The sequence below is a fragment of the Cygnus atratus genome, chromosome 2 (assembly GCF_013377495.2).
Source record: "Cygnus atratus isolate AKBS03 ecotype Queensland, Australia chromosome 2, CAtr_DNAZoo_HiC_assembly, whole genome shotgun sequence".
Lineage (NCBI taxonomy): Eukaryota > Metazoa > Chordata > Aves > Anseriformes > Anatidae > Cygnus > Cygnus atratus.
Genome location: NC_066363.1, coordinates 22,939,749 through 23,083,927, shown reverse-complemented (window position 1 = coordinate 23,083,927; position 144,179 = coordinate 22,939,749). Strand labels below are relative to the sequence as shown.

The 144,179-nt window shown below is 39.6% G+C and overlaps 3 protein-coding genes across 3 annotated transcripts; 2 read left to right on the top strand and 1 right to left on the bottom strand.

Moving 5' to 3' along the window:
* The first annotated feature begins 35,197 nt into the window (after window positions 1–35,197).
* STEAP4 (STEAP4 metalloreductase) lies at window positions 35,198–40,130 on the top strand. The gene is made up of 4 exons (XM_035545424.1): window positions 35,198–35,653; window positions 37,525–38,052; window positions 38,632–38,796; window positions 39,816–40,130. Exons 1-4 carry the CDS (start codon window positions 35,198–35,200, stop codon window positions 40,083–40,085), a joined length of 1,419 nt encoding a protein of 472 aa, XP_035401317.1. The 3' UTR covers window positions 40,086–40,130.
* A 16,842-nt stretch (window positions 40,131–56,972) lies between these two features.
* Window positions 56,973–65,156, top strand: SRI (sorcin). The gene is made up of 8 exons (XM_035545236.2): window positions 56,973–57,091; window positions 57,957–58,040; window positions 61,182–61,251; window positions 61,939–61,982; window positions 63,023–63,170; window positions 63,323–63,436; window positions 64,093–64,151; window positions 64,801–65,156. The coding sequence occupies exons 1-8, from the start codon at window positions 57,041–57,043 to the stop codon at window positions 64,825–64,827; spliced, it is 597 nt and encodes a 198-aa protein (XP_035401129.1). The 5' UTR covers window positions 56,973–57,040; the 3' UTR covers window positions 64,828–65,156.
* Window positions 65,157–68,051: 2,895 nt separating this feature from the next.
* On the bottom strand, window positions 68,052–132,616 carry ADAM22 (ADAM metallopeptidase domain 22). The gene is made up of 27 exons (XM_050708601.1): window positions 132,482–132,616; window positions 128,778–128,841; window positions 128,180–128,249; window positions 123,394–123,464; window positions 121,711–121,785; window positions 119,171–119,242; window positions 117,987–118,153; window positions 115,902–115,986; window positions 115,353–115,443; window positions 113,247–113,298; window positions 111,266–111,365; window positions 107,702–107,773; window positions 107,101–107,193; window positions 104,880–104,960; window positions 104,551–104,601; window positions 104,208–104,271; window positions 102,407–102,512; window positions 101,192–101,308; window positions 100,318–100,486; window positions 99,190–99,298; window positions 98,191–98,281; window positions 96,959–96,976; window positions 93,896–94,090; window positions 90,865–90,965; window positions 90,254–90,320; window positions 75,908–76,031; window positions 68,052–74,726 (listed from the first exon to the last, which is right to left on the bottom strand). Exons 2-27 carry the CDS (start codon window positions 128,835–128,837, stop codon window positions 74,706–74,708), a joined length of 2,322 nt encoding a protein of 773 aa, XP_050564558.1. The 5' UTR covers window positions 128,838–128,841; window positions 132,482–132,616; the 3' UTR covers window positions 68,052–74,705.
* Window positions 132,617–144,179: the final 11,563 nt, after the last annotated feature.

Below are 144,179 nucleotides of genomic sequence, written 5' to 3'. Positions count from 1 at the left end.
ACTGAACCTCAGAAAGAAAGAGCAACTTTGTGTGCTATGTGTGCTCAATGTGAGGTTTGAGTGCTTGCATATAAAGCCAAAAGACTTCAGGAAAAAGATCACCCTCATCTATAAATTTGGTTACATTTTTCAAAGAACCCTTTCATGCTGTGTACTCTGTCTTGCAAATCTGCCCATAGCTGTCCCCCTGGGAAGTGCTGAGTGCTGTCTCCTATAAAACAAGCTCTTCCATAGGCAGCAGACAAAGGACACCTAGCTTCAGATGGCTGCTCTGTCCCTTACGGTCAGCAACAAGCCACATAACCCTACCCATTTGCTTTCTTCTGGCTCTTCATTTCAGCTACTGGTGTGACCTCTTCCTCCTCTTTTTGGTCTCTGGGCATTGGTCTGATCTCTGATGTCCAATTCAGTAATATCTGAGGTTTTTATTTTCTCCACACTGTTTTGGGGCTTTTCCTTTAACTGTCATTTGTCTATACAGTGGCCTTTTTTTTTTTTTTTTTTTTTTTTGTACATAGATGGAAGTGCAAAGGTCAACTTCTTAAGTCCAGAATTTGAATCTTTTAAGAATTTGAAATACTTAAATTATAATTTTGCACACTGGGCTGCACATATGTTCCTCCTACCTTTACAGTCAACTGCAGAAGAGGGTAAGGATTTCAAAATGAATGTATTCACTTGTTTTCTCCCCAGGAACCTTGAGGACTAGAGGTGGACTACCAGCAGTTAGAACAAGGGATGACCATCCATGGTGATCGTGCATTATTTCAAGCTAGAAAAGCTATGCCCAACTTTAAACTGCCAAAGACTGCAGAACGGAAGTGGAATAGAAGGGCTGCATGTGATCTTGTCAGAAATGGGTCTCAGCCATCCAAAGGAGCCTTCGGGGTATACGACTCAGTGTTGTTTCTGGTGCTTATGCAATTAATGGAGGGTGAACAGGTAGCCAGGCTGGACTTTACAGGGCCTGGGGGCTGTATCATGATGTACAGGACTCCATAAACACGGGGTCAGATACAGATACCTATAGCAGGGCACCCAGACAGGACAGCCACTGTGCTGACCACATCCACAGCACCACAGCCACGCAGCTCCCGGGCTGGGCTGGGCTGGGCTTGGCAGGCATCAGCTCAGCAACATGTGGTACCACAGGAACCTCTCTGTCTTCATGCATGTCTTCCTGGGGGCTCCTGGTTTTTTAAGGGCTGATTGCCCAACATTTATCCAGTACAAATCTTACACAAAGAGCTGCGGTACATTCTGCAAAGAGGCAGGGAAATGAGGATGAAATTCCTACTTTCTTGCATGCTAGATTGCTGAATGAGAAGCATCACAGGAGAAGGTGAATTGGCTCTGTTTTTATTCTTTGATATCACATAAATAAAATTAACAAGTAGATTCTTTGTTCATTCCAAAGACGTATTTTACTTCAGATTTACTATTGTGTCACTACAGAGACAAATTTTGTTATGATGTTCTCCAGCACCAAGTTGAATAATTGAATTGTCAGCCAACCACCTAGATGAGATTTTTGAAATATATTTATGACTGTTGAGCACAGAAGCATTGTAGTGTTTTCAGTACACATTTGTTCCCTCTTTAAGGCTTTCAGATCATTCAAATGGAGTAAGTCATTATTATTTTAAAGGATGTTTCTAATATGTTATTATATTATCTCTACAGAAATTGAACATTCATCAGTCCAGGCAAGGTTGTCATGGCTAGCAGCAGCTTTTGGAACCACAGATATTTATGTTTTATGTATTGCTATCAATCACAGCAGAGGTATCAGCATTTTTCTTCTCAAAAGAAAACAGGTACACACAGGTCCTTATTATTCTCTTCTCCTTTGATACTTCTTCTAACATAGAGCAACTGCTAGTTTTAAATCTTACATCTTAACAACTATTGGTATCTAGTATTCTAGACCAGAAAATTAGAGCAAAATTTCCAAATCGTGAGACAATGAGGTCATGAAAAAACTTCCTAAATGGAGAAGAGCAGACAGAAATCCAAAGCCAGGCAAAGATGAAGACTGAAAAGTTTACAAAGGCATTTGGTATGGCACTGCTGACTGCAATAGCATGCAGCAGGACACAGTGATGCAGAAAACCTTCTTCAGTGTTACAGTTATACTATGCATTGCTAAACCAGGTTGCAATATCACAGTGGTGCTACCTTCGTCCTCGAGGCTGTGTCTCCCTGCTCGGTGTTCCCATGTGTAGAAATGCTGATGGTGTGGACGTGCCACTCTGCACACCGACCTTGGGTGAAACCAGCAGCACCCCATGCCTCTGGGAGCAGCCCCTGTGCTGCCGTGCCTGTGGGCACACCCTGCCACCACCCCATGTCCCTGCACCTGGCCACGGTGCCAGCAGAGGTGGCAGCGGGGTGACCTGCTGGCCCCAGGCTCCCCAGGCAGCCCCAGTGGCTGTGGGCTGCTCTTTGGAGCAGCTGGGAGTTCTCTGCAAATAGCCTTAATTAGTGACATCAGCACTGATAACCAGCATGGCCAGCTGGAGTTATATCCAGCTATCATGGTGCCATAAACAGAAATCAAACGCTTTCATATTAGCTCAATTAAGCTGTAGGTAATAAGAGTCTCTTAAGCCACCAGAGTGGCATTTTAAACAGATTACTGAAACTTGACGTAGTCTTATTTGATGTGGGCTTTATCTTCCAACACAGGGTGTTGTCAAATCTTTGCACTCCTTGTAGAAGCACTGCCAAACCTAGTTACTATCAACACGAGCAGTGCTGCCAAAGCCAGGGGTAAGCAGAGGATTGTATCACAGCACGAAATGCAGGAGGCTGTGGGCAGCAGGAGAACGGGCAGCAGCCTTCAAGCAAGGAGCTGAGGAGGGAGAACGGAATAGCATGAGCAAATAGAAAACAATCTACATTTTAAAACTGAGTGAACAAAAATGGCCAACCTCCCAAAAGAAATATGTAGACTTTTTTTTCTAATGAATTAGTTATGAGCCTTCTTATTGAGTTTTTTTTGTTGTTGTTGTTAGTTTTGTTTTTGTTTTTGTTTTTTTTCACGCCAAATCTTTGGGTTACACCTAAATGTATTATACAATGAAATCTTTTCTATATTGATCACACTTTTTTTTTCCCCCCAAATACGCATTTTTTATTGCTGTTGAATAGATAAGAGATGCGGTTTCACCCCTAGACAGTGAAACTAGAATATCAGCATAATCCTTAATACTTTCTTTGCTACTTTAGCTGTGTAATCATTTCCAAAAATATCTGTGTGACTAGGGATCCAAGAGAGCTCAACAACAGCTCCAATCGATTTCAATTGTTCACACAGCTGTATGACTTAAGAAAATATCCTTTATCCTTATTTGGATTGCTAACAGAGACCCAGCAAAATCCCGTAGGATTTTATCTGTTTGTGTGAAACTGCCTCCTGAGTAATATTAACCTGCCAGTTTAAAGCTCGAATAATGCAATTACCTATGGCTAGATCTTGCAGCCCTGCTTACATCGTGAGCACATAGAAATCTCAGGAAGTATTGAGTAACTCACAGGAAAAGAATTCCAGCCAGTGTGGTGAGGGGATACATATATTTGTGTTCCCTAATTTAAATGGCTGAAGCCAATGGGAACTTTCATGGATGCCTCTAGGCAATCTGCATCCTTGGCCAAAATTAAAAGATAAGTATTTCACCAATACATTAATGTTAATATCTCATATCCATATAATTAAAATTAAAGACAATTCTTACCCAGTAATTTTTAGAATATTACAAGACACAAATGAAGGGGAAAAGCAATTTGCACTGACAGGTTACTGATTCATGTCATTTTAACTATACCAACTTATACCAAAGCTTTTAAATATTAATGATACCATCACTAAGTCATCAGAGAAATGGGTACAATTAAAACACTTGGAGCCAAAAAGTTTAGTCCTATATTTGGCATGAAAAATGCATTTATTTTTATTTTTTTTTTTTTTATCATTTTGAGCTTTGCTTTATCCTGAAATGCATATTGTGTTTGATTCTGTATTCAACCTCTCAGAAGACATCTTTCTAAGAAGGAAATGAAGTCTTCCTAGTTGCCATGCTAGTGAGTACCGTTAGGATCCCAGAGCAACATAAGGCCTGACTGAAAGCATTTTGCTAAGCCACGCCAAAATTTCAGTGCTTATACACTTCCTATAAGAAATTGCATTGATGATGCCAAGAAAATGTGGCTAATAGCAGCGCATTGCTTCAACTATGAAACAGGTATTGAAAATATTTATTAATAGCAGGTTTAACGGTTTGGTCAGGCATTTGTCACATCTTGAAAACACTGGCACAAGGCTTCAAAAACAATGTAGACGTTGTATTTTATATATTCCTATTGCTCTGAGGTAGTCTGTCTTGGTTGACATCATTTGAAACACAACTTTGAGATTTTCGTCCTACACTTCTGCTCACATGGTCAGTCAGCAGCAAAAAAAAAAAAAAAAAAAAAAAAAATCCTGCAGGAAAGAGTTGCAAAGATTCCCATGGTTTCAGAAGTGTTTCTGAATAGTCCTTGGAATTAACTCATTTTTTCTGAAGTTTCTAAACAAGTTCAGAAAGGAACTGAGTTCCAAAAACTCTTCCCCAGCCGTTGTGAAGTTCCCAGGAAAAGAATATGCTCTTACAACAGTGTGTTGCAACCTCAGACCACAGCAGGCTTCCACATTGCTCTTCTGTGAAAGGCCAAGACCAAGGTGATCTTTCAACTGCTTTCTCTGTTTGTTTGCATGATTTCCAAAGTGCTTTCTCCTGTTTTCCTATGTGACCCAGCACTGAGGATTCCCTTTCAAAGAGTTTTCCAGGAAGTGTTTGATAGCAGTTATCAAAAACATGAAATGATATATTAGCAGCATAAAACCTTTGTAAGCAAGAAAATTCCACTGTATGGTGCATTCTTCCTATCTTTACAGAAAATGTCTCATCTGAGAGGTTTTGTCTTTCCTACAATAAATTTAACACAATGTTACACCTATGCAAACCTTCTCATATTATAACATTTTTTGCAGGACCACATAGCAGTTCCGTGGACTGTCCACATTGCCTCCTTTATGTATAAATTTGCATTTATGTTTGCCATTTTCTTTCCTTTGAAGACACTATTGTTTTTCTTCAGTGGCACTGCTGTCTCACACACCCACAGTTCCACTCCTGCACTATAGTTCTACATATGCTTTCTGCCTGTTTACAATAGCTTAAAGATTGTGGTGAGAGACCCACTCAATCTGACTCGCTTTCTCACAGTTTGAAAATATATTATGTATGATGTAAAGTCCATCAGACTCCAGCAGAATATAATTTAATAATCCATTTGCAAGATTTTTAGGTAGATAGGGGTGGGAACTAGATGATCTTTAAGGTCTCTTCATACCAAAATCAGGCTCATTCTATGATGTTACGATTTTATTATTCAGATTTTTGTTCTATAATAGTCGGGACTGCTATGATAAAACCCTCTTTTTAGCAACAACAGTCTAAATATGTATCATAAAATAGGCTTCAGGTGCCACAGTTACAATAAAATGACCAACATAGACCAACATACCATTCATCGCATAGTGTATGCATTTGTAATTATTTACATATATGTCTATGAGTTTATTATAACTGATCATTGCAAAATTAATTAGTCAATAATATAGAATGCAATGCTTTTTTTATCTCCAATTCACTCAGTGTTACTCAAAAGTTACATTTCTTCTCTGTCCTATTTCTGAGCACACTTCAAATGAATGATATTTTTTGTGACAATAAATATTAACAACTTTTTGTGAATATTACATGTTCTAAAACCAACATCTTTTTGAACTTTCGCTACTGCACCTATATAAAATCTGCTTAGGTTATTTAACTTTTTACTCTTAATATTCCCAATTATTACTAAAACAAGTAGGAAACATTATTTTAGGAAAAAAGATCTTTCAACATTATTTCCTAATGGCGTTTGTGGAACAACTCTGCTTAATACAGTTCCATATCAAAAGAGATAATTGGGTATCAATTAAGTGTATGTGTGAGTTGATGGCTAAACTGAAATAACAAATCAGATTTTCCAAACAACCATAATGGATTTAATTTCAAACAACCACAGATTTGTCAATAAATGTTAGCAATTACATTCTACAAGACCAAAACAGTAACTTTTTTTTGTGGTTATCAGAAAGTTATATGAGGTAAGTGACTACATGGCATGCAAAGGATGAGAGTATCAAGCCCTTCATCTTTTTTAAAGAAGCCTATGTATCATCCTAATTACTTCAGTGCATTTTCCTTGATAATTTTATAATCCCAGATCCTATAAACAAAACAATATATATATTTATATAATTTTTTATATTCTGGTTCTCATATAAAGCTACATGGGAATTGCATATTTAGTACACGTCTTCTTTAGTGGATATCTTCTGTTTAGTAAAAATCATATTCAGTTCAGTAAGCATATTCAGTATATGCAGTTCTAATGATTTGAAATGGAATTTAAGAAACTGATTAAATCCAATTTCTCTTCTTGATGTGAGAAGCTTACATTAACCATCACTGTAGAAGTAATTTAATATTTAATGGTTTTCTTCTGTTTTAGAGATGTTTTGAGAATTTCATTTTTCCTAGTGTCAGAGGAAACAGAAATAAATCCTATAAACTGGCTATAATAAACCAGCAGGAGTTTCCACTATGCCTGCAACATTTATCTGGGACAGTTACTTTCCTTACTGGCAGATGTTTTATTGTTCATGTCATTTATTACACCAGAATTTTATTGTGTAGTGCTATTGTCACCCATTCAGAGGACACGGGTGCTGCGGAAAAGGCCAGGATATACAACCAGAGAGAAGAAATCTGTCTGAGGATTCTCTGCCAGTGCTCTTAGCTCTCACTTCACTGTATCAAAAAGTGGGGGGTTCATTGCCATTGGGAAAGTTTGGCAGCCTGCTCCCCAACTTAGAATATGCTCAGACAACCAGGGGATGCACAAATATAGCTGGTGTCTAGGCCTCCGTCTTGTCTGCTCCCTCTCTCCCTCAAACCTCTGATAAAGAATTTAAGACAGCACTGAGGGAGACCTCCTGGCCACAAACCCTGGGAAGGAGCATGAACTTTTTGAAATGATTTAAAGAAATGGCACTGAATTTGTCCTTGCTTTCTTTTGCAGTTGTTTCAAACGACTCATCTGGACAGGAGCCAATGAAAAGCCAATGGTGACAGAAGAGGATGGTCAGTGGTCTACCCCAGCATGTTCCCTCTTCATTTGAAACCTGACCTTCTCCCTTGCAGGGCAGGCCTGGCCCAGCCTGAGACCAAACTGGAACACAAAGCTCAAGTCTGGAAGGAATGCTTTCCCATAAAGCAGATTGTTAGAAAACCTAAGCGTGCCCTCATTTTTATGAGATCTGTTTTCACTTTTTTATGTGTCAGTGAGGTTCCTCAGAATAGATAAGCTACAGGACTCAGTAGGAAAGTGAACTGTTCTGCAAGTTCTTTTAAACATTCACTTTTCACCTAGGAGATTTTACTTTGCCCTCTTGTCAGAACATGGCTTGGTCGATTGCATGTAGCATACAACAAAAGAACAAGTTCTTAGGCCATACACGCCAATCTAGAACACAGGAACCCCTCTCCTCACCTAAGTCTTTCCTAAGGTTGATGAAACCCTTGGCTAAGACTTCTTTGCTGCTTAGAAGTTGCAGCTGAGGCATGAAATTCCACTGGTCAGGGCCCTACAGCACCATAAGTGTGTCATTGCCTTTGCTAGTAAGAGGTCACAACCTTTGCATTATGTCTGCAAAGCCGTAGAGCTAGGGCACATCAGGCTGGCTGTGTTTGGATTGTCTTGGCCTGCCTGGAGCTTTGTTTTAGCTAGATGAGTTATAACAGCAATTATTTACCTGCCAGGTGAATATTATCTAATTTCTTTAAGTTTTAGCTTAGCTTTGTAGGGTTGTGTATTAAAATGCCTATTGTTATAATACTTTTGAGATTTCAGTACATAATAGTAGAGGAGTAGTAGTTATTTTGTGTAGAGGCAGCTATGAGCCTAGAATAAAACTAATGTAGAGGAGTACAAGAAACGGATGATAGCAGAGGTTTTGAAAGTGAGGAGACAGAATGGAAACAGAGGCTCATGGGCTATAAACAAATCACTAATGACCAATTATTGGTCATTAAGCCCTTTACGGGAAGGCCAGTAAAACTGGCTTTGAAGATAAAGGGAACAAAGAACAAATGTGCAAAATGTACTACATACAGTATATTTAGATATAAGGTGGAATTGCGGACCAATGAAAAAAGAGCAACGTGTAGTGCGTGCTAGGAAATGTATAAAAATAGCCCCAAGCAGATCCTGCAGTAGGGAGGAAGAAATCCTCAGCAACATCATACTTCTTCCAGTGGAGGACTCAGGACTCTAACAACTCACCATAACCCTTTCTCCTGCTTCTTGAAGAACAACGGAAGGGTGAGCATAATACTGGAGAAAGGGGTAGAGATGAGAAATTTGGTGTGTACCAGTTTCAATGGTATCATGACTGGAAGTAAGCTATAATAATTGGGAGTGTTGGTTTAATCGAAATGGAAACTAAAAAATCATAACACTTTGACTAGATTGTTAATACTTTAATTAATTTTTGGATTGATATATATGTGTTTTTTTAGCCCATGTAAATTGCATGTTGTGTTTTGTTTGGTACCCTGACCAAGAAGCTTAGCTGTAATTGTGGATGCAACACAAAAACACATTAAGAAAGTTGTTATTCCCAGGAGAATGTGGTCCACATGATGACAAAAAAATACCAAGTGCATGAGACAGAGGTTGAAGTATGAATTAGTACTAAACCAAGCATATTATCTACAGGAGACAGAGATTTCAGAGAAACAGTTCAGTTGTGCCTATTGCTTGGAAGAATAAATAAAGGCTCCTTCGTTTAGAGAAGATGAACACTTTTTATTCTGACAGCTCTGTTTTCCTATTAGTAGCTTCTCATGGCATCGGCATCAGACTGTTGACAGAAATGTGGTTTTGTAAGTATTAATTTCTAGAGGGGGTGGCTCTGTCCCTTAGGCCATAATTTTTGTCACAATAGAAGCAGCTTTTCACATTGCTAAAATTAGTCTTTTAGTTGGCTTTGCTAGCAGAAGTATGACAAATGTTTCTGAAAATTCTTATTAAGCAAATTTCATGGAGATATTTATTGTAACTTCCCGACATTCTTAAAAAATAGAAAGCAAAACACAGAGTACTCCTCTGGGGTATATGCACACATATTTAAATAACTTCTCACAAAAATAACAGGATGAGAGAGAATGGTCAAGATGACAATAGCTGTACCGTAATACATGCCAGTGTATCCAATTCCATTACTATCATCTCATACATTCTGCCTGAACTTTCTACCTTTTTACCTTTTGACTTTTCTAAATATCAAAGAAGTGGGCTGGGGCGCTGGAGGACAGAAGGCTCAATAGAACTGGGAAGAAATTGTCCTTTTTTTCTTACACATTCTCTTAAGGTCACTGTCAGCGTATTTCCCGAGCACAAGTGCCTGTGAAATACTACTTGTGAAACCTGAAATTCTGCATCTTTACTTTTTCTGGGAGACCTCCAATTCCCCCTTCATTGGGTTATCTGTAAACATTACCTCCAGGAAAATAATCTTAATGTGTCTGGGATACCATCTGAGAGAGAAAAGCCCATAGTTAGTAGCAAGAGTACTTTTAAAAAGTTGAAAGGACAAACAAAAGAAGCTAGAAGAAAAAGGAGCAGAGCATGGTCAGAGCTGTGAGGTCAGTAAAAGGAAAGTGTTAAGGGAAAAGACTCTGAGGACAGAATATTTGTTCTTCTGCAAAGAAAAGCAAGACCCTTTGTAAGTATGGTATATAATAACAGCTCACAATCATTTCTGAAGAACTCAGACTCATCCTTTCCTGTGTTATTACTCTCTTAAAAAATAAATAAATAAATAAAAATGAAGACAGATCAGAGGGCTTCATGTTCTCAATACACATGAAGACAGCTGAGCACCAGCCTTGCTGGCAGCCAAGGTACTCTGAGAGGAAAAAGATGGTGGGATGGGGGGATACTCACCCTTGGATCAATCTCATCTTTGAACCTAATCTCCAACTGATACCATTTGCACGGGCTAAATTTGCTCTGTATACAACTCACTTCACCACATAACCTTGCCATTGCAACCTGGTTTCTATAAAGAACTGATTAATGACCTTACTTTCATTTAACTTGAGCCACACTGCTCAGGTCCTGCTCACGGAATGAGATAAGTTGTCCAAACAATGGTCTTACCTAGTGAAACTAGAGCCTTGCATTGTTCAATTGACTTTTTCTTCTATCTTCTGCCTGGTGGCCAAGCATAGCAATGATGGCCAGATACAATAAGCACTTGAATAAAACTACTGAGGAGTCTCGGAAATCTGAAAACACTACAGACATTCAAGTCCTGTCTGCCAGTGCCAGGCTGGCACCAGAAGTTATTTACTTGCTTAAGTAACCAATTCATCTTCATGTCCACTTCTTATTGCTCTCTGTCACAACGCAGTACAAATACTTACTCCCTGATTAATTGTAATGTCATAAATGTATCATTGGACATGAAGTTCTACCCTTCTTAAGCTAGCATGTCTTCAGATATATCAAAGGAATTCCTCCTAGGTGAAATGTTTTTATTTTTGCCTGTGTCTGCTGGTTATTCCTCACATGATAATAAAGTTCCTATTTGCAAAAGGAAAACAGAAAAGGAAGGAAACAAAAATATATTCTGTATGTCTAACTAGCCTAGAAGAAAAGCTATGCTTTTCAAGCTCTTCCTGTGCTGGATGATACTGAGAAATATGTATTAGGTTTATGTCTGGAAAATCTATCTTTACAAGTTGTCAGGAAGGATTAAAGCAGGGCACAAATACTGTGCACATGCAGTCAGAGCAAGCTTGATTGGGGATTTAGGCACTGCAGAGTTCATAGGAAAGGATTTAAACTAATGCGGTAGTATTCATCAGAATAAGTGAAGAGCATGGACATGAAGAGATAGTACAGCTCAGCTGATATGTGATAATTTGTTCAGCTTCTGTGACCTGGTTGTATGTTTGAGTATTTGGGCAGCGGGGGTGATTTTGTCAGCAACTAAACTCTGCAAAAACTCTGGCTATGCGAGTGGTGTGATTACCTAGCTGCTGAAGGGAGGTGCTCAAAATGCATTTGGGGCTTTTGAATTCTTTCTGAGTCCAGCACATTGACTGGTTATCTCTTTACATTTTTCATGCTCTTATTTTTAGGGTTAATTTTCCTCACAGCTCATTTTTTCATTAGCTAGAGTATAGCTGCAAAGACACTAAATAAATAGGAAAAAATAGTCTGGCATGGTTATGGGCAGATGTTAAAAAGCTTGTTTCCTCTCTTGCTAGCAATTTCAAATTTCAGAATATGGTTTCATCCCAAATATGGGAAATGAGATGAAATGCTATTTTTCTTTTCAAAACTAGAGTTAAAAAATAAATCATCATCCCTGACTCATGGATGTTCATACTAAACTTTTAAGAGAAACACTAGATGTAATGCAATGTTTTAGTGGACACATATGGCTTGTAGACCATGAGGATCTATTCAAAGTAGCCTAGGCAGATTTCAACTCAGAGGCATTACGGTCTGCAAATACATCTTTCTTATATTGGTTTTTCTTTTCCTAGTCCCAATTTGAAATTCTATCAAACATGAATACACGTCCCAAAATATGGCACCCACTGCTGTGAAGTTCAAAGTTTGTCTCCAGTTGTTGGGGACAGTCTACATAAATGAATTATTTCCAGTATGACACCATCACATTTGTGCAACTTTCATATCTCTCCACAACCCATTTCAAAATACACCTTTACAGCTCCAGAAATTGTCAGGTTCTCAGGCTCCAAGCTTTGCTTTGGACCACTGACTGAAACATCACGATAGTCTTTCCAAGACACTCTTGCTTAGACCATACCTGAATGTTATTCTCAGAATAATTCAATTGCAGGTATTTCGCTTTCTATCCTACACAAAATCACAGTATAGTTTATCTGTGAAATGCTAGGAAGTTAAAATCCTGCATATTGCTCCACATCAGACAATTACCATATCAAAGACATCAGAGAATGTTTTGGCCTCCTGGTAGGCACTGCCATCATCAGACTATATTCCCAGAAATCAAGTGAACAATAGTGTCACATGTTTGTTGTATTTTAAGGAAAGACTAATTAGAAACAAAGCAACAAGCTTGAAGGCAACGGGAACCCATAGTAGCATTCACAAAGGCGTGCACAAAAGCTATTTCTGGATACAAGGTAGCTTTATCTGCTGAAACAGCAAGGAAGGTTGATACCAAATGGTAGTATAATTTCAGAAATGGAATTCACTCTGTGAATAAATGACAAATGCCACCTGACCAAAACTTCTTTTATTTAGAATACAAAGACATGATATTTTTGCTGCATGTCTCTTGGGAAATCGCATACATATGCGTGAGACGTCTCACGCATATGTATGTGAATGTAGCTTCTTTGCAGATATTAACTTTATAGGCAGGAATCCAAGAAAACTTTGGCCAAGCAGGAAACAGCAAATGGAAAAAGCTTCAATCATTACCAGCTTCCAGCCCTCCCATGTGTCAATCTCACTTCTGACAACATGAAAAATGATTCCACTTCTCATTCTCCTCACTTCTTAAACACCTTCTCCAGAAGATGATCAAAATGAAGCATGTGTTGGTTATGTAGACAGGCTGGATGATGTTAGTGATTTTTATGGAAAGAAAGAAGCTCGAAATGGCTGTCTTCTCCAAAAACTCACCTATTCCCTAGCTTTGAACATCTGATTACACCACAGCTCATCTCTCTGTTTGTATATTTTTAGCTTGTGTTTTCACTTGTTGAGCACCTTACGAAATGCTGTTAATCTTGGTCTGCAACTTCAAGAGACCTGTGCTGCTCACCTGCTTGCATGCCCAGTGCTTCTCTCACAGTCTTGCAGATTAATCTCTCAGCAAGAAAGAAAACTGAAGCTGTCAAATGTGCTCCAGCTTATGTTTAGAAACACCCTGGATATCCCCACTCTGTAGAAATTGACAGCAAATATTTGCAGTTGACAGCTTCAGCCTGAGCACATGAAGAAAGCTAACCATCCCAGTAAAGATTGTTAAGCAAAGTAAGAGAGTTTGTTGACTTTTTTTTTTTTTGAAAGGGAAACATAATCTAATTTGACTCCTAAATGTATATTTTCCAATCAAATTTCATAGAACAGATTCAGGGTAAAGGAGCATGAAGCTACCCCAAATTATTTCTAGCCAGTGAGGATACCGTTTTATGGAAACCCCATGAATTTAACAGTGAGACCTGCATCTGTGATTTTTGAAGGGTACAAGAATCATATTTTTACTGATTATGGGAAAGCTGATCTTAAACCAGCTACTCCTAAACACTAATGTCCCAATTTTTCATTCCCAAGAAACTATGTGCAGAAATGCCATGATATGGGGCAGAGAATACAGGACAAAGTTCATTTTTAAATCATGCTAATGCATGCCCTATTTTCAGGTAGAAATCCATCCTATTCCAGCATCACTGAGATTTGGGCTAACTAGTGCTTGATGGTGTTTTGTGATTTCTAATACATAAATCCTGAAAGGTATGTAGACTTCCAGGGGAGGCAGATGTCTGAATACTTTTGCAATTTTGGACCTCAGAATAAGCACCTAGCAACAGATCTGGTTTATTATGTCCTTCGATCTGTGAAGGCTGCATATAACAAAGAAAGGCTTTACAATGCTATAGACAGAACTTTTGTTTCAGATGCTAAAACTTTAAGGCACAATCCCAAGACTATACCTACCCTGCCAAGGAAAACATTAAAAAAAAGTATATTTCAAACAGTGATATAACAGAGACTTACAAATGTTTATCACCAACCTGGAGATTGCATTTATCAGTAAATTTCCATCAGCCTTTGAGGTGCCCTGGAGTGTCCTGCAGGCACGCTGCCTCCCCTAGGGTGCTGGAACTGCTTGTCCCAGGGGCAGCATTCCTGGCTGTATGTCCTGGGACTCCCCACTCAGTGTGTGTTTACTGTCTGATGGAGATTTTGCAGCACATAATAACAGGCTCTGTGCCTCTTTTCTCTTTCTCTTCTGTTTTTTTGGTTTATGGGTGTTTTTTTTTAGAAGGTTGTCATCTCTTCTTCCACAATGTCTCTGAGCCTGGGGAAACAACCTCCTACAAACAACATGCAGCTTTGTAACACCACTGCTCTTTTTTTTTTTTTTCCTAGAAAAAGGAGCACAGGCAACTGATGATAGGAGACAACAAATATGTATATATAAGAGGGAAGGGAAGAGAAAGGAATGGAAGAAAAGGAAGAGAAGGTTGAGCACTCAAAAATACATCACGAGGACCCCAGAGTGACACACAGAGCAAAGCACACCACTCACACTAGGCTGCTGGGGGCTGTTGTCCTAAGTAGGGTGCCCTACCTGGCCACAGAAGAGTGAAGACAAATCCCACAGTCACAGATTTCCTTCTCTTGTGCTCCTTCTTGCTGGTGGCATGGATGGACAGTGTGGCCAGAGCCAGGAGCATATCAGCAAGGAGGTCCTGTGATTTACTGGGGCTTTGGGTGGAAGAGGCAAAAACGGAGAGGTGAAGGGAAAAGTGGAGCCAGAAAGGCAATGGGAGAGCCAGGGGAGGGAAAGCATCCCAGCACATTCATGTTCCTGTGCACCCAGGTCCCCTGCTTGCCACACGCAGGCCACCCACAAAGCAGCCCAGACTGCAACATGGATGTGTGCCTGTCCTCTGCTCCATCACAGGAACAAGGTGGGTTTTCTCACAGGACAGAGATGTCCCACCAGTTGGTGTCCAGGCAGGGCACAAGAGTAAGGAAAAGAAGTCCAAGTGGAGCACAGGCATGCTGAGCACAGCATAGTTTGGAGGTGGACCAGGTGTCACTCGTGCTGAGAGGGACCTGCCACCTGCACACGGAGGTGGAAGTTCTACAGGAGGGGTAGCAAGGAGGTCCCACCTCGAGGTGGTGGCAGGGGTCCTAGTTATTCCCAAGAGCTCTCAGGTGCAGAGGAGGTCCTGGAAGAAGACCCTCAGCCCAGACAAACCTCCCAAAGGCAGATTTCTGTAGGGAACGGTATAGGGCTGCAATTATAGCAAAACCCTTGGTGGTGACAGAGGAAAGCACACATCGGCACTCTGTATGCCAGACTGCCTGCTCTAAGCAAGGTCCCGGCAGGGCCTGGAGGAGAGAGGTTTGGACTAAGCTCTGTGTGTGGACTAAACCCTGCCCTCCTTCCTCCAGGGCCAGGAGGACCTGGCCCCAGCAGAAACCCATGCAGTCCGGCCGGAATCAGCCCAGCACTCCCCTCCTGAGCCTGGCCAGGGTGGTGGCAGGGTGCTGAGGCAGGAACTCAGCAGGGACAGGACTAACAAGTTGATTAACAGAACCCTTCCCTGAAGGGACAGGCCAGAGTGGCCCTGCCTGGCCCCATAACTGCTCTGACACCCCGGCCTGGGGCTCATTCCAATTCGAGGCCATTTCTCCTGCCTCAGCATTGCGCAGCCCAGGAAGCACCAGCAGCTCCCAGGGCTTCACCTGATGTCTACGTGGGTGCAATTTGCCTGTCTCTGTATTTCTGTGTCTTTGCACCTGAGTCTGATGTCAACATGCAAATCCTTGTTTCCAGGTCTCTGCAAAATAGGTGCCAGCCCAGCCTGTCAAGTGCCTTCCTGCCACTGAGATGTGGTACATCCACTTCTGAGTTGGACTTGGACTCTGCAGTAAATTGTCTTGGTATTTTGATGTCTTTTTCCATTGCTTTATTGGACTGAGGAACTGGACAAGACCTCTCTAAAAGCTTAATTCCCTTCTTAAGCTTGTGTTTGCTGAACTTTTGCTTATCGTCGGGTATGCTATGTCAACAAAAATAAATTTGACACACACACTGTTTTTCTGTATTATGCTTGTCAGGGACAAATAGTAAGAGATAGTAAGGCTATCTCAGGAAAAGAAGAATAATGGTTTGGAATACAAACGCATAGTAAGTGCAAATAAACACATCCTCTCAGGATTCAGTTATTTTCCTGTTTTTCTGAGCTCTGTAAACTCTTTCACTAGATATGGTCTTCATCACAGCCACACTATATAAGATACACCTTATGCTATTTCTAAACACAATTGCTGAACTCAATGTACAAGATCCATGTACAGGATGTCCCTGGCCTTTTCCTTATACATTTGAATCCTGAAATTATCCACACATATGCTCTGGAAGATCTTTCTCAGTAGTACATTCAAGTTCACTGCCCTCATGCTTTCAGGCTAAATTTAATCTTGCATTAATGATACACATTGTTTTCTGAAGCATCTTATCCCCAGTAACTATTGTTACAGTAAGAGTGACAAGTACAAATCTCTCTGGATTTGGTTCCATTGTCAAAAGCTCTGGAAATCCTGCTTGCAGTTTCAAGGTTATATTGAAGCTGTGAGTCACACTTCATATCTGAAAAAATAATGAAAAACAACCATTGGCCAGGCTCTATTTGGTAATTGCTTATGATATATAATCAGTTTCAAATATCGCTGACCTTCAGCAAATTAAAATGTATGTATAATTTTGTTTGTTTCCATGCCTAAGATTAAATATTCTTATTTTTTTTCCTCTGAGTATATTCATACCTAAGTTTTGTTAACTCATAAACTACTGTGACTGTTTTATCCACAGAGTTTAAATGACCACATCAACATATGCCCCAAAATCCTCCATGGATGATTTCCTCTAAGGTCTGAAATGTCTAATTAATTCCTTCTATTTCTCTCTTTTTTTTTTTTTTCAATAATTCCATCCCGTATCATTGGGAATCTTTGCCTGATGGCAGTTGGAAAATCTGCATTAGGTGTATGTTTCTCTACAAAATTCAGCATCCAAATATTACTGGAGCAGTCAAATTGCTGCATATTTTTGGATGATTGACTTGTTAGTTTTTTTTGTTCTAACTTTTCTTCTTGTATATTATTATTTGTGTTACATGGCATTTACAGTGCTGTTTGTCCAGCTTCAGCCCAGAAGCACAGTATTGTTCCATGGCTGCTCTGAGCGAGTGTTTTTCATCAGATCTAAATGTCATCTGTATAAATCTCACTAACCTGAATGGCATGAAAAATTTATCACTTTTTTTTCTCAGGTGCCCATTGCAGCCTAAATAGACATCTGAGAAAACAGTGCAGCTCACAAAGGTTTTATGGAAGTTCAGAAACACCTGCTCTTTTCTTTTTCCAAATATGAACACCTGCCAGGAGCCCAGTGATGTACTAAAGACAGAGAGGTATTTGTCACTGACCATATCTCTGCTTGGCACTGTAACAGTCTTGTTTTTTTCCTTCAGGTCTATCTATGGACAAACAAGAGGTTTCATATGTCTTTTCTATAACTACAAGAACTACTCTATCAGTTCCTCCAGCCATCTCAGAGCAATGCGCATATCTTGCTCCTTCTTTAAGCATGGTCTTGCAGTGTGAAGAACTTGCGCACATGTGCGAACTGTTGGACAATTCAACTCTTTCATACATTATTTAATATTCATGAGATCTTGATCCATAAGGAAATGGCTTCAAATTCTTTCTCAGCTTTTTATACTCGTATCGTTAATAGACTTTAAAAGCTTAGATCACCTTAACTGTCTCTTCTCTTTTTCCATCTATTATATATTTATTTCATATATATCTTCCAAGGGGTTGGCCTTGTGATTTTAAGCTCTCTGAGTCAACTGTCTTCCTTTGTGTTCCCTTAAAATTTCTTTTCAAGTGCATTAACACTTTGTTGGCAGCATGTTAGTTGATGGATGTGCTGAAAATGAACACTACTCTGATTAACCCCAGATATGTCCACCGTCTCAGTGCCTTTTGCTCCTAGAAGAAATTCTGAGCCACTGAGCCACTTTGCCATGTGCACCTTGCTGACTTTTGCAAGCTCTTCCAAAGTGATATCATCTTTTTCAGTTCCTGAATCTTTTCCAGTGGTCCAGGCATCACACGGGCTTGTGCTCTTGGTCACAGTGCACAACCGATGCTCAAACATGATCTGATCATCTGATCATAAGAGCTGAAACACAATCTAATCTCTTCTCTAGAACTCAAACTCTCAAATACAGTTTCTACATCTTTAGTGTAGTCATGGATTCTTCTGATTTTAACTTATTCTTGTCCTTTTTTTTTTAGGTTACTTCTATGTTTTATGTTTTCTATGACTTCTCCTTCTTTTTATGTTTTTCTAGTTAGTTTCCTGTAAGTCTTCCAAAATCAAGCTGCTGTAAAAAAATATTTATTTAGTTATTTTTACTTTCTTTCTCTTTACTGGCAAGCATTGCTTGCAGATCTTGAGTGCAATATTATTTAAACTCCCTTCAATTTGTTTTCCAAATTTCTCATTTATATAAGAAATCTCAGTGCTAGTGTGACTCTCTGGGCCCCTTTCTACTATTTGCACTATGGTCCTGTCCTGCCGATCTCTTGATGCTTAAGGCATCTATTTTGAATTATATCCCATTCTAAACAGATGTGTAACATCTAGACCTTTGCATCCTACCAGAGGCTTATGCCTTAAAGACACATTTCTCATTAGGTGTCCATCACAGGCTCTGACTCTACAGGATCATTGTAGCTGCCAAAAATATCTAGAGAATCTCAGTGATCAGGTACTTTCAGCCTTCCTCATGCCAAATTCCTTTCATCCCGATGTGACATTCTTACTCTCCCTACCCTAAGCTGTAATGGCCCAGGAGAGCTCTCACACAAAACAGCAGCTCTCCTTCCAGGCAAATAATTGCTGTTGTGCTTCTACAACATTCCTGCCTTCTGCAGTTCTCAGGGTAGTCCTCCAAGAGCAGGGGAACGCAGCCAAACCTTTGTGCTGGCCGATAGCCAAGGGGCAAGTCAGTGCCTGCATGAAAAAAAAAGCAACCACGGCTTCACCTCAGCTGTAAATAAGCGGGCTGGGACTTTCCCGGCGACTTTGACGGGAAGTTCTTTCACGCCGCACAGACAGGGCTTGCAACATCTCCTGATCTCTCCCACCCTCATATGCTCACCCTGGCTTCCACTAGATAAATGCCAGTGAGGCTGTCAGGGTTTCTGCACTCTGCTCTGGGCAACAGGACCTCTCTGCAGCTCCTCAGGCCAGCTCTTGCTCCAGCACCAACAGCATCTCACCAGCTGGAAGGCACTGGTCTGCCTAGGGGGAGAGCAAAAGGTTGAGTGCACAGGTGAGTTTTAAAGAGATGATCTGCAAGTTTCTCTCACTTCTGCAGGTGGGATCAGGGAGCAGAATGTCTAGACTGGCACCCTAAGAAGTTTAGGTGGGCTTGAACTCAACTATCAGTGTACTGGTAAAATTTTACCTCAGCTTCTCCCTGCTAGCCAAAAAAAAAAAAAAAATAACAGCCAGGGCTTTGTGTTGACATTACACAACCTCACTAAGAGATGATGTAAGGAAGCACTGAGACATAGGGAAGGATTTGTGTCAGTAAAGTTAGGGCAACCAGAATTTTGCATTAGCCAATTGGTAGTCAGAGAGATTACATATCTGACAAGTTTATTGAATCTTTCAGAGGTGTTTGCTAAAGTTAAGGAAGTAGAGAAAGCTTCTGTAAATAAGCTTTGGTCAGTGGGTTTTAAATGATGAATCTGAAGAGAGGATTTTCTTTCCTATACCAGAGCTAAAATTCTGGTTTGAATTTTAGTAACAAGTGGAGGTACTCCAAGCACATTTGATTTACCCCAGATCATAAAATACCCGTAATAATAGTTGGAGCTAAGAGTTCTTTTCACTTTTGGGTTCACATCTGGATTTCATGTTTTCTCTTCCTGTTCAAGCAGCATACTAATTTTAGTCCTGTTTAATATTTTATAAGCAAGGGGCTTCAGTGCTGCAGAAAGAAATGGATTTTTCTTAAACATTGTCTTATGCCAGCACCACGTTATTAATTCAAAGAACATTTGCAGCTGTCAGAACTGTTAGTCAGCTTTGATATAAGAAAATTTCATATCCCCTCTAAATCTGCAAGTATAAACTGTCACTCACAGGATAGGCCATTTTTTTTTTTTCTCAGATCGTTGAGGAGACTTTATAAAATGATGAAATTAGTGGAAGATGTAAATTCTTTTTTAGATGCAGCTTCCTGCAGCTCCTAGATTTGTTAATAGCAATGATTTTGACTAGCAAGAGGTTGTAATAGCAGAGGTAGTGCTGCAACTAAATACCAAAATATTCCAATAGTCATTGAAAAGTCAAACATCCCTATACTTTACTCATCCATATTGGAATTTGTTTACACAAATTAAGCATTTTTCATATTTGTACACTTTTAGGCAGGTGGCATTTTAAAATTATTTCCCTTAGTTAAAGGCAGAAAGCATAACTGGATAAGCAGTCTATTTTGTGTTACAAAACTATTAACAAAGTGTGTTGCCTATATTAGCGTTTATTTCAGAGCAGAAGCTCACTTCAGAAGTGACTCTCCTGCCCTCCATACCACACCTTGTGTCACATTGTGGGACAGCCTGGGGATGCTCTCAGATGCTCATGGGTGAAACAAAATAATCCCCCCACTAAGCAATTCAACTCGCAGGGCCACACCACAGCTAGTTCAATGAAAACACAGGCAATATGCCTGACATGGATGTGAGGGGCTCATCCATTCCTGTTGGGCCTCAAATCCATGCCTTTTGGGCCTCAAAAATACAGATAGCAGCTGAGGCCTTCAGGAAGGGTACTTCAAATCTGCATATTTTAAAGCCTCTCTCACTACTTCCCAGACTGCTTTTATTAAAACCTGTTTATTTGGTAACTTCAAGCTTTGAGCCAATTTCTCCCATTCTGTTCTCACTTACAGGGCTAGCAGAGAAGGCTAGCAACATTTTATATTTTGTATGTTCTGCAGTATACTTGATAGATGTTGGTGTTTTGACATCTGTTTTCTATTTGGGGTTTTTATGTATATTAACTCATTTATATTAACTTTTTATGTATATTAACTTTTTATGTATATTATCAGTTTTTGAAAGCTGTTTTGGGGGGAAGGTGGGGAGAGATATTTGAATGTCACCTTTACACATACTTATTGCAGATCAAATATTTACTTTTTTGTTCATGCATGCTCAAAAATAAAAAAGGGATGGTTTTTCTCGTTTTAGTTCACTTTTTAGACCCACCTACTCTCTTCTTTTTCAAAATTTCCCCAACATCTATTCCTCTTAGTGAGAGCACAGCCAACAAAACAGTAAGTTCAATTACTTGATGTTGTAGACTGGGTGGTGAGAAATGGTTCAGAATAGAAATACACAAATTCATATTCCCAGCACTTTGTCTCTTCTCCCCCTCTGGGACCCCTTTCCTGTTGAGGCCTGTCAGCTTCCAGCAACAGGTCTTGGCCTGGTCAGAAACAAGCTCAATAGACCGGTTCATGTAACATCATTTAGGTCTCCGGTTTTCCTCTTCCTTTTCATTTTGGTTTTTACTCCTTTCCCTGTGGAACATTTTTCTGGGCAGCCAACTACAGCTCCCCTAACTGCTGTGGCCTGGGCACTGTGCTGCGGCCGGGCTGTGGCAGGCCGTGGGCGGTAGCCGGGGTGAGCGCTGGTTGTGTCAGTGCTGCAGGGAAATGGGGCAGTGGGAACAGCTGCCAGCCAAAGTGTTAATTAAAGGGCTGATGAAGCTGCCTCCTAAACTCATAGTGACTACTAAACATAGCCCTGCAGACAGAATTGCAAAGGTGTCATTAAGCTGTTTTTTTTTTACCATTGATATGACACTCTTTTGGCCCTGAGGAAAGCACTGGTGGTGGGCTAGAGGCAGCCCCAGCACTGCTGGCAGGGATCCTCCTGGCTCAGCAAGGCATAAAACTCCTCTGGGAGATGCAGAGCCCATTACTTGCATTCGTATAGGTGAGACTAAGATTAAATCAGGAGTGAGCACTGTTCTCAGGTCTGGGTGATTTACCTCAATGTGTCTTCCCCAGGTGGAGCAGCCTTACTAGGACAAATCTGAATGTGGAAAGAAGCCATTTCCATAAGTGGCACGATATCCTATAAAAATGAGAATATTAATAAATCTAATACTAATAAATCTCATTTGAATTCTACAACCTGAGCCGTGCCAGAGCTTCATGTAACTTGGCACTTCAAAGGTGCTTAATTATAATAATCTGCTACAAACTGCTTGATCAATGGTGAAAACGGCTCAGCCATCCACCTCTGACAAGCTACAGTACCTGAGGACTGGGATGAAAGTCTTCCACTGCTGCCTGTCACCAATCCAGTAGCGATACCAACTATGTGAGCAGGCTTCTGTAGGCCTGTAGATAAACAAGCCTAAAGTGCTAAGAAATGTAGTGGAGAGGTTGATTTCCAAAGAGCAAAACACTTTCTGGCATCGTTAGAGCGCCAGGAGTGTTTGACGAAGGATGTCTCTGGGGTGGTCCCATGCTACAAGGGGTGTGAGAGCAAGAAATATGTAAAAGAGGACATGAGTACTCCCAACAAGTGAGTAATTATGCAATAACCGTAACAGCATAAAATGGTAATACAATAAAGACAATGGGTTAATTTAGAAAACCCAGTTCCTCATTTTGTATTGCAATTCCTTGCAGGAGCTGCAAGAGAGGGTCACCCTGCGGGAGGGAATTATTTTGTCCAATTAGGCAATTACAAAAGCAGCGTGACACTTTGTTTTGTACCTCCTGGCACACATTCAGCTCGCTTTTACCCCAAATTATACTGAGTAGATCTCAGTGACTTCTGGCAGTGTTAGGATCGGTGTATTTTTGTTGATCTCAGAAGTGACTGCATAGATATTTAAGGGGAAAAAAAAAATCATTAAAAGCACCTAGTGGATCTAAATTCTTTTGAACGCAGAATTTGTGGAAGATCTATACAAGGAGAGCAGAAGCTCAATACTTCCCCGATGTACATATAAAAGAATTTTTTTTTCATAGATAGCTGGATTAGAAATTGAATTCAAACCTCTGGGTCACCAACCTGCAGCACTATCAAGTGCAGTCGTAGAGGCTTTTTAACAGAAAAGAACCCTTAACAGTTGCTATGTTGTAATATTCTTGCTGTAATACACAGTTAGAAAAGTGTTTACTTAAGGAATTATTTGTTTAAATAAGCCATTGTAAAATTAAAACTGAAGGGTTTTGAGACAAATTCCCTATCAGCCTAAAAATAAGTTATTTCCTCTGGCCTGGCCTTTGCTTTTCTTTATTTTTTGTTTGCAAAGTGAAGGACTTGTGGTATCTAAGTGACCTCTTTGTTACCTCTTCTTTCCTCTTCAACTAAGTTTAATAAGAATGCATAAACTTTTCATTTGCCTGCACTCCATATTGTGTCCCAAATAGCAACCTTTGCCTTCACTGCAATTGCACAGATAGGGCCTGGTGCTACTTAACTGCATATTAAATGGTCTTGGTGGGCAGAACCAAAAGCATAACTTCTGCCTTGACCCCACATATTTCATAGGGATAGGAACAAGAGATACCAAGAGACCATGAGTGAGACCCAGGATCACATAGATGACAGAAATCAAGGTGACCTCTCTGAAGACAGAAGCCTGCTTAACGGGCTGAGATCCCAGGTAAGGTTTGCTGTGCCCCTGTGCAGCAGACTGTGGCACAGGGTAACTCTGTCCCGTGCTGTACTGCAAGCAATTATGTGGCAGTGCTGCACTCCCAGATCAGTAGCTGACATGCAGTACTCTGGCAGAGAGGTTGCAATGCGTGGGTGAGGAGCAGAGGCAATGACCCACATCTTTGCAAATTCTTACCCACTTGCCAGGACAGGGAATTAGGAGCTCAGCCATGTGCAAAACCTGAGATGAACTCAAACAGAACTTTGGTAGAAAAAGAAAAAAAAGGAAAAAAAAATTAGATCTTTTAATTTCTCAGTAGAGGACACTGCCATCAACAGCTGTGGAAATTTTTGACAAATATCACTCCTGTTGGTTTTTTTATTTACTTATTTTCAAAGCATATTTTTAAGTTCAGGCTCCTCAGCAATTAATTTTCAAAGGCTTGTTTAAACCTTGTTTAAGGTTGTTGTTTAAAGACTCCTAAAATCATAGCCTGAGTAAGAAGAGGAATTTCTGTGTTGGGAAAGAACTAGTTTTTTTTTTTTTTAAATCTTGATAATTTTTCCTTACTGAAAAATGCAACAGCATATAAAACTGTCATTTTTGTGTGTGTGAGGAACATCATTTCTTTCTTTCTGAAAATATCAGTGTTCATTTTTTCTTAAGGCAGGCATGTCTCTGCAGATGCCACTTGACTGCAGTCAAGTAAGACAAAAAAAAAAATGAAGTCCATGTAAAAGAAAGAAAGGAAACTAAAATCAAGTAAATACATTTAATTACTTCATATCAAGTGAGTAAGGGTGCTGATGAAGCTATCCACTGTTAAATGGAGTATCTTTAAACACTTTTTTATAACAGCATTTTAGTCTATGGGCTTATGTAAGCAAGAATGCAGATTAATGAACTTTCTGTAAGAAAATCTGCTTGGCCCCATTCCAGACATGCTGCAAATCCACATATATTTGTTTTGGCAAGAAAACTTAACATTCATGCCACTTTTTCTTAAATCTTTCATCGTACACTCCCTCCTACTCCTCAGACTTCTAAGAGTACAATACAGCCAAGACCGTCACCACAGAGGCCTTTGTGCTGCAGCAGCCACCTCTCTTGATTTTATCACAGGTATTGTGGAGCAATTGGGCTGCAGTTGGGCTTTGTTTTCTTTCTGCTTATGCCAATCCAATCCAAAAGCAAGTTAAATGAAAATCAACAATTCCGTTAGTGTAACTGGGAAGACTATAGGGTTTATCACGTACTCCTAGAGCTCGTAATAAGTATACGGTTTGAACTCTTACATTTTTAGCGTGGTCAGTTGCTTGGTGTATCCTACTGATGGACTGCTAGTAAAAGCTTTCCAAAGAACCTACCCCTGCGTAGTCCTCTGTGCCTTTTGACAGACCACAGTGACATAGGATCACAGCTGAAAATGGAGTGTGTGTGTCTGTTAGGAAGTTGGTTGTTTTAGCCTGATTTCTGTAGGAAGTCAGATTACTCTGATTTCTCTGATCATGCTGAGGGATATGAGTGTATGTATGTTTATATGTGTCCCTCAATCACTTTTTTACTGACGATTTCAAACAAATATACCAGAAGAAGAGAGGACTCTGTTTTCCTTATGTGTCATGAAAAAGACAGCTGAAGACCCCACAGAAGAGTCCTGAAAAATGAAAGACTGTGCTGTGACTATATACACTGAAAGACCTGAAAATCCACATGAGAAGAAATGTTACAGGAGTGATCTCCTGCGATTGAAAACAGCTTCAATCAGTGCTTGTAATCAGCCAAGAAACACAAATCCCTAGGAAGCCGGGCTTCATTATTTCTAGTGTTACTTCTCTGTGAGACAGAGCTATTTGTTAATGTCTCTAAATAGCAGACAAAAGATGCTCAGAAGAATAGCTTCACTGTGAGGGAAGACAGCTTCCGAGGACACAGCAGGGATCCAGAAGGTGCTTATCATGTGCGGTGGGTCTGCCAATATGTCTTTCGAGGTCTCAGGACATCTCCTGGGCATTACAGCTGGGATAAATCCAGTGCCTCTGCCCTGCACTGCAGGCAGGTCTGCCTCTCCTTGCCCTCTCTCACCTTCAGGTGTTTTATGAAATCTTTTCTTTCTCCTTGCAGTTGGATTAAAGCTTAATTCCTATACCCCTCAAAACAGTACAATGGCCCTAAAAAGGCTGAGGAAATTACTCAGCTTATAGCCGGGTCTTATGTGTTTATGGGAGCAGTTGGAGGTGGTGAAATTTCCAGCTCTCTCAGTACTTTGCTATGATTTAGACAACATTAAGCACATCTATTTAGGCCTATACTTCATCTGTTTGAAGAGCCTCGAGGCAGCTTTAGTGTTCTCCTGATAAAAAGTGAAGATGTGGGAAATGCAATGTCCTCTGTAGGAGGATTTATTGTCTCAAACAATTATTTTTTATCAGCTTTGTCAAAACTTGGAGCTCAGGACTTTCTGCTGCGAAGAACAGCAGATATTCATTTGCTTGAAAGAAAATTCATGAATAATTTTCTGTGATATGTTTGTTAGGAGCGATTCTGCTATTTTCTTTATGTCTTTAAGTACTGGATTAATCACAGGAGAGTAGTTTAGCCACATGTCTTTGAGTTTCAGGTGTTATCAAACAGCAGAACATGCAGTTTATAATTTAGGGCAGATTTGGTTCTACAACTGTCAGCTTATAAGAAGCAATATTTGTTATAGAGTGCATTCCCTCTCTGTGGGAGTAGTAAGATGAAATTTTAAGTAAATGAAATTGCCTCAGAGTAGTGTACATGTCTTTCCAAGGAGAGTTTTTAAATCACATTTCATTTGTTTTCCAAGTTACACCAGAATTACTGGATATTATGCATGTGTGAAATACTTCAGAAAGATACGTCCAAAGCTGTGATACTACTTATGCAAGAAAGAAGTATTAATCATTCTCTTTTTTTCTGCCATATTTAATAGGTCAGTCTATTTAATTTTAGTGTATTAGGGCACTTTTGATCATAGATGACTCAGGTCTCAGGCTTTTGAGACAAGGCAGGATTCTCATTTACCAGAAAAAGACAGATGGGAATTACTTCTACTTGTTAGTACATGCAATAAACAGCTGAGACAATAATGAGAATTAACTCCATTCCTGGGAGAAATTGTTTAACTGTGGAGAACTTGGCAACACTGGAAATAAAGGACCTAAAAATTACCGACCAAAAATTGTAATTCCAAAGAGAAAAAAGTGCTCATTTACTTATTTGGTTGAAGTTCACTGTGCCCATCTACAGGTACACAAGGATTTGAAGGAAACAGTGAAAAAGACTTGATACAAAAAATGGCCAATTCTGCTACCTTTGATACTCTTTGTTGTAGGCATTTTTCTTCATCACCACCAGCATGAATACATGCTCTTAACATGGTGTGAACATGCTGTGGTTAGTGCTAATGCAGCCTGCCGTTGTTTGAGAAGAAGGTACATTTATCAGTGCTAGGGAAGGATCAGGTGTACCTGGAGGCATCAGGGAAGCAAACCTGATTGAACCTGCTTAGTCTGCTCAAGGAGGTGTGCAGAGCAGGTCTGCAGGGCACAGGACAACTACAAAGGGTTTATTTTAACCGGTTCTGTCATAAATGCAATTAGCCGACTCAAGATCAGCTCATAGTTGCACATCAAGATTAAGATGTGTAATCACATCAAGTCTGATGGTGTGCTGGGTCTTCTCTCCATACTGCTGGTGCAAATGTGGTTTCAAAGTGTTTTGGGGGAGACAATCTCTGAATCTCTTGGTGAAATGAGTTTCAACACACTCAGCCTCACCTGTGTGGTTCAAAATATCTAAGTAAGTTCTTGAAACCATGTAGTGAACTCAATGTTTTCAAGTTCCTCATCATTAGGTAAATAGAGAGATTTGGCTGAAAAAGACCTTTAGCAAAGGCCTGAGGACTTAAATACATGGATGCTGTGTGAGAAATTCAACTGATCTTTGCGCTAATGAGACACATGGAAAAAAAAAAAAAAAGAAAAGAAAACAGAAACAGACAAATCCTCACTGTTAAAAGAACAGTGAAGTCAAGACAAGATGTAAGAAGTCAGGCCAGCAGCTTAAAACAAGTTCTACAGGAGGGCAATGTGTGAATCCAAGCTCTTTATCCCAGACGTCCTGGTTTCACAACTGGATAAGAAGAGTTAAACACCAAAGGTTAGGAAACCCAAAGGAAGAATTAACTTGTTTTTGCAGCAGAATACTGTTGGAGTTCAGCTGTTCAATAAAGAAGCTGTGAAAGCTTCTAATAAGCTCCAGAGTGTCTCCCAATAGTTATAGGGGAAAAAAAAGAAGAAAAAAAAAAAAAGGAGGAAAAAAAAGACTTTGAAGTCTGGAGAAACAAGCTTTTTCTAGAAAAGTGAACCTTGAAAACAGAATCATCACACTGATACTCTAGTACACGAGTCACTGGACTCGTTGATACTGTTATCATGACTCATGTATAACTGTATATGAATGCATACAGATGAATCTACCCCCAGCATATTATATAATTAGATAGATGTGTTACATCAAGACCTTTATTTGTCTCCAAAATTTTGTACTAGAACAACAGGCAAGCTGCTCCAGAGAGGCCATTCTCAAGACTGCTACTATAAATTATTTGTGTAGTGTAACAGAGTCCCCGCTGTTATTTACAAGGAAACAGCAGTCAAAATATTTAATTTACATATAAAGAAAAACTTTGATTCTTTGCTTTTTAAAGTTACACTCCCATAATATTTGTTTCATATATAATCTTCACGACCACCTTCAGGGCTGTTTTTTACAATGAGCTTAGAAAGAAAAGCAAACATAAAAAAATAAATAAATAAAAAAGATAAATGGATCAGTGTTGTACATCTTGAGACTAGATCTTCTGGTGGACAACACCATAACCTTCCTCCATCACAGCTGTGCTGGTCATTAACTTTCTTCTTACTCTACTTATTAACCTTTCTTTTGTACAGCTATGGATCAAACTCCTGGCAATACTTTGGCCATTTATCCCATAGTCTTTATATCCCACTTGATTATCTAAACTTTTGCCCTGAATCAAAAGATAAAAGAATATAGGCCTAGTAAAAGACTTTGGAAAATTATAGAGGGGAAAATAAAGAGGTTCTGTCACAGCTGAGAGCTACAATGGGCCACTAGACAAGATCAATTGCTCAAAAACAGACTCGTTCACCTAACAGAATAATAAGTAGATAATACTAATTCAGAAGGTGGGCAGGTGATGTTCCATGAGAAGCAGAATCTGAGAGGGAAAATGAGGTCTGAATGTTTGACACCTGCCTAAAGATACTGCATTAAAAGCAGACAAATGTTTGCAATGCAGAGGAAGGATTACAGGAAGACAGCCACATAGCTGAAGCTGTGAGCTCTTCAGAAACGTAAAACACACACACACAAAAAAAAAAAAAAATACAGAAATCAATATCTGTGTACAAACATAGAACTACTGATATGTTGATAAGATTTGAAAAAACACAGCACAAAATGAGAAGTAATTAGAAAGGTACTAGGTATTAGAACACTAAAATCAAAAGCTGTCAAAGGAAAATCAAGGAAAGGATTTATCCAACTGAGAACAAGCTATTAACTAATGACTCCAGGAAAGCCAACTCTGCAATGCCTCTTTTGCTCTACATCAGCAGTAAAGAGATGGGAATTCAAGAGATGAGGGGGAAAAAAAAAAAAAAAAAAAAAAAAAAAAGATTAGACCATGTTTAGGTGAGGTAAATGGTTTGCGATCAGTGAGGCTGATGGAATTCACCTTAAAATTGTTCCAGGAATAACTGAAGCATTTCCACAGCCATTAATAACTATCCTTAAGACCTGCAAGGAAGAGGTAAAGTTTTGAAAGACGGGAAAGGCACGAATAACTGCTGTCCTGAGAAGTAAGAAGAAAGAGGAGGTGCAGAATTATGGCCCGATCCATTTAAGTACAATTCTCAAACAAATAGAGAAAGCAAATAGAAGATAAGAAAGAAGTGGTTTTTAGGCACATGGATTAATCGAGAAGAAATCATTCCAAACCCACCCACCCACCTTTTATAACAGGATAACAGGTATTGTGAGTCACAAAGGCTATACAGCTTGATGTGATTGAAGCTTTTAGTATGGTAAATGTAAGAGAACATTTTCATAAGCATACTAGGGAAATGCAGCCTTGACTAAACTAATATAAGGTAAGGTTCTGCAGAACTAGCAAAAGCAACATTTTCAGTCTTTCAGTTAATCATCTTCAAAATGGAAGCCTACATTTGCTGCAGTTATACGGGGGGTCTCTCCTGGATAAAGTCCTGTTCTGGAATTTCATTAAATAGCACAGATGTGTGAATAGACAGTATGCTTATTAAAGCTGACAATCTGACAAAGTTGAAAAGGCCTGCAAGTACATGAGAGGATAGGCTTAAAAATCAAAATGATCCTGACAAATAGAAGCTACAGTCTGAAAAAAAATATGGTGCTGTCTAACAGGGCCAAGTGCACAATACAGCACTGAGTCAGGAAAAAAAATAATATATATATATATATATATATATACAAATTGAGGATAAGCAATTGGCTTGGGAGCAGCCCTGCATTACAGGGTTGGATGTTACAGGATGCATTACATTAGTATTTCAGTTGTGATCAGAAGTGCGCCGTTGAAGAAAATCATTAATTATCAAGCTTTGTTTTACACCACAGAGAGTTCCTGGAGTGTAGGAAATACGATTCCTTTCCACAAAAACTGAACCAGAAGATATGCTTTAGGTGCATCCCAATGTGCTGCAGCTGCTGATGGGTATTCAGGATGCAGTGATGGACCAAAGCTAGTCCAAGGTGGAAGTCTGTGACATATGGACAGAGCAAACATCAGGTGCTCAGCACCAGCTGTTTCACCACATCTTGCTTCCTCTTGCCACACCCTACACACTGAAGCACACATAGCCATCACCAGCTGACTGTGAATCAGCTATGTCTTGTGAATAAGACAAATGTGACAGTGGGACAATGTGTTGTCTGGGAGGCAAGCGAAGCAATCCTTTCCAACTGGTGAGATCCCAGCAAGAGCACTGCATTCAGTTTCAGCACCGTACTTTTAATTACCAGTCGGAGCAGTTTAGCCCAGGGAGATCAGAAGAAAGCCAGGAGAAAGATCACCACTCTCAGAAGCATGAGGTGCAGGGAAGGATCTGGGGTTGTTTTATCTCAAGAAGAACAGGGTGAAATGGTAACAGCTTTTGTGTCCAACAAAGGCTGCTGCAAAGAGGAGAGGGATAAATTGACACCTCTGTCGACTGTGGAGGAGGCAATATAGATTGCACATAGGAAAATCTGCCGAGTAGTACGGCCAGTGAGACAGCAAAAAGCAACAGAGACTGCCAGAGCCACAACATGGGAAGGTTTTACAAACAGGTTAGACAAGCATCTGTCAGACTTGGTTTAAACATAGTTTATGCTGCCTTAGGAAGGGAGATGGGCTAGATAATCTCTTGAAATCACTCCCAGAGATATTTGTTTTGCTTCTTTTCTAAATGTAAATAGTAAAATTTCTCTTTCCTGCTCCTTTCACCTTGTCACTCTACCTTTTGAATCATTCCACTGATCTCCTGTCTGCCATTTCATGCTACATCTGTCTGATCTTTCCATTCTCCATCCCAGTCTGCCTCAGTCCCATCTCTGCCTTTCCACTTTGGGCATTGTTTTTCATCTGTGGCAGTGAGTGCTTCTGATAGGAAATCCCTCTATTTTCTCACACACAAAGCAACATGCCTGTCTTCATTCAAATTCCTACATAAACAAAGTATTCATACACAATTGCTGAACTAAACATTGTAACTCCATTCAGTTCCTCTAGTGTTTTTGCAGCAAGTATTTAATGACAGCATTGCATGGTCAGCTTCTTTTGTTCTTTCAGTACCTCCTTCTGCCATTACTGACCAAGTGGCAATCAGCTCAGACATCACCACCATTTTCCTTAAAAATAGGATAATTCCCTGTATAGAAATACAGCAATGGAGAAGAGAAAGGGCACAGTTATCATTAAGTTTACTTGAATTATCTTTGAAATTACAAAAAGCACCACTAGCTGCCTAATGTTAGGAGAATGTACAAAAGCAAAAATATTATGTATGGATACAAAGCTCCGTGGCTTTTTCTGAGGTAATATATGGGTACATATATGAAACAACAGAGAATGATTGTTATTTGTTTCTTTGCTGGTATTTCTGTTTTCCCCTGGCACTTTGAGAGTGCCCAGCACATGGGCACAGAGCAGACCCTGCTGCCATCAGCTCCTTAATGAGACCCCAGGATCAGCCTTCAGGCTGAGCTCTCAGGCACCAGACTAACGTTGTGTCCATTATGATGTACTTTTTCACCACATCTTTCACACTGATGTAGGACAATAGCACACTTTTTTCTATAGCAAATGAATAACTTCTCTCATTGCAGCTATCACTGTCATGGACTCTGTGAGGCCATTTTCCTTGTTTTCAGCTTTACCTACCAAGTTGCCGTCAGAGGCTGCATTTTGTTCAAATACACACAGCAAAGCCAAAATTTATCTGCGCACTATGTACTCATAACCTACTGCCTAAATTAACCTTCAGAAGTCCACTGCAAAGCCCACAGCCCTTTCAGTTCAACAGCAGCCAGCTGGCACAAAGGCATGTTCAAGACAGTTAAAAAAAAAAAAAAATTCAATGGAGAAAATTGATTCAATTCTGATCCAGACAGCCTGGGATTTAAAAGCAATATTCCCTTGTCTTACATGTCATTTTCAGATGTAGCAGATGCACTATTCAATTAATATCTACTTTACAATATACTTTATTTGTTAAGCAAATCATTCTTGACCACTTATTTCTGGTATATAATGTGTACTATCATAACAGCTATAGGCATCCCTATAATAAGTAATTCTTAATAAGAAAAGAAGGAAACTCTGCTTACTTTATTCAAGTAAACTGTCTCTCTTGTTAAAAATAGTATTAAGCTAAATTAGGCCACCAGCATTAAAGGCAGCTTTAACTCTCTTCAGCTTTTTATAGATTAATATTCACTGCCTTGTACAAGTCCCTTCATATTGTAGATAGTGCTCCAAGAAAATGTATTTCTACCAAAAAAAGAAAAAAAAATTCTTTTCATCTCTCTATTTTTCCTGGTAAGATGAGTTCAGTGTTCACTAGCAAATGAGATGTTCATACTACCGTACAACAGAAACACTTATAACAATATATTTATTATTATAACAATATATTTATTATTATAACAATATATTTTTTTTCTGCTGATGAATATTCCAAATATATTACCCAATTATATCCATTTGAGTTTTGTTTATTTTTTTCAGTCTTTGGAGAGGGAAATGGTCTGCATATTTCATTTAGCAATAACTTAATGATTTCTTGAGAGCAAAGAAGCTTTTGGCTGGACGACCATGTTTTACAAAGTTTTATTTTTCATTTTAGGTAGGGGCCTACTTTATTAAAAGGAAATTTTGAGGTAGGAAAGTTGAGTCTCATTAGGTCCTCAGCTGGAATATTTATTAATATTACATATGCAACTCTTTTCTTCTTTTTTGAAACATAGATTACCCATAAAAAGCAATTGCACAGCTTTACTCCCATTAGAGCCTCATGGGACAATAATAAAGCCCTCAGAGAACTATTTTTAATTGTGTCAAAGGACCTTTCATTTGTATGCATGTGTCAGAGCATACATATGTGGAAGATGCATTCAGGTGGGTCCCTCTGAGGACCTATTTTCACACTGGGTGTGTTGCTTGATGAAGTATACAGAGTGCAGCCAGGTAGGTGGGATTGCAGCTTCAGGAGAGCTGGGGTTAGCGCCTTGCTGCACTGCAGGAGCCACAGAGGCCAGGAGCACACAGATTCTCCTGCCCGAACTGATGCCTGCCCCTACTGACCAGAGCAAAACTCCCTGGGCAGCTTTCTCAATCCCAGGGCTGGGCTGCTGCAGCTCAGTGCCAGAATGGTGCTGAGCAAGCACAGATGCCAGCTGGGGGCTAGCAAGCTACGTACAGAGCTAATTAAAGCCCAGATCTTCAGATATGATTCTCAGAATAAGCATTTCTCTCTCTTGCTACTGGAGCACATATCCTACTGCATGGGTCAAAAAGATGTGTGCTTCTCCCACCTACAGCCCTCAGTTGTAGGTCACGGCAGGGCAGGGGGAAGTTCACGTGTTTTTTGTTTTTTTCTTCACCAAACAAGTGCAAGTTTGGGATGAAACTATTTAAAATCATGCCGTGTTTTTGAAAAGCAAAAAATTCTCTGACTAGAAAACATATATATATATATATATATATATATAATATATATATATATATATAAAAGAAACCAGAGAGTATCTTCTCCATATTTTTAAATGGCAGTTTCGTTCTGACCAGTGGTTTGCAGCAGAATGTGAGCAAAGGGTTAATAAACAGCAGTAGTAAAGCAATCCTTTTGGGTCAAGCTAACCACTTCATGCAATTCCATTCTGCAAATTGGAAAATTATTCCCACTGCTTTAATTAAGACACTTACAGGAGATGCTGTGAAAGACTTGAATCAGGGCTCTGGCAAATGACATGGCTACTCTAAGGACTGAATTAGCAGCTGTATGGAGAGCAGGGTCTCTCAAGATCTCCTGTTGGAGACCTTCCTTAGGGCCTCAGATTTTCTGTCCTCGGGTCACCTTTTGAAAATCGAGGACAACGGCATGTGGATCTGCTGCAAGATCTTTGGATCAGCCCCTTTTGATTCTGCATTTGTATCATGGGTCTCCCTCTGTAAAGTACAAAGCGTATATACTGCTATGGCATGGATAATACATTAAAGACTTCGAAGCTTCCAGGTACTATGATAAAGGAGGATAGATAAAAACCTCAAAGAGAATTTTAGTATGAGTAATATATAAATATCAAAAATAAATGTTCAACATGAAATACTCCAATTCCACTGTCCAAATGCTTCACAGGACATTCTTCGGGAAATTGAAGAACAATAATAAAACAAACTGGCACTGACTAGTCATATTAAGGAAATATTGCAGACAACAGATTTTGTAGCTAGCTTGTAGATCATTTCTTCAAGTATTTTACAAAAAGACCTTCTAGGTTCCAATCTGGTTAGTACCACACTTCTCTGTAATGTTTTTCTATAGCATAAGTAAGCAGAAATTGTCTTGAGTGTGCAACCCTTGCTTGTAGTGCTCCTGTACCTTTTCCTCCTGCTTTCTTTTTGAGAGAGGAAAGCTGCAAAGGCTCAGCCGAATGTTAAAATCTGTAAGATGGATGGAAAGGAGGGTGCTGTATGAGATGGAGAGCTGAATATCCAGAACTTGTTTTTAAAAAACTGTACAGAAGTGTGTGCATCCAAATGAGTGTGCAGGAAGCATATTAATAAGCAAGAAACTCTCAGATATTTATTATGTGTAACCAGAACAAATGTTAACCTTTCATTTTCAAGAGATCGATGTTTTGCTTAGCTTGTTCCTTTTTTTTTAATAGATGAATAAAAATTCTTCCAACATAATGGCTTTGGCTCCTAACACATCTAACAAAAGAGAGACAGTGTGCATATTTGGAACTGGAGATTTTGGAAGAGCTCTGGGGCAGAAAATGATTCAGTCTGGCTACCCCGTTGTGTTTGGAAGCCGAAGCCTGCAGACATCCAGCCTGATTCCCAAAGAAGCAGAGGTGCTGAGCCACGCCGAGGCAGCACAGAAAGCTGCCATCATCATTATAGCGATCCAGAGGCAATACTACGACTTCCTTACACCATTAGCAGAAATACTCCGTGGAAAAGTGCTGGTGGACGTAAGCAACAACTTGAAAATAAACCAGTATCCTGAATCCAATGCAGAGTACCTCGCTCAGCTGGTACCTGGCGCTAAGGTTGTAAAAGCCTTTAACACCGTGTCTGCCTGGGCTTTGCAGTCAGGCACACTGGATGCAAGCCGGCAGGTAAGACTGAACCACAGGAGCTTCCTGTTTCGTAGAGGTATGATATATCATATAGGCTTTTAACAGTTAGACAAAACACACACATGGGACATATGAATCAGACAAGGCTGGGATGGAATTTTCACTGTAATTGCCCATCTCAAATTAAATGTGTGCTGAAATTTACTTTGGGACGCTAATATGACATGACAAGGAATATTGATAGCTCGCCTCAGAAAGCAGGAAGGTGTTAGGAGACATTACAGGAGCAAGGAAAGAAAGAAAGCAGAGCCACAAAGACAGAGAGACAGCAAATCAGGAGGAAATGAGGGCTGCATCGGTTGTTCACCTAGAATGTGAAGTTAAACAGAAAGGAGATAGAAGGAACATACCAATGCAAGAATAAAATGAAGGGAGAAAAAAAAAAAAAAAAAGGATGTGAGGGATATGACAGGGCAATAGAATGATTATGAGCAATGGGAGAAATAAGCTGGAAGGTGAAGAAATTAATAAAGTTTTCTAAGTCAGAATCCATCACCATGGAAGTCTCACACAACAATAGCACATACGAACCATGTGAACTCTTTCCTTAATCACAGGCAAGCTGATCATAGGAAGCAACATAGCATCCTCCCTCAAACAAATCATTTATTATTGCCCTGTTTTCTGCCACTCCGAGGGACATTACCTTTGCATGATGCATGGCCAACTACTCAAAGCATTGCTAGCTTTCTTTTCTGCTGACAGAAATGGTTTTGTCTAAACTAAATACTAAGGACAGTCAAATCTATACTGTAAAAGCCTTCATCACAGTAAGAAAAATGAGAGCAGAAATTACCCCCTTTTTCTCAGTTTCAAAAAAAGTTTTCTTGTGAGATCCCACCCATAGTGCTGCATTCAGCTCTGGGGTCCCCAGCACAAGAAGGACAAGGACCTCTTAAGACGAGTCCAGAGGAGGGCCACAAAGATGATCAGAGGCCTGGAAAAGAGAAGGCTCCAGGGAGACCTTATAGCGGCCCTCCAGTACCTAAAGAGGGCCTACAGGAAAGCTGGGGAGGGACTCTGTCAAGGGGTGTAGTGATAGGATGAGAAGTAATGGCTTTAAAGTAAAAAAAAAAAAAAAAAAAAAAAAAAAAGTAAATTTAGATTAGATAGAAGGAGGAAATTATTCGCTCAGGGCAGTGAGGCGCTGGCACAAGGCTGCCCAGAGAAGCTGTGGATGCCCCATCCCTGGAGGTGTCCAAGGCCAGGCTGGATGGGGCTTTGAGCAACCTGGTCTGGTGGGAGGTGTCCCTGCCCATGGCAGGGCGTTGGAACTGGGTGATCTCTAAGGTCCCTTCCAACCCAAATCATTCTGTGATTCTATGATTCTGAGTATTATTTTGCACACTTATAGAACAGTTTCTTCCCTCTTTTAATAGACACGAGAAGAAATACTATTTACTTTCATGGCAGAGCAACTATATTTGAAAGATCCCTGTCCCCAGTTCCCTGGAGTCCTTATGGACCATTGTAGTGGCAGTGTTGCTCCTACTTATTATTACAAAATCTTGTGCTTACAAACTGCATGCAGGGTCTTCAGAAGAGTGGTGAAATTCAAGTGCTCTAGGCAAAGATTTGTACTGTATGATACTCTGTTCTTTCCACATGCAGAATTTTGCCGCTTGAAATGATGTCCTTCCCCAAAGAAAAGATTCATGTTCTTAGTTCTTGGGCCTCTTGGTCAAGAAATTACCTATAGGATGTTTTTTACTTACATGAAGTAAGACTAGCATTGAAGCCAGCGAGTAGCCTAGGAAGCTTGTGCTCACTGTCCATATCCAAGCAGGACAGCAGTAGAAAATATTACAAAATTCTGTCAAAATAAAACTTCTGTTTGTTTTTGGCTGCAGGTGTTTGTCTGTGGAGATGACATGGAAGCTAAACAAATGGTGATGGATATTGTTCGTGCACTGGGTCTCACACCATTAGATCAGGGATCCCTCTTGGCTGCTCAGGAAATTGAAAATTATCCTCTGCAACTGTTTCCAATGTGGAAGTTTCCCATCTTTTTGTCCCTTGGCCTAACTGCATTTTTCTTCTTCTACTGTTTGATTCGTGATGTAATTTACTCTTATGTTTATGAAAACAAAGATTTTTCATTTTTTATTGCAATTTCCATTCCAAATCGGATCTGCCCTGTGGTGGCACTCATCCTTCTTGGCTTAGTTTATCTTCCTGGTGTACTTGCTGCAATCATCCAGTTATACAGAGGTACCAAATACAAGCGTTTCCCAGACTGGCTGGACAAATGGATGCTGTGTAGGAAACAACTTGGACTAGTAGCCTTGGCATTTGCTTTTCTGCACGTTTTTTACACTCTCATCATCCCAATTCGCTACTATGTAAGATGGAGAACTGAGGATAGAATTATCTCCAAGGTAAGTTTTGTTCCTTGTTATGTCTTCCCTTCCTCCAGCTCTTTTACAAGTACTACCCGGTATGTTGAGCTTCACAAGTTCATGTGGACAGTCTAATATTCTTTACATTAGGGTTATTTTCCTCATTTCTATGTTCCTTTTAACCACTAATAAATCCAAAGGTTGTTGATATTATGTTGAGTTAATGGAATTTCTGGCCTCAGTCTGGCCTAAGTAGTTTAAATACTCATAAAATAAACAGGAAAAAATGAACATTAAGAGTAATTTAAAGAAACGTATTTCCTTATTTCTCCATATAACTTTAAGAATGGCACATATTTTGACTTTCTGACTTTATTTAACAACAAATGATCACAAACCTGTTCTCAACAGTAGATCTATAGCAGATAAGACAAGTACCACGATTATAGACATAATGCCTCTTTTGCTTTTTGAGTAGCCATTCAAAGTAAATCTCCAATCATTTTCAGATAGTTAATGTATCACATTTGTCACCTAGTTAACTTAAAGCACATATTTTTCTGTATATTGATCCTAAAAACACTACCACTAATGTATATATGGTCTTCTTTCCTTCAGGCACTGAACAATAAAACAGATCCATTTAACAACACTAATGGCTGGCTTAGCGACTCCTATTTGGCTTTGGGGATTTTAGGATTCTTTTTCTTTGTTCTTCTGGGAATAACCTCCTTGCCTTCCGTCAGCAACAGTGTCAACTGGCGAGAATTTCGATTTGTACAGGTAAGAGAAAGACTTTCTCTAAAAATACTACTTTCCTCTCAGATGGAAAATTCCCTGTTTCCTTATAAACTATGACTAGAGAGAGGTTTACTAGAGACTTAGGAGTTTCCTCCACTCGTATCTCCAAATGTGATGTGTGTATTATTCACCATCGCATGATAAAAAAAATAAAAAAAAATCTACATTGCTATACAGCTCACCAATGAAAGAAAACACAGCTTCTCTGGTGGCTGCTTATGGAACAGACAGGATTATTACACTAACAATAGAAAAGCGGGAAGACCTGAGCTCCTAAATTACAAATGGAAAGCTGGCATTGTGGAATTATCAACTGCTAAATTATACCGAATCATAAAATATCTTAGCCATTTATTGGTCTAATTTTGTTAGTTCACAAGATAACTCAGTTAACATGAATCTGAAAAATGACTTTATCACTCCAACTCTCTCAATGGCAAGCATCTGAAGAGAATCTGCAGTTTCTGCAGGCTTTAAAATTTGCTGCCCTTGGTAACACCACCATCTTGGCTCCTCATCAGGAGGAAAGTTGGTGCAGGCTGCAGTGCCTCTGCAGGAGCCGGGCTGGCAGGGGAAGGTAGAAAATGGAAATTACAATCAGTGAATGTTTTATTCAGGCCAAAAACTTGCACAGTATAGTTCTGGGTGGATTAGCACTAGAGCATATAAAAGGCTTGGATCTCTCAACTGAATTTCAGCCTTTTCTCTGCATTTTAACAAATATGACAACCACTAGGCAGTGTGTGTGAACTAGCAAAAATTATCAGGGTTGTTAATGGGAAAAAAAAATGTTCCACTTAGATCCATTTGAACGATTCTTTATTAAAACACAATTAAGAGCCTTTATAATATACAAAGCAGTTTAATTTCAGTAGTCGTCGATGAATACCAAACTTGGCATATTCCATGTAGCTTGCTGTGTACAGTAAATTGTATTTGTTCTGGTTTAATTTACTATTTTAACCTTTACTTCTTTCTTTCTTTTCTTTGTTCTCTCCTAGTCCAAACTGGGATATCTGACGTTGATTTTATGCACTGCACACACACTGGTATATAGTGGAAAACGGTTCCTGAGTCCATCATCATACAGATGGTATCTTCCGAACGTCTATATGCTCTCCCTCATTGTTCCGTGCATTGTACTGGTTCTCAAATTTGTGCTTATATTTCCTTGTCTAGACAAACAGCTCACACAAATTCGGCAGGGCTGGGAGAGGAATCCCCGATACTCAGAACAGTCAAACTACATTATCAACAAGTCTGCGGTATAATTAGCCTAAGCTGTATTGTTTAGAAGAAACAAACAAACAAAAGATTATGAAGGCATATCAAAATGAAGTCCTGATTCTCCTTTATCTGGAGAGTGAGAGAAAAAATGAAAGGCTTAGGCAGGCCCTAAGTAAAATAAACTCACCCTAGTGGCAAGTTTAAAATCCAAATCAAACGAGGTCATTGAGGTCCTGCACTCCAGGCGTTCTTTCACGCAGGCCTAGGCCCTCTCGTTTGCTCAATGTATTCCCCTTTTCCTATTCACCTTCCATTCTTAATGAGTATGAGAGAAGTAATGGTGCTTAGTGTCCCTCTGTCACTCCAAATCTCCTCCGGGACTGGCCAGAACCAGAGCAACCTCTTGTGTCAGCTGGTGTCTGCTCCTCTTCACTGTTCTGCCCCTGGGGCTCAGGTCTCCGTGCTCCTACACACACACAGGCACGCATACCTATACACACGAGCACCCACCCTGCTTCCACCTCCAGAAGCCACCAGCCCGTAGAATGGACACAGGACGGATGCTGGATGAGGAAGGGCTGTCATCTTCCCAATGTTAGTTTATCCTCCATTAATATCTGATCTGAAAGAGACCTATATTCATGCCTTAGAGATAGTTGAGTAAGATTTGCTTGGTTTGTGTACAGGAACTCTAGTGTTCATAGTGTATCTGCCAAGGATTACTGAATCCTTGCTGTACTGCAGAAACTCACATGGGAAGGGGATGGAGGAGAGACCAAAATGTCAGGAAGATGTGAGATGTTCTCACAAGCCTAAGCTTCTCTACAAGTACGGTGATTTTTTGTGTAAGCAGTGAGTTGTAAGGAAAGGAACTGAAGGAAAATCCTATTTTATCAGGGGTTTTATATTACATGTCATGATTGTATCTCATGATGATAAGGTTGTTGATTTTTCTAAAAACAAATTTTGGATGCAATATTATAGATATTTGATGAAAATACATACATTTTAACCATAATAAAGGAAATTATTTACAGTTCTGTATTCTGTTTTTATTTCTGGAACCTCTTTTGCTATGATTCATCTGCTGGTATGTTTAGTTGCACAGTGGTGTTGGAAGGCAGGAAATTTCAGACAGCTGCCAGGGCTCACCTTCCACCATCTTTGCTTGCTCCTTGGATGTTCACATAAATAGATATTTGCTTAGGCATCAAAGTGGACTGAGGATATTGTGGAAAAACGGGATACAGCTGGGATGGTGACCTCACTGTTAAACTGGAAACTGAAAATCCGACAGCCTTCTTCACATTGGAGAGTAAAGAAAAGCTTGTTTCTATAGGGCAATACTTGCTTGCTATCTTTTCTCTCTGTGTTGTTCTCATCCCAGTCCATTGAGAGGATAAATACAAATATGAAGGTATGAGCATGCTAAGTAGTATACTAGCTAGCATGACAGCATAGCTAACTATACTTTCAAACAAGCCTTATCAATAAAATTATATATATATATATATTTACATATATATATTATACATGAATGATACTTCTCAAACAAATTCTCAACAATGGAACTTTTTTTAGTTCTGGACCTACACCCTTATTCAGCTCATCCTCTGGCCCAAAAAGAACATGTCCTTAGTCCCTGAAACAATGGTGAAGGAGTCTCTTGTATCAGCAGCTGATGGAGCCAGGTTTCTTGTAAATAATTCTGGCACCAAGTGCTCTTACTAAGCATCACTTGTGCATGCTTTATACTCTACATGACATAAGATGATATATGCATATTGACGTGTGTCTGTATCATTACAGAAGTTTTCCTAGACCTGTCAAATGATGGAGAAGTACTCCATTTCAAGCTTCCTTCAAAGATTTTCTATGTTAATCTTAGGGAACTGTTTACTGCAGAAGGGATCATGTATGCATTCTAAGGGCCTGAAGAGGTTGTGGGAATACCTGTAACACCTCTTTACAGCTCCCTGAAAATGAGGAGACAGAAGCAGAGAGAGCAATTTTAAAAGACAGAAAAAGAAAAAGAGAGTGCATGTGTGTGTGTAGGTAGAAGAGAAAGGGAAGAAGAAAATTCGTAGCCTGAATGAATATGTAGACTTGTCATTGTGGAGCCATATTCTGCTCTGTGTTACAGAATTACTCCAGATTTGTGTTATGAAGAACAGAAACAGTTCCAAGATACACAGTTTGCTTTTGTGATTACTTGTTAGAGGATTTACAATCAGGGTTTCTGCCTATGCAGATGCAGATCTAAAAAATGCCCTTTTCTCTCTCTCACAGCTGAACCTGTGGGCTGGAGTTTAAATTGCAACAGCCATGGTGAATAACACCCATCTGAAAGCCATGGTCTATGACATACAAACACTGCGAAGGCTCTGCCTCCTTTCCTATCAGAGAGTACGGTCCTTTGTATTTCTGAGTGCCCTGTGTTAAGAGAAGAGCCCAAGTCAGGCCTGCTTTACCCTCACTGGCATTCAGGGCAAAGTAACCGTGGCCTGACTGAACACCACCTGCATGTTCACTCACTGCTAAGTCAGTCTCAGATGGGCACAGAGCTGCAGCTCACGCAGGAAATACAAAAGGACTTCTTCAAGGACTGATAGCAGGCTGATTTGTGAAGCTAAAACCTAGACCCAGGTTTACAGAAAACGCCAAGCCGTGAGGTACAATTTGCAATTTGCTGTTTACTCCAAGAATAAAATGCCAATATCTGCTGTGTACAAACCAAGCAGACAATGCTATTTGTTTGCCTGGATGCATGAGGCAGCTCTCAGGAGCCCATCCAAAGCCCTCTCATTTGAAGGCAGCAGTGGGCTTTTTGTTGACTTCGGTAGATAATAATAGGTCAGATCTCCAGCAGCACTTGTTTTTCCAGTCTAAGTGAGGGATTTCGTGTCCTCTTATTCTTAGGCATCTGGAGAGTATTTACTTCATAAATTTACATACTTATTCCTTGAACGTTGTAGAGAAACATCTCTTTAGCACTTTTTACATAATAGTTAAACTAAAATAATTCAATGGCAGTATTTTGAAAACAATAGCAAATGTTAAGAAAAGTGTTAGCATCCTGCGTACATTTTTTTGGCTGAGCTCTCCGTATATTATTTGTTTATTTTTACTGACAAAGCCTGGTTAGAAAGGACATTAGAAGGCTGTGGAATAAAATTTAGAAAGGGTGTTTTCTATATGGTTCCCAGAAGAAAAGAAGAGCCTTTAAGTGCATATGGACATAAGAATTCCTGCACGAATAAATCATTGACTCTCAACTCTACTTCTAAATGACAGTCAACATTTAGAAAATATAAACTGCAGCTTTTTAAACAAATAGCCACATGGATATTGTTGTGCTAGCTGAACTTGGATTTCATCATGCAAGATTTGTTTTGATGCATAGTGTTTAGGTATAATGTGACTTTTAGACATCCACATACAGCATAATGTCACCAATGTAACTTCAACTTTTTGTTTCAATATCCATTTCAACCCCCAAAATGCACTTATTAGCGAAAAGAAAGTATTTTAATTAATTACATTTACTTAAGTCTAAAGACAGTAATGGGATGTCAGACACACACTGGCCCCAGGGGGATGCAGCTGACACCACTGATATTGCTGATCTTGAACCACAGGGACCCGAGCAATTCTCTTTAGTTCCACCACACTGCATCATGAGACCTGAGGTCTGCAATTTTTATTTGCTCTGCATTCTTCTGCCAGCCTTAGCTGCCTTATCTAAGTTACTCTCACTCCAAGATTTGACTGTGATCCAGTCCAGAAAGCCCCTTTTTTTCATGCATGTCAGGTTTGGGGGGGTTTTGTTACCTGCTAACAGACAGAAGATTTTAGAAGAGCCTCTCTTGTCTCAAACACTGGTGAGCCTTTTTGATCCACTACTCCAAATAATGAACTGGTGAATGGTATGAATGCTGACAGGAACTACGTAACCTATGCTCTGCTGCTCTTCCATACTATGATTAACATATTTAATAAATCTTTGGTGTTTTCTATTTAGTAATAGCCTAAATATGGCATCTCTTCCACAGACTGTGAAAGATTTTCTTTCCTACAGAGTAAGCTTTTCTTTCTATAGAGACTCTTCCTTTCCTCTGCATTATGCATGCTTCTGTTGCAGATCTCCAATTGCATCTCCCTGATGTTAACCTGAATGCTTGGCTCCCTGGAGGAAGCTGGCATTTCTCAAGATTTTTTAGATAGCATTGTGATAAGAAAAATAGCGTGTCTCTTATTGTTGCATATTGCCTTAATTTGATGTTCCTGAATCTGGGAATCCAGAATTGACATAAATATTAGCTCTGACACGACTAGATCCTAGACATATTGATTTCTTATAAGGAACATCAGTGTTAGAAAAACATACACTATAGAGCCTTGAGAGAACTTTCACAGAGCTTAGAGAATTGAATGAAACCTAGCTAATTTCTCCAAACACTGCAAAACAGAAGTGGTATTTTTTGTCCATATATCTTCACACACATCCTCTGTTTTGGTTTCCACATTCACTTTGGCGCATAATTTGGGATTCATTCAAATGCAGCCCCTTCGCTGTGCTTGCTTCTCTTCACAGTTGCTCAGATTTCATCTAAGAAAAGCTTCACACAAGTGGCTGAATAATGTTAGACCAAAACAGGATGTCCCAAAACAAGTATGTTTGGGACAAATGATCTATGACCAAGTGCAGCCATAGAGGAAAGGAAGTATTTTCAAAGAATCATTCTGGAGAAAAGTATATGGAAAGAAAGTAAAGAAATGATTAGAATAGGGAGGGAGGGAGGAGAAGACAGAGCAGTGTCCCGCTCCCCATTTGGCTGGCAATGAACCAGAGCTGCAGGAGCCCCAGGACAGGACAGACCCAGCACCCCTATCCGTCAGAGCTGGCTGAGGCTATCAGGGAGGATGGGTGCAGAAGTAATTAGAGGGAATTATGTTAAATGCATATAGGATTACAGTTTGTTTGTTTTGCCTGTAGCTTTTGTTTTCCAATCCCATAAGCAGAGACTGGAAACCAAATCCCATCCTTAATTGGATTGGTCTAAAGGTCAAACGTTAAGTCCCACTGCAGAAACTTTGGTCTTGTTTTACTATCAAGCCTTCTTAGCTTTGTCGAGATGAATAAATACAATAATTGAAGGTACCCAATTGTGCCAGGGCCTTGCAGATACCTTCCGTCCAGCCACAAAAATCTGAGAGAGATCAAGGGACTTATGCAGGTCTACCCTGACTATTGGGACAGTACCAGACACCTAAGGATCACTGAATACCCCACTGAATGCCTTCTAGCATCTCTTCTTCAAACAACCAGACAAACACCATGTTTCCTGGCAAACTCAAGACTTCCCTGTCTTTTACAAAGTAGCAGATTGTTAAATTCACACCCTACTGTCATCACAGACGTATCCCAAGTTTCTTTAATGATCCCTGTGTCAGTGACAAACACAAAATCACATGGGAAATCAGAGGCTAGGAGAGGAATTGGACACAGGTTTCCTAAAGCAGAGGGTAGTTCTCTAATTACGAGGAGCTTTGCAGATTAGAGAGCCAGAAGGTAAACTTGTGATCAGCTATTCTCTCTTCCTGCAGAACATGGGCTATAAACACTGCCTGAATTAATTCCTCTCTGAATTATCAGGAGTTCTCATATTTTTCAGTTCACAGACCCCTACAAATTTTCCAACAGTAAAGCAGATTACTGTAAAGTTTAAGCTTCCCGACAACAGGCAGTTTTATCCTAGTTTCCATTTGTTATTGCTGGCAGGTAATCCATTAAAACCGGCTGAAAACTCCCAAACTAAAGGTATTCTGAGCAATTGCTGAACTTGATTTAAACATCAGAAAACTCACCACAACTTTTGGCAAATAATTTTGACAGCCGCTTACCCTCACATCTATATATATTACGTGTTTACAGACATAGACTGGTTTTGGTTTTAGTGGTAGAATTCAGGCATCACAATTTATAATTTTCATGCCTTACCTGAAGTGTCCAGAATAGTGGTTATGTATAGAACATATATTTTACCCCTCAGGAAGAAGAAACTCAGGTTTTGTGATTTTATATCACTCAGGTTTTGTGAAAAGTGTGATTTTATATATAATTATGGAGAAATATAAATCGTATCTGGTCCTACTGCACACGTAGAAATACAACCATATACTAAAGTATCTTGATAAGGACAATGAAAGTTTCAAGGTATTCCCAACCACTAATTTTTAATGTTAAAAATAAAAAATTAAAATTAAAAAACTAAAAACATTAACAGTCACTGTAGATACTCTAAGCTTTAACACAGTTTCACAAAAAAAAAAAAAAAAGTAATAAAAAATGATTGATAACATTGTGAAAACAGTTAGCAGATTACCTGCAGGACTGCAGTTTTTGTCACCTGTGCTGGTAAATTCAGATGGAGAACTCCATCAGATACGGTGGTTTCTAGGGAGCTTCTCAGGAATTAGTTGCAGGTCCACCTTTTTTTTTTTTACAGCACGTCACATAAAACACAAAATCATTGCTGAGGAAATCCTTATGAGCGATGAGGACGGATACACACAGAAGAGAGTTGATGAACCATGGGTTTTAGGCCCGGTGCCATCAAACCCAGTCCTACGGAAGGTCATTGCGCAGGAACAATGAAGGCATGCCAGTGCTTCAGACACAAGGAGATGTACCCTGGAAAGCACTGCCTGAAAACAATTCCCAGACGGGCTGTTAGGAAGGGCTATGAACCATGCTCAAATGGTTCACGGGGGACTCGCAGTACAGGAGAACAGGGGTAACATCTAACAAGGTCTTGTGATTTTCAGAGGTGCAGAGAAGGGAAGTTACCCAATACCTGCGGACGGCACCAGCCATGGATTGCTTCACATGGTGAAAAGGACACTGAGGACTCTGGAGAAGACTCCATTACACCAAAACGAGAGTAAGAATACAGAAACATTCTTTACATGTATGGACTACAGAAATTGAATTCATTCAGCTAAAAAAATGTTAAGGGTGAATGCAATCCAACACACCCAGGTCATTATTGTAACACTGAAATTTCATAATCCAATATCTGGAGAAGTGGGAAAAAGCAGCTTGTCTCTTACGAAACTCCCACAAAAGCTACTAACCATACAAACATACACGACTCTGGGATTGTTTAAAAGAGCAGCAAGGGTGAGAGACGCATACAGGGAGTATCACATAAGCTTCAGATAAAACCACAAGCATACTTAGGCAGCCTTGACTTGGTTTAAAGCTGCAACTCAATTTAAAGCACTCTACCCAGAGGCTGAGAGTAAAGAAACTTGTTTAATTCCTCTCAGGTGTAGGTGTTTGACATTTGATGCTGTTGCACTTATTTTCAAGGAACACACATAAGGAAATATGGCTCCATTACAACTTTCCAAACAAAGGACCATGAAGACTAAGAAGTTTTAAATGCTCAGATTAGGAAAAGTAATAGGACCATTAGAGAGACAAAGCATCAGTATCAAATATCATTATCCCAGCATGAGAAAGATACAACAAAAATGCTTGGAGTTAAAGCTCTAGGAATTTAGATTAAAAACTTTCTGGTTGTGCCTTGAAGATAAAAATAGTGAGGATCATTATTTTAATGTTATCAGGTGAGTGTTCTTTAGCATGGGTGAATTCACTGTCTCTTGCAACCATTTGATCAAAAGTGGATCCTTTAGTCAAGCCCAAGTTGCTGAATTTGGAACAGGGGCTCCACCATCAGATGAAATGTGATTGCCTGTGCAATGCAAAAGGTTACAATGCATCACTTAATGTTTGTTTCTTTTTTACAACGTCAGAATGAGCATGTAAGCACTGCCACTTGCACACCTTTTGCTTATTCTTCTGAGAGGTCCTGAAAACAGATAAATGAAAAACTGATCATGTTGTTTCATCATCTCCTTCTTTCCCCACACAGTTACGAGAAAAATAAAATGAAATAAAAATGGAACAGTCTCTTAAGTAGGTCACTCTGGCAAAAGTGCAGAGTATGTGTAAATAGAGTCAGGGATTTTCCCATTAGATATTTGGGAAAAAGTTTCAGTGATCAGTCCAAACACCGTTTCTGTCAGAAATGTGCCAGGAAAAACAGTAAAAGTAAATTCAGTATAAAAAACAGTAGAAACAACTCCTGAAGCAGAGAAGTTTATCTTCTAATAAATACATCATGAGAAAATAAACTAATTGAATTCAATCTCTGACCTATGGCAGAAGAAGAAAGCTAAAGGGATCACAGTGCAAGAGCTGGGTGTCACGCTAATGCACTGTGAATGTGCCTTAAATCCCAAACCTGGAAGTAATAAATGCTTAAATGAGATTACTTCTGCTGAATATTCATGCTGTAATTAGTTAAGCTATGGAAGTTCTACACAAAGATTTGACAAATTAAATAAGTAGACAGAGCCGGGGTGGGGGGTGGGGGAATCTTGATATCTCTGTTTACAAGGACCTAAAGAGGTAAGAAATTTTCAAAGCAAGACAAAATCAGAGGCATCAAACAACTGTTGACAACCTGAGCTCTCATTTCTGCATCAGGAGAAAATTAACTCCCTCTCTTTCAGTACAAAGTGCTCATGCTTAATTTGATTCTACATCGAGGACAATTTTTAAAATTTAAAGTTAAACAGCTGTAACCCACTCTCCCAAGCAGGTTTTCAGTAGAGAGCTTCACAAGACTGGTCACTGCTTCAGTCTTCACATCATCGCAAGTTCCTGTGCAAAACAGGACTGTTTGGGGTATCTCACAGTGCCCACTGCCAGGGAAAAATTGGAACCTCTTAAATCCAAGATAGAGTCACCAGCTCTCAGGTAACCATCCCATATGTCAGAACTGCTGTGGAGTTGGCTTTGCCCTGAACATTTGTGTGGTTTTATTTGATCGTGGCTCTTAGGTTTTTACTCACTCTTTTATTTTTCCATCAGCCTCCACTCTAGATCATGATGAAAACACTCATTTTGATGGAGCCAAGTATGCATGTGAAGGGCTGACAAGGCAATTTAGAGGTGTTGTGCTTAAGCTAAATCCTCAGAAAGCCACACTGGATCTTAGCTAACATGAAAGTTGATTAAAATAAATAAATAAAATCAGTGGATAAAAGCAGAAAGGGAAGAGGAGGGGAACATCCTTAAAGAGTTAGACAAATACCCCAGTCCAGAGGAGTTTGGAGACGACTGTGATTATCCACAGCTTTGTTGGCTTCACCAGGGCTTTAGCCAGCCATGGGAGCCTATCTGTGGACATTGCCCAGCCTCGGTTCCTACATCTGAGAGCAGCTCCAAACTTCAAAGACACTTTTCTTTTTTAGTGTCTGCTGCCACCAACTGATTGATCTTTTACTTAAGGAAATTTCAAAGGAAATCAGAAAGCTTTGTGGCATACTTGGAAAAGAGTGCTCTTGGATGGGTCAAGGCCACTTCATTCCTGGCTGTAACACATTAAGCATGCAAAAGACAAATGCAAAAAAGCAAGTGATTAGCATCTGTAAAGTTTCCTGGAGCAGGTAGATTATATAAAAATATGTATCGTTGTTAGTGGCAATATACACAGTTGTCAGAACAGAAAAGAAAAAAAAATAATAATAATTCTTGCAGCTTTTTTAATTAAAGGGTCTCAATTTTCTGAAGCACAGAGTACAGCAACTGACAACGCAGATGGTCTCTTCACCCCTTTGCTTTCTCACAAGCCCTATTCATACTTTCAAACAACATATGTGGATTTTTTTATTAAGAGGTAGGACTGATTTTATTTCCCTGAAAATTCTAATCATTTTACTCATGTGCTTCTAGCAGATAAAAGGAAAAGAAACAGTAATCTATAAAATACATATTAACAAAGTATTAGAGGATTCAGCTGCAGAAGAACTGGACAAGAGAGAAACATCAATATGACAACAAAGAAAACTGTGCAAGATATGTGGCAAACGCAGAATAAGAATAATCTGTATGCTATCAGCTGTCCTGATAGCCATGGTACCATGCCCTCAGGCTCAATGACTCAAATACTAGTATGTTTTGATATAATACATGCTATAGCATATACAGCTGGCTAATGATTACTGACTATTTGATTAATCTTGACCTCATTTGTAGATAGCACTCACTCTCTGTAGGTGGATAGAAAGAATTTTCCCAAATAACATTTTCTTACTCCCAACAGAGGGAAAAGTTCCCTGCAATCTAGTTTATATAAAATATGGCAAAATGAAATACTTTGTGCCAGACTTCCCCCTCTTCTGTGGACATCATAACGTTTTTCATAAAGACAAAATTTATCTCCAAAACTACAGCTAATTTTAGAAATTACAGTGATTAACTATTCTAGTTATTTAAAACTATCATACCCAAATGTGTATATATTAGCCAAAAAATTCAGATCAGCTTTTCAAATATATATGCATGAATGAACCTATGCTAAGGTTGTTTTTTGTTTGTTTGTTTGTTTTCCTGGTATACAAGCCTACATATAAACTCCTAAACCACTGTTTACAAAGGGAGTTTGGCACGAAGAATGGCTCAGGGCTCATTTTACGGATCAGAACTGAGACCCAAGCAGAAGTATCTGACATCGGTCAAGGTGGATTCTGTTCCTGCTGAAGCTTCTTTTTGTATATGTATATGGCTGAGCTTCTTTTTGTATATGTTAAAAACCGGTCTAAGTTAAAAAGCCACCAAGCATGGGCTGATGTGCCCGTATTGGCAGTACCAGTGTGACACCTCGTGGGCGATCTCCGCGACAGCAACAGGCTGAGTCCTTAAATGGAAAGGCAGTTTGAAAAAAAAAAAAAAAAAAAAAAAGGAGAGAGAGAACAGAAAAAAAGCTAATATGAGGAACAGAGAAAATAGGGAATTATATGTTTGAGGAAAAATATTTACAGAAGCCACAGAAGGAGGAAGAACAGTTGTGTTTTACAAGTGTACTCAAGGTATGATAAAACTTTGTGACAGGAACTGCAAATACATCATATGCTGGCCGCCTGGGTGTGTGTGTTGCAATACTTAAGGAATTTTCGACACACACCCCACATAGTAACAGAAGTAGTCACCAGCACATGCACCAAGAGGAGACACCATGAGCAGGAATGGGGCTTTTTTCCGCAGGGTGTGGCACAACTCTTTCGCTCCGGTCACGCTGAAAATTGTAATTTCCCCCAGTCTGTCACATCACTCGTGGTAGTGGGGCACTGCATTTGTGCCGTTACCTTAAATAAAGAAAGAAATTCATTTAACATAATAAGCTTTACTTTCCCAAAGTCAGCTATTTGCATGCCACTACTAGCGTGTGAGTGCCACATTAGTGCTGCAGCAAACCAGCCCAAGACATTTCCCCAATAATTCAGCCAGTCTCATCAATTATGGAAATTACAGATCAGCAAACGAAGGTGAATTCTGGTAACGCTGCAGTGGTGTCAACTCTTTTGAAGCAGTAGACACAGAGCGATTAAACACATCTGCCCAAATTGCCAAGAAACTTGAGAGGTAAAAATGAGAGCCCAAACGGACATCAGGGACCTAACAGGTGACAACCATGCAATTTAGACACCTGAAACTCCATTTCTATGTTCTATATGCTGGGTTTGAGTCCAGAAGTACTGCTCCATGGCTGACTAACCGATATGAGCTTGTTTCCCACCTAACACCATATTGGAACTCAAGATGACCGTAATTCCTAAAGCCTCGGATGGGAACACTTGGCAGAACTGAGCTCAGTGCAAAACATGGCAGGGAGAACAGCACTGCGCCAATTATTTGCATAACTAATGCACAGCTATGCCTTAATGCTTAGGGTTTATACCCATAAAGTGGCAGAAATGAGTTTTAGGCTTCCTCGGAGCAAGCCTGTGCTCTAAATTCCTAGCTACAGGGAATTTCGCAAAACAATATGCTTCAGCTCATGTATTAAAATCAAGCCACTGTGCAGCCAGAACAGAAACTTTAATGAAGAGAAGAAACACATGGGACTCTTCTCTTTAGCCCACAGATTATACATTTCAGGCTTTGCCCCCTGGACTATTTGTCCATTTTTCACCAGATAGCCACAGTGGGTTTTGTTTTGTTTTGTTTTGCTTTATTTAAAGAAATCTTTCAGAAAATAGGGAGTGGTACCAGAAATACCCTCTTGTAGCTGAATACCTGTGACATTGCTTCACAGGAAAAGGGGTTCTTAGGGCTTGCTTTCCATCTGGACCTAGGAGCTTCACAAGCTAATGCCAATCTTCTAGTCATTACACCTGAGTTCCACCCAAATGGAAGTAAAATACCAGAATATATATTCTGGTATATATCAGAACTTATATGACGATACTTATGACTGTAGCAAGTGTTGTATGAGAGGGAATCAGTTGTCTTATTGATGAACTTTGTTGTGCTGCAATCCTTTATACACAGTTCAATTGCTAAGTGATATGCAAAGAAAGCAGAAGTTTAAATGTCTTTTCCAAGTCACAGGCATGTATCACTGCTGTTCTCAGATATCTTAATGCCTTAATTACAACTTTAGCTAAAGACCATCTTGGGAATCATCCAACTGCAAGCCGTAAAATAGAAATAATGTTGCCACTGCAAAACTACATTTTAGCTTTAATTCAGTAAAGATTTCCTGCCTTGGGAATGCACAAACTGCAATATTTATAATGAAATGAATGTGCTAGGTTGTGTTATTAGGTTGCGTTATTGTACTGCGCCATCCACAATTAAGATTACCTTGCTTTAGGCCTTCAGTGATACACTTGCTGATGCCCAGTGAGTGATGAAGAAGACCCACCATGCTGAATGCAAAGGAACCAAAGAAGGGAAGGAGTAGGGAGTAAGGAAGTTTATCACTGAGACGTCTGTTAAAGGGGTTGGAGTTGGGAGGGAAAACTAAGGTTTGAAATCATATGGGCTTGGAGAAAATTCAAGTAGGTCAAAATGGACAATCAACATTTATAGAAACTTTTCATCTCCATAACTCTCTTCTAATATACCTTCCCCACCCCCGCCCTTGCAAGCACATTATTTGATGATACCAGCAAAATACTTGGCTATCATAGTGATGAGTGCAGCAGAAAATCCTTGTACAAAATAACTAGCTGCAGAACTGAGTATAAATACTGTACAGTAAACAGGAAAAAAAAAAAAAAAAAAAAGGGCTGGTGTCAAAAAAGACAAAACAGACAAACAATGAAGCACTATCCATTGGAGGCACTGAGCAAGGCATTATATTGAGGCCTCTGGTCTGTCCTATATTTACCTTTCCACTGTCTGAATTTATGTCTCTTGTCAAGTTATGGCAATTAAAAGGGTAATTGGATCATTTTTTGCCCCTCCTTAAGTAATATAAACTTATTCTCAAGCTTTTAATGCTTCTGAAGTGCTAAGTAAACATTTCAGGAAATTTGAGCTTTACCCTTTAATTCCCTTTTTCCTCCATAGCTTCTTTTATTGCAGTTCTGGAAAGGACAAATTCCATACCCAGTTTGCCAGGAAAGCCTGTAGCCTCAGCACGCAGCCCCTGATCTTGCAGCCACTGGACCAGATGGCAAGGATGGGGCAACACTGAGGATCTTAAGGCTTCCAGTTCAGGGTGGCTGAATTCCCACATCATGCGTGAGCTCACGTCAGACTTGAATACACACAAACTTAGTTCAATGGTGGGGCAAGCAGGAAGGAAGACAGGCAAGCAGGTATGTGACCAGTGGTAGATTTATGCTTGCCTCTCATCCACTGTGAGGAAGCATAGTAAATACAGCAATCAGATTTCAAGGTACTAACGCTATTACTGTAGCTCAGTTTTGAACCACTTAAAATCTCATCATGAAGAATCCAGAAAAAGCTATGGAATGGAAGCTGTACACCAAGTTTTCATTTTCTAGACAAAATTATTTTACTTAGGCCTTTTCTTGGGAAAATGTAATTAGTTATCTCAGAAGGGCAACAGTACTAGCATTCTGTGTTTCTTGTCTTTGGTATTCCCACTAGAGGGCTTACATATTCTCTGAGATCTGCGAAATCAGTAGTCATACACAAATTTCTTACTGGTGTATTCCTAGTGCTCTAATTTCTAATTTCTTGTAACTTAAACAGCTACCACAGATCAGGAGCCCTGCAGAAGGCAGATATGTACTGGTTAATCTCGCTCTGCCTTCCTTTTGCCTTGATAAAAACTAAATAAAAGCTAAATGCACCAGTGCAAACAAAACACCTACCCAACAAACCACATAGAATACACTGCTTTGTTCTAGCTGTCTCCCAGCTCTTTTTCTTAGGTGTGGCTGAATTTAGACAATCACACAAATATTAATCAGAGAAAGCAGTGCTCATTACCAATAGTCTCGGAAGAAGTACTGTAAATGGAAGATGTCTAAATAGTCATGCTGAATACACAAAACAAACAATAAACCCCTTATGAAACAGGTTTATCTATACAGCTATTGCAGTTTGAGCACCTTCATCTACCACCAGGCCTGCATCTTATCTGTTTTTTCTTACTAATGCAGTTAAAAAATCCTTCCGATTATCTTTAATCTATTGGCCACACATACAAATGATTTGACATTTTGCTTATCAGTGTATACCTCTTCAAATCTTATCACTTATATTATTTGCCACTTATTTTCAATCTTTCCAAACTTTCATTTTTTATCATTATAACTCTTGATTATGATTATAAATCTTGATTAAGAACGATTAAGAACGATTAAGAATCTTGATTAAAAACGATTATAATCTTGATTATAAATCTTGATTACGAAGGCCTCTTGCCCAAATATTATTATATATACCGTAACAAGGTTCAGCACAGTGTCTCTCATAACCTATACCACACATAAATTAATTCTGGTAAATAAAACTGACTGTTGCACAGTTTAATATCAACAGATGTGTTCACAAATACTCTTGTGTGACAGGTATTTCTTAAGCCAAAAAGCTAGCCAGATTCACTGCGTTTCTTCTCAGCTGCCCTGGAAAGGTGGAATTCATATATGATACCCTGTGTGATGAAGGTACTAAATAACGATTTCCCTCTTTGAGTTGGCAACCCTATTGAATGCTGAATTTCACAGAACACCCCAGCACTTGGTTTCACATTAGTGGCATCTGTTAACAGTATCAGTGTAACTGGTGCTGAAATAATAAAAAATATGCTATATAGATATTGTCTGAAGGACGTGTTTACTGAATGACTTGGAATCTGAGAAGGGTGATTCACTCTTAATGAAAAGTTTACTATAACTTAAAGGGATTAAATTAATAAGGTCCTACTCAGATTTAATCAAGTTCTTCAGAAATTATGCTAACAGACAATAAAATGCTATGCTTTTAGATTTCTGACAGTAAATCATTTACCCTGAGAAGCCTTAATGAGTAGATTTGTTTCAGTCATACAGACTGTAGCAAATAACTTCTCATCTTAATTAAATACCTCTCAATATGAGGACGTTCTAATACTTTGGAAACAAACATCCCAGCTCAGACCAAGCCATGGTCACTTCAGCTGTTGCTGCCTGGGCTACAGCAGCAAAAAGGGGTCAGCAGGGATAAGACAGAGGCGGTAGCAGTGGGTTCCTCTAGGCAGGAGAAGGCTGTTGCATCAAAACTTTCCTTGGTGTTGGCCAAATCTCCCCTAGCTGATCGCCAAAACCTGAGCGGATGCAGACCAAGGGCTACTGATGGGACCCAGCCCTTTGTAAGTCCTGCAGAACAGTTCCTCCCTCTCCCTTGCTCCAAAAGGATTTAAATCTACTGGCCCAAGGGAAAGTTGTACAGTTTGTGTATTCCCTTGTTCAGTTTTGGGCCCCTCACTACAAGAAAGACATCGAGGTGCCTGAGCGAGTCCAGAGAAGGGCAACGAAGCTGGTAAGGGGTCTGGAGAACAAGTCTTACGAGGAGCAGCTGAGGGAGCTGGGGTTGTTCAGCCTAGAGAAGAGGAGGCTCAGGGGCGACCTTATCGCTCTCTACAGGTACCTTAAAGGAGGCTGTAGCGAGGTGGGGGTTGGTCTATTCTCCCACGTGCCTGGTGACAGGACAAGGGGGAACGGGCTAAAGTTGCGCCAGGGGAGGTTTAGGTTGGATATTAGGAAGAACTTTACTGAAAGGGTTGTTAGGCATTGGAATGGGCTGCCCAGGGAAGTGGTTGAGTCACCATCCCTGGAGGTCTTTAAAAGATGTTTAGATTTAGAGCTTAGTGATATGGTTTAGTGGAGGACTTGTTAGTGTTAGGTCAGAGGTTGGACTGGGTGATCTTGGAGGTCTCTTCCAACCTAGATGATTCCGTGATTCTGTTATTTGGGACCAGGATTAGGTGTTGACTTTTAAGAGAAAGCTACAGCATCATAAAAGAGAAGAACGTGTTTGACATAACGATGCATTCTGTGACATGCATGATGTATATGCACAAAAGATAAAAACCATGGAGCTTACAGCCTTTATGGGCATTTCAAAAATCACAGACAGGTGACTTAAAAACAACCTGCCATCAGCACAGGTGATTCTCCGGTGAATACTTCCAGTGCTCTCCAAATGACTTTGCAGATAACGGCACGATAGGGACGACTACTTTAGCCCAAAACGAAACGAGTCACCCACCAGGGTGCCCACCAGGCGGCACAAAGCCGATGGAAAGGGCTGAGGGCAGGGGAGGAAAAGGGAAGGGGCTGGTGCCCTCCCGGCCGCGGGCAGCCCGGAGGCTGCGCCATGCCCGTCCCCCGGCTGTGGGGCGGAAAAGCCCACTGCGGCCAGGCGGCCTGTACCACCCGGAACAGAGGGGAGTTTTTGGGGTCTCCCTCAGCTCCCAACAACACCACCTTGAGCTGCCCGGCTGCCCCGCTGGCAGGAGGCAGCCGGCTGCCCCGCACGGCTGGCAGAGCTTCGAGCCGCCCGTAGGCGGCTCTTCCCGGAGCCCGAGGCTCTACGTGATTTCCTTCCTCCCCCCTCGGGGCGGGCCCTGTGGTTGCTGCGGGGCGCGGCCGGGCCGGGCGGGGCAGGGGCGAGCAGAAGATGGCGTATCCCGGGCAGCCTGCGCCCGGCGGCGGCTTCTACCAGGGAGGGGTGAGCGGGGTGGGGGCCGGGTGGCTGGGTCGGGGGCTGCCTGCGGGGCCGGGACCGGGCTGGGGGCTGCCTGCGGGGCTGCCTGCGGGGCTGCCTGGTCTGCGGTGGGGGGACGGGGCTGCGGTGGGGCACTCCCGTCCCGTCCCGTCCCGTCCCGTCCCGTCCCGTCCCGTCCCGTCCCGTCCCGTCCCTTTCCTGCTTCCCCATCGGGGGTCCCGGGGCCGCCTTTGGGGGCCCTCAGGCCGCCTCTGGAGAGGCTCCGGCGGCGCTTTCCTGTCAGCGCAGCGGCTGACGGAAAAGCTGCTGCTGCGGGTAGCAGCCCGCGGGCGAGGGGCTTACAGTGTCGTTTGTGGTTATCAGCCCTTCAACACGAACAAAATTGAAGTCACATCATGGTGTTTCAGTTAAGAATCAGTTATGTTAAAGAGCAGTCTCCAAGCTGAATGTTAATGCATGTTTTCTTCCCAGCGTTTTCCCTCGAGGTCTGTCTTGCACAATGTTTTTTTTTGAAGCGGAAAGAAAAGTTAGAGGTGCATTGCTAGTCTTAATCTTCAGGATCGCGTTTTTACTAGTACTAGACTTTAAAATTTAAGCTCGATGGGATATGTGATACTGCATCCAGATGAGTGACTAGTCCCTGTGCAAGGTTTTACCCTGATGTGCTTAAATTGTACTAAATGAGCGTACCAGGCCCAGGACTGTGTGCTTTCTTTTCTAAAGGAACTGTGGGTTTTTTTTTCATTGTTCAGACTTTTTAATATGCTATGTATATAAAAACACATGTTGATTCTTAAGTACAGACAGTACAATTACTTACACTGAAGCATTAATTTAAAACTAATCATTTTTCTTCTTGATTTATAAGTATGGCGGAGCCCCAGGAGGACCAGCATTCCCTGGACAAGCTCAGGATCCTTTGTATGGTTATTTTTCTGCTGTAGCAGGGCAGGTAAGCTTAAATGTTACTCATTTGTTGGAAATACTTTTCTGGAGAGTCATTTCTACATGAGGTTTTAGAAAGAGGGATGCCACATGTTTGCAGTAGGGAGAGCTCTGTAGTTTCAAGTTTTTGAAAAAAAAAATAGCTGATTGGTCTTACTTAGCCTGGCTGCTAGAATGCTTTAGCACGGTTGAAGAGCTAGTTAGCATTATTCAAACTGTGTAGTTACTGCCTAGGTATATACAGCTGTACTACATGCTGTATAGCTGCGCTATGTACAGTATAGCTGCATTCATATACAGACTATAGTTCCTGTATAAATCTATTCAGTGACTATATATTACAGGAAACGTTGGAACGGAATTGTGGTATAGCCATTCGTTGGGGAATGCTGTTTCTGGAGAAGGAAGCCAGAAATGGTGGGGAACGTCAGCTGTGGAGATGTTTGTGTTAAGAGTGGGAAATGCTAACAAGAAATATATTATGTGATAAAGTGGCTTAATGGATTCACAAATGGAATAGCAGTCTTTATCTGTGCCAACATCAGGGTGTGCTTGTAGGATAGAGTGATTACTCTTTCAGGGGAAAGGGCATTCACAACTTTTATTTTAGGTCTCTTTTTTTTCCCCTTTGTCATTCTGCACTGCATTTTTTTATTTTTTTTTGTAATTTCATGGCATACATAATTTTTGTGTAATTATGGATGTTACTAGAAATACATAGTTCCTGAAATGGGTTGCAAAGGTTAGGAGCATGTGAGTTAGATTTATTGAGCTAGAAGTTCTGTCTTTGCTGGCAATACAAATAACAAAGCTATTTATTGTACACATAGGGTGTGTGGAAATCTGAAACTCTGCTTCTGGATCTGATATCCACAGGTGCACGTAACCACAACGTGGAAGTTTAAATCCAGCAGACTAGTTGATGTTTAAATTCCCAGGTTAAGACTGTAATTTGGCTCACTGCTTTTTGTTCTCTGTTACTCATTTGGATTAATAATGCATCTTACATTCTGTGTGTTACTTCTGTAACATTGCTTATGCATACATAAACTGCATGTTTTTGTAATAAAGGTGAATGCCTGTCCAGTAAGGCGTAGCCCAATCTAAATTCTGCTGAATGTGTGCTTACAATTTCCTGCCAGCTCAGATGCTTCTGCATCTGGTGCCACCAGGTAATGTGCTAGGTAGAGCCTGTAACTAGTGCTGGAAAAATGAGTACGCTCCTATTGTAGAGAGGAAAAAGGGTGATAACAGCAAGCAGGATGCAGCGCTGTGGAGAACAGGTGACAAGAGCTGGACCTCAGCAAAGCACAGACTGCGCTGCCAGACTACTCAAGTGCAGCATGGTCACCAAAAGCTGGTGACCCAGTGAGCTAATGGGTGTGGTCAAGTTAGTACTTAAAGTATTTAAGTTAGTACTCTAAATACCTTTTATATGGCAGAGTCATTCCTTATTTGAGTAAACAGGGTAGCTTTTGAAATGTTACCCTTGGAATCAGCAGAGTCTGTTTCAGGGAGCAGTGGTTGTCTGGTAAGAATCCTGCAAGGAGACAGTGAAATCAAACAGATGACTTACCAGTGGTTTTTATAGCCATCCATGTAAGTCTGCAAAAAGCCACATCTCGCAGTTTTCTGTAAGAACTTACTATAGAATTAGTAAAGTTTTTCATCTTGGTTTGCTGCTGTGTTGTTTTTATGCCTAAACAATATATAATGTTATCTGTGAGCTTTCTTTGAAGTAGTTTACAACAGAAATCTTGTTTTACGTTTGAGGAATTAATTGCCTTTGTTTATTGAAAGAAGTCAGACATTTATTAAATGAATTGACTCTATCTTTGTAGGAACTAATAATCTTTCTTTTTAATCTGTTTGCAAAGCCTCCGTGCCTTTTATAGTTTCCTTAAGTTCTACCTGAGAAAAATAAATAGAAGGCCAAGTACCTTTACAGTAATGTTAATCATGATAAAAATAAAAACCATGCTTTTCTGTCTTGCTTTCTGTTATGAAGTTATACAGATGCTGCCTTTCTTTCAGAATACTCAAGGCCTTTGAAAATATTTGTTTCTTACAATGCACGGCTAATTTATTGTTTTTATTTATTTATTTATTTTCTCTTGAGTGTAATGTTTCTGTTACATCTGTGTAGTTGGAGTGATGGAGTAGATCAGAAGAAATTCTGTTTTTTACACCTGTCGATGTTACATAGAATCAAAATGTTGTTGCTCTTTTTCCAGACCTTGTAAAACGTCACTTAGTATATTAACTACTACTTTTTCCTACAAATGTTACTTCATTTCTGAAAGTTAGCTGCCTGCATCATTTTAACCAGGCCATTTAGTAGCATATCTCTGTGCAGTGGTTTTAAAAATCTTAGGAAAATGCCGAGGCAAATAAGTTTCTCTTAAATGCAAAGCAACTCTTTATTCCCCGTTTTAATGCTTTACACTAAAGTTGCGTTGGTTTTGGTATCTGCAGATGTAACATTCCATCCTTGAATCAGATTAAATTATACTCAAAACTCTCTGTGAACAAAACTTTATGGTGGGTGTGTGAGGAATGTGGCCTAGCGTTGCACTTCCACTTTTGACAGCTCATTGCTTTCCGTGACTTAGCTGTTGTTTTATTTGGCTTGAGAAGGATGCTTGGGAGGGGAGTCACTTTTCAGATCTTTTCAATGTCTTTTTCTCTTTTTCTTTCCAAATTGTTTGCTTTCTGCTTTTGTTTGTTTTGCTTATTATTCCCAAGCAAGCAAACTTTTTTTTTTTTTAAAGATTTCTAAGTCTTAAGGCTGTCTCGAGAGGAGGGTATGTATGAGCTGGGTTCCAGGTTTCCTGTGTAGCCATGAGATCATAAGTCTCTAAGTTAAAGTGAAAAAGATACCAGTTAAATACCAGAAAAAAATATCAGTTTCATTTTTTGAGATCACTAGATGTGAAAGCTTGTTTGTGTTGCAAAAATATCAACTAAAGAAACATCGTTAGAGATATGGGTTATCAAAGGCAGTTTGTCATGTAGCAGAAAGAGAGAGGTAATCAGTTGTTTCTTGAAAGGGTAAATTAATGCCACTGAAAAGGGAGCGGGTACTGGGAGAAACTAAACTGGGAGAGGGAACTAAAGCAATAGCTGATACATCTTCTGTTATCGAAAGGATGGACAAATAGATGCTGATGAGCTACAGAGATGTCTCACCCAGTCAGGGATTGCAGGAGCGTATAAACGTAAGTTAACAATTTGAACAAACAAACAAACGCGCTTGAGTGCACTAATTCTTATGCCATCTACCAGAAAATGCTTGTAGTCGTGCTTCCTGCAGTTTCTTTTATTTGCGTGGTTTTCTTTCCATACAGACTACTTTGAAATGTAAATTCGCTGTATTTCTGTGTGGATAGGATTTCCCTTCTCAACTGCCTTCCTTCCTGCTGCTGAGCTGGGAGTTGCAGAAGTGTTGCGTTTTGTAATGGAAAGACAATTCTTAAAAGGTGTTTGGTTTTGAAGGTGAACTTGGATATCGACTAAAACATTCTGTGGCAGAACACCTCTGTCAGGGTGCATAGTGCTTGGTTCATAAAGTTGAGCAAAGTACCTTGCTAAAGTGGTTTCTATGCTAAAATATAAATGACCGCTTTGATTGAAACCCAAAACCTTTATGGATTGAGATAAGAGCAAATTAATTTTATATAGGATTTGAAGTGTCTCCACATTGTCTGCTGTCACTGTTTCTAACAAGTAATGATTAAAAGCCCTTACTTGGATCAAAACATAGCATGGCTGCGTACAGTGGAAGAAATCGTAACATTTTAGACATTGTATATTACAATAAGCTATTGAAAATGTTACATTTAGATGAACAAAACTGAAAATCATTCTTGTAATATAACTTATTTTCATTTTTCTAATTTACACAGCTTTCAACGTAGAGACTTGCAGGCTCATGATCTCAATGCTGGATGTATCCTTTATTATGAAATATAAACGTTTTTGCATTATGTAAGCAAAGATAAGAGGGTGCACAAAATTTGGGAAATGCTTTGTAATTTCCCTCCAGCCTACACTTGATATATGTTATGATCATTATGATTGGGGACACAAAAAAATCCATTCTTACTCATTTTGGAAGATGAAATAATTCTAACAAATCAGTCTGTCAGTGACTGGTCTTTTTTATCACAAGGGGGGGTCTCTAAGTATAGGGGACCGTTTCCCCACTGCATGTATGAAGAGTCAGATCTGACAGCCCAGAACGGAGGTTTGTTCAAATAGCTCATTGTGCTTTTGAAACTAGACAGCATCATAGATGTCCTAATGAATTAAGCATCTGTACTACACAGCCTGACGGTATTTGAGGGCCCCCTAAATCCTGTTCCTTGAATTATCAAATTCAAGTATCTAATGGGAGGGTATGTGGCATTCAGCCATACAACCTGTGGAAAATTATTGTATGCTGTGCAAGGATGGATTGGAATCTTTAGAGTTTAATAGTTAAAAGTTAGGCTCTCATGTTCAAATGTTTTGCTGTTTAAAAAGAAAAAAAAAAAAAGCAGAAATTAAACTGGAAGGACTGATAGGTCACCTGGAACAAACTGCTATGGATACCAGAGATCTGATATTATTCTAACTTACTTTTTTTTATTTGGCATGTAATTTTATTTCAGATATGTATTTCATCAGTAACAATTGCACTGCAGCAGATAAAAGAGGAATTTGTTAATTCAGTTACATTCACAAAGAGCAAATATCTTATCAGGCTTCACTGAGAAGTGTGGATGGCAAGTTCGCTGGCGTTTGGTTTTGGCCGGTGCTATTATCTCTGTCAGTGCTGTGGGATGCTCTAGTTAGTTTGCTGTCAGAAGTAGTAGTCAAAATACCGTTAATATTGACCGTCAAAGAAAGAGTTTTTAACTACAGATGATAAAAATACCAATTTCCATTTAACAGAGGACTTTTTTAATTTTGGAAGTCAAGGAAACTTTTTCTTAGCTTTGGAATCAGAGGGATATGTCTGGCACACTGGGATTTAATGAATTTAAAGAACTGTGGGCTGTGGTCAATGGCTGGAAGCAACACTTCGTAAGTTTTGACAGCGATAGAAGTGGCACAGTGGATCGTGAAGAACTGGAGAAAGCTTTGACAAATATGGGTAAGTGCTGAAATTTCCTTGCATCTGATGCTGAGTTCCAACATTCCCCAGTACCAATTATCCTGTAATAACTGACACGTGGTATTTCCAATAAAAACGTTGGATTGTGTTAACCTACCTGTCTTCAGTCCAGTCTTTCTGTTTTCAAATAGGATTTAGATTGAGCCCGCAGGCAGTGACCGCAATCACAAGGCGATACAGCACTCGTGGAAAGATTACATTTGACGATTACATTGCCTGCTGTGTGAAGCTCAGAGCTCTTACCGGTGTGTTGGATTATAGCCTTGTTACTTTCATCTCTGTAATATGTTTTTATTTCATAAAATCTGATTACTCAGGTATCTCAAGTTCAACTTTAACTTTTACGTAACGCAAAATAGGTTTCTTTCAATAGAATTTACGGGCAGAACTATAACAATTATAAATTGATTATTTCGATCCCCGTTGAAAAATGGACTTGTATGAGCTTTATGCAAGAGACCAGGAAAGTTGTGTTATCAAAATTGGGAAACTGTATTTAATAGTGGAACACAAAGCATTGTATATGGTAAATATGAAGATCCATTAAGTCTTGGAATGAATTGCTGTGTTCTTCGTGAGTTGTCATTTATGTGGCTTGGGGATTTTTATTTTTTCCTTGCCTTTGTTTTGCTCTGCTGTCATTTCCCAGTTTGTTCCATCTTGCAAACTTGAACCTTGTGTTTTGCTTTAGAATAAAATTCAGGAAGGTGAGAAATTTACATAAAATGTTTGCTTGTAGTATGAGGAGTAGTATAAGCTATGGGCTAGTCTTCTGTTATTACAAACAAGCATTTTCAATGAGGCATTTGGCCAAAATAAAATCTTAGGTAGAATGCATTTTAAAAAATAACTATTTCTTACTTAACTTTTGTTTTTGTCTTTTTAATATATTTTTTTGCAGAATGTTTTAGAAGAAGGGATGTGTCTCAGCAGGGTTTTGTGAATTTCCAGTATGATGACGTAAGTGAACTTCAATGAATCAGTTAAATTTACGGGGTAAAACTAAGGAAAAACTTAAAACTGAAGGTGAACAGCAATAATTTCAGTTTGTGCCTGTCTTCGTTACATTAATGGGAAGTGACCGCAAAGGTGTGCGTGGGGGGTGTTTTATTCAGTTCTTCTTTTGGAGTTCAGCTAGCTTAAAGAGTTGGAATTGGGTACTCTGATAACAAGTTTGTATGCCTTTGAAATTGTAGAAATCTACACATTACGCATTTTATATGGATTCCTTACTAGTATGGTTCAAGCAGACCTTAGAGTCTGTCACTTGCTACCATCACTTCCTTTGACTTTTTGTTTTGTTTTAAGGTTTGGTAGGTATTTAGGGAGGGTGGTGGAATGTACACAGAAATCATACTTAGTCAGGCTTGTGGGTTTTGCCTTCCTGACTGTATCTATGCAAGATGAGAAGAACAGTAGATTCAAGTAGTCCTGTTGTTGTTAAGGAGATTTTTTTTGTTTTAATTTACATATGAAAACTAGCAAATAGTTATTTCAAAGCTTTGTTGGTCATGGACTGAATATGTTTACAGAAAAAAAACAGGAGAAAAAGGAAGAAGAAACTTGTACTCTACTGTACTTCTAATAAATGGTTGTTCTTTTTTTTTAGTTCATACAGTGTGTTATGAGCATCTAAATCAAAAAGGAAGTTGTGGCTGATCACGATTATCATTCCAGTTTGTGTTTTGCTTTGCCAAACGTTTCCATGATTGTGTATCTCAATATCGGAAATGGAATATTTTATGAAGGTATTGCTTTACGCACTTTTTTAGTTTTGATAATGAATATCAAGTAATCATGTACTGTCATCTTTAACTTTCACCCTGTAATTATTAAAGATTTTTTTTATTTTCATAAAATTGTAAGGCACTGTGTATAATAACCACCATTATGGAGATAATGAGTTTTTCTGTAATGAGTTTACTTCTTTCCTATAATTCAATAAAAAAAGTTCCTGGAGTGTAACCTACCATTTTTTGTCTTAACAATACCATGCAGATGGCAGAAGATAAAACACATTCTTTTGTCTTTGGCAGCGTAGGACAGATGTACAAACTGAAAGCGTTAGCTTTTGGAATGATCATTTTACTCTTGTCTGTTGGAACATCAGTAAAATTTAAGTTGCTTGTTTTGAGAGCTAGGTATTTTCAAGATGAAGTCTGTGACACCATGCATCGAGTGGATGACTGCCTGTTAGAATGTCTTATAAGCAGGGGTGAGATGAAACATACCAGAGAACTCTTTCAGCATTGTGCTCTTATATATGGGGCTTTTGTTCTAGTAACTTCTTGCTCTGTTTATGTCCCTATATACAACGTTTTTAAACATGTAAGAACTATGCTGTGTCAGTTTATACATTAACTGTCCTTTAAACTTTAAGCTATCAGACTTCAGTGACGTCAGTTAACATTTTTTATCTCCTCTTTATACCCTAGCACCTATCCTTCCTGCCTTTATACGCCAACTAACGTACAAGGGTCAAAACCCTTCCCACCTGCCTGTGATGGAGTTTGTTCTCCTTATAACAGCCCACAGGGTGGCATGTTTTAGATTTGGGACTAAAACAATGGTGATAGCACACCAGTGGTTCAGCTGTTGCACGGCTTCAGGCCCTTCTCTTTCTCACTCCGTGACCCCAGTAGGTAGGCTGGGGGTCAGCAAGAGGCTGGGGAGGGGCTCAGCCAGGAGCACTGCCCCAGACTGACCCGAGGGATATTCCATGCCATGTAACATCATGTTTGGCAATAGACTGTGGTAAGTCTCTCCGAAGTAGCTGTTGCTTGGAGAGTGGCTGGGTCTTTGTCTGCTGGAGGGAACTGGTGAATTGGTGAGTGATTGCTCCCTCCTTTTTTCCCTTTCATTTATTAAACTGACCTGCAAGGATTTATTGTTTTTCCTCTTACAATTCTCTCCCCCATTCTGTTGGGGCAGGGCAGGCAGTGAGCTAGAAGCTGGCACGTGCTTAGCTGCTGGCTGGGGTCACCCTACCACAGGCCTGAAACTACTCATGAAAGAAAACACTAGCCAAAAATGAATACAACATTCTTCTTCTAGATAAACGTTATTTATTAATTCGTCTGAGACCCTGTCCTGGTTTCAGGTAGGACAGAGTTAATTTTCCTCCTAGTAGCTGGTAGGGTGCTATGTTTGGGATTCGAATGAGAAGAGCGCTGATAACATGCTGATGTTTTAATTGTTGTAGAGCAGTGCTTACACCAAGCCAAGGACTTTTCAGCTTCTTGCTCTGTCCTGCTAGCGAGCAGGCTAGGGATGCAGCAGGAGCTGGGAGGGGACAGACCCAGGACAGCTGACCCAAACTGGCCAAAGGGGTATTCCATACCATCTGACGTCATGCTGAACAATATATAGGGGTGGCTAGCCGGGGTAGGGGGCCGGCTGCTCGGGGATAGGCTGGGCATCGGTCAACGGGTGGTGAGCAATTGCATTGTGCATCACTTATTTCATACACATTATTACTATTAATACTATTATTATTGTTGTTGTTGTTGTTGTTGTTATTTTCCCTGTCTTAATAAACTGTCTTTATCTCAACTCACAGACTTCACTTTCCCGTTTCTCTCCCCCATCCCAGAGAGGGAGTGGGGAGGGTGAGCGAACGGCTGTGTGGTGTTTGGCTGCCAGCCGGGCTAAACCACAACAGACCCCCCAGAAAATTCATTATAGGTATGAAGTTATGCCATAAAACATGAGAATGAATGATGAAATAATATGTGGGATTAAAATGCACCTACACATAAAAGCTTGGCTTGAAAAATGCATTTAGCTGAACTGCACCATACAAAAACAGTACAGTTTGGTAAAACAGTTATTGCGTAAACAGACAAGTTACTTGCTTTTGAAAAGTACCAAGGTGGGATGTGGTTTTGTGGTTTTATTTGTTGTTTTTCAGGGAACAGGGGGGTGGTATTTTGTGTGTGGTTTTGGTGGAGGGTGGTGGTGCTAATACCACACCTCTCTAGCGCAATGAGGGAAGAGGACCAATAACAAGACTCCAAGTTTTCTTCCTCACTTTATTTATTTCCCCAGATTGAACTAATCAGTTCATCAGCTACTGGGCTGCAAAATGGTGCAAGAACAATGTGAACAAATAGGATTATCTTCATGGATCTTGTTGAAAACACAAAACAGAGAAACCTGTAAAATGAAGAATTCCAGAACCAGGAAGAAATTCTAGTTAACCTGAGAAAACATTGCTTTTTGTTCTCCATAAGCATTTCAGAAACCCAATGTGTTCACAGGGACTGATGGAATAAGCATCTTTCACTTTTAGATTCAAACTAAGATAATCAATAAGGTTACTAAGAAGTGACCTCGGTATTCGCTGTCATCTAACTCAAAAAGAAAAAGCAATGACGTAAAAGTTACTTCCCCATTAACGTAGTTTCAGTAAGCAGTTTGAAGATGTAAGTTACCTGCTTTACAGAGACACATCTGTAACTCAAAATTAAGGTTCTTCTCTTTCCCAGATGGCATCCTGGGAAGGATGCTTTTATGATATTAAATGGGGTGATTGTTCTTGATCTTAATGCAAACAGTTGGGAATGGTTTAAAACGTAAATATTTTTTCTAGGTTGCTTTCAGACATGCATAACTAAGGAACGGTAATTTTAGATTTGTGTTGAGAACAGTGGGACATTAAGGCAAAGATCAGGAGGCTCACAGGATCAGTATCAAACCTGTAGTTTGAAAAGCAGCACCTGCATTTTATTACTAGCCAATAGCCTTTTTTTTTCCACATGCATTCAGCATCTTTTTTTTTTTTTTGAGAGACCTTTGACACAGGATATAGATGTGCTAAATGTAAGAACTTAAGTATAAGAAGAATAAACACCACAGTCCTTGTCATTGAAAGTCACTTTACTGATGTTACAATAGGTTAGTAACATTGAAAACCACAGGCATTTGTATTAAATACTCTCATAGAAGTGGATACTGTGATGCTGTTATTAAAAGTGAGCAGGAATTTAGAACCAAATTACAATGATCTTATTTTATAAAAAGCAACATTTTTTTTTAGCTACATGAAAGCCAGATTCATTCACTTCAACAGCCCAATGCCTGTAATGTTGATGACAAAAATAGCACACTCAAAGCTAGAAAGTTGTAAATTGCAATGCTTCTTTTGGTGTTTGTCAAAATCTTATGTTTCTATTACATCATGTACAATTTTTAAAGGATTTTAATTAGCGAAGACAACAATATGACATAGATTGGTTGGTTTTGCAAATATTAGCCCAGTCCCAGTGGCGAAACACAAGTCTCCTTGCCTCTCTGAATGTTTTACCAGTCAGGGCTAGCGTGAGTGAAAAAATAGCTTTTTCTTACAGCAATGCCCAAGATAAACGTTAGCACAAAATGAAGCTGGCCAAGCCAATTGGTATATACCACCCCCAAAGCTTTGCTGAAAGAACATCATACTGTAAATAGTGTTTTCTCCAGCAGATTAAAAATTCTGTAATGCTTTGCTATTCTGAAAAAAATATTTTGCTTTTATGCAACAATAAAAATAAGTACTGTATTCTATATAAAACACTACCTATTGTAATACATCTTTACCCTTAAGAAAAGAAAAATCAGGTTATATATTCACAGTTTGAATATGTTCTGGACTGTATTTCCAAGCATAAAATATTTAGATTCTCTACACAGGCAGTGAGCAGGAGTCCTTGTACCAATAGTCAAAATAAATCAGCATTTACTGTTATACAGAGCCTTACGATATTGCATGATTAGCTGCTAGCACCACTATACTTACATGGTCAGTCAGGCCTATATACAGAATTCCTAATGTGGTTGTAAAAATAGACTCTCCATGCTAAAGTTAGAATATATAAGGTCTTAAGGCCTCAAGTTAAGATTTTTTTTAACCAAAACTTTTCATTTTTTTTTAATCAGAGGATACATAAACATTAAAAAAAAAAAAAAAGCTTGTTGCTTTGACATTTTATGCCCCTGTAATTAAAAATAGTGTGACACCTCTGCTTCTCCCTTTAGAGAATGTTTCTTTTTAATTGCTCTGTACTTCTTTTCACCAATCTTCCTCATCTCATGCTGAGTTATATTGCAGTTACAGCCTGTCTATGTAACCAAAGTTTTCAACCAGTTTAGAGTTGGCTTAGCTAAAGTATTTTTAAATGAGTGTAGGCTGTATTTTAGAGAACTGAAAATGCCAGCCCCAGACAGGTGAGCCGATTTGAAAGTCAGGGACAGAGTTTCTTGAGTCTGAGCAACCAAACACATTTCTGTGTTCTGAAGTTACTTTTACTGCTCGTTTTGGTTACTCATCGGAGATAACAACCTATTTGTGTTGATTGTTGTAGCACATTTCTAATCAATTGCAGGAAACTGCTCTGGAATGACAACACACCACCTGCTGGCTGTAGGAGCTACTGTTTCCAAAGCTTTAGTCTACATCAGCATCCATACCTGAGGTACCGAAATATTTTTCATAAGCCAACTTGGAAAATATTTGGGTCAAAGGAGTTTTTAGTGTCAATGGTAGACACTTCATTTCTTGTTTCAGGTGGTCACACCTAAGAGTCCTATCTATACTGCAACTGTATCTACACAATCAGCTTCACTGTCCTCCTTTTCTTCTTGCTCTATTATAGCTCCATGATAGCTATTTATTTGCACATAGGAACTTCACCCCACCATGCAGTCACAGGATGACAAGCTGTACAAACGTGCAATTTATTTACATTTGTCTTCAGGAAATTTGATTGAAGTCAAATCCCATATTGCTGTTCAATGCTGTATGGTTTGGAAGCCAGGCAAATAGTGGGGTCAGACTGGCAGCAGAGGAGACCAGAATGCTCAAGCTCTTAAAAATGAGGTAAATCAACTTTACATTGTGGTTGATATAAGTAACACATTGTGCTAATGATACAGATATTCAGACGACTTAGAGGAAGAAGTGGATACTTTTGAGAGTTGGAGGAAGAAAATTAGGATGTAGTATGACTTTTAGGTTCACAGTGATAAAAGAGATTTATCCTTCCAAAATGCTAGAGGATGAGAAAGACACCGGATGACAGCCACCAAATGGTTTTACCAGTGCAAATTGCGAATGAGACATGAGGCTCTTTCACCTATACTGCAGCAAGTGCAAAAGATGTAATAACAGCACTGGAAAGACCTTATCTCGTGTGGAAAGGCAACTCACTTGGCAACATTTTGATCTTAGTCAATCAACACAAGAGGTTGCTAGTGAATGAAATTATCATTCATGGGAATGCTTTTCAGTAGGAGCAAAAAGGGGATAGAAGGGAAGGGAACAGCAGCTTGCTCAGTTTTACACCGGAATTTGGTAAGTTTGGCTACAACAGCTCTGTATGGGATTTGATGACAGAGCAAATGCTAAGAGCTAACCTATTATCCCACAGAATTACGGACTCATCGTGTCACGTTACATCCTGATGTATTCGCCTCTTCTCACATGCCAAGAGTCTTTATCATGTTGAGTGTGTCCATGATACTAATGTCCATGATACTAATGAAACGAATGTAAATTTGGTCTGAATTTGTAGTACGTGCATGCCTGTAATAGTGTATGTACCTACTCATAGCCCTGGTTTTGAAAACAGTTGTCACATTGATGTTGACAAGACCCCTCAGTTCATTTAAAACCAGCAACAGTGATTCAGGTAAGAGGACTTCAGCACACTAGCTATTGACATTTTTTTTTTCTCTTTTTAATTCAGGCTAAAGCCCAAAGTTCCATTTGTTCATTTGCATAATCAAAATTATCTAATGAGTACATCAGCTTAGCAGGGTCAGCATCATAAATCAGGAACAAAACTTATAAACCATTTGGAAGTGGCTGTCTTCAAAGATACATGTCATACTTAAATCAGGTAACAAAATTATATGTGAATTATCAGTCCAAGCCATTTCTGATATACTGCCTGAGTATGTTCACCAAAAGGCAATAGCATGGATTAATCAAATTCTTAACAAATCCAGAACTAGCAGGTATATTTTTAGTTATTAAATTGCAGCATCACTGTGCAGCATTATTATCTGGATACGGTCTGTAACTTTCAGTTGCCATCAGTTAGTGATATTAATTTTGTTTTAAATTATACAAGGTTTTTCTCCCACATGTTAAAATACATAACGCTAAGTATAGCTCATCCTGCTGGTTGTATGCTCTTATGGACAAATACTTGTAATGTATTAGACATTACACACCACCACCACCCACTTCAACAGGTTTCTACAGCATAGCTGGCAAAAACTAGTTAATTTACTAAAAGAAAAATAAAAGTTTGAGTCTCAATGAGTCAAAATGACTGAGTTATCTTATTGACAATATGAGTGCTCTATTGTAGACTGGATGAGGTATTATGCGGCAATTTATATTGCTATTGCCAGTGTAACCAACTACTATGGATAAAAATATATGCAGTCTTCAAGGTTACAAATCTGGCAGCTTTCAACACACTGCATTTTAAACCACAGAAATGCAAGCAAGCAACTTCTTCTTTGACCTCCGTTGGCTTAAGAGGCTCTCACAGCCCAGTTTCCTGGGCTGAACCTGAAAACAGTTCAGGTTTTGTGCCATGACAAGATCTCCAAGCTACAAAGTTAATGCAAAATTCTCTGCTGAAGAATTTTGCAAAAATGAAAGGTTTGTGATATTCTCACTGTAGACCATCAAAGTGAAAGTCAGTGTTTATTTAACTTAAACTTAGAGCTCATAACTAGACTTCCAGTCACGACATAGCCCCAAATGTAAAGGTGACTGTTAAAGTTACGCTACAGACACAACTGTATCATCATATGCTATGAATGAGTTATACCAAAACACGTGAGAAGCTGTAAGTACATAGTACGTTGAAAATACAGTCAGGAGAGCCATTTGTTTTCAAAACAATAAGCTATGAATATTACACAAACAGCCAATATGGTACATCCAGTTCTGTTTGCCAAATCTTGCTGCTTCTTGATAAGGCAAAATGGAAAGGGAAGAGTAAAGGGTGGTAAACAGGAAATACGCACAGAAATCTAACAGGATTATTCAAATTACATGCTAGATTGTAACCAAACAAAATATCATAAAAGGCACATGATGAAGAGTCCAGTTACTAGAGACAAGATACTAACGTGGAAGGGGAAAACAGCTTCCAGGCAACAGAGTAACACAAGAGCTGTGAGGCTAGCATAATTTCCTAATTAGGGTGAACTTGAGGGTCCCACTCAAAGTCCAGCGAGATCAATAGAAGACTTCTATTGATTTCAAGTGATTATGGCTCAGGCCCTTATTTCATGAGCTATACACTACCAACTACCTTCAATCCAGTTACGTACACTCAAAGTAAATCTTTGCAAAAAAATATTCTTCTGTGCTACCAACTATTTACTGTTCAAAAAAGTGCAGAATCATTTCCTAAAGCAATTACAAGTGACTGGCTCCGTCCAGCTGTTCTGTCTTGTACTTGTACTCGCTCTTATTTGCCTTTCTCTAAAATACTTACCAGAACCTGTCGACTGTGAAGGAAATCATTTGAACTCCAAGGTCAATATTTTGTTATAATCCAACACACAGCCTAATCATAAAATATAGCGCTTCTAAAAATCTTGCTTACTTTATAGCTGCTGACATTTCTTAATTTAATCTTACATATATGTGACTTTATTGACTTACTTAAAAGTTAAAAAAATATATTAAAAGGCTGAAAGTGTTGGGTTCGCTTTTTAAAGGAAATACATGAAAGAGGTAGAAGATTCAGAAACACCGCAGATGTTCCCATCACAATGATATCTAATTGATCGCTCGGTCATTGGGCAAGGTATTCAACTGCTCCGTACAGAATCGTGTGTTATTCTGTAATGGCACTACCTGAAGCTAAGAATCTGTCATTTTTGGAGAGCTGGAGAATTATAAATTGAATTGATGTGGTCCGGTTTTCTTATTGAATGAAAATTTCCAGTCAGATTACCACATTTGTTTTTACAACACCCTTTAAAAAAATCTCAGGTACTAGAAATCTCACCATCCGTTTATTCAGGAAACCAACATCTCCATGGTAAAGGTGTTGGGCTTTTTGTTGGTTTTTTTGTTTGTTGGTTTGTTTTATAGGCTAAACTCACTTGTACTCAGTTCATGGCCCCAAAAAATTGTCAAGGGGACTTCAGGGGCAGCAAGCAGAGCATCCTAGCACATGGTAAAGGAGATTCCAGAAACAAATAAAAAGACAGCAATGAAACTGGCCACTTGCCCAGCATTGTTATTATCTAGTGCAGTGAAATTGTTAGGTTTCTCATAAGATACACTTTGCCATCCAAAACAGCATCTGAAATGCTCTGTCAGAAATATACAGCGAGTCTCACCAGAAGGCCTTCACACCACCACATCCTGAATTGACACTGTCGAAGTGTTCCCAAATTTTCAGGACGTTTGTACTGCAGGTTAGTTCAAGACTCTGTCTCTGTTGTCTAGAGGATCATTCTTGATCGCACCGGTGTGAGAATACTCTGGTCATCTCACTGGACAGCATATGTTGGCTGGTTCCCCTTACGATGATTTAAGACAAAGTATACAGTACTGATTTCTGTGTTCCACTGTGTAATTGAGATTGTCGATTACTTAGAAGATGGTACAGATTTTGGTCAAACACCAGTTTCTGAGAGACATGGTTTTACAGTACTGTACTTTCTGTATTTCCACAGTTGTCTGCTCATAATATTAGAAAAATTGAAGTGTGATGATGTTAGTCATGACTGTTTCTTTAGGCATTTGGCAAAATACACATATGTATAACAGCTATTTTTGACATTATCAAATGTTTACATATATACAATCTGTATACTGAGATTATAAACATGTAAGGTTAAAAAAAAAAAAAGAAAAAAAAAGATATAATCCTTGTTTGTTTGTTTGACGTTTAGGTTCAAAGAGTTGCCTTTCAAAGCTTGAAATCCTGTCACAAAAAAAAAACAATAAAATCCTATATTTCTTACTCCTGCATGCTAATTGCTACTACGGTATGTTGTTTATCCCTTACATGTGGAAAGTAAAGAACACAAGGTTCATGCACACAGCGTACAAGTTTACATTGGCCGGGTTCTCCTGAACACGCTTTCCCAAGCCCCGTCTGGTCTGACTTGGAACTGCATTAAACCCAAGAAAAACCTCTCTTGGGTGGGACTTGCAACCTGACTGCAGCTGGGATGCTAGGTAAGTGTATCTCTCATCATGTGGAACAGCCTCGATATGTCCAGTCTAATACTCCCCTGTTAATTGGTGTAATTTTGGTTGTTCTTTACATCAAATATCAAATCCATAAAATTCTGGTTGACAAAAAAAAAAAAAAAAAGACTGCTTTTTCCCTTCCAAATAAGAGGAGGTTCCCATTGTGATCACGGGCATCTGTGTTGATCTTTCCCATTGTCTGAAGAACAGATGAATGTGCAAGGACTCAGCAATGCTGAGTTTCTATAAAATCTGAAGTAAACAGTTCTTGACGTCACCCCAGGAAAACGGAGCAGCTAAATGGAAGTCTCCCATAGCTGGAGAGGGAAAAAAGGAACACAAACACACATTATACACTGAGATAAAGCAGTGCGAATTTGTTTGGGGAAATGCATCTCCATTGCCTGGGTCGCCGAGGTTGTGCTTGTTGGTCTCTCCTACCTCTGGTGAGCTGTTCAGGCCACAAGCAGGCAGCCCTGGCCATTTCGGCACAACTCGCAGTCAGCAGAGTAACGCTCCACAGGAGCAGACGGTTTGAAGGAAATATATCGGTGTTACATCAGATTTCTACTAGCAAGCTTTTACCTTACAGTTACGGTAATTAATATTGGTGTAGAGATTATTTCCCACCGTCTTCTGCCTAACCCTGCCCAGGGCATCTTTGATCTCTGCTGTGGGGCTGAGACACACCAGCACAGCCCTGCCTCCCAGCTCCACACGCGTCTGCAAGACTCTGTGCTGCCCCTCAAACGCCTCCTGCCCACAGCAGGATGTGGGGCAGCAGCTTTCAGGCCCCAGCAGCAGTGCTCCGGTCCTTTATTCTTGCATAAAAGGGTGGCGAACAGTGCTGGGAAACGCACCTGCTTCAGCAACATGAACTAAAGCTATCATAAGTATAACACCTAAAGTAAATTTTAGGGGGAAGGGGAGTTGCTTGTTTAAATGCCTGCTGTGCCTGAGTAGACACAAAGGAAGCAATGGCTAGCATTGCCTTCTGGCAGCAGCTGGAAATCTCATTCCAGAGGTTTCTGCCCACCCTGGGCAACCAGAGGGCTTGGTGTTAGCCCTTCATGTCCTCAACTGCCGCTCATTTGCCTTTCCATAATGCTGGAAAGCAGCTATCCCCCAGCCCAGATGCGCATCTCTGACTGCTTCAGATCCCTGGAAGGGGTAAGGGAGGAAAGCTAGGCCGCTCTGGGGCTGCCTGTCCTCCTCCACAGCCCAAAGGCTGCCCAGGCATGCTCCCAGTTTGAACTAGGAAAAGTAGTGAGATCTGGGCTTCAGGTGGGAGAGCAACCCGAATGGGTTATCTGTAAACACAGCCACTGAGGCTGCTCTGACCTGTGCCAGAGGCTCAGCCTGTAGCAGCTTCCAGAGCTATGGATACGAAGTTAATGCTCCCACTGTTGCTCAAAAATCTGCCACCCTTCCCTTTTGCAAAACTACCAGTAAATTACATCATCGACAAACATGCACAGAACATAATAGGTACACATACCCTGGCACTTTGCCTGTTAGCTTTTTTCTCCTCATCGGGAAGTGGTGGCATCGGGTAAGGGTATTTTCTGCTGGAAGCAATAGACCCAGTGGATGAAGATGGAGACTTTGCAGGAGACAGTGTCCTGAGGTGTTGAAACACATAAAATAAATGTCATGTCTTCGGGTCCCAGCACTGCAACAGCAACTGCCATTACTCTGAAGCGTGGTTCAGAACCAAGTATTATTAGCTCAATATTGGGGGGATAAAGTTGTTTGGTCAGTAGTCTAATAATTTTATGCACATAAATAAAGGTATTTATAGCTTTCAGGAACACTGGAGGAAAAAAATAAAATTTCCTACTTACTAGAATTGTATTCCATAATAAAAATGATTTCTTAAACTGATTTATATGGTATTGTAATTAACATTTTTAAAATTAACAAAACAAATCTTTAATTGAGTAAATACAGGACTAATAGACAGACGTGGCATTATGAAGCCTAAATAGAAACAATAATAGTATAAATACAAGCTGAACAGTGTTTTCTGCCAGTGGTTGGAAAAATGGCAATTATCAGTGTCTTTATATATATATATATATATATATCTTACACATCTCCTGTGTTGATAAAAACATAGCAAATAAATCTATTATTTTATAACAACACATTAATTTACACATATGCATGCACTCGGAGGCCAAACTGTTAGTTGTGAAGGAACAAAGGCATATACAAAGTGCTAATAACAAATTATTCGACATGCAAGCATCATACAGTGCATATTGTTCCAGCCAAAGAAAGAGTCTGATGAGAATATACAAAAATGGACTGATTAGTCAATGGCAATCAGCATTTCTGTACAAGGTGAGTAGAGTAAGCAGGAGCAAGTAAATGTTTGAATCACATGAAAGGCGTTCTTTTCAAGTCAATAAGGCAGCAGCACATTATTGACTGAAATTTTATACCCAAGAAAAACTCTTGTATGCTTCTGTTTTGAGATTCTGCACTTTTCCCACTTGAGAGGTTCCTATCAGGCTCTAGTTCTGGGCAGAATAAAAGGGGAAAAAAAATCTCCAAGTAGAAAGTGTAGGCTACCATGGCCTTTTTGTCTTTTTGTTCTCTTTTTCAGACTGAGGGCATTTTCCTAAGGAGGCCTCCCACTAGTGCAGGCACATCACCCAGAGCCTCCCTGAGCACTGTTACCTATTATTTTCTGAGCTTAACGTGTCCCTGAAGATGGAATTTGTCCCTCAGTCTCTACACAGGTCCTCCAAGCCCCTCACACAGAGCAAGGGCTGGCGTGTTGAGCAGCTGTAGGCCCAGTGATGAGCACCATTAGCAACACCACGGACACCAAGGAGCCACAGGGCCCAGGCCTGACAGCCAGCCTCACACCCCTTGCTCTGGGATTTGTAGGATCAGCTTCTTCTGTCTAGAGAGAATTACAGACAGGTCAGGGACTCTTTAGTGTCTGGAATTGTTTTGTGTATCTATTATTTGAGTGAAATTCATTTACCTTTAAGTAATTATTCTTTTATTTTGGACTAGTGCTTCATTTGCTTGTGTCTGTAGCTCCCTACAACAGCACACTCATGTCTCCCATACAAACAATGACTGATGGTAGCCACGAGCAACACGGTGTCGATGGAAATCACATGGTGACAGCTCTCCAGCCTGCCTTATGATGCTCTAATGCCCCATTCTGTAGCCTCTAAGATCAACAGCACTTAAAAAACTGGGGTTGGTATGTTATCCAAACATTGAAAAGTACATCTGCAGCGCGTGCACTTTGATTACCCATCAGGATGAACTGGACACACGAACGTTTTCAGGAAGAAAATTTTAAACAGGTACTATAGTGTAAAACAAGGCATTCGTATGTCCAGCATCACAGATCTGGACACCAAAATGCACAAGCAGAAAAAAATAATAATAATAATAATAATTTTTTTTAAAGAAATCCAGAGAAAGGTTCTCAGCAGTGCCCTGCTCAGTGCTCTGCTCTTCACTTCCCCTGAGTCCTCTCATCTGGGCCCAAACTTGGACATATAAGGATCACAAAACAAATATTAATGGATATAGAATCGAAAGTAATAATAATAAAAAGCAGAGGAGGAAGGGGGAAAGAAAAGAATAGTAGATTTTACAGATTATTAGTAATCTGATTATTCATGAACTTTGCCCAACAGCTGCAGTAGGATTTAAAATCTTGATGGGTAAATTTATAATGATTGGCACAGAACCAAGGGTGTTAGATCTGGCTTGGTAATCCCTATGAGAAAGCTGTGTATTTATGCAGGTACCATGGTTGCCTCCTGCACACCACTGGCTCTTCCCATGGGTTATTTTTGGCAGTGCAAGAGAAGGTTGTGGTGACAAGGAAAGCCACAGCCAATCTACCTGGCCATCAACCTTAGCAGATGATGCTGGAAGGAGCAATATCCTCCCAAGAATGGAGCATCCTGAACACCTTCCCTGCTCAGCAGGTCCTCTGAGCGGGAAGACCCCTAGCAGCCAGGTAGATCTGCACTTTTACCCAAAACCTAAGCAGCAACTTCTGGCCTCCATTTTTCAGAAAAGAGGAGGAAATTGGAATGGCAGTCGGAGTTTGAAGGAAGTCTGTGTGCCACAATACTTAAAAAGAGGTTGCACAGAAGAAGCCTGGGGGCAGCCATCTCACTTGAAATAGATTTATGATTAGCTAACCAGAGATGTTAAATAGCTGCTTCTCACTGAAGATGAGCTGCACAGAGAACTGGGAGGAGTCCACAAGTGAGCACCAGCAGAAAGCAGAGCTGGCCGGCTGAATCCATATTGCTGGATTCACCCTGTGTGGTACCTAAAGCTTTCCATTGCAGTTAGCAGAGGCCTCCTCAGTGACAAACTTAAACTTGCAACTTTTAGAGCAGTATGCTGGTGGTGGGAGAGAAGAATCCTCCTTCTTGATGCGGTAGTGGAATTTTATCCTATGCTATAGGGAAGTATTTTTTTAAGATTTGGAGGAAAGAGAAAAAAAATCGTTCCCAATTGAAGTGCTAGTTAAAAAAATAATTCAAATCCTATGGAGACAAAACACTGCCTTTTTGAAAGATTTTGAAGCTCAGACCTTCAGCATAGCTGCCTAAATTTCCTACCTCTCCCCTCCGCACATGTTGCCTGCTCACCTGCGTTTTGCACACATAACTGATGTGCACGTCGCTGCTCACCTGCACGTGCAAAGCCACAGCTGCTTTGGGAGCAGTGCGTGCATCCTCCTCGGGTGCTTTTCAGTTCAAACACATTGAGAATGCAGTTGCACACTTAAATAACCTTGCCCGCCCCTCGCAGGCTCTCGCCTCTTATTTCTGCTACACAGTCAGGTGCTGGTTTTTGTCATCTTTAGTCCCATCTACTGAGACTGGGAAAATATATTACTGCTCAAGTGGATGCTCACAGAGCTGATGATGCATCTTGTGTGGTAAGCACAGTTGTTTGGGTTTTTTGATCACTTTTCAGGTTCTGCCCTGCAATAGTGTATGTGCTGTGTATCCCAGATTTACATGTACTTTAAATGAGAAAGAGACAGAAATGTCCTTTCTCATTTACAGGATGGAAGAAACAGCATTCAAGGACACTTGCAGGTAATGCCAGGGTTAAAGGTAGGTAAAACTTTGCAGTTTGGGGCAAGGGTGGGATCCATTTAGCTTTCACTGGGGTTTTAGTTCTCCTGCTATCACATCCATTAGCTTTCATGCCAAATGTTGCTTCCAGCTGAACCTGTACAAGATATTAGGAAAGCAGTCTGATCTACAGCAGTGTTTCAGAGGTTTTACCACCAACACAAAATGAAGCCATGCACCTCAACACATCGTAAGGACGTTCATTTCTGACCAGGAAGCAAGATGTAGTGGCAGCTTTGTGTCTCTTTCTGTTCTAGAAGCTGAAACTAATGGTGTGGGGAGATCGTGCTGGGACCCAGAAGATGCTCCAGCAGCTGGAGGATACCTGCATACAGACGTCTGCCTGCTCTGCCTTCTCTTCTAAACAGGGAGAATCCTGGCCCACACAAGGCATTGCAAAACATGTTCCCTGGTCACACAACTAGATGTCTTGTGACCTCTTCAAGTGTTACTTCAGCCAAGCTCATAGCAGGTGGCCGTGACAGATCTGCAATGTTCAAGAACTTTGTTTCACCCTGTTTTGTGGACTGAAATAACTTAATGAAATTCACTTAAAAGTCAACTCAGTGAAAGCACTTCAAGTGTGGATACGTCAGCCTGACCTGACATCTGCTTACATGGTTCATCTCTGTGAAGGATGTTATCGGCATAAATCAGCCTCTGTTAGGAAGCTGCAGTCTTCTAAAACACTGATGTGGCTAAGCATTTTAGCATTTTAATGCAGTTCCTTCTGGGAAACAGCCACATGCACAGGTTTCCTCAGGAGGAGAAGCAGAGGAAGGGGAGGTTTGGCTCTGGAGGAGCTCCAGCAGAGGCGAAGGCTGGGGCTGGAGCCCCTCACTCCAAGCACTGCCCAGCAATGAATGCTCCAGAAGTGAGCACTCACACACTTTAATGAACTATTTTGCCTAATTCTTGAAATGAAATCCTAACCCTACTGATGTCATTTTTTTTTCAGCGGCTGCCAACAAGGCCAATATTTTGCTTTGGTGGTAATCAGGAAAAGTCCCTCCTGAAGGGGCAGAGCTTCCTAAGAAAAGGGTCTCTCCCAGTGGCAGAGCAGGGAGGTTCTGCTATAGCTACGCAATCCTGTAGGGAGACAAAGTCATCCTCACCAAGGAGCCGGGGTGCCCTGTGGCCACGATGACTCTGAACTGCCTGCTGCCATCACTGCTGAGGGCTTCACACTGACAGAGCTTTCCAGTAACTGCAGCTCACTGCAGCGACTGGAAGATCAGCGGAGGCCAGTTTAAAAAGTTGAAAATATTATTGAGAGAAAGGAATAGAGAAACAGAAAGGGAGTTATTTTGTTTGTTTTTCACTTAAATGCAGCCTGAAGTTCCCTCAGAAAGAGCTGGGAGATAATGGTCGGTCCTGGCTCTGGCCTCTGCTGCATGCTCAGAGCAGAAGGCAATGGACACAGCAGGGCAGCAGAGCCAGCCCAGGCCTAGTCATCAGCTGAGAAGGAGTGGAGACAAACATGAGGAAGAAGGAAACAAGAACGCCAAAGCACAGGAAAAAAAAATATGGGGGAAATGCCTGTTGTTTCCTGCCCTCCATGCCCCTTGCCCATGCCTTTCTGATTTGGGATGGACATTTTCCCTCTGGGGATGCATCCTCGGTCTCCAAATAAATTAATGTTTTCTTCATAAATTTATCTTAAACACTCCCAAAGATTTTAAGTTACTGTAAATATTCGCATTAATTCAAATATAAGCAGCTCTGTGCTTCAGAGGGCACCTTCCAGTCTCCTTTGTCTATAATTATCTATAGAAATGCTGCGTTTGGGTATTCTGATGGTTTATTTTCTGACACTAGCATGGTTCCTCAGTCCTTTAAGATGCAGAGAGAATTTCTAGTAATCCTTAACCATATTTCCTAAGGTCAAGCTGTGCAGTAACCACTGTAATTGACAATAACAAAAATATACAGTAGTATCACAACGGTAAAACAGTGAATTTACCTGAGCAATAGCTGATGTGCCTCAGCAACCTACCCTCTCCCCCTGAACCTCCACAAGAAATATACATTTAGGGCAAAGCTATTTAACCTTTGCAAAGTAAATGAAGGCAAAATATGTCTTTGCTGTTTGTGCAGACAGGCCTCACTGATCTCAGGGGATGAAGGTGATGCTAACACAGCACTTGCCCCTTGCTGCAATGCTGAAATTTCCCACCTGGGTTCACTGCTGGGGTTATGCAGCTATGACCTAGCATGTAAAATTAAAATCTAGCCTAGCCTTTGGGCAGGAAAATGAGATTTTTCTTTACAGCTCCTATTTTTCTATAGAAAGGAATCCCACAGCTGGGAGCTTTCTGGTATGAGAGCTACTACTATTATTATTATTAATAAAAAGTAATTATATGGAGATTCCCACTAGACCTGAAAAAAAATATATAAACTATTTAAATTTAATAACTAGGACACCAGGTGTCAGGGTGGCAAATTTAGACATTTTTTTTTAAGCTCATGGAGTAAGCCTCTGTGATACCTAATATCTCTATTTTCTGAAAATCTGCAGCTTTCCCAGGAATTGCAGGAAGACCTTTTATTTTTTCCTGACTCTACTTCAACTCTACCTGCAACAGCATCAGTCATCAAGACATGATTCCTAAAATTATAGGGAAACAAACAAAACAGCAATATTACTTTCATCCATCTTTAAATGAAAAAAAAATAAATAAATCAAATATTTGCAACAACAACAAAAAAAAACTACTCAGCTACTTAGCTGGTGTTAATGTACTTAGCTGGTGTTAATGCCTTGGGCTGTGATTCCTAAAATGAAGTATCAGCTGGACGGTCTGACTTCAGCCTGACTTTCTGAACTTATTTCTGAACTGACTTTATTTGGTTTTCTTTGTGAATTGCTCCAAAGCTCAAAACCCAGCTGTGTGATGTACAGACACACAGCTTTTAGGAACACTATTTTTCCTCCACTGACAGATTAACCAAAATTGTGCGTGATTTCTGGAGAGAAACATGCAGTGTAACCTCTCATAAGCCCACAGCAACTCATCCCAGGAGAAGATTTGATCCTTTGCCTTCCATAATATGCCTGCAGAATAGTTCCCTAAGGTTACCTCAGTTAATTAGGACACACAGGCTTCTAAATTTATCCTGATTTCTCTCCGGTTTCTAAAGCTACTGCTGCGGGCAGTCATTAGTAATCTTCTGTAGAGTAAAAATGTTCATTTAGGTTTCATCTCTGCTGATACCAAGCCCTAAAAACTCACATGGGTCAGCTTAATCCTCATCTACATACAAAAAATGTTTGGTTTATCTCAAATGCAATTAGAAATGTGACTCATTCACTGCAACAGTGAAAACCCTCAGGAGCAGGGTGTGCTCCCATCAATTTAATCCAGTCACTAAATCAAGATATACTGATGCTAAAAGATTAAAACCACATTAAGAGTATGCATTGAGGAATCTGAACCTGTTTAACTAAACCAATTAAAGTAACATATTTTAAAACAGTGCTATCTTCATTGTTCATCAACACCTTTGCTTATTGCAGCCAGAGGGCTTCGGCTACAAGCACCCTGAGAGCCAGCTGTGAGGTTAGGTCACAGCGGGAGGCAGATTGCCTTGCCTGAACAACAGAGGTCCAGAGGACATTTTTAGGAAAAGGTTCCGTTTCCCTTGCTAATAAAACACACCTCCTTCCTAGTGTGAGTTTGCTGAATTTCCCCTTCCAGTTAATTTTGGTTGCTCTCCGTCTTTGTCTGCCCCTAAATTTTTTGCTCCATGTGCAGATACATGGATTTTATGATCAGGTAAGCACTTAACTTCTCCATTAAACTTCTGAATAGCTTGAAGTCCTGAAGGCTTTTCTAAGGTTTCTCTGGGCTATGTACTTAAACCTCCCTGGTTCTTGAACACGCTGCCCCAACACCAGTGGCTAAACTACAGCCCCCTACCAACAACAAGACCTGGCAGATTCTGATGGGCACAATCATAAAATCCCCCCTTAAACCTGGGATTCCTGTGTCAGGGATTATTACTACTTGCTCAGGACTGGCAGGCTTAAATTTACCTCTTTTGACCTGTTAGATCTTTGGAATGATTCTCTGCAATTAAAGATCTCTTGAAAGCAAACATAAATGAAATTTAAAAAAAAAAAAAAAAAAAGTACCTATTTTAAGCCCTTACAAGACTTTTGCAGATTTTTAGTTCTAAAAATGACTAAACTCCCAAGCTGCTATTCAATATCTTCCAGTGTTACTACCAGAATAAGTGTTTCATTAGCATCTTGTGATATAACTCCATCACATTTTTTCCCCCAAATACACACCGGACATATTTAGTGAACATTTCTGCCCTTTTGCACTACTATTAGGTCTGCTACTGTGTCAAAATTATTGTTAAATTTCTGTTTATTCATTCTTACCAGCCTTCACTGTTTTGGCTAAAGATTCGACTTTGTATTCTTTTTGTTTGTGTATCTATAATCTTGTTTCAGCTTCCTATTTAATATGTCAGTTTACAGCTTCATTGGTTTATTTTGTTTCACATTATTTGTCACAAATTGTCTTCCATTCTCCCCTATGCTAGCTGATTGTCTGTTTGTTTGTTTCAGCTGATATAAACTTCTCTCTCAGCGACAAGATTGTGTCTTTTGGGAATCTACCAAAACATTCTCAGACTCATAATTATGTGCAACAGGGAGGCCAGCCTCATGCACGCCTCTTCTCTTTAACCTGGAATGTAACAAATACACACTTTTCCCTTTCAAAAACAAGGGATTTTTTTGGTAGAACCCTACACTCACTTGTAACAGATTCATCAGTGGTTTGATAAATACAGCATGGAGTATATTCTCATACATTTAATTATCCAATTATGATATGTTAATAAAGTAATTTACAATATGTTAATCATTTCATTGTATGCTTAGGGTAAAATACCACTACTATTTTTTTTCTTTTTTTTGTTTAAATTTTAGTATGCACTATATAAGACAGTGTGTAGAGTAAATGTGTTATGAAACCACTTGCTTCAGAAAATTACATTTTGTTTAAGTTAATACTACTTTATTAGTGATAAATACGTCTCATGCCCATAAACACTACTTGGCATAAAATGATGAGAAAGCTACTACAAGCTATAGATGATGGTGGGAACGCATGCACTACACACACCCTTTTCAATGGCTTCATTAAAACATTCAGTAAAAAAACTGTAAATTGCACATGAAGCCAAAACCAGACATCAAAATGCAGCAAAAGAAGAGGGGCCCTTTGCACCTACAGTAACTTGTATTGATTTATACAAGGTAGGAGTCCCAACATATTTGTATATGCTGGAACAGCTTTTAAAAAAGATATAGAATTAATTTACAAAATACCTAAAGTATGGTCCTTCAGTGTTTTTATTCACATCTTCTACCCACTTAGCTACATTATATTCTCTTTTGAACCATGGGTTTAAATACCTGCGGAAAGCAATGGAAGGAACAGAGAAAGCAGAAGAACAAGAATAGAAAATCTGAGAACACACAGCACAAGCTTAGCAAGGATGTCTTCATCCCCAAAATGCAAGTGAATATGGCAAATAAATCAGTATGGATGTTGGGTGAGGACTAGGCAACGTGTACAACTGCATGAGAAAATCTGAACTACAACAAGACTTGCATGTTTGGTTTATATGGAAATTATTTGGGATACATCATTCATTTAATACCTTAAGGGTAAAATTCACTCCTATGCAGAGGGCCAGCATTAAGCTCATGGTTTGAACTCCTCTCATGATCTCAAAATGAGGCTGAAGGGGGGGGGTTTTGGCTCCATCCTGCAGTCTGCTTGTTGCAGAGACAGGTTTGCACCCATCTAGAGTAAATCGCAAGACAATGGCTAAGTGAGCACAGAAACCTGGGCCGGGCCCCTTCTACAGGAATGAATTTAGGCCTCAGTGTGTTAAAAGGCTTGAATTGTTTGCCACTGCAGTGGCAATTTTAACACTTATGTGCAAATAAACCCCTAATTTTAAAATGATCATTTCACGTGGCAGGATCACAAGAAGCTTTCAAGGAGGTGGGCTGTGGGGATATCTCACATTTTACAGAAGCAATCTTGACACCAAAACCACACTTTTTAGAAAAAAAAAAAAGTCTGTGCTACACACTTGTATTAGTTACTTGAAAACTGGGACATAAAAATGGTGTTTAATTAGTTGACAGTAATGTTACCAGAGAAGGAGAAAATGTTTTGCTAACTGGTATCCCTTAGCCCCCAGTACCAAGGTTAGATAATTCCTCCCCCTCCATCACATGAAGAAAAAAAGGGCAGCATAGAAGCAGCAACCTGTCTGGTCTGATTTAAATCTGTTTTTGTAGTATAAGAATAGCAAGTTTAACAATTATTTGTAACCACCACCTTCATATAACAGAGACTAACACATGTTGAAATAGGAAATAGCTTGAAACCAAGGGGAAATGGAAATAATACTCCTTTTTTAAGATATTTTCAGTATTTCTGGACCAGTTCTTACCACCCTCATTTATGAAAGGGACTCCAATGACCTGGCACTGGGGAACAGGCCTGGCAAGGGACTGCTCAGGTGAGTAAAGTGGGGCCAGTCCACGTCAGTTAACCCTGACCATCTTTCAGAGCTTGTCGAAGACAAAAGCGGCAGCACTTTTTTGACGGCTTAGGCCTCCTTTTTTGTTCTGGAACTTCTCCCCGCCCCGCGCAAGCACAGCCACAGCTTTGGGAAAGTACTCGCCCTCAGCCACAAGTGCTCGCTTCTCAGTAGCTTCCTCAGCTCGCTTACTTATCAGGGATCAGGAGTGCTTTATGCTTTCCAGCTCAGGCTCTTAGAGAAAGAAAACGCCAAAAGTGGTAGCACAGCAACAGAGGAGCCGCAAGTGAAGCCACGGGCTGATGCCAGCATTGCCAGGAACTAATTAACTTTAGGCTTTAGCATTAATTGTAGGTGCAACTACATGTTTTCGGACATGGCTGCAGTACTTTTGACTTGCTTTTTTTTCACTTGGAAGTGCGTTTTGGTAACCATGAAACACTCCTGGTCTGGCTTCCTGTATGAGAAAACAACGTGTCGGGAGGTATCTGAGCATGCAGCTGTGGCACAGCCGTGTGGCCGGCCTTCCTGGGTCTGGCTGCACTACAGAGCACCGCTCACCGCCCCGGGCCCTCTGGTACAGAAAGGCCGAACTCAGGTCACTGCAGACCATAAGTGATACCATCAGAAAGCTCTCATGCTGATCTCCATGGCCGCATACATAATCATTAACGATGGCCAGAATCCGCATTTTCTTTGAGTGAGAAATTCCTCTTTAGAACCAAGGTGTCCCTACATAGAAGCCTCCAGCTCAACCGACGGCTCGATTTGGCTTGCAGCGCGACATGCAACCGTGCGAAAGACCTGGGCTCAAGGGTCCTGGTCCTCCTCAGGCTGGCGAGGAGGAAGGCTAGCTAGCGCTGCGTCAGCAGGAGCACCTCCAAGCAGTCACGGTGTTTCGCCACAGTGAAAACTATGGGATACTGAGGGGAAGGGGCTTGTCACGGGATCAAACGGCAGCCCAGAACGCAGGGGCAGGTGAGACTGACCTGTGATCCTGGCTCCCTGTTTGGGGGGGGTCAGAGCCCTCTGGGCTTATGCCTTGGGCTGGGGTTTGGTGGCCGAGAGAAAGCCCAGGCTCAGATGCATGGGTTACCCTGCTGCAAAAACACAATATATAATAGAAAGTCTAAGCCAAAGATGTTCGTATCAGTTACAACAACGAGGAAGATAAATGCTTATAGGAAAAGCAGTACAAATTAACAACTATCAGAACTGCTGTTTGGCAAAACACATGCTCCCTGGGACCTGTTTTAACACAAGCTCCCAATTAAACTTCAGCTTATTCAGAAAACCCTCATTGTCTTCCTGGATAACTCTAATTGATTTTAATAGAAAACTTGTTTTATCAGGGCATTTCATCAACCCTGTTTGTGAAAAAGCTGCAGAAATGCTGGGTCTGTTGGCATTCCTTCTGTGTGAACTGAACCATCTGCCTTTAATAAAGAAGAATTTTGTTTTGAAACATCTAGAAACAATTTAAAATATCCCAAAAGAGTTTTAGCAGTCTCTGCAGAGTGATACTCTCAGCAGAAGCCTCGTATCATGAATCTGCTAAGTAGGAGGGGTTGCACAGAGGCATGTGCAACCATGTACATTTCCAGGACATTTTTCCAGGACATTTTTCAGGAACTGCCCAATGCAACCCTCCTGTCAGTGCTGTTCACAAGGGCTGCACAGCTCAAATCTTGTTCAGTGCTTAAGAAATTTCATTTAAATGACTAACGGCAAGATTCTCCATCTGGTCCTTGCCTGTACGCAAAAAAACATAAAAAAAAATACTTGTGCATAACGTGCAGTTACTGCAGACCAATGAATATACCAGATACTTTTATAGGCAAGCGTATTACTGTGCAACTGCTGGTAAAAAAAAAAAAAAATTGAATTCTGCACAAGGTATGGCACAACTGAACACAGTCTTTTAGCAGGCAATCTATCTGTCTCTGTTATCCACAAGAAACCAACAGTGCTACCCTCTTTTTCTGTCTCAACAAATATTCTTCATTGGATTTATGGGGGTCACATAGGTTGGTTGGCTTTCCATTTCAGAACAGATTTTAAGATTATTCTGTGTTTTCCAGAGAAAGTAAGAAGGTAAATTTGTCTGGGAAAAGCCTCCATTTATTCTAAGGCATCCTCAAAGGCAGTGCTTCTTGTTTGGCTAAAAAAGTTGGCCATGGTTAGACCATTCTCTGTCTTTCTCTTCTCCCAGAGCATGTTATCTCTCTGAGCAGACCCGCTGTGTGCCCTGGGCCGTTCTCTCCGTTCCCACTGAATCTCACAGTATGTGGTTCATGCAGTAACAGCTCTCTCTCCACAGGCTGACCGGCTTTCCAAGGAGACTCAGACAAGCCATGCAGTCCCATGCAACCCAAGATATTCCCAATCAGGAGAAGGGCAGAGAATTAGGTGGAAATTCAGGGGCACCTTTGAAAGAGAAAAATTTTACAGGGAAAAAATTTTCTAACTCTCACGCTCCCTGTTTACCCACTGATTTACAACTCTAAACATCTTGGAGTAAATGTATTACAGCTGAGCAGCATAGATTAAAAAAAAAAAAATGTGTCCATTAGAGTTGTTGGGGGTTTTTTTGCCTTTTTTTTTCTTTTATTGCAAACAATACTCTTCCCAACAATTATGTTCACTCTGAGATTAAAAAAAAAGCTGATCTGTTTTCATTTTTTACAGACCAAATCCAGCCCCAATTTGCGCCTGTGCTGAAGGATAGAATAACAATAAAATTAACTTAACTAGATTGTTTTTATAAATCTTATTTGAGAAACACAACTGGAAATGAAGAAAAGCACAGGACAAGTTTCTAAAGAACTTGCAATCTCATTTGTACTCTTAATAGTTTGGCCAGACTACTTTTACTTTTATCAAATTGTCACATGCAAGGAGAAAGAAAACCAGCAAATAACGTTCCATTAAGAGTTTATCAGCACTAAGACCAAGAGCACAGGGGTACTTGAAGAATAAACTCCCCCGAGGGATCTGGGGATAATATTTCTGGTTCCATATTAGCATTTTGGCTGCACAATGTTAAAATTACTATGTAGATCAAACTATTATTTATGTAATTGGAAGAAGAGGGTCTTCTCCATGTACCTTTCTAAGCCTACTTGCCTCAAGACAGTTCACTGCAGGTGGAAGAAAAGTTTCAGAACAAACTTAAATCCCCAAACTGGAGAAAGCAGGACTCAGAGAGGAGTTAGCATGATTAGTTTCCAGCAGGGTTGGTATCAAGCCCACCTGCCCATACAGGTGCAAAGTTACTACTAATGGTTTAGGGAAAGGGCACCATCCTTGCCATCATGGTCAACAAGGGGTCATTCCTATGTGGCGTAAGTGCTGTAAGAGCAAGCCAGTGTTTGACAAGCCCAGGGATTTTAAATCCAGCCATTCCCTATTCCTTCATGAAAGGAGCCTGAACGAGCAGGAATAAGCACATAGGAAATGCTCTTTCCCAACGGGGAGCACTGCATACATGGTCTCTTCAGTGAATGTAACCACCACATCAATATAGACAGCAACTCTAAGCTGTGCTGTAGAGGTCTGGGGATCAGTCACTTGGTAAGGACTGTCATTACCCATTTATTTCAGGGCTTACTCAAGACTGGCTGTTTCAGGCTTTGCTGGCTTACAGCTATAAACTTCAGGGTACTCTGAGAGCAGACAGACACCTCTTCTAAAACCTGCAGGCAGGCACACAGAGATACACAGTGCTAACTCTGCAATGACCCAACCCAAGGTGAAGGCAAGGGGAGGAAACAGGTTATCAGAAACTCAATATTGAACCAGGATACACTCAGCAATGGCAGTTTACTGTAGACAAAAGCCTGTAGTGATGGTGCAGGCTGCCACCATCATTGGGAATTGCTATGGGAATGACTGAGGAAGCCTACATAAAAAAGAAAATCGATAGTTAATTTTTTAAAGAATACATAAAAAGAGGTTGAAATACATTAGCCAAACTATTACCAGATTATCAGTCAGCAGTCAGAATGGGCCAGAGGGCAAAAAATGCAGCTGTCTACTTTTCAGTACTCTTAATCTCGATCTACAAAACACAAGTATGAAAACTCTACTTTTTGGCTTTGCTGTTGTAAATTCAGACTTACTCAGTAGAATTAGACCGTGGCCTAAATCTTTTGCCTCTGACTTTCTTTCTGTTTCCTCCTATATTACCTGAAAGAAATCACAGGATAAAGACAGATGGTAAAACATCGTGAAACTCACCAGCGTTCCACTCCAAACTGTACATTCTCCTTGCATCCCCAGCAAAAGCCACTGGCTATGACCATTTAAAAGCCATAGGTCAGTCCCTTTTGATTTACCTCAGACCAGGTAAACTTGGCACTTAGGTGATCTTTCACTACCTTTTGCAGCAACTGTGCAGAGCAAAAAACTATTTAGTTTCAGCATTCACTTGAGAAAATCACTGCTTCAAGAAAAACACTAAATACTGCATGGTAAAATCACAAAAGTTGGCAAGAGTGAATGGACTTCCTCTTTTTCATGTTGGCTCACACTGGAGGAATGGGAGAAATTAGATCTAACTTCTATGTGTAAAGCATTGTGAAACAAAAAAGGTTCTTGTGCAGGCCACTGTTAAATCCTAGCTCCAGGTTAACAACAGGCACAATGGTAAGGACTCATTACCTAAACTTTCAGAGAGCAGCAGTGACACGGGTTGGTTTCCACTGTGACCAGCACAAAGGTTCGCACTTACCTTGCCAAGAATTACTCCTAGGCCTCCCATTTTCACAAATGTCTGAAATATGTTTTGTGTCTGGGATCCTTTCACTCCAGGAATGAGATAATCCATTTGACCTGGAACAGGAGGGCTCAGATGCGGTTATTGTTATGGCTATTGTCTAACATAAATGCTAGCTCAACTGTTCAGAGACAGTCACATTCCCCAAGTCAGTGCCATGACACGGCCTAAGGTCTGTCTGCACTAGCAAAGCATCCACTTTTTTTGGTTAATTATGCTCTGCCAGCCGTCCCTGCAGCAGTTTGGTGTGTCCACATTCAAGAGCCAGGCTTCAGCACCATTTTCTCATGTGTCTGCTGCTGAAAGCACAAACATGAGCACATACCAGATTTCCTTAGGTATTTCAAGCCCTGACCTAGTTCTTAGTTGGAAGATGCTCCCCTAGCTGTGCTTATGATTTTTTACTGCATCCTTCCTGCAGGCTGCCCACCCCATCTTCGTGTTGCTGCAGTAAAGCCAGGACTGCTTCCCTCTCCCCACTGCCACCGGTCTCAGGATTCTGTGATGAGCAGCCTCCCAGCCACAGCTAGGAGCTCCAGTGGAGGGGTAACTGTCTCATTTTTGCTAATTTCAAATTTTTATTGTATTCTGTCAGCTAGTCATTGCAGCTTATACTTTTAATGCCTTTATATCTAGGTGCTTGGTGCAAACTAAAGTTTTTCCTTCCTCTTTTATTCCCTCCAAAAGCCAGAGATGTGTGTGCCAATGTCCAACAAGAAGAGGAGAGAGTGGGATTTTGCAGCAGGCTCCCTCCTGTTGAACTATAGCTGCTGCTCAGCCATTTGTCACAAAATCCACAATTATTTCCAAAACAAGAGGAAGTTGAAAACTGGTCAGAATAGATAGCGTATTTATTAGAAAGACGTTTTGCTTAAAGGATGTGTTTCTGTATTTTGTAACAGTCTGAATACTCCTGTGGTTTTCAAAATCTGCTCTGCTTGCAGGGCAGGCATCTGTCAGATGCTCTTCAGTTTCCAGAAGACCAGGCTAATCACAGCCACACTGAAGTAAGCCCAGAGTTTTATTCAAACTTATTTGAGGTATGAAAGGTCTGAGAACTGACGGATTGACAGATCCTCCTCGTTATAGCCTATTTTTATGTTCAGGAATGTCTTGCAATATAGGAGAAAATGATTACAAAATCTGTCAATCCGTCAGTTCTCAGACCTTTCATACCTCAAATAAGTTTGAATAAAACTTAAGTAATAAGTAAAAACTAATAATAGACTACTGTCTTTGGTGTTTGCAATTTCACAATAACAAAAATTATCATGAAGTTATGTTTTAATCTTGGAACACCCTCTGTGAATACTAACACTTCGTAGCATTTTCCAGCAAGGAGAAGCCCAGGTGGCTAATGGCCCAGTCACTTGAATGTCTGCCAAGAGCTGCCATTGATATCTGCACCCAGAGCAAATCAAAACTAGCTTGAAAGGTAGGAAATAGTGCCCTGGGCATCAAAACGGGAGGACTATGACAGTTCCACCACAATGTTAATGGAGCATTTGTCAGACTTACTTGTCCAGACTTGACAGTGGCACAACATAGCTGAACTGGTGGTGGGGCAACAACAAAACTCTCTAGTACAGACAGACCTTAGAAATCATTTGCTTTTTGGAACAAGCAATAAACAGAGACACATGAAAGAAATGAAATATGAAAAGAAACACAGGTACAGAAAAAAAAAAAGAAGAAACACATTAAATGACATTCATTTAAAAACAAACATTTTTTCTTAACTGGAATATGAACCTATGAACTGGCTTGCTCTTACAGCACACCAACCTATGAAAACTTGCTTCTCCAAGACTTTCTCAAAATTTTATCCAAATGAGAAAAGTTTCTCCAACACAAACACTACATCATTTAAGATTAATGTTTCCTCCCCAAAACAAAATAACTTATCCACGCACGAATCTAAAAAGCTGAATTTAAAAATTGGAAGTTGATAATTAATTATATAGTACTACAGTTTTTCTTAATAACCTTTTTATTAGACCAGATTTAATGAAGTTGCATATAAGATCAAGCTGGTATACCCAAAGGCACTACAAATGTATCCCTTCAATATAGTTCTCTTTACTTTATTCAAATTAGCAACTATAAAGAGAATAGTTTTGTCAACTGCACAGCTACAGACTGCTCCATGAGACAAGAACTGAGAATTGCAGCTTTGTAATAAAATAGTTCATGAGTGTCTAACCCCACCCACTGAACATTTACAGCTTCTTGTAAATTGTTTTGAAATGCTAGCTGAAGATTTTTGTAATTAAAGGATCTCTGATTGCAGCAGGACTTTGATGATCATGACCTAAAGACCTTGACGATTGCAAACTCCTTTCAATGTTTTTCAATTATTTTTCTATTTTAAAATGTTGATTTTTTTTTTTTTTAAGTAACTGGAGAAACAGCAGAATAAGTGAATTCTGAACAAGGGCAAAATCTAATGCCCTCCTTGGCTACTCATAACAGGAAGCACAAAACTACAGAAAGTCTTTGCAGAATTATTTTCTAAGATAGCACTCAGTGACATTTAGGACACTAGTCTAACAAGTAAAAGTGGAATCAAATGCAAGCACCATCATCTTTACTGTGAGACAGAAAGAATATTATCCAGAAGTCTAGGTCAACTCACTGAATTAATGACACTGACAAAGATAAAAAAATATTTATATTAAACAGTTTATAATTATTATTGAAGCAAGACAGTGTTCCTCATCTTTGATTACATGACTATGATAGTTTTTGTTTTGCTTTGTTTTGGTTTTTTGAGCAAGCAGTTATCGTTACAGTCTACTTGAAAGCAATTCTCAAGCAGGAAAATGATGAAAACTGGATTACGCCAATTTTGGCTTACAATGGCAAATGTGCTTATTCTGGCCTGGTTGTATAAATTATTAGCTCAGGGCATGCAAGAAAAATCAGTAATCAAAGAACAAAGGATGCTAATTGTAACATTCCACAAAGAAAGAAGAAAGGATCAAACCTGCTGCAAAACAATGAAATGTTCTGACTAATGGAATAATGGGTGATGGAACAGGTAGAAATCTGAAAATGCGACAGAAAAGCAGACCTCTTCTTAGAACTAGATGCAGAGTTTGTGCTGACTCCAGGAGGCATGTCGCTATAAAAAGAGTCGGCCTCTCCAGGCTTTTTTACATAATCTCCCTGGGGTATTTGTCTGAAGTATAACAAACAGCGTAGAGTCAGAAAACATGACAGGCAAGAGCGCACACACAAACATGAACAAATTTAAGTCTTAAAGAAAGAGGCAAGGATGATGATCCTTGAGGAAACCGGTTGAGCACACAATAAACCTATTAGTAAGTAATTCAACCACCCAAAAGAAAACTCCCATCTATTTTTGATAGCTCAGGAAAGAGGGTTATGTGGGTTTGGTAGGGGAAAACAAGGATGATTTCACTGATAAACTCTGATCACAGTTTTTAAAGTGAATAGTTGGTGGTTCTTGACTGATTTGATAACTAAGTTCAGCCATTTCAAATGGCTTACCATGCGGGTTGTGAAAGCATTCCCGGCTGCAGTATTAGCACCGCAGTCTGTGCTTAGTGCATGCCTGCATCAAAAAGGAGTTGAGGAAAAGCAAATGCTTTTTTCCCTCTGGATGATTACTGCTTCTGTGCCTTCTGTTCAATTTTTGTGATTGTTACTGAACTCAAATTGAACAACCTGTTGAGTTGTTTAAACTTCAGGAGGAGAAACACCTCCAGTTTATTTATTAGCTGTTCTCTTGTACAGGGAACTAGTACCAGTGTCAGAGCTTCTCAGCTGTTAATCCTTGTCACCACACTAGACTCTGTCTGCCAAGACACATAAAAATAATGCCAAACATATCTGAGAATAGTTCATCCTTTTCTAGTACTAGTAGCATGGTTTTGGTGCATAAAACTATCTATGCACTAGGAAGTCCTAATCAAGTTATGCCATTTTTGTTCAGGTGGTAAATTCATCGCCAGCAGAAAATCTCAAGCACAAATATCCCAGTTACAGTTCCACCAAGCCAAAAACTCTCCCTAATACAAATAGCTCATTTGAAAGTTGGCTATACCATAATGCCAGCTGTTTAATTATCCATTCAGCCCTGCACTGTCCAAGGCCTTTTGGCTTCAGTTTTCCCCATATTAACATGCATATTTATCAGAAGATTGATTCACGTTCAGATTATGCACAACTACAGAGCAGAACTGGGCTGTCTCCATTCTGTGTTTGAATTTCTAATGCTCCTCAAGGATTTTAAATGTGTAATTACATGACGCATAAATCATTAGTGTAGCACAGTACCTCCACACTATTTCCTCAGTTCTCAAGTCTCAGTCCCCATTCGTCAGCCACTACATTGGTATTTTCAGAATCAACTCAATTCATGTAGCTCTGCTCCTCGGGGCTCCCCTAGCAAACTGGACTCTTGCTGCTCAGTTAGAAATTACTTCTCCCATACAGTCATGCCCTCTAAGCCACATTATACCAGTTGACAGAATCTTTGCTCATTTACTCTTTTTATGATTTTCAGTTTACATGTTTCAGTCACTTGGTATTACCAAATATCATTCCTTATGTAATGCTTAAAAATATCTCCATGGCTTGTTTCCATCTTTATTTAAGGACTAATCACAAGCAATTAAAAAAAAAAAAAAAAAAAAAAAGGACACTGTGGTGGATATTTGTTTTTTTTGCTTACGGGATACTCCTTGTACATATCCAAAATTATTCTATTTAGAAGTCAGTCTATAGAATTTCATCTTCTGCATGAGGGAGACTTAGTTACTAAAGATCTCCAGCCCTCCATCATATTCAAATGTCTCAGCTGATGCTGGTTTCTGCTCTGTCCATGCTCACTGATGCAGCTGCAGACTGACCACATCCTCACATATATTAATTTATGGAGATGAGGGAATTTGAAAAACATTAGATTCTCTCATACTCCAACACTATTGTGCATGGGGTGGTCTCTCTGTATTTTGAGGTTCTGACTACTCTGTCCTCTGCCAGCACTGTGCCCAGGATAGTGACTCAATGGCCATGTTTGCCTGTTTATGTAGAGCCAACATCCACCATTGAGCACCACCAAACCCCCAAATTCTGCCTTCCCTGTGCCAGGTGACATTTCCTACCCACCAACCACTCCATAGTGCTTGACTTCAAGAGCTTTGCCTTCTTCCAGTTACTGTTCCCGTCACCTATCTGACCTTGCTGTGCACAACATAAATTAACTAGCACTTGGCAGAGCTTTTCTGCTTTTCGCAAGTATTTTGAGCCTGGCAGAGAAAGCACTACATGGGCAGAGGAAATGGAGAACAAGCGCAACAGGTAGCAGCAACACACAAAGCGGCAGCTTGGATCGGGGCTGCTAATGCAGGCAGAAAACAGGAGAATTTGAGAACTTGTCTTATCTGCAGGGGACTGGGAGAAGAAGGAGACACCTCCTTCCCAAAGGTCGATCTGCCAGGCAGATAATGGCAGTCTTCCAGGAGGTGAACCCAAATCACTAAAAACTGTTTGTTTTTTGGCCACCAGTTCAAAAGTGTGAAAGCTCAGGCCTCTGCTGAAGACGGTGCCATAATTTGGCTACAAATAATTCAGCAGGGCAGCTGTAAGGAATGGGCTTTCCATTCACACATCAATTTAATTGCTTTGTATTTTTAACTGCAAGGAAGCTTCAAAAATGAATTTGTCTCAGAAGGATCCTGAACATCATGTGAATAGTAATTATTCAATTCTCAGCCTCCCAAAGACATTTTCATCTCTAATAGCCAATTTTCAGCCTCTTCCTGGAAATATTCTCCTGTTTTCCTAAATAAAACATCCTATCTAAGAAGTAATTATTATTTTTTCTAATGAGTCCAATGAAATTAGGATTTCAAGCAATGTGTATAGAATAAATATTATTTTTTATATTCAAGCAGATATTCTTTAAAATATGATAATTCATCACCACTATATTTTCTTTATAGCATGTAAATGAGCAAGAGAGAAGAAAAGCTATTTTCAGAGTTTTCCAGACATACATTCTGTTCCTTTTATCACGTACCTCTGCCTTCTGTAGTTTCTTTCCATAAAAAGAGAAGAGAAAGAAATACAATTAAATTATCAGTATGCAGGTATACATGGTTACTAAGACCAAAAAAAAAAAAAAAAAAGGAAAAAATATATATACCTATTAACTTTTTTTATTAACTTTTTTCTCAATATTTTTTTTCTACAAAACCCATTTTGAAATAAACATTCATAAAGCACTAAAGCAGAATAAATGAGGAAAACACATGTTGATGGCTGAAGTCAGTGCTCAGTTGGAGGTGCAGTTCATGATGAGTTTAACTCTATTTATTGTGACGTTGCTAATGAAAGGTTCACTTTTGCCCTCTACCTCCAAAAACTAATCCCTCTGGCTAGATTTGATTCCCAAACTAGCCCTTAACTTCTGGAGCTATACTCAAAATATAAGCCCAGATTTTCAGATACTGCCAGAAGTTGAGCAATGCCAAACCTTGGGGGACCATGTACTGGCTAGAGCACTGCCCGCAGCTGAACCTGCTCCACGTACCCACGGAAGGATTTTGAAAGCCAGTCTCACCCAAACACAGGTGATAAAGTACCTTAAATCTTTTTTTTTTTTTTTTAATACATGCAAAAGAACTAAAACCTTCTGGTTTTAGATGAAATTCACAAAAGGAGAAAAACTGGAAAAGAGTAATCAGATTAAAATAATCCATTTTGACCTTCAGTGAGCAGAACACTTGCAGCTCTACGCCAGGCAAGAACTTGAACCTTTTTTGCAAATTACAGATCTCTCTCTTTCACCAAAAAACATACTTGAATTAATTTGGAATTAAGCTGACTGAATACAAATATCTGCTTAAGCAAACCTATGGTTAAATACTTTACTGACTGAAGGCCAATCTCTCTAAATTTACATTGTCAGTACGACAGATTTGTGATTGAATCAGACTGTACTCTTGCATTTCCTTTGTCAGATACAATAAAATCATAATCTAACCACCTACAAAAAGAAATAAAAGAAATAGCTAAACATATTCCAAACCTGGATCAAGCCCTCCAAAAGCAAATCCACATATGCATGTAAGAATTGTTTGAGAAATTAGCATTTGTAATACTTTTGAATATTATAAAAGGGTCACTGTACAAATATAATCACATTTTGATTTTTTAGGATATGTTTGAATTGTTGCTTTCATAATGTAACCTGCTATTAGATGAAATAAACATATTTTAACTGCATTAAGAAGAACACAATTTACTTACTTGTAACCCCAAGCAGTTATTCCTAAAACGAGAGCCAACACTAAAATGGTGCCAGCAATAGCCCCTATTATTATATTTGTGCTAACAACACCTGGAAACACAAGAAAGGGGAAAAATATATAGGGTTTTAGGAGAAATATATACAAAAAACAGTAAATGCTCTGTCTTTCAAAAACCTGCTTGGACAACTTGCACTAGGTAGACTAACTGTAAACAGTGATACACTTGTGAAGTATAGCACGGACATAAAAAGACCATTTTTATATCCAACTTTGACCTCTGTGTCTGTTTCCCATAACTGAACACTTGCTACTTGGGAAAGTTGTGCCACATATACCAATATAATGTTATCAATATTAAACTGCTGTAGTTTACAATCATATAACCTCTCTGGTAAATACATGTTTATATTGGAATAAAAAGGACTTTGTGTTTTTATTTAAATATTTTCCATGGCTGAATAACCTACAAAAGACCAAAACTGGTATTCTGGAAGATGGTAAAACTGCCCCACAAAGGGATTTATAATGACTAAAGAAAAAATTTACACCTTCATTTTACCTCAATACATCTTCCTCTTTTATGCAAGCCTGAAGAGGAATAAAAACTTTCAATCAAAAAAATGTAAAGGACTAAAATTTGTGTGTTAACATTCTACATAGTAGCCATGCAATAAAAAATGACTCTACAAATAAAAATTAAACATGTTAGTAACTTCACCTAGATACAAGAACTAGTAAATTTTTGCTTATCCTAATTTATCAATAACACTTAATAAGGCCACTCAAATGCAAGCAAGGTACAACCAGATGCACTGGTGCCAGTCCTGAGAGCTGTACCAAATGCTCATGAGTGGCACTGCTCACATGCCTGAAACCTCATTCACAGACACTGCGTGCATCTGCTGAGCCAGGAAGAGCAGGGGATTTAGTTTTTGCTTAATGAACTTTCTTCAAATCCAAGTTTTTCCAGTTATTGGTTAAAATTATAACTTCATACCTTTGTTGATGGCATCTTTATCAAAAAACATATCATCCTTGATGCGAGAACTGCAGTCATCTCCTCCCCAGAATCGGTCACAAACACATTTTATTTCATTGCTACAAACCTGTAGCCAAAAGTGCAGCTCAGAATAAAATCATAAAATTCATCTATTCCCATAATTAAACTACAGTACAGGTACAGTGAAACAGCACTGACTTTAACTACCTGCAAAATTTTGCAAAACATTTTTAATATATAGCAATTTTTAATTTACACATTAGATATAAATATATTAAATGTATCATTATACATTATATATAAATATATGTAATTTATTGTAACCTGTTATGAAGTGTATCACATGATGGAATACATTAAGTACATTGATATATTGCTCAACGTAATATAGAATTAATAGAGCCATTTATAACTGCTTTGGGAGACTGAACATCAATTTTTTTTTTTAAATATGATGAAGTGGTTAATTTCAGATGATAAAGGGAGTTTTCATGCAGCGCAGAAGACAAAAGATGTTATGAGAGAAGGACTCCTTTGACCTCAGCTCAGCCATGGGGACCTGGACACTGTTTCAAACTTTGTAAGGCACAAAGGGACTTGCCAGGGCCACAATAAAGCCATAGGTTCTGCACTGAGCAGAAGAGCTGCCCTGCTAGCATGGTGCCAGCTCGCTGTTTTCTTCTCTGGAGGGAAGCAACCCTCAGACAACAAAATCCAATGACTTTATGAACTTTCCTGGCTGTTGACACAATAAGGAGGGAATTAAAAATAGCATTTGTAAGAACAGAGCCCCAGGTTCCTCAGAAATGGGCAATAAAATCTTTATATGCTCCAGAACGTTGCTCAAGGAAATATCATTAAGTTAGCCAAAGCAATGGCAAAAGCAATGGTTGGTAAGATTTTTATAAAATTAATGCATGCGATTCATTGTTTAGGATGCCTGGACTGCAAGGCATTATGTTTACTTATATGTCTCCTCCCCCTTGCCTTTTCAAGTTTCTTCAGTATTAATAATAGACTTGTAGGGTCATGCTGCTGGCTGCCCACAAGGCCTAGCTAGTCAACTACACAGCACTGGGTACTCATCAAGAATGGATAAAAGGAGTAAAGAGTATGAGAACATACACCATGTCCTGAGCAAATTTGGTTGTCTGTGGTGCCTGGGCAGGTGCTGAAGTTGAAGGACTCAGTGGGGAGGCAGCGATGCTCAAGGCACACCATATTCGGCCCACACGGCGTCCCATTCTCCACGTAGCCCAGGTCTGTCTCCTCATCGAGCTTCACATGGCCGCCACTGCAAGACAAGAGGAGCACCCCAGAGACTTGTGCTGTTACCAGACAGGACTGCTTGAGAAACTTGTCTCTGGGCTGCTACCTTCATTTCTGTCTGCTTTGTATAATGCCCAGGACCAGGGAAGAGTAAGCACTGGCTTATTCACCTCATCAGCCTTAACGTAAAACAAACTACAGTGGAGTATATCTACATCAAACAAATATAATGGTGAAAACAAAGACCATTTTTCTTGTATAAGAGCTTGTGTTGTATAAAACATCGAGTTTAGATGTGTAGGACTTTATTTCATCTTACAGCTGTGAGAAGCTATGAGAACACACCACGTCTATAATTGGGATTCAGTTAACATATGGCAACGTATTAAGCTGCCAGTTAGTTTTGGCAATGCAACACATGTCTAAGTATTTTCAGTACATTAAGTACTCTACAAACATTAAAGAATGTAGTATGAAGAGGCCAGAGAAGAGCATTATGTCTCTACAGGCAAAATTGACTACTATACAGAAGGGTCTGCAAAACAGCTGTGCTCCCCATACACAGTCAAGTTCCTGAAGGTTACCAAAGCTTGAGCTGGAAAAATGATTATTTGTTAACAGGACTTTTTTTTTTTTTAATCAAAACATTTGTTCTCAATTTAGGAATGAGAAAGCTGCTTTTCCATGTAAGATGGGTATTAATTGTTCTATTTTCAGGATTTCCAATTACCTGCAATTGTAGACTTTTCCAAACTGCAAGACAGAAGATGTGATTTCACCATCAAGTTCTCCAAGTCTGGGCACACTAGATATATTCGAGCACAGAAGGTATCCACAAAGCACATCCCTGCATTGAGAGAATAAACAGATGCTCACCAAAAAAGAGAATTAAATTAAAATGCATGATCAAAAGATGTGTTTTTCTTCACTTGCTTTGTAACATGTTTGTTATTCTTTGCTTTTCTCTCACTGACAGTAACTCCCATAAATAATGTCCTGTTTCCCACAAAAATTATTCTCCTCAGAGCTTATACTGGGAAAAGAAGCTTTTTTATGAAGCATTATCAAAAATGCTTTGCAAATGGGGAACTGTCAAGAACAAATCACATCAAACTGATTTAATATCCTATAAAGATACAGTAACTGCCCCACAGAGAAGTGGTACCTGCTGTTTTTAGACAAACATATGACATACGTAAGGGAACTAGAGATAGATGCTGAAGGGACTTTACAACTTGTGTGCAGAGCTTGGTGCATTGTCAAAATAGAAGGGTCTGGTCTTTTCCATATTACGACGTGTTTTAGGCAATGAGTTTGTAATGGAACAAAATTAAGGTTATCAAATCTGTACAGAGAACTGGGAAAGACCATTAGTTCACCTGTAGGCAGGATTAGAATTTATATGGCATTGACAAAATAAAATACTGAAAAAAACAGGATGCGGTTTGGTGAGGCCTGGAGAAAGGTTTACAAGTGGGAAGAAATAATCAGCTGCATAAATACACAACGTGAAATACCAGCTTAGGCAGCAACTTGCAAGAAAAGATGTGGAGGGTTACAATACAATGAGAACTGAATAAAATTCAGCTATGCAAAGGCACAGCAGAAAAAGCAAACGTTCTGGGATGTGAAACAACAGGCTACCTCTAAGGCACACTGAATAACCCCTCTGCTCCCCTCTGCCCTGCTAGCCCCACCAAGAGTACAAGGACCACTTTTTGTCCAAGTGTTCCCAAAGCTCAGATGGTGCTCTCTTGCTTGATATCATCTCATTTTGGCATTCCACTCCCTCAAGACTTTCCTGCAGTATGGTTTGCAGAAGATGACCTCAGGTCAGGAAAAGTCTGTTCAGTACAGAGGCTTTTTGAACCTCTTCGTGACATCTAAAGAACTGGAGCAGGGATAAAAATCCCACACCAGCTGTTTCCTAAATGGATCAACTTACTGTTTATTGCACTGTATCCAAGAGTCCTTGTCTCTCCCACAGTTTCCTTTCTCAGTCCCTTCAATATTCAGCTTCTCATAGCAGTACCTGTCAGCAGCTGTCACTTCTGAAAATAGAAACAAATCTCTTCTAAGATGACGAAGACTTTGAAAAGCCAAGTCCTGGGAAATGGGGATGCACAACAAAAGTGAGCAGAGCTTCCCAATCTGTCAACTGCAGTATCATGGTCTGCAGGTGGGTGGTGAAACTCTGCACAGTAAGCTCAATGAGAAGTTTTATGCTGGCACCACAGGATTGCTTTAAGATTTTGTTCAGATTGATCAGGTTTGTTGGTCCAAAATGGCCAAAAGCTGCTGAAATAAATCAACAAATATGAGTGCAGGCTCCCTAGGTGGTTGTTAATGAGGAGTTAAACATAAGACTTATAATGCCAGTAATTAATCAACACTAAAGAGAGCTGGAAAAGAGAAGGAAAAGACAGAAGGCAGGGGCATAGAGGGAGTTATGTTTCTCTTTTCATCAAAGCTAATCAGCACCAAAGCATGCTCTGGAAGCACCCCATTAACCATGAAGCCCACATAACCTCATATCCGTACAGGAGGTGCCAGGTACTCAGGTGAATTGCTCACATGAGACCTCCATGCGTTACCATTCAAGTAATCCTGCTGATACGAATAAGCTTTCAAAAGGCAACAATCTGTTTGAGTCAGACTCCAGACTAAATTTAAACTCCCATCTTTCTGTGACTTGCATGAGGAACTCATCTTAAGCATTGGCTGCATTCCTATGATTTCCCAACATAATGAATTAATTCAACATGCTTTTCATCTACCAAAGGTCCTGTGTAAACATATCACCGAAACTGTTGTAGTCTGCGTGCTATTTATATAACTGTGTAACACATCTGGTATCCAATAGTGGTATTTCATGGGACCATACAGAAATTCCTGCGTACTTTCAACACAGGTAAGGACATAAATGACACCTTTTCGTACTGCAATGCAACTTAATTCATATTTTCCAGTCATGGAAAATGATTAAAGCTCTCCTATAGCTAGAGCCATTGTCAATCAAACATAAAGCAGTAGAAAGTACAAACAAATCAGAAAAATAACTACAGATATGATGTGCTTGATAAGATGATTTAATTTATCATCCAGATCAAAAGAATCACTTACTTTTGCCTACTGGTGAGCGTGGTTCTCGTACATATGCAAGTTCTTTTGAAATTCCAGTTTTAGCTGAATGATGGCAAAGTACATATTGTGCCCCATAAAAATATTTTCAGCACCCAACAAGCATCATTCCAGAAAGCCTTGTCTTTGAACAGGGATATGCAGTCTATGTGCTGGACTGAGAGAGATCTTTATTGAGCGTCCAGTACAATTTCTTTGATCTTCCTTACATTCCAAAATAGGCTGCATGTCTGGCTAATGAATAGCTTATGCCAAAAAAAGGTAGCAATGGACTTGCTGTCTAGTGAACTAGGTGATGTAGTCAGTACTAAAACATCTACAATCAGTCATGCAAGAAACAAACAAATGAACAGCATAAATTGAGAGAATTTAATTTAAAGTTTGGGGACTCCAATAATTGCTCCAAAAAACAAAACAAAACAACAAAAGAAAAAACCTCAAGGGCAAAGTTCAAAATAGAGCATAATTCTGGTTCACAGCCAATATGTTTCATAACATGCAGTACTGGATGGTTTTAATAGTTCTGAATATGCCTCCTTCCATAATTCTTCTTAGGTAAGATAATTTTTCAAGCAACCAATTTAGAAATATTAATATTTACTCACTTTCACCCCAGATATATTTACACTGACGGTCTCTGGTTTTACATCTTCCCCCAAAACAAATGCCCTAAAAAGAAAGAAAAGATACAAAATAAACTTCAAATAAGCTGCTTTTCAAAAACAGATGTTTAACATATAGACTTGCCACCTTTTCTAGTGAGGCAGCTAATGCATGACTCTACTTTCTGTTCATTTAAATGCTTAGCTCCAAAATTTGACCAGCACCTCAAATTCAGGAAAATCGATAGCACTGTCTCAAGTGACTTACAAAGATCTCAGGCCATATTCTATAAAAAGTAATCCATAAAAGCAGTAAGAATGTAAAAGGAATTGAAATTGTATTTACCTGCTTGTTATCACATGAATATCCATCCATTTTATGAATATTGGGAGAACACTATAGAAAGAGAAAATAACTAATAGATCATTCAGACAAGCTTGGAAATAAAGTGTACAACAAATGGCATATGGAAAATTATTTCATTTTCATGTTTTGTTCTGAGCTTACACCAGATTTAATACATTTTTTATACACCTTACTATAGAAAACAGTAACATTCATAGTTACTGAGAGACTACAGGGTTGTTTTTTTGTTGTTTTTGTTTGTTTGGTTGGTTGGTTGGTTTGGTTTGTGTTTTTTTTTTCATCTCTATGATGTAAGATATAAAAATCACCTGACTGGAGTTTCCTGTGCAGTTCTCTGCAATATCACAATCATTCACTGCTTCTCGGCACAAAACTCCTTTAGGTTCGAACTGGAAAAAAAGGACAGAAAATCATTGTCTTGGTTTCTCCATTGCCTTAAATGCAATACTTTCTTTGTGTCCTAACTAAAATAAAAAATAGAAAATTTTCAGGTGCTGACTGAATTGGGAAGATTTTCCTTTCCCCAGTAGGGATGTTGCACCACTCAAGCCATAGGCTGTTTGCTGGTGCATCAAGCTCAGGGACAAGCAGGATGAGTGCTGTCCTGGGGCCCAGGACCCTGGGACCTATCACACCAGCACTGCAGTCACTTTTGGCATTATCCTGACCAGGCCATTCCACCTTTTTGTGATTCTTTCACTCTTCTTTTTAAACAGAGTGATCTTGATCTTCTTTGTGAGTTCATTTAAGATCTAGGGATCAAGAACACTATAAAGCTCTTCGAATAATCATTATGATTATTACAAAGCCCCATTCCTGTTGTAGAACAGAAACTATTCATAAATACATTGAATTCCATGTGACTTGACACCAACTTCTAAGTCACCAGATATTTAACAATGAAAAATGTACCAATGAGCATGTATGCATTCACAATCTTGTTAAAGACTGCCACTGTAAAGCCTCAAGACCTGTAAAAGCAGGAAGACATCCCACTAGGGGCAGCTGTTAGTGCCTCTGGTCATGGGCATACTACAGAGCCCTTACTTTTCCTGGAAGGTTTCTTAAGCCTGTGCTACTCAGGTCATCCTGCAGCTGTGTGACTTTTTGCTGGATCTGCATGCACTGGGGTGTTGTTTGGGACAACTGCTATCTCTGCAGCTGGTGTGAGCAAGTACGTCAGTGGAAGAGCAAGACCCTGGTACTTTCTCAACCTTCAGCTTATCTTCTCCCTACCTGTCTGGAAAAATGCAGACAACGTCAGAGATGCTACAAGATGCTGGGATGTGCACTCACCAAGTTTTGCTTGCAAGCCCTTTTTCACTCTTGTTTTCAGGCAGGGTACATACAGCAGGGGGAAGATAATGTCAAGTATGGGAACTGCTAGTATAAGGGCTTTTGAGTTGTCCTGCTTAACATCTCCTAGGGACATGTGTTTTACAAAAATCTGCCCTTCTCCTCATCTGCTCACCTTCACCATTCTGTACGTAGACAAGCCCTTGTCTCATTTGCAAAGAAAAAAAAAAAAAAAGCTTATTTTTTTCTCAGAGTCTTTAATATGATGCCCATGTGACAAATACTTGAACAAAATTCACCCACACTAGCAATTTGATATTTTTTTATGTTACATTAAAAAAAGGAATGCGCTTAGGCAACTGTGATCAGTTGCAGCATAATCTGTGCTTTTTCTTTTTTTAACATTTGGATGAGCACAGTTGAGAATGTGATCTGCAGTTATTATTAATGTTCCTCCCAAGGAAATGAAACTCTCAAATGGTGAAGATAAAAATATCACACATAGTACACCATCACCATGCTAACACCATTAATAATAATTAACATTATTATTAAATGAGCATCAACAATTATTTGAAGCCATATTAAGCTGGGCTCCCTCACGGCCTAGATCTCTTTTACTGTTTACTGATGTATCAGGAAGAATATCTTATGGTTTACACAGGGCTTGATTCCCTTTATTCGGTGGGATTTCAGTCAGTGCAAACATAAGGAGACACAGGCAGACCTAACTGAAAATGAAGTCAGGTGTCTTTTAGATGAATATTTCTGAATGCTTCTGCTAGCTTTTTTTTTTTTTCCTTCCTTTCTTTCTTTCTTTCTTTCTTTCTTTCTTTCTTTCTTTCTTTTTAATCACATCCTTTTCTCAGGCTCTTTGTGGTATGATTTTCCCATTCAGCCTCACAGGGACAAATCCAGAGCTACGCATCAGGAATTAAGGGAGTGACATAAAGCACAGACATGTTTGAACAATGATGTCTAATGAAATCTCACAGGACTTCTTCATCCTGATCTGAAACTGGAAGGCTTAGATTCTCCTCTGTGTTTGACCACAGTCCCTGCCCCAAAAAGCCAAATCTAAAAGGCAGAGAACTGCCGCAGAACAAAACAGTTGTCAGACAATTTTAAAAGGCAAACTTTCGGAAAAGGAAACACAAGGTCTGAGATGAAAAACACACATGCTGTGGTGCCTGCAGTCAGCTGGCTGTGTTGCTGCCTGGAGGCTGCACTTACCCGACACTTCCGACAGCAAAGCCCATTGCTGCACTGGGAGCCTGCCGTCAGGGTGCACGTGTTGCAGCATTCTCCTCCCTCACTGGCACACTCCTGAGGAACACAGACACTTGTAGCAGAATACACGAGAAAAGCAGATAAGCCCAACACCTCTTGTATCCCATCTTGTCTTAGTGTGTTACCCAAACACATTTTTAACCAGGCTTCTAGGCAACTGGAGGCAGAAAAAAGCATGTACTGTGGGGCATGAAGATGCTGCACAGCTGTTTGCTGTGCAATATAAGAAATATTTTTCCTAACTTCACAACATCAACCATTAAATACTGACATTTGAACACGGACCAGAGAGATATGTTTCCATCAAGTATATACTTTATAATTTTTAAGGCCTGATTTTGCATAGGTAGCTATTGCTATTACTCTTTAAAATTGATGTGGTGATAAAATATAAAAGTGCTAAACATGTTTGAAAAAGGTGAGAAATGATGAATCCTTTGCTCCAGAACCTTAGCATGGCCTGTCTTCCTCCACTTAACATTAAGAGCAGTGATGGGCAGCTCCTGCAGAATCAAGTTGCTAATTTCAAACACATTGTACTTACTGATATCGACCCACAGTCACACTCTTCTCCATCTTCCACAAAGCCATTGCCACATTCTGGAGGATCCAGAAGCTGCAGGGCAAAATCAGAAATCAAAAGGCACGTCTCTCCTAAGGAAATCAGTGTCACACTTTTTCCATACAACAGGTTTTATATGGCTAGCACTACAAACGGCTTGACTGAAACACAGTACCAAACCCAGGGAGAAGCAGATTATAAACAAAACAGATGAAATGTGCAGAGACCAAACAACACCTAACTCAGCAGTTGTGCAGTTACATGGAGTATTCTGCATTGGAGTGACATTTTCACAGCAGATTCAGATTGAGCAGAAGCCACAATCAAAAAGAAAAGGTGTGACAGTAAGACAACATCACATTTTCATTATTGTCACAGGAGTTGTAGTTGTTCTGGAATTCACGTGATGAGGGCTGTGTCACAGTTTGAATCCTGCATTATGCCTTCAGAAAGAATAACTGTAAAAAATGTCCCTTGGGACCACACCACATGGCTCAGAAGTGCAGGGAGAGTGAAGAGGCTGGGACTTTTTCTCAGTTTTTGGTACAGTCAGGTGCTATTTCCTTCTCTTTTTCCTTTACCATGGTCACGAACTTGCAGCAGTTTTCCATAAGCTTGCGTCTCAGGCACAAAAATGTGTAGCCAGTGAGGCTTCTTCCCTTCTCTTTCCCTTCAGTCTCCCCACTAAACTGTAACTTAAAATGTCTAATTCATAGAATCATAGAATATCTGAGTTGGAAGGGACACAGGAGGATCACCAAATCCAACTCCGGGGTCCCCAAAGGACCACCCAAAATAAAAATAAAAATAAAAATAAAAATCAGATCATGTGTCTGAGAGCACTGTCTGTCCAATCCGTATATTTGTAGTAGTACTTTTCTTTCCCAGAGGCTAGATTCATTCACTGTACTTTACACAGGACCCATGCCATGCTCTTTTAAGGGACACTTATAGTCTGTTCTTTCCAGTTTCATTTCCCTTTTCCTAAGATTTCTAAAGGTAATTCTTCGAATAGATTTTTTTTTTCTTTGGGCATAAGAAAACATAATTGTTGCTTTTAATATGTAAATGAGAAGGTATAGAAGTGCATCACCAAGACAGCCTGAACTCAGAGCTCTCCAAATTAAACTAGGATCATTCCACAAACCTCTCTGCTTACGAGCCATCTGCACAAGTACTTCAGTCGTGGTGTAGAGTGGCTCTCTCTGGCTGCTGCCTTTCTACCAGTAGCCCACAGGATGGAGCATCACCCCGCTTACTCTGTGACACAAACCAGCCCAAGGCTTGTGGCACAGACTGATCGCTATTATTGGATCCCCCAGCTGAAATGGAAATTCGACTGCAGCATGCAAAGCATGTGTAGAATGTTACATTAAATACAAGCAAGCAATTATCTGTCAGAGTTATTAAAAAGTTGCTAAAACTGCTTGTTTCCTAAATATTTTGCCAGAAAGCTTAACTTCTTTAGTATCTCTAGGTGTGCTGCACAATGCAGACAAGTAGATGGACATAACAGAGGGTAATTACTTAAAACATTGGGCCAATTTGCTGCAGTATGCAGGTGCAACTAAATAGGAAATGAAAGAAAAAAAATTACATAGCTTAACCCCAGAAGTTATTATATAATTCATCTATTCATGTGAAAAGACCTTATGCTCAGTCTGCTTCAGGAGTGATTAATGTAATTTTGGGGATCACAGCTGATGTTACAGTGGAGCACTGTCAACCATTGCACCTTGACACATCGGTTTCATCTCATATTTCTTGGAAAGTGGAAGTAAGCTGTTGTTTCACCCCCCTTTCTAGAAAACACTTGTATTTGACAGCCTCGTGAATTAGACAGACATCCATTGTTAATCACTTCAACACAAACTGAACAGCAGTACATAGAAGAGTATCAATCACCCTGGCTTCCACATCTGACTTTCATATTTTCATATGCCATTAGAAAAAAAAAATCAAATGCCACTAATCTAAATTGAGATTAGAGTAATTGTGTCTTTCAGAGTGACAGATGTGTAAATGAACATAATCACAAAAGCAAGCCCTAGTGAAACAGCATTACACTATGGAAACTATTCACTCAGCAAAGAAATAAAACCATCAACATCTCTCTCTCTGTCTGTAATGAGATGAGAAAAAGCAAACTTCTAAAATGAAGGAACATTTTAAAGAGTGAGAGACCTTACATCTTATTAATGTATCACAGTGCTTTCTCTCCACTTTTAATATGTTCTTCCATGAAAAGGAGGCAAAACTTTGAGAAATAAGCAGACACAGCTTATCCAGATGTCATGCATTTTCTTCCTCTCTTTAATATTTATTGAAAATCTGTGGCTGACAGAAGATATGCTTTTCCTCAGCCACACCAGGAGGAACACGCTTGCACCAGAACTGACTTTGTTTTTTATATTATGACCATCTCGGCTACCAACTCATTTTTCCATGTTGGACTGTCTGCCTTAGCCTCTTTCCTTCACTTTTTTGAACGACAGCCATTAAACAGAGGATGTTTAATGATGTTTATGTAGAAAAGACTCAAGATCATTATCCTGATTACTGTATGTTTTAACATATGCTTCAGTAAATGGAGCAGGAATATACTGAAACTCTGCTGCAAATACTCCAGTGTAGTAAGCATATCTTAGCTGGAGTTTCTTTTGCCCTGCTTTGTATTTATTTCTCTGAAATATCTCAGTTCATCATTTCATACTCTTTGCATCCTTCACATTAATATAGCTCTCTAGCTGTCAAAATTCAGACATGTGAAGCAAAGAAAAGGAGAATACTTTCAAGAGATTTTCCCCACTTCTCTTGATTTCCAAGATTCATGCAGCAAGAACTCTGATTTCATCCTTTCAGACAAATTTGGAGGGGATGTGCCAGTCATTCAGGTGGTCCTGATGCTTTTGTAGCTCTCCTTCCTCCCAGCAGCTCCATTGCATCTGTCCCCTGCTTCTCAGGGCTCTCCCTCCTGCTCTGTCTCTTTCAGCATCAGAAACATAAGGCCAAGTTCTCAAAATCTCTTCTGAAAGCCACAAAAACTTTGCTTTCTTCAAGAGGCAGTCTACTAAAACCACTTGTACCTAATGGTGGCTGAAAAGCCACCTGGCTGCACAGCTGTGCACACCCTGTTGCAGTATCTTCATCTTGAGACAAATGTGAAATAAAACCGATCTTACTTCAACTTCCAGAGGTTCACAGCCAAAGACATCAGTCCAAAGAAAATGAGAATTAAAGTTGTGCAAAAATTTACCAAGACACTTGAAGTCTCAGCTAATAAATTCAGCAGTATGTTGTATTTGCAATATTCAGAACAAAATTGCATGAAGGATCAAAGCCTGTGAGAACTCTCTTGGATATGAAACTACTTATTAAAAACAGATTTAAATATAATTTCCTAAATAGTACAGACTAAAATCAGCTACTTTCACTCAGATGTCACCAGGAAGTTGGGAATGTAAAGAGAAAACAAAATCTCAAAATGTATTTGTCTGTTTTTTCCCCAATATTATCACTTTAATTTTTCTTGGTTTTATTTAATACCTTGGTTGGTTTATTGAAAAGGCAGGATCCACCTCCATTATTTAAAAATTCATGATACTCTTCAATATCACACTTGGAGAACTTCCTTGGAAGATAATACCTGCAAAGAAATAAGGTAGCAGCATTATCTTCTATAGTGCTTTTTATAGTACATTTTCTTTCTTCAAAGTAGTTGTAAAGAAATATAATGTTATACATTAGAAAAGGTGCTAAAAATACACTGTTCAGCATCAGAGTGAAGATATTTGCTTGAAATTCTTTTTATATTTTAAATCATTTTTAGTAAATGGCAAACATCTTTTAATGACACAGAGCTCATGTAAAGTGAGAAGTATAAAAGATTTCCCCAAGTTATTTTATGCCAAATATCACAAATCCTATTACTCAAGGTGTAGTTCTCACAGACATGAACAGTTCCACTAAAGGGCCTGATCTCAGAAATACATTTATTTCTTCCTGTACTTACCACAGGAGACAACAGCTGCCTTTCCCACACAGCATCCTTTTAAAGATTGCTCATGGTTCATTTCTCTCTTAGATGAAATTGCTCTCTTGGCCCACAGAATTTTTTTATAATAGAGTTATACCATTTTAAGATGTGTTTCTAATGAACATCAGCTAACATTTCAGCTTCCCTCTCTCTTGTGCCCCACTGAATGAAATTCGTTTGAGCACAGATTGCCAATCTGAGGTGCACTTAAAAGCAATATGAGCCTTAACAGATGTGAAGAATCTTTGCATGGATCCTTTCCACAGGGAAAGAGGTCTTCCCAAAGTAACTTAAGTGATCTTTGTATTTAGGCCCTTAGTCATGACTTATGCTTCAAACAGATTTTGGAGTCTCAAGGGCTTTCCTGTATCAGCTCATCACTGGATAAAAAAAAAAAACTGTAAGCAGAAATACTACACAAAATAATCCTACATTACCAGGAATGATGGTTTGCAAAACATAATCTCTAGTGTTTATGACTTAGGTCTAAGAACTGAAGAGACTGTGGAATTCAAAATCCTTCAATAATAACCTATATATAAATGCATATTTTTTTTCGAGTGCCTAATTATTTTAAAGGTTTGGACTTCAGATAAAGAATTTAAAGGATGTTAGATGAGGAATCACTTTTTACAAGAATGAAGAATGACTACCACATTGACTTTTTAACATAATAAAAATCAGAACAATCTTAACTAGCTTGCTTTTAGTTAAACAAGGTAAAAAAAGGCACAACAGATTCTTCCAAAGAGCTTTCAATTAAATGAGGGTTTTTTTTATTTGTTTTTGTTGTTTAAAATTGTTCTGTACAAAAAGCTATTGTGAAAATTTGCAAGTCAGATTGAAATTCTTTTAAAAAATTGGAGTACTGTTTGGATCTAAAACTAGACTATAGTTCAATTCATATGCATGAAGACTGGTCTGTAATATGAAGAATTAAGGTCTGAACACACACACGAAAGCATCATCAAAATCTCTCCAGTGATATTATATGTGGGTATAAGCATACTAAACTTCCAGTGGCAGCAGTTTTTCTAGTGTTATCACACAAATTAGAGGATAAAAAATGAAACCTGTAGATGAAAGATTGCAATAGAACCTCTGAAAATGTAACATACATAAGAAATTTGATCCCACTATTTTACAGATTGGGATGTGTCATTGTTTGTTTCCACAACTCAGCAGCAAATTCACAGAAGAGAAGAAGTGAAACATGGTTCTGCTTCTTTGCAATAACCATGCTTGGTTGTTGAGCTTCTGTGCTCAGTGAGTTAAACCAGTGGTTACTAATGATCCTCATATCCTCTTATTAACTCCCTCATGCATTTCTTTGAAAGTGTCTATTATAAGTATGTTTTACAGGTAATACTTTACTTTCTGAAAATTAATCCACACAAATTAGTCCACTGAAATGCAAAAGGCAAACATTTTCATGCTTTTGCTTTATGTCATTGTATGCAAGACTTGACTTTCCTCTAATGAATGCCTTACCCGGTGTCTCCCATTATGCATCCTGACCACGTGTCCTCACACTTACACTCACCTGACAACAACAAAAAAGTAAAATTTACATCTTAAGTCTCGTGAGTACAAAATACATTTCTTGTCACTAAAATCACACTGTAATGAACTCACTTTCAGATTTAAATACAAATTGAAAAGAATCAGTTACTCCTTTATGCACGCCTTAAGTATATCAGTGCACAACGACAAGCCTTCTTTCAAAAACTATACATGATTCTGTGCATTCCTAAGCTTTGAAAATATGTTGTTTTTCTTTCCTTCCCTTAAATGAAGTCAGATGAAATTCCAATGTCAGCCTCTGGCCCTTGCAAATCATGAGTCTGCTCCCCTGACTTCTCCCATGCCATGATATTTGATCCCCAAATTTTCAGAGTTAAAAAAAAAAAAAAATCAGTTTAATCCATCTTCTAAGTTTTTAGTTCTCTTCCACTCCTATGCTGATGTGACTGGGGAAATTTTAGCTTGAAGAAAAAGCAAACAATAATGCACACAAAAATGCATAATACAGTCTGTAAACATGACATAGTACAGATGGATGTAGCAGCTTTTTTCCCTCCCTTCTTTACATGCTCCCAAGCCTGCAGAGTGCAGCCCTCCCCTCTGCTTTCAGAACTGTCTTTTGTGCCTCTTTCTATGTATATGCTCTGCACGTATGCTTTTTTACCGTTCTGTTTCTGCAATTTGCTATACTGTAACACATGAACAACAGTTTGCTGCTTCCATTTTAATAGTACGATTAGAAAGGAAATGAGGCTCTGCCCAACAATTATGTCTCCGCCTTCCCTACCCAAAGACTTGGCCTTCCCCTGTGATCAGCGATAAAAAAGGGGAGCCACCTCTACCACTATTTTCACTTTCTCCCTGTCCTGATATCAGGTTAATTATATGCAGCTGGAAAATGAGTACTGAACATGTAGGTAGCACAGAGCATCCGTCCCACATTTTCAAATGTTTTTCAAAATAAAAATATGTGAACTGCAAAAACCTTTGCAAGCAGATGTATCTCTCCATTATATGCTGTTTTACAATGGCTGAAAACAAAATTCATCTAAGCAGATATCTGTTACTCAATATCGCAATTATATTTTAAAATGTAAATTTAATACACTTTCAATATACTGAATTCTTGCATACCCATTAAAAAAAAAAAAAGCAGTACTAATCTTGTTTATTCATCAGCTACAAACGTATGCATGATCGAATAACTAAGCACTCCAATTCATCATTGAAATAGTTTCAAAACTGTGTTATCATTCTAATCGTCCATTGCTGCCCATGTGCTGGGTCTTCATCCCATGTGAAGCAGGGAATATGAGGTACTTGTGGGGAGGGGAAGATCTGAATTAAGGCAATACAGACAAACAGGGGTTACTAAGAAGTTAAATACTGAGGTTACAGTAGACAAACGGTAGCAGCATGGTGGCAAATACAGGATATTTGGGTCATATAGAAGAGGATTTCATTCAAGGCAAACAGTGAAAAAAGCTTTGTTGATGTTGTCAAATCCATTCTGCATAACAGGATTGAGGTGGCTTATCTTAATCCATAGGTTTAATAATGTCTGTCTCTCTACCTTTGTGTTGTAGGATGGCAAACATTCAGTTTGGGGGTGTGACATCAATCTCCCTGGAATGAATGTTGACAGACACCTTCATGATTTATTTTTAATGAAATGAAGACACCAGTGATACCAGCAATTATGAGCAGGGGGAAATCACAGCATTTAAACAGAAAAAAACAATGGTATGTCAGTGTCTCCTCATGTTATTATGTGAAAAATAATAGTATTCCAACACAGAATCATAGAACCATAGAATGGCTTGGGTTGGAAGGGACCTTAAAGACCATCCAGTTCCAACCCCCTGCCATGGGCAGGGATGCCACCAACTAGATCAGGTTGCTCAGGGCCTCATCTAACCTGGTCTTGAACATCCCCAGGGATGGGACATCCACAACCTCTCTGGGCAAACAGTGTGAGAAACATTTTTAACATATAAAAGAATACTGTTAAGATTCTCCAAGATTTTCTCCAAGATTTCTCTAGAGACAGGGTGAAAAAGCAAACCAACTTACCACTTATTAGTTTTCTTCTGTCTGAGAAAATGCCAATATTTTGGGCCAAGGTTTGTGCCAGGGTAACTGCCATTAAGTCTGTCTTTCCAAACTGAAAGAAAGTAGCAAGGTAGGAAGAGTAATCAGATAGGTACAAGTATCTCAGACACAGGTGAAGCTTTTCTCATTTAAAGGCAACAAAAGGTGAAATAAGATGCACAATGGTATAGTTCTTACTTCAGATCAGCTAGAATATGGACAAGTGAGGAAGACCAAACACTGGCTTATGAACAAGTTAAGTAAGAGAAAGTCTGCTTGTTTCTTGCTGTTGTATGAATAGTAAGAATATTACAGTGTGAATGACAGAATATTGCAGAATCTGCTGAAAAGTGTATTTGAACCCATATCCAAATTTACTCAAGCACCATTCTTCATTTAGACATTCCTTTTATAGAGCTGTACTAAAACTCTGCAGCAGCAAAGCAGCAAGATATTTCGAGGAACTGCACTGATAAATTCTGTGCAGACAATTTTCCACCACTTTTTCCTCATACCAATACCCACACCTACCTCATTCACACCTCCGCCTTTAAGCAAGGAGCAGATTCCACCAGTGTGGGCTACACCGCTCCGACTGCTCTGGAATCGACTCCCCCTTTGACAAAAAGGAAAAGAAAAGGAAGTTTACCCCACTCAGCCTGTGAGTTTTGCATCTACCCATCCCAGTATTTACCTTTCTCACTTCCAAATGAGAAACCGACATCTGCAAATGCCGGATGTCACCACTATGCTGCTAACTATGCAAAAACAAAATGGGAAGAACAGATAACCACTCACAAACCTCACATGACAGATTATCCCCTGAAAAGTTCTACTATCTTCCCTTTTTCTTCCCTCCTTCTTCTCATATTACCTAACATAAAAGAAAATAAGAAGGGGACTACTTTCTATCTCACCACCCTTTTGTTCATTGACATACTCGTTCAGCAAGTGACTTCCAAAACCTACTCTGGCACATGCTACAGGCAGAGCACAAGACAGGCCACCATGCTGCAGTGCACGGAGGCCTGGTAAAAAAGACATGTGTCTAGTTGGGCAATGCAGATGTGGCAAAAATGAAAGGGAGATGTGTCAGTGGCCCCCTGATGGAGAGGTAGGTGGAAACTCCCCAGAACTGGCCTCATCCAGGGGACAACCACACTGTGAGCCTAAATTTAATTATGCCTCTGATGCTGACCACATCGGCAGGAATGATTGCCAGTTACCAGAGACAGAATATCCTCTATACCACTTCAGCTTACTGATCCAGCCAAGCTGATGCAAATCAGTTTTCTCAAAGGAAAACAGAAGAACACCAAGAAACAGAATGCAATGGGCTCATTGTGCTAAAGGGGAACGTTCATTTGTTACCAGCGTGCTGTCATACTTCTACTCCCAATTCAGCCATGTCTTACTCAGGGACCCAATTTTAGAATTGGATATTTCCAAGCAATCTAAGAATGCAATACCTCAAATACCAGTGGAGATGGTGTTACGGACAGCACTGGAATTAGCATTGCAGTGGTATCCAGAGTCCAATCACAGGGAGAAATAGGGCCCTCTTTGTTCTAGCCAAGCCACTAACATTCATGAGAACACTCCCCTCAAAGACCTTACAAGATCACCAGAAAAGATACATGAAAGATCGAAAGATAAAAAATAATAATAATAAAAAAAAAAAATCCCATTTTACAGATACAGAACTGAGACACAGAGAAACCAAAATCTGCAGGCAGCACTTGCAGATCTTACTAGTTCTCTTTACATAGGAAGGCAATGACAGTAATTAAGCATGTGTAAAAAAGCCTGAGTGGCTGGATACTGGGGCTGGATAACCTGGCACCCTACTGAAGTCATGTGAAAGTGAGGAGTTTAGGCTAAAATTATTCATATGGGTTCCTAAAACAGTCAGCAGATAGGGATGAGAACTCAACGGAGCAATTCACCTGGCTTGTCTCCTGCGGATCAAAAACATCATGAACCTCTCTTTTATTTGTGTAGATGTATTTTGCTATATCAATCTTCCTACCAAAACAATTTAGAAATTTGGAGGAAATAAAATCCCTCCCAGATCTTGTAGTGCATGTCTCTCTGGAAGACAAACTGGTTTGAAGATCTCAAACACTCACATCAGTAATCCTGCAGCATGCAGGTCATTCAGTGGAGAAAAGCAGGCCATAGTGCTTTTTAAGCAGGAAATCTCATGGGTTTCAAAGCCAATGTTCTGCTTTTAAATAGTCCAGCAGGGCTGTCTGTGCTCTACTGCTGAAGAAGCAAACCTACGAGGTGGAACCATGCATCACCTTGCAGGCTGCTGTTTGCAGAGTAGGTGATTGCACATAACAACCAAGAATCAATTACAGCACATGCAGCTAGAGCTTCATACATTAAAACTAAAAGGAGAGGAAAACCTCTAGCTGCACTGGCAGGCAGGTTGTGCATTGGTTTAGCTTTTTCCCAGCTCCCCGTCAGAAACATCATTTTCTGAATTATGGCAGATTGCACACAAAACACAAAGGAGATGCATCAGCCACTCAGGACAAGCAGCCCCCAAGAAAGGAAATAAAAATAAAAATAAAAATAAAAAGTAAGAAAACATCACACGAGGTTACGTACGAAAAAAGGTGAACTGCGTCACTTTTCTCTCTGATAAAATCCCTCCTATATTTCATAAACTCACGTAGGGTCACCAAGGGGTTTTCAGATATGGTGAACTTGTTATCAGTAGCCCAGGTTTCCATGGCAACCAACACTATCCTGGTGTTAAGTTGTTCTTTATAAATCTAGTACAGTAACAGAACGAACAAAGATATTATGTCAAATAGAGTAAAGGTGAGGGTTACCCCTTCTGTTGTACCAGGTTGCATTTTTACGTAACTGAATATTCAGCTTGTTCTAACATACGTTAGGTTCTCCCAGGTGGTTTTGTCTCCCTTAAAAGCAGCAAAGGAACATGAAAACAAAGCAATATCTAGGTTTTAGGCCTAATTCTTCAATCATCCCTCCAAGCCCATGCACAGATCCCTTGCAGGTCCTGCTCAGGCAGAGGTTCATCGGTGGAATTTTAACAAACTGCTACAGAAGCATTTCAAACAGGTCAAAGACTTGGCAGGAAAGGGTCTTTCACAGTGCCCAGCTCACCCCAGTGACACAAGAGGTATCTCTTATACCAAACAGTGATCTACAAAACCCCTGTTTTCACTGCTATAAACCTCTACAGGAGTATTTAACCCCTTGTTGGCAGCTGTTCAATGCTGGGAGTTAATCCACACCAAATGCTTTCCAGAGTGGGAACTGCATTTTTCTTTTTCTAGTATTGCTTCTCAGTAGTGAGATGTAAAAGCCAGCACCTCATCCTCCTATTGAGCATCACAAATATAATCCACATAATCCATTTGTATGTCCCTATTCTAACTCATTTACTCAAATGCTGCTGCTTCTTTTTTTTTTCTTTTTGAGAAATTTTAGTGCATTCAAATTTCAGATGATTTTTTAGGTCTCAGTCAACAAATGAACCAGTGTTAAAAACCATCCTGTCTAAGGTTCTCTTAGAACTCAAACTCAAGGTTTTGATCTGATTAAAGGATACTTAAATGTTTGCAGCCACAAAAAATATCTCTAATGCTTTATGCTAGACAAAGTCTTTATCCATAGCTGACTTTGTTTCTAGATGAAAATTTGTGAACGTTGCATATGTTGTTATTAAGTATACCATGAAATGACAACTGCTACATTTATTGGCAGGAGAATCCTATGATTCATCTCACACATAAAAGAACATTCAGCCAAGTGATACTTACTAAATCTGCCATGTTCACAACTGACTTAGCATAGCTGTTTGTATGGCCGACTGATAAGCGGTGCTTTTTACACTGTGAAACAAACACAGATAAGTTATAAGCACAGATCTAGAAAAACGAGCTCCATTTCTGGAAAAAAAAAAAAAAAAGTAAAAAGTAATCATACCGACAGCAGAACCTCCATGCATGTTTTGGTCTCCTGTGCTGAATGTAATGCTAGTATGTGATAGTAGAAAATTGCTCAGAAAAGCACGTTACTGATATGCCTCATGACAACTGTCGTGAAGATCTGTTAATTCCTGTTTGGAAGCACTATTAGATTTTTACTGAAAAAATGCTATAGGAACAGGAACCTATTGTTACTCTCTTCATTAGCTTCATTATTTGCAATTTTAAAGGCAATTTCCAAATGCCAATACAGAAATTAGCAACACAACTTCCATAGCTGAGTTTTGTTTAGAGGTGTTACCACGACAATGCTTGTATCTGTGTGTTAACCTACCAGATTTCTTTTTTTTTTCCAGCCCTCTCTCTTAGACTGTCTTCTGCATTTCTTAATTTATAATATCACACTGCATAATGCCACAGTAACTGGTTCAAATCACAATCAGACTGCAATGGCACCTTTACTGCAACGTGTATTACAGCGCAATAAAGATGATCTTTAACACTGAAGATACTTTTCCAGGTACTCTTGTCTGCTGAAACACCGTTATAAATGAGCAACATGAGTACGCAAGTCATAAGTATCTTAGAAGAATTCAGGACTTAAAGGCAAAAATTTTCAGAAATGTTTGACTATCTTGTGCCTAAAGACACTTCACTTTGGATGGAGTGTGCTCCCTATTTTCTGGAAGTTTTGATCTTTTAGTGTTCAAGAAGTGTCAAGCAGCTGGGTGGTGGGAAAGGCAGGTTTATGACCAGAAATGTAGGGGGAAAAAAATTTTAAAAAAAAAAAAAAAAAGAGGAAGTTATACTTACTAAAATAACAGAAGGACAGGACTGCAAAGCTAAAAATGGGACAAAGGATGAAATGGAAAAGGCACAAAATAATAGAAAATAAAGAAGGGAAACAAGAATACGACTTGAGTTTATTTTTGCAAATAGAACCTCAGACTTCAGGCCTCCAGCTTTTCCAAGCATCCTACAGAAGGGTTTTCAGTATACTAATTTATAAGTCTGTTCTAAGGATTTAAGAGCTTTGTTCCCAGGGTAGATGAAATGGAGGAGCAGCCAAAGGGGCAGATGGGAGGACACAGCACCCTTGCAGCAGTGAGTGGCGGAGGAGGGCTGGCAGGATGCAGCTCCCAGGGCTAGGTAGGATGCAGCAGCTTGGCACTTGCATAGGCTGGTGGACAAACCATGAGGCTAATCACTCCCTTTAGGAGTATCCGAGGAAGGTGAAACAGCCCCATTGGGGCAACCTCTGGATGGCCCACCAAAGTGTCCCCTGGACCTGGCGGCTGGCAGTTGAGTCCACCTGGAGCACCACACCTACTGCATGCACACAGAAAGAGCAAAACACATGTGCATGCCATAGGGCAAGGGATGAGTCCAGAGTACATAACCCTTCCTCCTCATAAAACAAAATTATTCATAGAATCATAGAATCATTAAGGGTGGAAAAGATCTCCAAGGTCAATTCAAGATTCAACTTATCTGGCCATGGATGTTAAGAGACATTTGTTTCAGAGAAGAAACTTCCAAGTCGACTGACTCTTGTATTAGCTATAATTAAACAAAATTAGGAAACATTGTTCTTGGGGTTATTAGCCCAGACAGATGAGGTCCCAATGGGAAAGCTGCAGCTTCAGATCTTCAGGACAAACACAAAAACACCAGTTAAGGGAAACTTGCATCCAGTATTGTTTGGTTTAATTCAAGAATTTATTGCTACGCTTAGCAAACTGAGATGATGGGAGTACACTGGTATCACTAAAATTGTCCAAGGACAGTGACATATTCCTTTTAGATTCTGATGCCTGCTTTTGGCAGTTTGAGTATTGCTTGGGAGACACTGTACATTTAGAAAGGATAGATATGTATGGATACACTGATTTTAAAGCCATAAAAGACCAGCCTGAGGGCTATTAACAAAATATTTTTCTCTACATTTATTTGGATGTATCAAAAAATCTAGTCACTATTAATCTCCCCACTGCCAACAGCAGCTGCACGACCGCAATAATTACATTATTGATTGCTGAGCTGCTGTAACTAAGACATGTGCTCAAGAAAGCCCAAAAGAAAGCCATCAGCTTAAGTCCCACTGTCATCAGTCACCTTCTTGACACAAAGTTTTAATTTATGATGCTTTCTGTGGTACTCAAGCCTGGTTTGCCTGAATTCTTGGTGAAATTACCTTGCTAAAATTCAGACACATTTTTGTCAATGGCTAACAAGACCATAAGCTCTTTTCTTAAGGATATAGTGAATTTATTCTGGCCATATGTTGTTTTTTATTGCTTATCCTTTATAGGACAATTAAGACAATTTTATGTTACTGATAAATATAAGATATTGAGGTACGCCAGTCTTACCATTAGATGATCATTTACAATCATTAACTCGATGTATTTTGTTTCTTCATCAACTTTACGTGGAATCTGACGAACCTACAGAGAGAATATAACCATAAGAGAGTCTATGACAGAGTACACAGAAAGCGTAACTGATAACTGGAAACAGCTTCAGAAAACTTCTCACACATAATTTTTTCATTGTCTTAATTCTGTTCTCAGATACTGATGATACTTCTGGTGCTTGGTTACATCACGTTAAAAAATTCTTAAATGTACACTATGTATTGTATGACCAATTCTATGTGTACACGTTTGGTCAATTACCTGGATTAACAGGTAGTAAAAATGAGTAAATGTATTTACTGTGCAACTGATTGGGATATTTTGTGGAGGGTGAAAAGGAATGGACTGCATTATTTTTTTCAAATATATAGTCCCCATATTTCACCTCCTCCAGAACATTTATATGACTTTAAACAATGAAATTAAGTCTTATAACCCAACTAACTCCAAGTTTCGTTTTTTTATAGACAATCCCCAGTGGGGCCCACATCTCTAAAAATGGTTTGTATGATCTATAAACTTTTTTTTCACTAAGAAACGAATCCCTCCTGAGTTTCTTATGAAAAAATCTCTGTGTATTATTTATTCGCAGACTGCTTGATTAACACAGTGAATGCAGTACCCGCCTCTGTCTTACACACTTCTCATTTAGAAACATTTATTGCAGTGCTTCTCCATGGTGCCCTTGTTTTCTGATTTTTTTTTTCCAGGAGAGTTATTATATCATTATGAGTTGAAAATGCCGAGTAATGGCTAGTTTATAGAAAGGTAGCAAACAACCTGATGTAAAGTAAGACCCACTAGAATGATTTCTGGAATTTCTCAAATGTATTTTTCACTTCTCTTTTGACTCTGAGATGCTTACGTTAGTCAGAGATGTTATCTTCTCCTCCCACTGCTGTCAGTATTTCATCTTTTCCTGCACTGTTCAGACCCCTGACCCAACTCTATTTTGACCTGTGCCATCATTTCAGCTCTATTCCTAAAATAAGGAATTGTTGCTGTCTTTGCAGAGCACAGGTACAAAGTTAACGTCTCCTCCCCTTTGACAAATGGGGATTGAAATCTCAGTTCAGAATATTTATTTTAAATCAAAGTGACATAAAGTAGCTACTTGTCATCACTGCAACATGAAAACAATTTGTAAATGTTTCATTAATTTGGAGTTTCTGTGTCCAAATTGGGAGAAAATATTTTAGATATTATTTTTTTCATTTGCAATTTAGCAGTGTTTAACAATTTTATAACATTGACAGAAATGTTATTTTTGAGATTCAGCAGCAGGTTAAATAGAGCCTAGAGGAGGAACTGCCTTGTGGGTTTATAAATATAATGGAATGGGGGTGCTGTGCTTGGCCACACATGGGCTATCTAGTGAATCTCTTGAAACTGACGTTTTGGTGGCACCTCATCAAAGGTGACAGCAGAAGTGCTCAACTTTTCAGGTGGGCAATGTCCAAGAGAACCCAGAAATGCTTTGTCAACATTAGATACCTCTTTTTGTTACATCTCTATTAGTATATAGAGACCTCACACCAGTCCAGAAGCAGCAGCAGAACTCCATCTGGATGAATTAATCCAGTAGACACAAACAAACTTGATGGCATATTACTTATGAATGAGCATATTGGCACATACCTGCCTTCTACTTCTTTTGTGTCTTGGCTTTACAACAAACTTCTGCGATGTAGCATTCATTTGCCAGAACTCTAAGCAGAAAACACAGGCAAATACACTGAGTGTTTACAGAAATACAGCCCAACAGTTAGTGACCCTGATGCATCATGACAGTAGTATGGCATTCCTCCATGCATCAGATGCGATAACAACTCCTTTTTGCAAGGTTCCAGCTAGAAAGGAGGCAACAGTACAGCTGCTTCCCAGTAACAGGGTTCTTATTTAAAAACCCTACTAGTGATAATCTGGGTCTGCTGAAACAGATGATCTGGGGGTGTCGCGCTTCAGAAAGCACAGCAGCTGTTCTGTGCCAAAACTTCACCAATACCGGGGATGTAATATTATTAGCACAACCCTTCCATGGAGTGAATCACATTTTGGGGAATTCAGCAGACATTCACAGAGCTCTCACAACAGCTACCTAAATTAATAAGAAGAGCATGGAAGGCAGAATTAACACTTTAAGAAGATTATATTCACAAAGTAAAACATGTTAAAGTTGGGAGAAATGTTATAGGATTTTGGCTATGCTCCTTGTCAATACAATATTCTTCCCTTCTAATCCCACTGTGTCTTAAATTTGTTAAACCTCTAATCATAAGCACCAAGATTATTCTTTTGGCAAATCCCTTTTGCCAAATCCATTACTAGCCACTCATGGCAAGGGACACATTATAAGCTAAAAGGAAGATGACACTTGATCTCAACCTTTTAAATGTCCAAGAAGTATTTTTCCATCTTTGCTTTTAGATTGATATTCTCTCCTTCACTTTTCCCTATACAACAGCAACCCTTATCTCATATAAATCCTTATCTTGTATAAATCCTTATCTCTTATAAATATATTAACTATTCACATACCCCCACAAAGGTCTTTTTTTGAAACATAAATTGTTTTCAGTTGCTTATTTTGTAATCTGACTTCTTCCTTTGCCTTGTTTCCCTCCTTTGTATTTTAGCTAACATTGGACGTTCTTTTAGCCCAGTTGGGGTTGAAAACTGCAATATTCCCTGGTAACTTACCAGTCCTTCAGAGAAGTAGTACTATAGGAGTTGTGTAAAACAAGGGACTTCCAGTTCACATACCTTTGTACACAACTTTTGATTGTGTTCTAAAATCCTAAATAATTCAGTTCCACTAGTGAGTACAGGAGGTTTCTTACAGCTCCACCTCCCATCCTACAGCAAATTAACTGCATTTTTTATATGAGGTCCAAATAATAGGATTGAATACAGTAACGACTGGGACTTGATAGGGCTGCCTGTCGGCAAAAGCTTAAGATGTGAAGTTGAATTGCTCATCTGACAAAAGAATACCAGGGATAAGTACTAATCTTAACCTGGAGTGGCTATTTACTTATAATAAAAATAATGAAAGCAAAGCTCGACTAACTGTTATAGTCTTGGCAAAGTCTTTTTTGGTGTTTGAAGTTTGCAGATACCCTTCTATGAAGGGGGCTTGACGATCATAGGCCCATTGCTTAATAATGTTTTCATGGTTACACTGGTGCACTTGAAGATTTTCTTTACAAAAAAAGACCTAAAATAAATTAAATCATATCCAAGGGTCCCTGTATATTGCTTATATACCTGGAGTCTCTTGAGCTCAGAATGATGAAAAAACAAAACTTTTTTTTTTTTTTCCCAACAAATTCTGACTTGATTGTGCTTTAGATATATTGATTAATTCAGACTGTGTTCTAGTGCCACACAACTGACTCTCAACCTTTTGTTTTCAATTTTATATCATCATTAATGAAACTGGCAAAAATACAACTTCTTAATCAATAAAATAGTAATTTACAATATGTGTATGGGATCTCAGATAACTTGACCAGCAAATGTGATCATTTTCCCTACCATCGGAAGTCACCCGTCTCTGGAGAGGAAAGATGCAGCCGTTAACGTTAACACATTAACACCCATTAACACTATGCTATAATTCAGAAGCTGGATGAATTCACACAGAGTGCATTTCCAGCCAGGGACCCTCAGGCAAAAGATCATGACCAGCAAAATCACACAGGAAATGCAGATAGCTGAGAAAGCCTAGCAGAAATTTTGACAGGAACATATTACCTTGAAAAAACATAAAGAGAATTCAAGCGACCCCAGAAGAAAAGGACATCTGTTCAACAGTATTTGAAAAACAACACCTTCGATAACAGAGCGTTGCCTAAGATAATGCCAGGGCACTAAATATCTCAACACAGATTGGGAGAAAAATCACAGTCTACTTAATTATGAATTCAAAGGCTCTAAGCATGCAAAGTTGTCAGATGAGCTTTCCTTATTTAAAGTCCTCATTACCTTTACATGCTACAGCAAAGTACAGTACAATCTATTATTTTCTGCAATACCTCTTTTCTTCTTCCCTTTTTTTTTTTAATTCCCAAGGAACAAAAGAATGTAAAAAGCACATTTCTATCAAACTGTGGTATAACAGTTTGTGCTTTCACTATTACTGATATTGAGTAATCCCTATTACTTGATTTTTCCCTTCTAACATCAATATTGAATCTCACGATACATCCAATCCATTCTTAATGCAGTGCTGAGAAGAAATCTTAGCTTATTCACAGACTGTTTTGAAGATAAGAGGAAACTCCTGACATCAAGGAACGGCTGCTTAGGCTGAGCAAATTGATAAATTAGGAGAGTATTAAGGAATACAAGAAATACTGATGACATAGCCTAGCACATTGCTTGCTACTAACAATAATGGTTCTGCTGTAGTACTTAAAAAAAAATCAAATCCAACTATACCATTAGCAATTAATTGCAGACATTTTTATAGAAAACAACAACAACGAAACACGAGTTAAGATAATAGTCCTCACTCTCCAGACAGGTGGGAAAGACACGGTGGTGCCAAGCAGTGATCCTGGTGGGGCAGCATGTGCTAGGAGTAAAGAAGATCTGGCAGGGTGTACTGCACGTATGGGGACAAACTCTGGTGCTCATGTGGGCATGGGGGAAAGGGGTGAAGAAGCAGGTGGTGGTGGGAACAGCTCCCATCCTCTGGAGCTGTGGCTATGCACATTGGATGACTTAAAGATAGTCTTAAGCTGAACAACCAACGACAAATAAAAGTGTTGGGATTCCTAGTGAGGATATCATCTATTACATCTACTGAAATGTTCAAAACAGACCTCAGAAACTGTCCTCCAAACTGTCTTACAAAAACAAGTATGGGGAAGTGGAAGAGCAAACTGTAAGTTAAATTTTATTTCTCTGTGTATGGAACAAAGAGATAGATTAGCAACTTGTACCACGTTATAAATATTTGTGTAATTAACACCACTAGCTTTCTACAGTTAAATCTTTTCAACCTTTTCAACCTAAATTATTCTGCAGTCTTATGATTTTAATTCAATCTAATAGAAACAGCTTACATTATACCACGTGCTGGATTTTTTACAGCAAAGCCAGTAATTATTTATTTGGTATCTACAGTAAAATTAAAACTGTACAAGCATATCTGGATTTTGTGAAAAAGTCTGAAGCATTATTTTGACAGGTTTTTTGAAAATCAAGACGCTTTGGTGGAGGTGAAACAGGTGGATTCTGCTTGCAATTAATTCCTTTTCAAAATGCTTAAAACAGAAAATAATTGTTTACTTCACAATCTTGAAAACATAAAACTTAACTATTAGGAAATCTTACATGACTGCTGACAGATATCTACTAAGTGCCCAGCTCTAGCAGTCTCCTACTTCCAAATGATTCTGCTTTGTTTAACAACTAACAAAGCTGCACACGCCATGCTCCAGGACAAGACCCATCTATGTGCAATGCCTAGCATGGTAGCATCCCAGATCCAGCTGTTATCATAGGACAAATATATCCCATGCAAATATGTCATATGTTTTGTAGCAAGACGACTGGACATCTGCAACTTCCTTCTAAGAACAAAGTAGTCCAGAAGTCGTTTCTACTAAAATGAGTGTCTATGAAGGACAGTTTCACTTGTCTAGGAGATACTTTGTAGAGTAGGAAAACGCATCTGTAAAACTAGCAGGTCCTTGATAGAATGGGGGTATGCCACACATACTGCAATTTTAACTTCAAATAACAAGCCAGCTTCTCAGATGAAAACTCATTTTTTAAAAATCTCTTATCCCTCCATATACAATATCGAGTGTTTGCGGGGATTCATCACTACAAGCACATGAAACCACTTCTACCTCCAAAGTCATTTGTACCTAAATACACGACCCGCACTACAGCCAACATTGTGAAAGGTGTTGAATGGACTGGAGACAAGAGGATCACAGAACTGCAACAATATTTAGCAAGTAACTGTCCCTCAGACTTTTGCTCACACCTGGTATTCACCCTCTATCTCAAAATAGGAAAAACCCATGAAAAGTTATCAACCATTGGCAACGTGGGGTTTGTTTTCATCATCTTTAGGCTACCTCAGTCCTTTTTTTTCTACAACTCCTAGCAGATAACATAGTCCACAGACCACAAGACTTGTTATGAGAAACACACAGCATAATGTGAAGGTCTAGGAGAGGTTTGATTCATTGGATTCAGGTTTTTTTAGCACTTTACGTTCTTTTCCAGTGCTTTCAGTGTTTCAGATTCATTTTTTTTCTTTTTTTTTTCATTTAATAGAGAAAAAGAAGAGATATGCAAATAACCAATGCCATGTCAGAAGATTATCTATCAAATACGATTAACAAATCTGGCCTTAGACTAAAACACGTCAATAGTCATGAATATTAAAAAAAAATCATACCAGATGGCAGGTCATCCAAAGGAAACTCAAACAACTTGGATTTGTAAACAGAGTGCAAATGGAAGTCATCCTGAAATTGTAAACAATTGCATGTATTAAAATTCAATAATTAATCCACCTCATGAGCCTTAAAAAGAGAGTTCTAAAAGGGTCCTTGCTATCTAACATCTACATTAGGAAAAGAGCAAGGTACAAGGCATCATTTCTCTACACTGTGTTGCTCAGAGCTGCTGAGCTGGAGTCAAGGCTGAACCGGGAGGAGAGTGATGTGTTGAACCCAGAGTGGGAAGTGCCAGAGAAGGGGACAGGACACTCACAGGCTTCTCCTGCTGGCTCCAAGGGACCTTCATCCTCTGGTGCTGTACTGCTCTTCTTCCAAGTGTTACAGACCATACACATATACGCACATAAGCATACACATACCACTACCTAATTTTTGGAGGACTACCTCTGTCTGTGATGATGAGGGCTCAGACACCAGGTTAATGAGTTGGGAATGAGGGGATCATCCTTTAGCCACAGAGCCTGCCCTGTAACCTCGTCTGTATTCCACAAACAACACATTAGGGCTACTACAAGTTCTACTTATTCTACTTACATCTGAAGAGTAGTTTTCATCTGGTTCAATAAGGTATGTATGATTTCCATCATAGAACATCCCACTGTCAAGAGCAGGAAATGTAAACTGATTTAATAAACAAATATTAGTACAACATTGAAGTTTAAGAACTTCACATATTTAAAAAATATATTTTTTTCTGAAAGGAAGCAGTTAAAAATGGTTTCAGGAACTGAACATTATTCTGAGTCATTTTTTGGTTTCTTTGCTTCAAAAAGAAAGACATTCTCTCCCATAGTGATACAGACTTTACTTTTTTCTATAAGTCTTCCCTACAACACACAAAAATACCACAGAAGTTTGGCTAATGTAAACAGTTCAAAATCCAGTTCAGAGCCATTCCCAAACAAGACTGATCTACCTGCAATAAAGGATCTGTCTTCAGAAATATGCATACTGAGGTTTTGGAATATGCCCACGGCTTTCCCACAAATAAAAATACAAATAAAAATATTATTAAATTGAATTGATTTTTAGGTTTTAATGGTTTTGATTAACTCTCTCCTCAGTAATCTTGCATAGTACCAAGTACAAGGGTATAAGGGGCTGTTTTGGGCATTGCAGTAATAGCAGTTATGACAGATAGTCTTTTTCATCTTAAATTGTGTCAGTTTAAGTTCATATTTCTAGAAAAAGTTAATGGCTATACACAGTACTACATCAGTATGGACATTACACGATACTCATGATAAGAAATACAAGCATATATTACACTTGTGAACTATTGCATCCATTGAAGAGCATGTCTGTCTTAGCATCATTCATTTAGAGGGTTAACCATTTAACATTCACAGATGTAGCCTGGGTTGCTGAGTCTACAGAATACATCAGAAGTGGTCAGGAGTCCATGTACAATTTAAAGCTGTTTCCCCTTTCAAACTATCTGTGCTTAGTCTCCAGAAACAAATACTGTCCCCACTTCTTTAAAATTAATACTCTAGCACCTGCTGAAGTTTTCTCCCTGGGAAAAATATGAGATTTGGGAACGTCCTTCAGCTTTTAATCAGGCAAACTTCCTTTCTTCCTATTGCAATTTAACTTAAGCACAGTCTGCAAAACTAAGTGCTATTAGTAAATGACTTCTTGTGTAAATGTTGCACCCAGCAGCACTGACCTCAGATCAAGTCACTCAATAAGAATAATAGTTACGTCTGACCTACAGATCTGACTTGCCCGCTCAGAGCATTCACGGCTCTTTTCCAAGTGACTTCAGGAGTGCCATGCTCTTTGAAGGTATCACACATTCACTGGTGTGCTAGAGAGAAAGCAATAGCAAAACATGGGCCACTTCAAAAACCCAAATTTGGATTATGTAAAGTCTTCAGACAAGCAAATTTGTAGTCATAAAAGTCTAACTTGCAGTTACAACAGCAGTTTAGGCATTTACCACCAGTGGGCAGCAAAATCAAAGAACAACCTGGTATTTTTGTGCCTGGTCTTGAAACACAGAACTGTGAGTCGTGCCTGACTATAGCTTATTTATATCCCAGCAACCAATGTGTTTTGTATTCAAAGTTTTTAGTGTTAACTCATAGGAAGCTGTGGTTACTCCTTATCCCACAGGAAAAAGAAAAATACCAGCTAGCTTGGAGTTAAGGTTGTAGAGAGACGTTTTTCATTAGCAAAGTAATTGAGAAGAAGTTCATAATTTTAAGCACTCCATCAGTCAGTAACTCTATTAATTTAACTAATAAAATGAAGACCACAACATAGACATTACCAAGAGAAGAACTCACAATTCATGATTAGTTAAACAAATACAACATTATCTCTACAGAGACATGTCTGAAAAAAAAAAGACATGGCCAAGACTACTGGCCAAGATCTAGGGGTACTACTAGATCTTACTCATACTTAGCATGATCTCACACTTAGCATGAACCTTGTGAATATGAAGCTTGTTATTCTATTAAAGGAATCTGTTCTTTATTATGCACTTCCTAAAATTTGGGAAAGCAGAGCTTCTGCCCTGCAGACCTTTTTAAAAGACAGCTCTCCCTAGCTTCCATTATACCACTGAGAACTCCAAACTGTGTTGCAGCTCTGATTGCCAGTGTGAGGTTGCAGTACTTACTTAGCATTTGAAATCGACTGTGGGGGAGCTAGCTGTAAAGATGAAGATGCAGTGTCACAGAATGTGAGGTTAATACAGCTCAGGAAAACAATACTTTCTCATAGCAGATGCTGGAGTTACCAGCCTGCTGTAGTAAGCTTCTGAAACTCTATTGCACTTAAAAAAAAAGAAAAAAAGACACTTCACAAGGGAGAGCTGAATTATACAGGAAAAAAAAAATATGTTTCATCATATTACTGTGTTAGAAGAGCTTGATTTGAATATTATTCCATTTAAGAATACCAAGTAGCAGGAGGGTCAGTCTTAAAAACCAACCAGCCAAAAGAGGCCAGGAAAGGACGTGCACAGCCTCTCCTTGCTTTGCTGCATTTTCTCCTAGGAGCTGGCAGGGACCAAGACCTAATGGATCACTGCTAATGGAAGCCATGAAGCTAAACCCCCTCAGGATGCATTAGGATGCTACTATTTTTAGGCTCACTGACGCTACCAAACCTGAGGTCAGGTTTATTGAGCTGTTCAACCTTGACTGTAAAAGGGAGAAACACATCTCTAAGTCAGACAATGAGTGCAAGAATGACAAAATATAAAATACAAATATATAAAATATATAAAAAGAAAAGAAGGAAACTAGTCAAACACATGTACATATGCGTCTGATACTAAAACTACAGAATAGCTGGAGACGGAAAATAAGCTGAAGATTTTGATCAGCTAAATCCTGCATCCTTGGAAAAAAGCAAAGCTCAGGTAATCTCCACACTCAGGCTCTCTTGCTCCCATGACCTTTCAAGCTGATATTAGTATCAAAAGTGCTGAGGACCTGAAATTCCCAGAGTCAATAGACACTGAAGTTACTTGGCTGCTCTGAAAACCTCACTAGCTTCTTTCAATAGTGCCAAAAGTAGACAGGTCCAAAAGCTGTACAATCAACACACAGCTCCATGTAACCTTCAGATGACAGATGCTTTAACTACATTATCACTAAAATTATGTACTTTAAAACAAATTTGTACAATTCATCCTTTATTCCAGATTTTGAGAGAGAGATTTGACTTTATCAGAGGTATTACCCCAAGCACAGAGCTTAAGATGAGCACTGCTGTGAAGAAAATGGATGGGACTAAAGAAACTCTACACTGACACTTTCCTTTGAAAAGAGAGTGGGAAAGAAAAATAAAACATGTCATTCTAACAAGGAAACAACATGGACAAATTTCAAATGGTTCATATCAATATTGGTAGTGTTTTTTATTCATATTAATTGGGGTATTTTCAGCTACTTTTACTCGTGTCCCTATAGTAAATTATTTCAAAGCAATATTTGCTCAAAGTCACTATAATATGCCCTTAGTTAAAAAAAAAAAAAAAAAAAAAAAAAAAAAAAAAAAGAGAGGAGAGAAGAGAAACTTGTGCACTTTGGCAGTGAGTTCTGAAAACAAACAAGGCTTTTACAAAGTTCAAGTTAAAACTTTTTTTCTAAAGGTTGTTAAGCTTCATAATAGTTGTTGCAAACCAGTTAATAAATAAATAGCACTTACTTTTCTATAAACAGCTTTATTTTATTTAACAGACTAAGTAAAGCTCAGTAAAAACAAAACAGCAGACTTACTGTAGTCCATGGCATGTTGACAAGGCAACAAATGATACTGGATTTCCTCGAATTTTTCCCTGATAATAGCAATGTTCTCCTCCCTGAAATCATAAATTGAGACTGTAAATCCACAGGAAGTTCCACAGTATCACACTCTGTCCTGTCCAATACTGCTATTTAATAATTGCATTGCCAACCCTGTGACACAGTACCAAGAATTGAGTGTCATTCAAAGGGGGTTCATCCCATCTCTTTTCAGCCGTGAGTTTGGTACCTAGTCAAACATCATCATTTGGACTCTCTCTACACCAAATGGAGGTGGATATCTTCAGTGCAAAATCCCTGGCATCCTGAGGCAGATTTCAGAAGCAAATGACTTCAGAAGTGCCCATCTTTCTTCACTGAAGAGAGCTGGAAATGAGAGGCTTAGACTCGACACCTGTTCTGCACATGGCTGTGTTGGATAAGATGAACTCTGCCCTGAGGGCCAGGCAATTTCCTACTTCTAAGGAGAAAGGTATGCTTATCAAATAATAATATTTGATTAAGAAGTGAACAAATCCAAAGTGCTCCCTAGTGCTCCAAAGATAATGGAAACTTCAGTTTATATTTGCCTCTTCTCTTCCAGAGATAACATATACACTTTCCGAATCAAATCCAGGAGACCTGACTCAGCATATCCCCATTTTCACTGAAGTCACACTGATAGTGAAGTAAGCCCTACGGTGTGTGTACCCAATGCATTCAGTATAGCACAGTGTCAATATTTGAATGCCAAATTAAAATAAATAAATAAATAAATAAATAGTTAAAATTGAAGGTCCCTCCAGTTCTCACTGCCACTTTACCTTGCAGAAGTAAATTTAACTATTAGTTATGTCATGTTATTGCACTACTGTTGAGTAGAGAACTAATTAGAAGGTGAAGACTTTAAATGCAATGTTTTGTTTGTTTGATTCTTTCTTTCTTTCTCTCTCCTTTTCTTTCTTTCCTTTCTTTCTTGCTTCCTTGTTTCCTTCTTTCTTTCGTAACAACACTTTACTATTTCTATTTCCTACCAGCAAATGCTAGCCCACAGGTATGAATAATCTACCTAACCTAATGTGCCCAGCCCTGTGAACATCTACATCCATTTACTGCAGGGAGGGAAAGGCATTACAATTACTGCTTTTGCAGAAGCTGGCAGTCACTTGCATGACTGAACAATGCATAGCACAATCATTTTAGACCTCTGACGTTAAATGCTGTTGCATTTTATTTTTCAGTTATGGAAAAGAATTAATCAGGATCAGACAAAAGGCAAGAAAACACATAGAATATGTTGGTAGTTTTGTTTTTTTATCAAGAAATCTTATTCTGTTTTCTATGAGGCATGCAAAGTATTTCTGAAAGCAACTACTAAGCACAGGTGCCTGTGTTTTGAGGTCCTCCCTGAGCACATGTAGGAGACTGTTTCTCAGAGCATGGCCATCAGCAGGGAACGAGACCTGCTCCCAAGCGGGTCACTGGAAATCATTCATCCCTTCTCAAAATCTTCTCTGGAGCATTTGTTCTTGGGTGATACGGAGTGCTGGACTTCTGTTGGATGCCAAGGCAGTCAGCACAGCATACCTGGGAGGCTCATGGCTGCAGTAATCACCACCAGCAGTGTAACAGGGAATCACAGAATCATTAAGGTTGGAAAGACCTCTAAGATCATCTGGTCCAACCATCCCCCCACCACCACTAAACCATGACTCTACCACCTCCCTGGACAACCCGTTCCAATGCCTGACTACATGCACCACCTGATCAAACGAAGGGTCTGACACTATTTTGCAGGCCTGTTGCTTCACTCTGGAAGAAGCCACCTACATCCTGTTACATGTGATTCAGACAGACTGTGTCTTATTTTGGCTTATTCTCTCTATTTCGTTCTCCTTTTATACACCTACTTACTTCCTATATCTTAGCTATTTAAAGCTCTCCTTGTGTGACCTCTTATTTTTTTCAGTCTAAAAGATGTCCACTGCTACAGGGCCACAGTACTGCTTAGGGCTTTCCGGAACTCATGAATGAAAACTACAAAAAGAGGCATTCCAGCAGGTTAGCAACAAAATTGACAATCAAACCATATGGATGAGCTGAAACCTTATGAGTAACAAAACGCCCTCTAAAAATAACCTTTGCAGTAACATTCCTGTAAAAGATATAACTGGTGTAAGCACATGAATATGGGAACAACGTTGAATAAAACTATTAGTGGGAGTTGTCCAGGGTTATGACTGTGGAAGGAATTTGAAATAATTAGACAAATTGGTTTCTTCTCAGAAAATGTATTTAATATGTACCAGAAGTAGAATCTCAGGCTCCATTAGTTTGCAAAACCATGTGTTTGTAACCAGGAGGAACATTTTTTAATACTATGAATCCAAGTCTGTGGCTGAAAAGTGTGTTTTGATCTTCTTAATGAGAATCAAATAAATGCCCCATGATCGTACCTCCACATTAACTTATTCCATAATAAATTAATGAATAAAATTTTATGCTTACAAATTCTGAAAAGAAAAATATAAGAAAAACAGCTTTAAATTCTTACCTAGGAAAAATGCAACTCAGACAAATTCTATTCTACCTAATCAAATCAAATCAGTTCAATTCATTGATCTATTGAAGTTCACACTAATTGTGGCAGAGACAGAAATATAACTCTGATCTTCTCAGTCTCAGGGGCCCATTCTTACCACTGCAAAACATTCATTTCTATGCACTAATATCTGGGGGATATTTTTACACATGGACTTACATGTTCCTATTAAGATAAGTCACCCCTAAATGATTATTAAAATTTAAGTGTTTTTTAATAGCTATTTTCAAGCATTTGATTAACTTTTTTTTATTAAAAAAACATTTTCACTGTAAAAATCCTGATATCAGGATACTCTAAATGAAGTTTTGAGGTTGTGTAAGAACATCACCGAATTATAATCTCAGCAAAAAAATAAGAGGTGATACTGTGAAAGCAGGTAGCACTAACACTGGGTGGCTCTGGGAAAAGTGATTGCTTAGCACTGCTAACAGCATCTCAAGAGGATAAAACATATCGATAACGTGGAACTTGGTGGGGTGGGTGCAAAATGTATATTGTAGTCTGGGGAGATTCCATTTCAGCAGTTCACAAAATGTGAAGAGCACTTACAGCTCTGAAGTTTGGGATTGGTTCTGCAATGAGAGTCAGGACAACTGCAGATTGTTAAACTATAGATAATAATTTCTTTGGAGAATATGTAATTTCAGACAGCAAGTTTTCTGTCTTTGCCTCCCTGTAGTGCTGAGGTTGATATCTTCTTGTTTTTGACATGTACGAAAGCTCCTTTACAGCAGGTGCTGTAAAAAAATGTATGCTGTGGTACAGGAAGAATTGCAGTAAGATGTAAGACCACAAAAAGATTAAACAAAATCATCACATATATCCACTTTTTCTCTGACTTTGGAAATATGCACTGAAGGACCAGGGTTGTTTCTTTTCTCTATCGATGTCTGTAGAAGTGTGATAGGAGCTGTAAAAAGTCTTGCAATTTCAGTTTTTCCCAAAAATGTTCTGGTGCCAGAATATTAAGACTTCTCCCAATAGCTGAAATTAGCAGCATTACCAAGAACAGCTCAGTCAACAGCATCGAGGCCTTTTTGTGAAGAAAGAGCTATTGGCTTCCTGTCGCTATTACAGCCCCTTTCTGCTCTCTGAAAAGCAGACAATAATTGCCCATCTCAGCAAATCAAACCTCCATGCCGGCCTTTGTCAGCTACTGGGAAATGGCTCGGCATTCAGATGAAGAGGAAATAATGCCGTTCTTCCAACAAACGTCAGCCAGAGATGCAGAGATCCCTTTCTGCTCTAAAATTGAAACTGACCAGATAAGGTCTGGGAGAAAATTCAGCTAAGTATCTTCTAACCATGAGACAATGCCATCCCAGCGACAGTCCTCCTAGCTACACACATGGACACACTCACATGGTATCCACCCAATGACCATCTTATGCTACTGCAGAGAGAAGTTGAACTGCTTTGATTCCACAAGATGCACAGCCATTCTTCTTGCTGCAGTTAGCATGAGGCAAAACAAATTCTTTGCCAGTGCCCTTCAGACTTGGTCATCCGCTGGTGATTTCCAAGAGCAATATGGAAAATACAGATATTTAATAAGAACTGCATCGGTTTGCGAAGCTAAAAATGGAATAGCCTTCTACCAAAAAAATGAAATAAAATTTGAATGACCCCATAGCAGGATCAATTAAAACAAATGAATCATTATGACAGTGGTCAGTTTATGACTTAATCTTGATCTTCATGCTTAAATTGGATAATTACAGGAAAATCCTGAATTAGAGTTATATTGTCTTGTGAACTGCTACAGCTCGCTGCCAACCAGCTTGCAGCCTTTATGTCCATGTCAGTCTGAGTTTCCCTGCAGCCTATTTGAGGAGTTAGAGTGGCAAAGATACTGAAAACTTGGAAAGGCAAAGATGTTAGCAATGCAAGTAAAGTCTGTCCCCATTTTTATCCTTTAAGATAGCTTGTCCCTTCCAAAAGAGGCACCAGCTGTTGAGTAAACACCAAAGAGACTGAAAAAAGGCTTAACGAATATTCACAAAAAAATGATGGAAATAAGTAAAGAACCGCCACTGCAGTCAGTGATAGCAGAAGTTCACTCTTGTCTGCAGTTTCAGTGAAGAAAGTATTTGCTGACCATACACTGACAGCACTTGTTATTCACCGCAGAGACACTATGACCTTCCCGGGGGCAGAAAATTAAGGATGCTCGTTCATCTGCTTTCAAATAACACCTGACAACAGATCTTCAAAGTAAGCATTTTTTTCCTGCAATTAGGAGAGGTGCTTGCCATTAAAACTCATGCTACACTCAGACACTGACCCTAAAATTAATAACTTCCTCCTTCCAGTATTTTCCTATTTTAATACCCATTAATCCAAAGGAAAGGAGACTGCTGGTCTAGATCAGATCCTACTAACGCAGCTCCCTCTGCCTTTGCAGCAGAAAGCTCCCAAAAGGCCAGCTAACGACTATGGTGCTCTTCTGTGAAGTGCCAGATAACGATTAGCTTTTTAAAGAGCTACCCGTTGTGGGGTACAAGTTTTAAAACTGCTTCCTTAGTCATCATTTAGATCTATTTACAAATTATTGATGCTTGTACAAGTTTTAACCCGGTAATAACTAAGACAGTGCATGGGAAACAGCAACGGGAGAAGAAATTGCACACCTTTATGGCTGACCTCTATGACCAAAAATGACTCGTTATGGGTAGGTTTCTATCTGTACAAAGAAGAGGCAACATGGCACACTGGCCTGTGTTGTTCCAATTGGCAGTGTAACTGTATGGAGAGAAAAATCTCTTTTAATTGTCATGTTTTGCAGCAAAGGATGGGGCCTGCTGGCATGGCCGTGCTGTCCTGCAGCACGTCTCCCTCACAGAGTAGGTCTCTGGATTCAGCTAAGTGCGCTGTAGACTCTGGAAAGCCAACTGTTCTGAAAATGTAAACGGTGTCCTTCCTTTGTAGGAAAACAGCTACCAGGTGTATCTACACAACGCAGAAGCAACATGTAGCAGTGACATTAGGTTATAACTCTATTTCCAGTTTTGAAATCAAAAATATGAATTCTAAGATTAGAGATAAAGCATCACCACTTCCAAGGCTTCTCCACAAAATGCCCATGCCTAAAGAATGCTGGCAGCATCTCGAACGCACACACGGGTACATGATGGGGTACTGCACAAAGGCAGCTCACTCCAGCTACTGCTGGTGACTCACGGTGGGCACCCTCAGCAGATGGCACACGCTATCAGCCCAGCATTCTGGCTCTGAGGCCAAATGAGGCTCGTGTTTACTGCCCAGTAGCTATGTGAGAAGATGCTCCACGAATGTAGCTGCAGGGTGTGGATGGAGAGCTCGTGTCAGCGCAACGCCATCTGGTCAGGGAGCTGCCTTGGCATCTGCTTGGGAAACAGCCTCTTGACTTGCCTTGCCTCAGTATAAGAAAAAATGTTTTTAATTAACACCTGCTGCATGCAGATGAGACAAAGGAGAACAGGGCTGGTTAACTCTTCCTCCCTACTCTGTTGTCTTTAAGTCAGTTCTTGTAGCAGTGCCCAGTTTCTCTAAGTTACGGCATGTAAATCCTTTTAATGACAGCCACTTTACCCCATTTCTGTGTTCGTATACTGGGGAAAAGGGAACAAACACTCAAAGGGACTATCTATATAAAAAATCTTTATAATCTACCAATACTAATCTTTCTCAATAGTTCAATAGCCAATGTTGTGTCTGAGGCCAAATTATACGCACGTGATATGCAAGGTTACTATAAACACAACACAGCAGATGAAAAGATGAGATGCTGGTATGCACCTACATGGATACCTGTCAGTCAGAATGTGGTGAAGTCATGAGTAAAATGGAGAAAAATATTAATCAGATTTCCTTACTGGCCCTTCATTTTTCCTGAAGGACAGAAATTTATCTTTAAGTGAGAATCCACAGAGCTCAAAACTGCCTAGAAACATTAATCCTGAGTATATAATACAGTGCTGGTTCGGGATCTATAGGGAAAAACAGATGTGTCTAAATAGGACTATACACAGAAGTCAAAATCAAGTAAGTAAAGACATAAAGCTAAAGCACACTGAAGTATTGCATGGAAGTGCTCTTTCAGAAGTACAGCAGCTTCAGTTTACTCCCTTAATTTCCCCTCAAGGGGATTAACTTAAACCCAAAAAGATACTTTTTTTTTTTCAGAAGAGCATCTACAAAAGGATTTAATGTTCTTTAATGCTATAGCAGTAGTTAATTTCCCTTAGCTAAATTCAGTCTTTGCATGGATTGAGTTTACAGAACACTTGGTTCATGTTGCTCTGCCTCTGTATGCTGTACGTTGTAACTAGAAAAAAAAATAAATCTTGAGGTACAAAAAGTCTGGCAGGACTTTTTTGTGATTTCAGGCACTGGACTGCTCCCTTCCCTCTAAAGTGTGTGAAAACCGCAGTGGATCACAGAATGGTTTTGGGTTGGAAGGGACCTTAAAGACCACCCAGTTCCAACCCCCTGCCATGGGCATGGACACCTCCCACCAGACCAGGTTGCTCAAAGCCCCATTCAGCCTGGCCTTGAACACCTCCAGGGATGGGGCATCCACAGCTTCTCTGGGCAGCCTGTGCCACTGCCTCACCACCCTCATAGTCAAGAATTTCTTCCTTATATTTAATCTAAACCTGCCCATTTTTAGTTCAAAGACATTACTCTTTGTCCTATCACTACACTCCCTGACAAAGAGTTCCTCCCCAGCTTTCCTGTAGGCCCTCTTTAGGTACTGGAAGGCCACTATGACTCCCCGGAGCCTTCTCTTCTGGCTGAACAACCCCAATTCCCTCAGCCTGTCTTCATAGGAGAGGTGCTTCAGCCCCTTGATTATCCTTGTGGCCCTCCTCTGGACTCACTCCAACAGCTCCAAGTCCTTCTTTTGCTGGGGGCCCCAGAGCTGAACGCAACATTCCTGGTGGGGTCTCACAAGAGCAGAGCAGAGGGGGAGAATCACCTCCTTCAACCTGCTGGCCACGCTGCTTTTGATGCAGCCCAGGATATGGTTGGCTTTCTGGGCTGACAGGGTTGGCTTTCTGGGCACTCAAGAGGTGCTTCTTTGTGGTCACAAAGTCAGACCAGTTCTTACTTCAGCAGAACCAGGACTCATCACTGGGGTCTGCATCTGCAATGGGATGTTCATTTTAAGCTCTTGAGGGCTTTGACCTTCTGACATTTTTTTCCCCTCCAGAATTGGCTTAAAATACTGTATTTATTTTTTTATGTCATAAAAAGAAGGAAGACAATATAATTAAACCTGTAAGATTGTACATGAGTCATGATCTGAGATTCATTCCAGTGTAGTATATTGAAAAACATGGCCTGAGAAAGGCTCCTAATACTGAAAGCTGTTACTTTTAATTTCCTCCTTCACAGTAGCAGGATGTATTACTAGCAAAAAGTGAGCTAGTAATAGCAAGGAGATAAATGTATAGATATAAGACAAATGTTAATGCCAATGTACATTAAAAGCACCAGCCTTCAGAACCATTAGGTCAGGCAAATGCATTATATAAGATGACTGATTATCTTGCCCTGGTATCCCACAGGGGATACTGTGTTTTACTGAAACCCAGAGTAATTGTCTCCATAATTCAAATAATGCTAAAACAGGAAAGTGAGATGCTCCTTAATGCCTCTTGATTCACTGTGGCAGCATGACACTGCTGGGAAAAAAATTTTATAATGTCCAGAGTAACTGAAAATGCACAGACATTTTAAAAGTTTGTCAACTCTTCATCATGGCACACATGATAGCATTAATTCTATCCAAAATCTACTGGAAGTAATTTGACTCTGTAATAGGAAAGTAATACATTCTGGGATCACAGTTCACTTTGCCATGGCAGCATCCTTTAAGGCATAAACCATGCAGTCATTCTGTGCTCCGCTGTTCACAATCTTCCATCTTACAGCAAAAAAATCCTATGATTAATCCCTAAGTGAAAGAAGTTGCCATTTGTTCTATCAAATTTCATCCTGTTTTTATTTACTCCTTTGGTCAAAGACAGCCAAGTTCTCCAGCTGATCCTTCTGTGTATCGTAGTGCTTCCCAATTTTGTACTGCTAGCAATTTTCATTAACATGCACACACCATTTTTGCCTAACTCATTAATGAAAATCTTCAATGAGAGCAGTATGGAGATCGACCTTGCAGGAACCCCTTACTAAACTGTGTCAGACTCCTAGACTCCCCATCAGCTCTTCTTTGGCTTGTTTATTGCTATCACTAAAAAGTAGATTATGGCCTAGATTTATTAATAATTAGCCATGAGGCAAGCAGAGCTCTGTAGAGGGAATGAGGGAGAGAGGAGCTATGGGAACCTTTATTCAAAATCTTCTATCAAGTGACTTTTTGGTTACTAACAGCTTCCTTAGTCTCTGGACACAGCCAAAAAAGCCCTGCCAGAAATAGGCATATATAATTCCTGCATTATTTACGATTTGTTCCTTTTTAGATTCTTTTCTCCCCCAGGGCTGCATCACCAGGTTGTGCAAGTGCGGGGTGTGCACACAGCTCCCCGCTAGCCCCAGGCTGCAGGCTCCTGGGGCAGAGCTTCACCACGTTCCCTCCTCTCACACAAACTGGATTGACACTCAGGTTTTCAGGAACATCATGGAATCTCTGCCAGGAAAGCCTGCTTAGCATACAGACTTTTCTGCTGAGTTGAAACTCCTTCCTCTCTGGCTAGGAAATGGTGAGTTATCAAAAGCTGAAGAAAAATTACCAGATTCCTCTGCAGAGCTCAGACAGTGGATGCCCCTAAATCTGGAAAGTGCTGGTGGAAGAGCTTTGCTATAAAGTTGGAAACAGAGTAGTTGATAATAAAACTTACCTGCTCACAGACTAGGAGTATATTCTGGCTGCACTGTTTGCAATAATGTATTATTGTGACCTTATGATCAGGCAGTGCCTGTGGTGATACAGTGAAATGTCTGAATGGTATTTAGGATAAGAACTCCCAAAACGCACATGTTGAGATGTGACAGCACAGCTGCTGCCCTTGGCCAATGGACTGCACCTCAACACCTCCTCTACCAGAGCAGGTTTGAAGGAAAGAGTTCAAAATAAAAAGTCATGTCAAGGGTCCCCAGCCCTCTCTGGCCTTTCTAGATTTTAATATTTTGCTCCCTTCTGGAATGTTTTCCTTAAAAAGTGCATTTAAATAGCCTTTCGAATATATATCATGGCACACTGAAGCTGAGACTTTAATCACAGCAAGTCAGCCAAAAGCAATAATTTTCCCCTCTTGTTCACAGGCGTTAAAATAGCTACAGGAACAGGCATCATGCGTGTGCTAGGAACCAAACACACACACAAACAAAACAAAACAAAAAAAAAAAAAGGAAAGAAAGAATGGGTATTTCCACAAAGTAAGGGCTCTGGCTTGCTGTGACACATCAAAATGCCTTTACCCCCCAAGCCTCATTCCTCAGACTACAGCAGGGACACCTCCACTGAGGCCAGCTCGGGAGCACACCCAAGCAGGCTGGAGGATGGCACCGGGCAGCATCCAGCACCATGGGCACAGCCAAATGGGATGCTGAAATCCTAAGTCATAAGGCAAGTTTGTCCAAGGCCTCTCTGTCAAGACTACCATGAAGAAAAATAGTACCTGGCACTTAATATCACTCCGTTTACGTTGTTCAGCACTATCGTGATCATGAACTTGCTGTGAAGTAGAAGCAAAAGGCAATGTTGTTTTATGCTTTGGGCACTCCTGCTATAATTTTGTGCCTGGGACACACAGCCTGTGTTTATACCACTACATTTATGAATTTTAGGATTACCTATAACATATAGTTCCTTGTGGTTGTATTGAAACGTCATCAAAAGTACATGGCGTTTATCTATTACAACTCTACCCGTGCAAGTGCTCTTACTGGGATCTGAATTATTTTCATTCCTTAATTGTTTCAGGAAAAAAATTTCCAAGAATTGTTATAGAATTGTCCGATGTTATAACCTCCAAAGAAGAAAACTGAAACATTTTATATGAGAAAATGTCACAGAAGAGATACCAGTTGTTCCTTCTCAGGGGAAAACATCCAGCAGTGTGAGTTACTCAGCACTATAGCTGTTTTCTGCCTTTCATCTCACTGACAGCATCAGCGACAGAATGATAACCCAAAAACAGAGAGAGACAGAGATAAAAGGACACAGAGATATACTGCAGCAACATAAAGCATACACGAGTTGAGTATTTATGTGCTGTGAGCATAGGATGATCTGGACTGACACAATCAGGAAAAAGACAATGCGTGAAGGGTTTTTCTCTTTCTTATTGATTATTCTCTTTGCTACCAAAAGGAATTTAGGACAATACTGCTGCTTTCCTAAGAAGCTAGAGAAATGATATAAAGTAAAAAGAGGGGAAACACTGAAATAATTCAAAGATTTAGTTCCTTTTGTTTTTCTTAAGCATTGCATCTTGTTACTGGTTCAATAAGAATGTCTTAGGTGCTGCCAAACTGTGCCAAATCAACAAGGACATCTCACAGAGAAGCCTCTCTTCTGCAGCTGATAAATACTGGCACCCTGCAAAAACATGTACATGTTCCACCTTCACAGTGACCCAATTTATTAGTGAATTATATGGCAATCAAATGTAATTCAACTTTCTCTTATAAATAAAAAGGTGCCTTAAACTGAGAACTCTCCTCCTTATAAAAATCCCTTTGCTCATTCAAAGTGGCATTTTAAATTTTTATGAATGTTTCTTCCTTTCTCTGCTCTCCTCTCCTCTCTGAAGCACCCTAAGTAAAGGCAGAAGATCTGTACGTATTCTGCCACACAGGAACTTTTACTGGAGGGTTGGAGAGGGGGAGGAGTGGTAAAAGCAGTTATCAGTGCTACATCTCGTATGAGCCAAGGCAGGCATCTGCTTCCTGGAGACCTCCATGCTTGTAGCATTCCCAAAGTGCTGCGTGTACGTACGGCTGCCTTCCCCCGCCATCCAAAGCTCCTGGCTTTTCCCATATTTCCCAGACTGAAGAGCAGCCCCTTGAAGCAATGATAGAAACCTGGCTCCCTTTTGAAATACCTCTTCTCCTGCTTCTGCTAAAGAATAGGCTGCAGGGCAG

Bases quoted from the DNA above. Each gene is read 5' to 3' on its own strand.
- STEAP4 (XM_035545424.1), top strand. From the start codon at position 35,198: ATGAATAAAAATTCTTCCAACATAATGGCTTTGGCTCCTAACACATCT. The intron at 35,654-37,524 runs GTAAGACTGAAC...TTTTGGCTGCAG, and splicing joins CACTGGATGCAAGCCGGCAG to GTGTTTGTCTGTGGAGATGA. The intron at 38,053-38,631 runs GTAAGTTTTGTT...TCTTTCCTTCAG, and splicing joins AGGATAGAATTATCTCCAAG to GCACTGAACAATAAAACAGA.
- SRI (XM_035545236.2), top strand. From the start codon at position 57,041: ATGGCGTATCCCGGGCAGCCTGCGCCCGGCGGCGGCTTCTACCAGGGA. The intron at 57,092-57,956 runs GTGAGCGGGGTG...TTGATTTATAAG, and splicing joins GCGGCTTCTACCAGGGAGGG to TATGGCGGAGCCCCAGGAGG. The intron at 64,152-64,800 runs GTAAGTGAACTT...CTTTTTTTTTAG, and splicing joins TGAATTTCCAGTATGATGAC to TTCATACAGTGTGTTATGAG.
- ADAM22 (XM_050708601.1), bottom strand. From the start codon at position 128,837: ATGTTCTATGATGGAAATCATACATACCTTATTGAACCAGATGAAAAC. The intron at 123,465-128,179 runs GTATGATTTTTT...TTTTCTGCTTAG, and splicing joins TTTGGATGACCTGCCATCTG to AGTTCTGGCAAATGAATGCT. The intron at 99,299-100,317 runs GTATGTTCTCAT...TTTTGGCTACAG, and splicing joins AAATTTGCTCAGGACATGGT to GTTTGTAGCAATGAAATAAA.